This window comes from Emydura macquarii, unplaced genomic scaffold (assembly GCF_026122565.2).
Source record: "Emydura macquarii macquarii isolate MOO-44397 ecotype Brisbane River unplaced genomic scaffold, CSIRO-AGI_Emac_v2 contig_318, whole genome shotgun sequence".
Classification (NCBI taxonomy): domain Eukaryota; kingdom Metazoa; phylum Chordata; order Testudines; family Chelidae; genus Emydura; species Emydura macquarii.
The window spans coordinates 1,889,900-2,012,130 of NW_027130455.1; the positions used below are offsets into that span (position 1 = coordinate 1,889,900).

At 41.9% G+C, this 122,231-nt stretch overlaps 1 long non-coding RNA gene across 1 annotated transcript; it reads right to left on the minus strand.

Annotated features, from left to right (window-relative positions):
• Positions 1-47,034: 47,034 nt before the first annotated feature.
• LOC137165704 (uncharacterized) lies at positions 47,035-99,145 on the minus strand. Its single transcript, XR_010923464.1, has 3 exons — positions 98,491-99,145; positions 48,352-48,421; positions 47,035-47,636 (listed from the first exon to the last, which is right to left on the minus strand). It is a non-coding gene; the product is annotated as an uncharacterized lncRNA (long non-coding RNA).
• Positions 99,146-122,231: the final 23,086 nt, after the last annotated feature.

The window sequence follows — 122,231 nt, forward strand, 5'->3', positions numbered from 1 at the left end:
ACCCAGGAAATTAAATATGATCATCCCCATTTTACAGATGGAAGAAGAAACGTGATAACCTACTCTAAATCACCCGGGTAAAGCAGAGTCAGAAACAGAGTATAGTCCTAATTTGGACCCTGACTCAGGAGAGCACTTAAGTATGTGGTCAAATTTAAGCACTTGCTTAAGTCTGATTGAAGTTAATAAGACTTAGTCACAATTAAGTTCACACATAAGTGTGTTCTGAACATAGATGTGTCCAGAATCAGGACCTTGGGTTTCCTGCTTTTCTCATGTTTGACATAATTGTTTGACAGAATAGTTTAATCTCTGTGCTGCTATTCCTGACACATGTTATGCCCTCTAATGATATGTCAGACGCTGTTAGCTTCCACAGTTCCCTAGATGACATTAGGAATGCCAGTCAGGGCCACACAGAAGAGGGAAGAATTTTATATCTGTCTGCAGATAGACAGATGGTTAACTAATGCAATTTACAGTTTACCCACATACCCACAAGTGTACAGATAAAATAAAGTAGTGAACAGATTCACTCACACAATTTAAACAAAAGCAAATGTACAACATTGTCTAAATAGGCAGTAAGTTAATGCTGATCAGATGTTATCATCTGCTTTCTTGTCAACAGGAAGTATTGAGTGTGCCATTACTAAAAATACAGAGGTCATTTTCAGTGTTCTTAATAATTATATAGTAGACATAATTCAGGAAAATAATCTTTATTAATGAACCATAAATAGTGTCTTACCTTGGGGTATGTTAAAATATGCTGTACTCATTGTGTATAGGACACTTGTCAGCTGGGACTCAGAAATCAGCAAATAGGCTAATAAAAAAAGCTCATAAAATACATATTTGCAATTCATTCTTGATTACAGCAGTATTTATGAGGGACACGTTGGGACACCTATAAACTGTTGCCATGTCCTGTAACTAGGCCTTGATAGCTATGCCCTGTGCAGAGCCCAATCCTGTAAAGTGCTGAGTGCCCAAAAATTGCACGCAAGCCATAGCTCAGCGTGTGGCACAATCAGGCCCCACAATGGAGCTTGCAAACTTCCCGAAGGCAGCAGATCCACAGAATGCTGCTCAAAATCGGGGAATGATCGATACAGAATATTTTTTAAAATATGTTGTTAACACAGATTTAACAGTAAAGGTAGGGGAATAAAAATAGAAAAAATGACACATGAAGCAGTGAGTGTACCATGTGTTGAAGAGATGCTAAGTGTCTGACCCTATATCAGATATATAGGGTATATCTGGATATATCCTATATATATATATATCTTATATATATAGGATATATCTAGATATCACCTGGATATCTATAAGATGCCTCTGTGTTACCTATTTTCTGTATTACTGCATCTGAAGAAGAGAGCTGAAATCTCTCAAAAGCTTATGCCTGCATATATTAAATTTGTTAGTCTTTAAAGTGCCACAGAACTCTCGTTGTTTTTGCTGTAGACAGACTAACACGGCTACCCCTCTGGAACTATACTTCTTTAACTTGCTGATAAGAATACCGTGGGAGACTGTATCAAAAGCTTTGCTAAAGTCAAGGTGTGGAGCGTCCACCGCTTTCCCCACATCCACAGAGTCAGTCATCTCATGACAGAAGGCAATCAGATTGGTCAGATATGACTTGTCCTTGGTGAATCTATGCTGACAGTTCCCGATCACCTTCCTCTCTTCCAAGTGCCTCAAAATGGATTCCTTGAGGATGTGCTTCATGATTTTTCTGGGAACTGAGGTGAGGCTAACCAGTCTGTAATTCCCCGGTTCCTCCTTCTTCCCTTTTTTGAAGATGGGCATTATATTTTCCTTTTTCCAATCATCCGGGATCTCCCCCAATCCCCATGAGTTTTCAAAGATAATGGCCAATGTCTCTGCAGTCACATCAGTGAACTCCTCAGCACCCTGCATCCAGCCCCATGGACTTGTGCATGTCCAGCCTTTCTAAATAGTCCTGTATCTGTTCTTTCACCACTGAGGGCTCTTCACCTCCTTCCCATTCTGTGCTGCCCAGTGCAGTAGTCTGGGAGCTGACCTTGACTGTGAACACAGATGCAAAAAAGCATTGAGTACTTCAGCTCTTTCCACATCATCAGTCACTAGGTTGCCTTTCCCATTCTGTAAGGGACCCACACTTTCCCTGACCTTCCTGACAAAAGGAAGAAAGGAGAACAGCAGGATACGAACCATGGACTTCAGAAAAGCAGACTTTGACTCCCTCAGGGAGCTGATGGGCAGGATCCCCTGGGAGGCTAATATGAGTGGGAAAGGAAACCAAAAGAGCTGGCTGTATTTTAAAGAAACCTTACTGAGGGCACAGGAACAAACCATCCCGATGTGCAGTAAAAATAGCAAATATGGTAGGCATCCAGCTTGGCTTAACAAAGAAGCCTTTGGTGAACTTAAACACAAAAAAGAAGCTTACCAGAAGTGGAAGCTTGATCAGATAACTAGGAAGGATTATAAAAATGCTGCTCGAACATGCAGGAATGAAATCAGGAAGGCCAAAGAGCAATTGGAGTTGCAGCTATCAAGGGACGTGAAGGGGAACAAGAAGGGTTTTGACAGGTATGTTACCAACGGGAGGAAGATTAGGGAAAGTGTGGGCCCCTTACAGAATGGGGGAGGCAACCTAGTGACAGAGGATGTGGAGAAAGCTGAGGTACTCAATGCCTTTTTTGCTTCTGTCTTCACAGACAAGGTCTGCTCCCAAACTACTGCACTGGGCAGCACAGAATGGGAAGGAGGTGAACATCCCGCAGTGCTAAAGGAACAGGTCCAAGACTATTTAGAAATACTGGACATACACAAGTCCATGGGGCCAGATGCAATGCACCCGAGGGTGCTGAGGGAGTTGGCTGATGTGATTTCAGAGCCATTGGCTATTATCTTTGAAAGCTCGTGGAAATTGGGGGCGGTCCCTGATGACTGGAAAAAAGCAAATATAGTGCCCATCTTCAAGAAAGGGAGGAAAGAGGATCCAGGGAACTACAGAATGGTCAGCCTCACCTCAATTCCTGGAAAAATCATGGAGCAGGTCCTCAAGGAATCCATTTTAAGGCACTTGGAAGAGAGGAAGGTGATCAGGAACAGTCAACACGGATTCACCAAGGGAAAGTCATGCCTGACCAACCTGATTGCTTTCTATGAAGAGGTGACTAGCTCTATGGATGTGGGGAATGTGGTGGACATGATATACCCTGATTTTAGCAAAGCTTTTGATACGGTCTCTCACACTATTCTTATCAGCAAGTTAAAGAAGTATGGGTTGAATGAATGGACTATAAAATGGATAGAGAACTGTCTAGAGCATAGGGCTCAACGAGTAGTGATCAATGGCTCCATGTCTAGCTGGCAACCGGTCACAAGCGGAGTGCCCCAGTGGTTGGTCCTGGGGCCGGTTTTGTTCAACATCTTCATTAATGATCTGGAGGATGGGGTAGATTGCACCCTCAGCAAGTTTGCAGATGACACTAAGCTGGGGAGAGTGGTAGATACCCTGGAAGGTAGAGATAGGATACAGAAGGACCTAAACAAACTGGAGGATTAGGCCAAAAGAAATCTGATGAGGTTCAACAAGAGTCCTGCACTTAGGACGGAAGAATCCCATGCACAGCTACAGACTGGGGACTGAAATGCTAGGCAGCAGTTCTGCAGAAAAGGACCTGGGGGTAACAGTGGATAAGAAGCAGGATATGAGTCAGCAGTGTGCCCTGGTTGCAAAGAAGGCTAATAGCATATTGGGCTGCATTAGTAGGAGCATTGCCAGCAGATCACGGAAAGTGATTATTCCCCTCTATTCAGCATTGGTGAGGCCGCATTTGGAGTACTGTGTCCAGTTTTGGGCCCCCCACTACAAAAAGAATGTGGAGAAGTTGGAGAGAGTCCAGCGGAGGGCAACAAAAATGATTAGGGGGCTGGAGCACAAGACTTATGAGGAGAGGCTGAGGGAACTAGGCTTGTTTAGTCTGCAGAAGAGAAGAGTGAGGGGGGATTTGATAGTAGCCTTTAACTACCTGAAAGGGGGTTCCAGGGAGGATGGAACTAGGCTGTTTTCAGTGGTGGCAGATGACAGAACAAGGAGCAATGGTCTCAAATTGCAGTGGGGGAGATCTAGTTTGGACATTAGGAAAAGGTTTTTCACTATGAGGGTGGTGAAGCACTGGAATGGGTTACCTAGAGAGGTGGTGGAATCTCCATCTTTAGAGGTTTTTAAGCTGAGGCTTGACAAAACTCTGGCTGGAATGATATAGCTGAGGTTAGTTCTGCTTTGAGCAGGGGCTTGGACTAGATGACCTCCTGAGGTCCCTTCCAACTCTATGATTCTATGATTCTTCTTGTTGCTAACATACCTGTAGAACCCTTCTTGTTACCCTTCGCGTCCCTTGCTAGCTGCAACTCCAGTTTTGTTTTGGCTTTCCTGATTTCACTCTTGCATGCTCAAGCAGTATTTTTATACTCCTCCCTAGTCATTTGTACAAGCTTCCACTTCTGGTAAGCTTCTTTTTTGTGTTTAAGCTCACCAAAGACTTCTTTTTTAAGCCAAGCTTGACATATTTGCTGTTTTTTCTGCACATCAGGATGGTTTGTTCCTGCACCCTCAGTAAGGTTTCTTTAAAATACAGCCAGCTCTTTTGGACTGCTTTCCCACTCACATTAGCCTCCCAGGGGATCCTGCCCATCAGCTCCCTGAGGGAGTCAAAGTCTGCTTTTCTGAAGTTCAGAGTTCTTATCCTGCTGTTCTCTTTTCTTCCTTTTGTCAGTATCCTGAACTCTACCATCTCACGGTCACTAGTGCCCAGGTTACCACCCACTTCTAATCCCCCTACCAATTCTTCCATGTCTGTGAGCAGGAGGTCAAGAGGAGCATGGCCCCTAGTAGGTTCCTCCAGCACTTGCACCATGAAGTTGTCTGCAACACTCTCCAAAAACTTTCTCTATTGTCTGTGCTCTGCTGTATTGCTCTCCCAGAACATGTCAGGGTGATTGAAGTCCGTATGAGAACCAGTGTCTGTGATCTGGAAACTTTTACTAGTTGTCTGAAGTAAGCCTTGTCTACCTCGTCCTCCTGGTCTGGATGCCTATAGCACATGCCTACTACGACATCACCCTTATTGCTCTCGCCTCTAAATTTTAACCCAGAGACTCTCAACAGGCTTTTCTCCAGTTTCATACTGGAGCTCTGAGCAATTATACTTCTCCGTTACATACAGTGCAATTCCTCCACCTTTTCTCCCCTGCCTGTCCTTCCTGAACAGTTATACCCATCCATGACAGTGCTCCAGTTGTGTGAGTTACCCCACCAAGTCTTGGTTATTCCAATCACATCAGAGTTCCTTGACTGTGCTAGAAGTTCCAATGCCTCCTGCTTGTTTCCCAGGCCTCTTTCATTTGTGTACAGGCACCTAAGATCACCAGCCAATTGCTCTACTTTTTCAGTGCACATCAAGAGGCCTCCCCTGTTGCAACCTCCTCTTTATGCTTCCTCCTGGCCTCCCACTTTCCCTTTTACCTCCAGGCTTAGGTCCCTGTCCCCTGGCGAACCTAGTTTTAAGCCCTCCTCACTAGGTTAGCCAGCCTGCCTATGAAGATGCTCTTACCTCTTTTCCTGAGGTGGATCCCATCTCTTCCTAGCAATCCTGGAACAACATCGCATGATCAAAGAATCCAAAGCCCTCTCTCCGACACTATCTGTGTAACCACGCATTTACTTCCACAATTCAGTGATCCCTACCTGGGCCTTTTCCCTCAAAGGGATGATGGACGAGAACACCACTTGCACCTCAAACTCCTTTATCCTTCTTCCCAGAGCCATGTAGTCTGCAGTGATCCGCTCAAGGTCGTTCTTGGAAGTGTCATTGGTGCCCAGGTGGAGAAGCAGAAAGAAATAGCAGTCTGAGGGCTTGATAAATCTCGGCAGAGTCTCCATCACATCCAGAATTTTAGCTCCAGGGAAGCAGCACACTTCTTGAGTTTCCCAGTTAGGACGGCAGATGGATGATTCCATCCCCCTTAGGAGGGAGTCCCTGACCACCACCACCTGTCTCTTTCTCTTGGGAGTGGTGGTCGTGGAACCCCCATTACCAGGACAATGCTCCCATGCCTAGTGATTAATGGGGCCTCTTTCTGATCCATTCTCTCAGATGAACCTTCCAAACCGTTCTCCACTGTAATACCTGTGCACAGAGCCTGAAAACGATTGCTTACTCTATCTGCACTGGGGGTCTTACAGGTTCTCCTCTTTCTTCTGGAGGTCAATGCTGCCAATTTTCTTCCCTGTTCTTCAGTCTCCCCTGCACTGTCCTCTCTGATTCTTCTGCATGCATTCTTTGACCCACCTTAGAGGGTCCTGATTTTTAGTGAGCAGGTGCTCCGCACTTTCTGAAAATCAAGCCCCCCTCAAGATGCCACAAGTTGTGAAGCCGAAGAGGAGGCACACTAGTCATGTTTAAAAATCTTGGCTTAGCTAATGTCACATGGAAGGACTTACAGGTGGTAATGGAAGTACACTGTGATGCCTTTACTGCCCCCCTTGAATAAAATCTGGCTCTTTTCAACTAGTTGTTCCCCTCCAGGTTATGTACCAGTGAGGAACATGTGGTGCTAAATGACTGACTCAAGAGATAAAGCTGTAAAGTACATGTGAAAGACAGACACTAATTATTCCAATATTGAAAATATGTCTGAATATAACAATAGTTTAACATCTATATTAGGCCAGGATAGCACTTCAGCTCTCTTTTGCAAAAGCTCTGTGACACACTCATTGTTACATATTAGTATTTTTCTAATTAGTTTATGTCGGGACACTTGGGGCCCAGTTCCACTTTCAACTACCTGAGTACAACTCCCATTGATTCCAGGGCCTAATTCCCTCCTCAGATACATCGGTTCAACTACCATTGAGGAATATGGGGGAAGACCTAGGTCTTAAAGGGACATCTTCAGAGGCGCAAAGGTAGTTAGCTGCCCAAATCCCACTAAAAGTCATTGGAGTGACGCACCACCTATTAGGGCCTCTGAAAATCTCCTTCTGAGCATTTATACACTACTTTGAAAGTAATTAAAAAAAAACTGTGCAGCTATTTAAAGCCAAAACTTTTATTATTGGGTGCTTAAACTTTAGCTACCGTGGCTCTATTTAGGAACCTAAGTGGCTTGATTGTCAAGGGTCCTGAGCACCAGCAGGTCCCGTTAACTCAGTCAGGAACTGTGGGTGCTCAGCATGTCTGAAAAATCAGGCTGCTTTTCTTTAGATGCCTAATTCAACATTTTTACCCTAAGCCATTAAGCCACACAACAGTCCTGTGGTGAAAGTAAATATGAATATCCCCATTTACATGAATATCCTCTCAGAACTGCTCATTCCTCTAGACCATGCTGCTGCTCTCTGGTACCTTTTCACTCACTCAGATATACTTCACTTCTCAGTGATACTTCACTATTTCCAGCACTCTTATCCAGCAATAGTCATCATAGTTGTAGACTGAAAGCAGACCAATTTTCACAAAGTGACAGCCCTCTGTGGGTCCTAGGAACGGTGTGGGGGAAGTGCTACAGCAGCAACTGAGTGTCATCTTTTACATATAACAGGGAGATCCCTCCACAGACTGATAACAGGGATATAACTTTTTGTCTTGATATATCTTTTTTTGATTTAACTTCACAAAAGTGTTCTCTTTTGACAAAATACAGGAATAAAATAAATTACTGAGTTTTCAGATCTATGGACAACAAATCTCCAGCATAACATTTCACCACATTCATTGCCAATTTCTTGGATGTGATCTTTTTTATCGTTATTGTGATAACTTTTAAAAAACAAAACAAAAAAACCCACCTCTGTGCTGATTTAAGAAACAAACAATACTTTTGTTTTGCAGACAGCAACTAGCCCCTTCCCTTTTCCAGAATTAATGGAAAATCTCAAATTCTCCAGAATGATATAGCTCCCAGGCTTCAGTAACTAGAATAAATATATTTGTTGACTTTTATTTGGTATTTTACCACCCACCCATCCACAAAACAAATAAATCAGTCCCTGTGGGTAAGTTTCTTTTTATTTTCTTCTTAAGTGATAGGGACCCCTGTGGATCTAAAAGCCAAATCATTCCAGCAATGATTGCAGAGTTTAAAAGAAGAATCTGTTTTCTTTTTATTGTTTATATGGGATGGGAGGTAGTTAATGCTTCATACAAAGCCCATTGAAGTTTATGGAAAATACTTGCCTGGGCTTCAGTTGGTTTTTGATCATGCCTTTACAACCTAGTGTAAACTAGTCATATTTAAAATATTCTTTTTCTTGATTTACAGAGAGGAACATTACTGTGGATTATCTACAAAACCCTTGATGTGCCCACTGTTCATTTTTGAAAGATTCAAGCTTCATTCTAGGTTTCTTTCTCTTTCATCAAAGCTTTATATAAGTCCACATTAGAGCTCACAAAATTCTGAAGTTACAACTCAGCAAATAGTTGAGATTATTTCAGCTAGCCACATTGAGAATTGTAAGTAAAGATTAAAAACCACACACAGCTATGGATTTTTTTTTCCACTGCCCTATTTTCAGTCATTACCGGTCAATGGGGTCTGTATATTTTAGTGAACTTTTCTAAGCAGGATCATTTAACATATATCCAGATTGCGTATTTGGGAACTAATTGTGTGAACTTCCTACATTTTAATTGGGTAACATAGTCATTCGCAAACATGCCCTCAAGTAAAAATATTGGCAAAACCCACCCAGGCAGTGTTGCCATTTGCACACACACATTAGCATTATGTTTACTCCTATTTTTGAGTTAAATATGTTGAGACTCTGCTGTTGTCAAAACATTGTGAAAGAGTTTTAAATCTGTTTTTGGACTGCAGGATCTGTGGAGTGTTTAACCAGGAGAAATGCCATTGGCTATTGATCTATTGCTTTAGTTTCATGTCAGTAGAAGAATAAATAAAACAAATTTGCCTAATACACAGAGAGACTGTGGCTCCCATAAAATGATGTTCTCATAAACAGGGTATAATTAACCTTGCCATAATTCTTCTCCTCATTTAGGTTTCCCTGACCTGGGACATGGCACAAAATGGGATATACTGTATTTCATAGCACCTAAAAGCATGATAGGTGCTCTCTAAAAATCATGGGCCAATGGACATCATGACTATAGGAGGGATAAACTGAGCCAAATGTTTAGGTGTAGGGACTAAAGCAATTTTGCATCACCCCCAAATGATTCATAGATGCTAAAGCCAGAAAGTAGTGTTGCCAAATCTCACAATTTTATCACAAGTCTCACAGTATATGGCGTTTTTCTTAAAGCTCCAGCTGTTGGAATCAACGGATTGCATGAGAATCTCAGCTTTCATTACCAAAAAAATTTTAGCTATCACATTAGCAAACAGAAGTTTGAAAACATTTCACAACTGTAGTCTAAAGGCTCAGAAATTAGAAGGCAAATAAAAAGAACCTCTCAGATTTTGTTTTTTTAAAAAAAATCTCAATTTTAGAGCTAATCACTTGAGTACAAATTTCATTACAGGGCCAAAAATTGTGTCAGAAGGAAACTTAACATTTCTCAATAGGGATATATTTTAATTGAAGGTGTCGTAAAATAACTTATGAACACATACAGTCTGATGCAGTGTCCACCAGACAGAATGGGTATATTAAAGTGAATGATTCAGCAAGTGGTAGTCCATAAAATAAATGCATTGGAAGGAAAGAAAACACTAAGAGAGACATCAATGAATTTTAAAAGATTAAAGAGATCACAAGAGAAAAATCAAGAACAATGAAGGGAGAAATAGGCTGCCTGGGATTCAGGAAAACAATCAGCTAATATAGACCATTTAAAGAGATAAGAAAGGTAGTGATTATTGGTGATCAATATACTTCCCAATGCAGATACAATACAGTCATCAGATCAATCCTAAAAAGAACTGCATAGAGGTGGGGAGTTGTTAATTGTCTTTGTTAACATTTTTATTTTAAGGCACATTAATTTAACTCAACATTTTAAAGGTAGTATTTTAAAGGTAGTTTACCTTCCCAGCAAATATCCATAAAGCTATCTCATTATTCACCTTCAAATCCCTCCTCAAAACTCCTTTCTCATGGTACCTACAATAAACTTGACAATGCTTAGGCTGCTGGAGGCTGTGAGGACTGCCTATCAACATAATTGTCTAATTGTTTCCTTGTATTCCCTCACCTGTCTGTCTCCATCTGTTGTCTCTTGTCTTATGCTTAGGTTATAAGCAATTTGGGGGAGTCACTGTCGTTTTGTTCTGTGTTTGTACAGCACAATGGGGTCCTGGTCCATGCCTGGGGTTCCTAGGCTGTAAGATAATACAGATAATAATAATGTCAACATGCATGCAACACGCAATGATAGACGCTTCACATCACCAAAGCATGGAATCAGAGTCAGTCAGCAGCCAGGACAAAGTCAGCTGGGGTGCCTCTGTCACCTGCTACTGAGTCCAATTCCTGCTAGTTCACACAAGTAGTTTGGTGGCTTCTACTTGTAGGCACTGATGGCTTCCTCTTGTCATATCCTTTGATGTGCTTTGGTGCAATGCAGCAAGCCCAAGGGGCATGTTCCAGCTTACCTTAAACCAATTAAAAACACAGCTCTTGCCAGTGTGATGTCCCGAAACAGTGGAAACATGGCTCCCTCTGTTTCGTTTGGATCCTGTGAGAAGTGCCAACCAAGGTCATTATCTTTTTCACCCTCTTCTGAGGCCCTTCTTCCCAACGAGGCCAGTTTATTTTCAAATTTTGGCACATTTTTCTTTGACGATTCGAACAAGAGAGCAGTCTCCACAGCTCCCTCTAATGGCAGTTCCTTCTTATACACAACATTCAACAGCCTCTCTCTTAGTTCACAGTGTTTTACTCCAGAATCAAATTGATCTCTGAGAGCCTCATTCAGAAAGTTACCAAAATGACAAATAGCAGGCAGATTTTTCAGACTCGCCAGAAATTCGGAGATACTTTGTCCTTCTATTTGATTTTTTAGATTAAAGGTATATATTTCTATTTTAAAAATTGTGGTAGGCAAGTTATGCTTTTTTAGAAGCTCTATTTTGTCCTTATACTCCATCAAATGTAGGTTCATGTGTAAAACATAAGTTTTTAAGCACTGCAAATATTGGTTTTTTTTTCCCCCTCCAATTTTAGGAAAACAGCCCTTTGTTTCTCAGTAGCTTCTATAGCATTTGTCAAAACACTGATCAAGTCTCTGAATATATGTTGCAAAAATTTCCTCTTTTTCATTAAATTGGAAACTGTTCCTATTGCCATAGGCTGAAATTTTATCTTTACTCTCTCTCTCTCTCTTCTTCTTCTGTTTTCTTATTTTGTTTTGTTTTTGATATCTCGTCTTCACCACCAGTTCTCCCTGTTATGTTCATGCATACACACAGAGAAGTTAGATAAAAATATAAATACTCTTTCTGGAAGGTTGCCATGTAAAACTCTTTTATTTCTTAGAGCTGAGAACACAAGCACACAAGAACCCCAGAACAGAGAGACAAAGCAAGCTGCTTCCTAAAACAGAGAGGCACAACTCATCCCACCTTACACTAGGCTGACTATCTATTGACTGACTCTTCCCTACAGGAAGGAGGACCAGGAACCTCCTTACAAATTAAAGTGACAACTACAATTCCAACACAGTTTTCAAATACATCAGATGGCTCTAACTACTAATTGACACTTCTTGGCTCTCAGAGAGAAGCTCAGATCTCACTGAGAGGATATAGTGGGATAGGTATGGGAAATTATATCCTGACACTAGAGCTAATAGAGAAGACAATTTACAAAAGATATAAAGGGCTCTATTCAGCAATGTCTTACACCCTGTCAAATCCCGTTGACTTAAACAGGATTGCACAGGGTATATGTCAGCACAGGATCTGGCACCTAGTTTCCAAAAATACACTAAATTTACTCCCTGTAAAGAATAAAGGGGTCTGGAAGAGTGTTTATTACTAGAAGATAAGTTTTGCCTGTGGTGTTTAAAACAACAATAGCTTTAGGCTTTTCTAGCTATAAGCTCCTTTCAAATCATCCCTGGAAACACTGCAGATGTTAGCCAGTCGATGGTTTTCATATGCACTGAGCCAATGACAGTCTAGTCTCAGGAGAAATAATCATTAAAATTACATTTCCAAGAGATACAGGAACAGCAAGCTATTTGTTAATTCTATGTCATGGTTAATTTCTCATCTGTCCTAGGTGCTGTAGACTATGCACCTGAGACAGTTCATGCATCACCTGGTAATAAAGCACATTTGAGCAAAAGAAACTTCTTTCACTTTTTTTCAGAATGCAGGCACTGTGAGAGATGCAAAATATCAGATGACTGCTACAGGACCAATTGTGTCTTTGAAGTGTTTACAGTTACAATCAATGGGAACCTCTTACTCAGAGCCCAGGGCAGAACGTGGTTCATAATAAGAGCTTGATTCTGATCCCATTTTAGATCATGAATAACTCCAGTGAAGACGAAATGTTGAGAGATCAAAATCTGACCCAAAGAATCCAGTATCATGTCAAAATCATTCCTTCTCAGATCAACTGAACTGTGCCATGAATGCGGTTAAAACTGCACAGAACATGTCAGACATGAAGCCAACCTGGTGATGTGTTGGTATATGATAAGAATAATGTGCATTTCTATTGCCTCTTCCGTCCAAGGATCTCCATATGCTCCACAAAAGTTAACAAGCCTGATTTTCCTCTTGCTTGGGGCCCAATTCAACATACCATTGACATTGAATCAGGTCTTTACATTAGTTCAATAACATGCAACTCCCCTGATTTTATGAATATGTTAATAACATACTGTGTCATCATCCTGCCCTCAATTCTTCTCACTTTTGAGAGAGAGACAAAGGGAGTATACCCTGAAAAAGTTGTATAGGAGTTTAAAAGTGATAGGGAGGCAGCGTGGACTAAGAATGAGAGAAAGAGCCAAGAATTATTAGTCCTGCCTTATGCTGTTAACTTGCCGAATAGACCTGTTGAAGGCAATTGGGGGAATTTTGAAAAGCACAAATGGGAGTTAGGTATTCAGTTCCCATTGGCCTTCAATAGGAGTTGGGCACCTGGCTGTCCTTTGTGTCTTTACAAATTGCTGCTGAACTCTCCTTATGCTTCAGTTTAGCCATTTGTAAAATGGAGCCAGTACTTACCTACAACAGTCACCATTAAAATGCTGATTGCATTACTGATTGCAGGTGAATAATAGGATAGTGGCATTATTTTTCATTAACCACTTTAATGAGGACAACTATTTCTTACAGATGCATTCTGTATTCAGTATTTAAGTACTCTGAGATCCTCAAAAGAACTCATTGTGTAAGTAAGTTCAAATACATGAGCTCTCTGTTCTGACCTTTGGCTGAACAGCATTACGGTAACATTATACAGTATTTTGATTTTCTTTTATAAGCATCCAGCACAAATATATAGAGAGAAGCATGTGTTGAGTGAAGCCTAAAACAATCTCCATTCATAGGGTAAAATCCTTGACTAAAAGTATGCACCTACTTAGAGAAACTGAATATGAGCACTATGAGCTATAGCTGTGCATCTACTTCTAAGCTTAAATGCCTCACCTTCCCTATTTTGCTATGCCTAATTCTGAGGATTATTCATAGTTTCCAAGACCAGAAAGGACTATTGCGATCATCTAATCTAACCTCCTGTATAGCACAGGCCACAGCCCCTCACCAAAATAATTTCTAGAATGTATCTATTAGAAAAAAACATCCTGTCTTAATTAATTGTCAGTGATGGAGAATTCACCGCTATCCTTGATAAATTGTTCCAATAGTTAATACTCTGACTGTTAAAATGTATGCCCTCGTTCATTTGATTTGTCAAAATTCATGGTTTATAGCAGTTCTCTGTACTTAGAACTGTTTGCACGTTCAGGTTTTGAACCGTCAACGCACAATAGATTAGCCTAGACAAAGGTTTTTTTGTTTTTTTTTTAATAAAGTTTTGTGCCTCTTTGATAAGTTCCCAAGAAGCATAAGGCTGCTACTCTGCCCTTCTTAACTTTATCTTCCTTGCATAATTCTGCATAATCTTAGTACACTGGAGCAGAGTTTCAAGTGAGTTAGTGGTGGTGCATAAATCCTAAGGGTGTATATGACAGTTAAAGAATATTCAGTTGTAACCAGCCTGGCACTTAATTAAAAGTCAATTAAAAGTTTCTGTAGCATCAAAACAAAACAAAACAAAACAAAAGAATAATAATTATGTTCTGAGGTGGGAGGGAAAAGTTACAGTAATTGTTTCTGCTGATAGGTCTCTTTCAAGGTGTAGCTAAGGGAAGAATACAAAATAAGCAGCAAAAATTTACATTGAAGAGAACTGCAAGGTATACGTCATGTTAAGGTGAGGACTAAGATTGCAGCAAAATTATATAGCTAGCTAGGAAATTAAATAGCAGTACAGATATTAAGTTACTATCTCGTGGAATGATGGGGAAAGAATGTTAGACTGTGGAGCATAGAAGAGCCACCTAAGAAAAAAAATGTCAAGCCTTTGTGTGCTTTTCAGCTGTACAACGTGGGCCAAAATCCCACTTGGTGACACCAGTTGCAAGTCTGTTTACTCAAATGGAATTTCGCCTTCTTCTATCACGCCTGAATTTGTTCTCAAATCTTTTATAGCAAGAACTGTTTTTTAAAAAGTGTTATTTTCCATGTGACAAGCCCTCATTCAGCAATCTTGGTGGACTCAGGGGAGAGCCAGCCTGGCAGAAATTCCAGTGTTATTTATTCAGGCTTCATGACACCAACCATGAGCCTGGAATAAATTCACTGCATGAATGTCAGACAGAGTGACAGACTGCCTCTAGGGTGAGCTTTTAATTAGCCAGGCTAAATTTTTTTTAATTACTAGGGGATTGAGGGGTAACAGTGATTTTGCCACATCTCCTCCCTGTTATCAAGGAGGATTCTCCCCTATTTCCTGCTGCTTCAGAGTATCCCAATTGGTTTCAACAGTGATCTGGCTGAAGAAATGTAACTGACTCCATCCCTCAAACGGGGTGAAGAACCATACTTTGTTCATGGCCTCTAAGGAGGGGTTATTTCTTCCAAGAACAGGAAGTAGCCTCCTGAAGCTGAGTTTCTGTAGCCAGTAACCAAGACGACCAATTTCTGCTAGCCTTCAATGATGCTAGCTATCTGTCTCTACTGAGGTTGTTATGTTTCTATTGCATCAGCTGTTCTATTATAAAAATCTCCTCTTTCCATTTTTAGGGCCGTCACTTGATAGAGAAATTTACTTGGGGCTAGAATGTTGCCTGAATAAGGAGTTAGTGAGAAGGCCCAGGAGCACAGTCTGTAACAACTCTGAATGACAATAAGTTGGATCATTGTTAGCTCCAGCCCTTGGCTGCTAGCAAGAGAAAACTGGAAAGCTGGCTGATGGATGTTTATTGGCTTATGTGAAATGAGCATCAAGGTTACAGTCTAGTTCCCGGTGGATGTGTCCACTTTACAAAAGCCACCACCACAACTGGCATTAGATGACAACGCTGCTGGCAGGCCCAGCAGAGAGGACGAAGGGTGACTGGACCAGGGAGTCTGATGTTATCTCCCAGAAAGGTGGCCACAGAGACATGGTGGGGGATGTTTGCCCCTGTTGCTCCCCATGCTATCGCTGTTCTGTAGCTAATAAGGGGGCCTTCCCACTGGATAGCCACCAGTCTGGCCTGAAATTCTCACACACACACAAATAAAAACAAAATGTGCAAGTTCAAAGTGATTGTGGTGATGGCGGTGTTTTTTGTTTTGTTTTTGGCAGGGAGTTGTTTTTTCTGGGGAGGGAAAGGCCAGGTGTACGAAAAAGAGCTCAGTTCCTATTTAGACACATAAACAAAGTGGGCAGGTTTTCACTGAGAAAAAATGGAAGCTGTAAGAACTTTTGAAAATCTGGCCACTTCGTTTAGGGGCCTAAACTGGAATGGAGCTTTTTTGAAAATCTGTCCTGGAGTCTATATAGTGCTAGTGCATAGAGTTTAATTTAATGAGACTTTATTAGCATGATATACATGTGTAAAAAAAGAGACGGAACCTTTAGGTATCTGGCAGAGATAGGTAAGATCCACTCATGATAGGACTACCACTACGTTTGTTGCTATATCCCCTGTATCCATTCATCAGTTCCTGATCCAGTGGCAGTGGCTACTTAGTATAATGCCATCTCTGCCACCTCTCTCCTGTCCCCCAGAGTCAAGCAAAAGTTTTGTCATTACTTTATGATGACAACTCATTTACTGCAGAATTATATGGGGGTTCTGAAAAAGGTGACAAGATAGATTAAGGGCATGAGAGATTGGTTTACCCTAGCAAGGAGATGATTAAGAGGAAAAATGATAAAAGCATATAAAATTAGGAATAGTCTAGAGCAGTGTTTCTCAAATAGTGTTCCGCGGAACCCTGGGGTTTGGACTTTTCGGCGGAGGGTCTGGCATGGCTGGGCAAGGGTTCTGGGGGGAAATATAATTGAGAAACACTGATCTAGAGAAGGAAGACTGGGAACTTCTGTTTTCCCTGCCTTATAACACAAGAACAAGGGTATTCAATTAAGGGCATTCAGTTAAATTAGAAGGTGGCAAATCAATATTGATAAAAGGAAATACTTTTTTTTCATGCAACGCGTCAGTACTGTTGTATAAGATGGGTGGAGTAATATCTTTTATTTGACCAATTTCTGTTGGTGAAAGAGACAAGCTTTCGAGCTTATACAAGTTCTTTTTTTAAAAAAATAGCTTAGCAAGTAGATGTTGCTGTTGAGTTTGGCTTTCCTTTTCTTCATGTTGTGTGGTTTTCATTTCAGATGTCAAAATTTGATCTCTTCCATTGATGTTTGCAATGTTGTTGTAGCCCACGTTGTCTATCTCTCTCTAATATCCTGAGACCAAGATGGCTACAACACTGTAACTCATTGCCACAAGAAGTCATTAAGGCCAATTGTAATTTAGCAAGATTTAAAAAGGGATTTGACATTTATATGGAGATCAAGAATATTCAATCATCAATCAGAATATTCAGGAAGAGGTGTAAACTTTGTGCTTCAAGGCTTAAGCCAATCTCTAATAATTAGAGACCAGGATGAAACCTAATGTGAGGGACAGATTATCTCACTTCTGCCTTCTGCAGGGTTCTTATATCTTCCTCTGAGCCTCTGGTATTGGGTCACTGTCAGAGACAGGATACTCGACTAGATGACCTCAGGTCTGATTCATTCTGGCCAGAGTGTGCGTACTTATGTTTCCTGATAGCTATTTCCTCAAGTTTTCTTGCACTTCTTTATATTATAGAGATTGGAGTATGAAGTACCACCCCATTCGATCTCCCCTTTGGTACACTGGCTGCACAGTGTCTCCTATCAGGGTTTAAACTGTACTTTGTGCTTCCACCTCTAGTTTATACCCATTCACTCTGTTTTTAGTGAGACTGAGTCTACTTTAGTCTTACATATAGCATATCAGAAACATTCAATAGAACTAGAGACATGCTAAACCACTGCACTACAGATTTGGAAGCATAATCCTCTTTTGGACAAATCCATCTTTTCAGTGAAAAGGGGCAGAATACCAATTAGAGCATGCACCACATAAGCTATGCATAGGATTCCTGGGAAAGAGGGGAAGGGGGAAGCTCCTTGCAAGTAAAGGGGACAGAGGGATAGGAGAGCGAGTGAGTGGGGAAAGGGTCTGAGATCCAGCAGGGTTTGGGGAGCTAGCTCCAGACTGAGAAGGAGCATCCTGTGAGTTCCCACCTTTTCCTGGGTTCATTTCAGTCCCTCCAGGTCCCAATCCACACTCCCCAGCCCTATCCTGGTCCCTGTAGCAGTCACTTCAGACCCTCCTGTGCACAGGTTTACCTAGGGCTGGATCCCCCACAATATATCTATTATGGAGGCACTAGTCCCTCCTACCCCCCAGTTTTACTGCCTCTGTATGATTCACTGGGGAAACAAGAATACCAGAGTATATGTAAAATATCAACACAGGGCTTTTGGTGGGGAACATGCTGTCAACTAGAATTTGTTCACATTTAGATATACCTCACAGTGTACATAAATTGGGTTACAGCCTGTTAAAAGTATCCTGTAAATACCCCTGAATTACTTGGTTCCAGATTCTGCTTCGCTTGAACTAAATAGCAAAACTCCTACTGACTTTAGTGGGAGCAGAGTAGGGCTCTTAGAGCACTGATGAGTGATTCGAACCAACTACTTACCCAAGAAAAAGCTCCCATTAAAGTCAGGTTTTCCCCGTGTAAACGGTTTAGAATTGAGACCTTGAGTGTGCCTGTTCAGGTCCTTGGAAGGGACATTGATATAATGGGACCTGCATACTAGTAATTATGTAGCACTCCAAAGCAGTGCAGGGTGCCTATAATTAATACCATCAGAACTGACTGATGATGAAATTTTTCATAGATTCAGGTTCATTTACATGTTCATTTACTAATTTACAGTGACAAAGAACTGCCCAGTTGCTCAGTAGGCAATTTAATGACTCATAGTTATTTTGTGTAAACGAAAGCTTGTAAGTATTGCATTATCGAATATGCTACTGAAGATAAATATGAAATTGATCAAAATGCTGTGTTTAAACATTGTAAGGTGTGTGTGTTAAATACATTATGCTGTGCATGTCTACATTCCTGGATTCTCTGTCTGGGTTTTGGTTTTTGCAATTTTAAAGTGCCAATCTGCATAAAATGTGCTAGAGTTAATTTTAGTGCCACTTAGTAAATCGAACCTTTATGATGCCAAGCACTAATGTCTGTTAGTTTTGTGCTAATGTGAACTATTTGCACGTAAGGCCTAGGGAGTACTTAATTTAAACAGGCTCAGATCTATAAAGAACACACAACTAAAATGTTTTAAGTTCTCCATGATGAGACTCTGTGGACTGGAATTCAAGAAAACAGAACGGGGGGAGAAAAAAAAAGGCTTCTTTATTCATTATCTTCTCAGCCATATGAAAGGCAGAAATAGAGGATTTGGAGCTGATTGACATGTTTATACAGACTCCAGAAGCTGGGGAACAAACCAAAGAAGTGATTTTACAGTTTGGTTTTTTTTAAATAAATTTTTAAAAAAGGGAGGAAACGCTGATAAAACAAATGTAGCCTGTGGCTAGTTTCCATATTCTAAAACAAGAAATGCTACATGAAACCCTTTGTCTTGGTGAGGAATTTCAATGAATTACATTACATGAACTGTGAATTAAGGAATGCGAGCGCTCATGATAAAAAGAATTCCATGGAAGAATAGTCTCCCTTCTGTTCCTGGGCTGGAGATGGATCTGATGCTGCTCACCTTTATTCTGAACACTAAAACATGGGGAGACTCACAGAAATTAAAAGGTAACACATTAAAGTGATAGAATATAATACTTTTTATACAATGCATAATTGACCTGTGGAACTCATTGCTACCAGAAATGATTGCATTTAAGAGTGTAATAGGATTTTTAATGTTATGTAGAATGAAAAATTCCAGAATTATATTACATAGCTATAAAAATGATAAGGGACATAAAATGTTATGCTTCAGGGCATTAAAAACTAACTACCTGTTATTAGAAAAAAAAATTCCTCCTCTATGCACAGGTCATTCCATAATTGTCTATTATGGGACTTCTTGCAATTTCCTTTGATGTATCTAGTGCTGCCCCCTCTCAGCAATAGGGTGCTTCATTATGCTTACAATTTAGATGTGATCTAGTTTATAATTTTCTTATGCCTCACTGTCTGAGGCACTAACAGTAACAGAAATATGTAGGATTTATCTATTTCTTCTTTATGTATAATGTCTTTGAGGTCTTTCTATGTTTCTTACATTAGGCATCACCTTTAATATTTTAATAGAATGCCCCTGTCCCAATAGCTGTGTTGCAGATGGGTGTGGTTTGAGAGTGGGGGGGCAAGATGAATGGAAACAAAGTGTTCTTTTGGCAGTGAACTATATGTCACCAGGCCTAGAGGGCAGCTCTGGCTGCATTAAAGTTCATTGGACTGTCAAACAACATAGTCTCATCTCATTTCTTCCAAGATCCCTGATGCTACAATGTTGCATACAACATTGCACATGAAGAACTATGTTAACAGAACATTAAATTTACAAAGTCAAGCACTTGAAAGTTAGGAGACGCAGGATTTAAGGTTGCCTATGTAACTTCAATTTGACCCCATTGAGCATATGAATTATGATACAATTGTTAATTGCACAATCACACACATTTTTTCCCATAGGACACCTGCTTCATTCAGCACACAGGATGGACAGTGCTCATTTAATGAGCAGCTATTCAATGCTTTGTTTTCTCCTCATTGTTCAAAGTGTGGCTCCAGGCCTTATTTACTGCACACTACTCAAATCCTGCCCTGAAGACAGACTTATTAGTTTCCTCGCGGACTTTGTTCTGGTGCTCATCACTATCGTATTTGAGAGCTTCACAATTAATTTATCTACAGAAACCCTCTGTGAGATGAGGGGATATTATTTATTCTCATTTTCCAGATAGGGAGCTGAGGCACAGAGATATTGTGGTCAAATGCATCAATTAATTTTGGAAAAACAATGAGAGACCTGTAGCACCTTAAAGACTAACAAATTTCTGTGGGCATAAGCTTTGGTGGGCTGCAACCCACTGATGCATCTGACTAAGTGGGTTGCAGCCCACGAAAGCTTATGCCCACAGAAATTTTTTAGTCTTTAAGGTGCTACAGGACTCTCACTGTTTTTGCTCTATACAGACTAACACGGCTACCCCTCTGGAATTAATTTTGGGTGTCAAATTTGAGAAAAACTAGGACCCAGTTTTTCAGAGTACTTAGCATTATATAGCACAGCTCCCCGTTAACTTCAGTTACAGCTGTGTTTGCTCAGCACTGCTGCCTATCAGACCCTAGGGTCTCAAGTTGGGCACTCAGAAAATGAGGAACACACAGTTAGTGACCACTGTGAAACCTTTGGCTTATGTGACTTGCTCGGCATCAGACAGGAACTTTGTGGCAGAGACAGACTCCCTCTCCCCTAGCCCATGAAGTCCCAGTTTCCACCCCCACACTGCCTCTAGTTCCAGTCTCCTTGCCCAACCAATTCCAGGGTTCCCCCCTCTGCCCCCCCAGGCATAGTTTCTCTCTTCCCTCAGCCCCAGTCTCACCAGATTTCTTTTCCTAATCTACTCCTTTCCCTCTTCCTTGGTCTGTCTATTGTCCCCTATGCCTTTCAGCCAGGCGATGTTCTCTGCAATGCTGTCTGAGCACTAACAGGGGGTCACTGACAGGACAGGAGAAACAGGCTCCCAGTCCAATCCCAGTCTGGAGCAGCCAGAAGTAGCAATTTCAGGGAAAGTCCAGCTTCACCCCTGCAGCTCTGGCTGGAGCATGCTTATTCTCTCTGTGGAGGTGGTACATGTCCAGTCTGATCACACACAGGAGTTGTGAGGGGCGGACACATGCTCATTATGGACAATCTTTGGAGATTGTACCTGCTAAGCTCATACAACTCTCAACTGAGTAGATGTAAACAGAATTTTTTTTAGAGCCTGACAAGTTGGCCAAATTTTCATGAGAACAACAAAAGGCACATCAATGAGACTAAGGCTATCCCCTGCCAAATTTCAAGTCTCTGCTCCAAAGCATGCATGTGCTTAAAAAGAATGGTCTGAGAATATTTTAATATGAGCAAAACAACATTTTTCCTACCCTAGTTCTCAGAAATAGCTAAACCATTTTGGCTGAAACTTTAAAAAAAAAAAAAAGAAAAAGCCAACCTGAGGCAAACATCCAGCACAGAAAATATGTGGCCAAATAGTTGAAGTTTGGCAAAGATATAAATAAGTAAATCCAAAGTCATATAACAGGAAATGTCACGCATTGTAGGCTTAATCATAGACTGTACTACCAGCCCCATCTATGATACATGTCTAGTGATGCCTAAATTACTAACCGTATTTATGCAATGCATAAGTTTAGGGAAATATTTGTCACAATTTTATTTTTATATCAGGGGTTTGGTTTTTATTTGGTTTTTTTCCTCAGTCATCAATTCTATGGATATGCACAGAAGCAACTATTACAATATTCAGGAAATATCTGAAATAAAGTCCAATTCATTATGCATGTGGAGCCATGTTCACCTATCACAGTACAGGTACAAATGGCTACACCCTCATTGATTGGAGTGAGTTTTATCAAATTTGTTACTCACTTTCTAAGTGACAAATACTGCATTTTCCGCCGGGTCTCTAGCTTCATCTCCCCTTCAGAAAGTTAGTTGAAAATAGAGCAAAATAGGTAATAGCTGATTCAGTTAGATGGAATTCCAACTTAAGTAGGGAAAAAAACCAAGTCTGTGTGTTTATAACAATGAATGCATGCTGCAAACAGAGTAGGTCTAATTCTATCTTCAAATATGTGCACACGCATTCACTTGATTTCACCGAGAGCTACATACGCACAACCAAGGACAGAATTTGTTCCATATTAATTTCTTGTTTTGGTAGGTCTCAAGACATATTGCTCTGCAATGTAAGTATTGACTTCACCCTGTTCCATAAAGATTGATATTCACCACAACAGAAGTCGATACCTGCTTTTTATTTGCTATACAGATTCAGGTAAACTAATCATGCTCATTATAGGGGAGAACAAAAGAAAAACAGTTATGAAGTGGAGGGGAAGGAGAGACTGCTACAGGTCTTTTGGCAAGCGAGGGATAAAAAGGGTTTTCCAGAACAGTGCTCATAATACCAGAATCATTGTACTAGTCATCACACAAGCCTTATAAGACAGCTTACAGAAGAGGGCATTTGTACAGTTAATATTTGAACTCCAAGATAATTAAAGTTCATCTGCTGGAAGATTGGTTGATACAGTGGATGAGGCCACTGGCAACTGAGCCCAGCTAGAGAAGGTCTGTGCCTAGCCAGGCAATACACCGAAGTAAACTGCAGCACAGTACCATCCACTCACTAAGTCAACGAACTCAAAACAATAGTTACAAGAGTCTAGTTGGGCTTTTTATGTTTTCATGTTTATAAAGGGACATGTATATACATGCACGCACCTTGTTTTCAATACTACAGACTGCTCTGAATGGCCAATGGCAGGCCAGCAGGCAAAATGTCAGAGGAGAAAAAGCTGAACAGCAGCATCCGGTTGTCTTCCTAAGTATTATCGGCAAATGAATCAATATCCTGCTTCAAAGAAAACAACGTCTCCTGCCCCCACTTTCCACCCATGATAGCAGCATCCAGTTGGCCGTCTGACCTTTCAGTGGAGTGCCATCAACCCCTGGGAAGTCTTCCAAGTCATCTGTGCATGGCTATCCAGTGGCTAGTAAATAGGCAAGAACATCCTATGTAGTTGTTCAGCATCGATTTTATTCAAGATTCTGCATTTTCCCCTATACTTTGAATAGGAAATAACGGCAGTACCAGTCGTGTGGCAATGGTTAATATGTGCTGATGGTTTAATGTCCACCACTGTCTATGGGTCACTAATTTAAGTTTGGGGCCTAATGCAACCCTCAAATGGACAGATGCAACTGTCACAACTGCACCATGTTTATAAAGGCAGAATTAACCCTTTTATGTCTACTTTTTGCTTCATTTTTCTGGCCAATCCAGAACAGACTTCTCTGAAGCACTGTAGTCCAGTGCTGACTAGGAATCAAGATTCCTGGGTTGCATTTATGACTATGCATTGAATCGCTCCACAAATCTCAGTTCTATCACTTAATCTTCACATCAGCCCATCGGTACAATAATCAGCAGGTGGTGCAAAGGAGACAAATTCTGCCCGGTTTAAATCAGAATCATTATTGTAATTACCATTATTTGACAAAACTTTCATTTGAAACTGCAAGCTTCAAACTATATATCAAACCTAAGTACCATTTGACCAAGAAATACAGTACATAATATTACCACTGCTTCTCACATTTTATTTCCAGCTATCACAAAATACATATAGTTCCACAACACTATTTACATACTATACATAATGAATGCAATTTTTATTTGGTTGTGCTTTTCATACTTGATTAAGAGTTTAATTAGAAAGGAATATTGTCGTATGAGTAAATCTGTAAGGTACACTTGCATTAATTATGTAGGACTCAGTCTGGGTCCCACTGAAATCAATGGTAGTTTTGCTATTGACTTAAATATCTATATTGTTACCTGTATGTGCTATAAATGCAAAGCTACATCTTTGGATAAGTAAAGTACATTCACCAGCTTTTGGATCCCATGTTCTCCAGGGAGTGAACAAAATTATATGTCTACGAGCCAGAGTTGCATGGCAGTTGCTGATTTAGCTGAAAAATGCATAAAAGTCATTGATTGGTGAACATCATTTATTTCAATTCCATTCAGCTAAGCCATCAAAATACTTCCCTGAACCATCTGAGCCACATGGAGTTGCTAAAGTGAGCTGGAAATCTCAAAACAGACTCTCATGAGACTTCAGCATTTCTGCTTTTGGCCCAGACCCGGGAACTGCATAAGTAGGTGAAAATTACGATCCTATTCACAAATCTTTTATACAATATTCAAAACAACGGCTCAATCCTGGGGAGTTTACTCAGTGAGTCTTCTGTATTTACTCAGTTCTTACTGCAGCAAACAAACTGCTATCAATTGCGGAAAGAGTTTTATCTGAGTAAGGACAACAGGGTTTGACCCCCACTGTGTAGAACTCCCATTGACGGTAGGTGGGGGGAGTGTGACACACCAAGGATATGTCTACACGTCAAGCTGGGGCAGTGATTCCCAGCTTGAGGAGACAGCACTCTGATTCAGCGAGTGTGCTCAAAGTAGCATGTAGTTGCAGCAGCCCAGGGTGTGGGAGGAGCTTTCTGCCCTGAGGACATCTTGCCAGAGACCCTAGGCATTCACTTGGGGTGGCTAGCCCATCCTGCTGCTTGTGCCATGGCAGAGACACTATTTTTAGTATGTCACCTTGAGCTGGGAAGTATGTCACCTTGATTTGGGAACCACTCCCAGCTGGAAGTGGGACATATCCTAAGGATGTCATCCTGTTTCCCTCTAGTGGTTGGCCCAATGAGGATACAAGCCTGCTACCACCAGTAAATGGAGCTCAGTGGATAAAGACTTGTGATTTTTATTCCTGATCCGACCCCCATTAAAGCCAGTAGAAAGATTCCCAATGATTTCAGTGGGAGTTGGATCAGGCCCTTGCTGCTGAAAGTCCCAGGTCCTGTACCCATGATGACACATAGCTGGAGTTGTTGCCTGAATTCTGCACCCAGAGGGCTTCCAGAGTGAGTCCCACGGTGTAAGACATGTTCCATGCCCTGATCTAACAGGATTTACAAATGGAATAAAAAGTTAACTGGGTTTTTAACCCTGGAGTTTCGGGCAAAGGCCCAGGCCAATTCTCATTTTGTCTGAATTAGTTTACCTACAACTAAGAGCAGGTGTTTGGATCCTCATTAGGTTTAAATTAGAGTTCATGGTTTGTGTTCAAACACATCAACATTTCCCCACCAATTCTCAGGAGATTTCCATCCTAAATGTTAGACTTGTCATGGGGTCAGCTAACCTTATGAGATGGCTGTTTTCTTGAATGGCAGTGATCTCACAAGAGCAGATGTTCTTGTAAAATTGCCTTCACCATGCATTACAATCCCATGAGAATGGCTGTTCTTGTGCAATTTCAATAGCATCCAAACTGAAATCTGAGTACACTGCAGGCTTAGTCCTGCTTTGGATCCAGCCCAGAACCAAAATGATAGTGGGGGTTCAAAACTGGGGATTTATATATAACCCCCTGGAATTCAAATAGGTTCAGATAAGAGGTTCCCTTTTGGCATATCTTGAGATAGTAGATACACAATAGAAGTGAAGTGTATGAGAACTGTAAGAGGTCTATAAGTGAATTATAGAAGGATTCATAAGGGTTTGCCTCTCCCCCACCTCCTGCATCTGTGGCTTTCTTCCCTATGCTCTCCTAATTCGATTTTTAAAGATGGGCTATGGGGATGTACATCTTTTATTGGGAAAAGAGTTCATATTTCATAATGGCCTTCAGGTACCCTGATATTGTGAAATATCTAAACCTGCTCAGCCTGTTTCTAATATTAGTAACCGCAGTTTTAGAACAAATTGACTGTCTTATTGTGTCAAAGTGGCCATTAAATGTATCTACTACAAAAATTTGTCTCACTAACAAAGCCAGAGAACTTTAAGCGAATTAAAGCTTATTTAAGTACAGTTTATGGCAGATAGGGCTTCAGATACTTTTAGAGATCAGAAATAGGATCTGCAGATAGAATGAACAGATTGGGTAGAGATAGGAAACAATGAACACAGCCATTTAGCATTCTGATGCGAACAGAGCAGTAATGTTTCCAGGGCAAATCAATGCATTTGAAGTACTGAAAGGTTCACAGTTGGTTATAGCACTTCTGAAGTCCAAAGAACATACCTGTTCACCTTACAGTGTGTTTATTGTATGTGCCTCTCAGTGACTTCATTGGGCATTGAGGGTACTCAGTACAAGTCAGTATCTTGCAGTATCTTGCAGGATTGGGCTTATAGGAAACAGCTTTGGGGATGTATAGAAATGGGAGAACCAGTTAAGCTTAAATAACAATTGTCCATCATCATAGAGACCTTAGATCTCATTTGAAGTTCAAAATAGTCTGTGTACCCTACTTCCTTTTCCTATGCCAGCAAATAAGGACGGGAAGTAAAAAATCTGTACTGACATACTACAGGACAAGCTATTCTTATGCTATTTCCAGCCCAGCCAAATCTAGAAAGTACTGGATACCTTGAAAGACAGCTGACTTTGAAAGATTTACAATAAAAAATTTGGATATGTTTGTATAAGTGTAGCCCTGCTTCTCAGACACCACAAACTGGCAGTTGGCCCATAGGAAAAGCTCCTTGTTGAAGGATTGGCATCCCCATTTATTCATTTCCCCCCTAACTGCCATGTCCAATCCCATCAAAGTGACCTGTCTGGCCACTGGGTTTAAAGGTAAGGTTCAATAAGTGGTTCAGAGTAGTCTAGAGAACTAGACAGGGCTCAACTTTGCCCATTGAACCTTTGCTGTGTTATCTCATACTCCATCATTACAAGAGCTAAAAAGTTTGCTCTCTGAAGGGACATCTTGTTAAAAGATTTGTTTTTCTGTCCATTGGAGTGATGGGACTGGCTGAAAAAGAACTCATTTTTTTAATATGAAGTTTCTCTTTTACGATTGTAACATTGTTTGGATCCATTGCTTAGACTTCCACCCAGCAGGCCTGCTCGAGGCTGGGCGGGGCTGTTGCAGGTTCCCTAGAGCAATGTGGACCTCTGGATACTTGCCCTGTTTCTTATTCTCCTCCCTCTTAATTCTGTGTTCTCAACACTGTTCATCACGAGCTTTCTTCTGCCGCAGGCATTTCCTCTTTTCAATGTCATCAAAAAATATCTCTGGGGTCTCCTTGGATTTGACAGGCAGTTTCAGACCTGACAAAGAGCACTATCTAAGCTTAGTTTGAAAGCATGTCTCTCTCACCCTCAGAAGTTAGTCCAATAAAACGTATTACCTCACTCACTTTGTCTCTCTAATATCCTGGGACCGACATGGCTACAACACTGCATACAACATGAGTAAATAACACTGAAGATCAGCAAACTTGGGCTCTCACAGATGAAAACAGGAAGTGAAATCCAGCCTCCCTCTAAAAATGTCCTTCTCCAAGCCCTAAGATATTCTTATTTAGGAACTGTAAGAAAGAGCACCTCATTGATGTGCTCATTTGATCATCATTGATGTATGACAACAGACGTAGTTTTCCTTGCAGCTAGAACACAAGCCAGGGCTAAAAGTTCTATATCATCATCACTGAGAATTAAACCTGCAAGTGAACAGTCTTTTAATAAAGATCTAAAAGGACTCTCAGTATGAAGATTCTATGAGACTTCCCCCTTTCAGGTTTATTTACAAAGGTCTGTTGTATGTATTAATCATAGAAATGTATGTGATGGGTAAATATCAAAAGGTGCTTGGGTTTGTATATGGCCTAAAGGTATGAATTATCATCTAAAACTTCCTGTTAAACACTATTGAAACACTGGAATTAATTAATAACTTGTGTAACTCCACTTAAGTCCTTGCACCAGGGATTGTTTCATTTTATTTTTCCACACACAAAAAATGCCAAATTTGTTTTGGTCTATGTCATGTTCCCCAAAACAAGGAGCACATTCTCTGCACCCCCCACCCTCCCCAGCACTAAACTAGCTGACTATCGTGACAGATGCAGGGGGAAACTAACCAGTCAAACATTAGGAGATTCGGGAACCTGCAATTAGTGGAAAGCCTAGACAAAGAAGAATACAACATACTTTGCACTCAGCTCAGATTTTCAAAAGAACTCAGCACTCCGCAGCTCTGATTGCTTCACTGAGACCTGCTGACTTCTTTTGAATACCTGGGCCTAAACAAGGCCAGCCTTGGACTTAGAGTGACGTCCAGCAGATGTAAATTCCAGAGGACAAAGCCTGCTACTGAAAACAACTTTAATGAGCTTCTCTCTTGAAATGGGCTGCTAAAATGTTCCCGCCTCACATAAGGGTCATGCCAAAGCTCTGGAGAAGCAGGCTGTCAGGTTTTCCTCAGAAGAGTACTTGGGAACAATTGAGTACTGTTTCACTGAACTGGTATCCATGGCTGAGTCTCAGGGTAACCCAGTGCTGGTTTGGGTAGGAACATTAAAATGCTATTCTACTCCAAAAAATTGACTATGTAAAAAAAGCACCTTGTTACTGAACAGATTTGCTTGCTATGTGCATGGCCAGATTTAGGGGCAGGTGACCCAGGCGACCACCTAGGGTGTTGGGCTTGTGGGGGTGTGGGGCTCAGGGTGCTGTTTTTGTTGTTAGAGACAAAAAAAGGAAGATAAAATGTTTGAAGTAAAATGTTTCAGGTATTCCCCGTGTAGATTCATTTTCCACTAACCTCCTAGAATGTTCTGAAAAGATGTCATTTACAGTAAGATTTGTTGATGACAAGGATGGCTGTATCCAAGTAAAGGAACCTTATCTGTTTCCGGTCTGTGGAGGACTCTACTGGAGAAGGCCTACCAGCACTGTTTATGAATGTTTTGAATGAGAATATAATGAAGCTTCAGGACTGCTGTGGCCAAGTCTACGCCAAAGGCACAAACATGAAGGAAAGAAGCAGTGGCATCAGGCAAGGTCCTGGCACAGCATCCGAGAGCTTTCTTCGTGCCTTGTGGCTGCCATTCTCTCAACCTGGTTGTGTCAGATGCAGCATCATCTTCTTTAGATTCAGAATCTCTTTTCAGAGCACTGCAAAGGAGATAGATCCTGTTTTCAGCAGCAATGCTCAGATGGAAGATCCTCACAGACAGTGTTACAAATCTGGCTGTGAAGCCGCTAAGTGTCCCTCGCTGAAAGAGCCTCCTTAGGCCAATGAGGTACCAAGTGACTGAGGTTTACGATGCCCTGATGGAACTGACACAGTCGAGTAAAGCAGAGGCCAGAATCTGACATGAGGCGAAAAGCCTCGCAAACCAGATCACTGACTTCAAATTTCTGGACTCATTTGTGGTTTGACATGGTACCCTGTTCCAAGTAAGCATCATAAGCAAGGCATTAAAAACTCAGTCGATGGACATTGCAACCGCTACTATTTTGATGAGAAGCTGACTTGATTTTATTGTGACTTGCAGAGACAATGGATTTGAAGATGTCATCACTGCTTCCAAAGAAATAGCCGAAAACGTAGGAGTTGTGGCTGTCTTCAGGGAAACTGTAACACTATTTATTACTGGCCCACCCAATGTTGGTGCACAGTTCAGTTTCTTTATATTAGTACATTTCAGTTATTCTTAAAATTAAAATGTTTCTAGCAGCTTAGAGGAAATTATTTTTATTGCTTATATATGGCATGAATAAATACAGATTTACAGATCCTAGAATGCAAATTTATTATCTTATATGACAAGGATAAATCATGCATGCAAATCGTGCAACAAAGTCATGAAATGGGTTATAAATGCAATAAAAAATAAGGTATTCAAAGGTTTAACAAATGGAGGGGGCACCATTTGGTCCAGGGCTAGCGCTGGCTGTGTGTATTCAGAGTTGTCACTGCTGGCATTAGTAAAATTAGTAAAACTTACTTTTATTTATGCTTCTTGTCAGGAATCAGGACCTGTAGCACAGCTAGTCTCCAGGCAACCTAATGAGCCCAGCTGGCCTGCAGCAGACTGCTTGATTGGCTACTCCACCAGACTGGCTGGAAGGGCCAGCAGACTGGCCCTTCAGCAAGCAACAACAGCTCTCTGACTACTCAATGATCATATCCACCACTGTGGCTACTCTTGTGTTGCCTTGTTCCTGCTGCCTCTGCCTCGCACCCAGCTATGCCTCAGATCTGTCCCCCTGCCTGTTACTCTGCTTGCTCCTGGTGATTCCATCTCTGACCCTCGACTCTGGTCTCTGAATCCCGCCTCCTGCTTTGACCCTCGACTCTCATACCCACTTCCAGTTTGACCTGTGGCTCTGGCTTCTGACTACCCCTCCAGCTCTGACCCTAGCCCCTGGTTTCTGATGCTCAGTTGCTGATGCCTGCTCCATCCACTAGCCTAGACCACTCTCATCCCAATTGCCTGATACATGTGAGCCTTGTAGAGTCAGCCCAGCCAGGAGTATGAATGCTGTGGATTCTGTTCCTTTTGGTGTATAATCAAAAGAATGGCCTTGATACTGGAGCTTATTGCACCAATCAATTACATCTGTGCACCCTAGTGATGATATTTGGGTTGCACGAGTGGCACTTACAATTTGGCCTGCAGATCTTTTATTACTTGTGAGGCTACAGCAGAAGAAAAAAAGAGCCCATCCTTACCTTTACTATGGATTTGTAGGGTTATTAGTTAAGAGATTAAAGAACTGAAAAAAGACTCTTGAAATCTTGTCTCTTTGACCAACAGAAGTTGGCTCAGTAACAGATATTACCTTACCTACTTTGTCTCTCAGTTAGGAAATGCATTTGTCTTCCAAACTGAGCACATTTGATATAAAATTTGAGAGACAATAAATGTGGAACTGTAAAATGTCATTTTAGAGTCACTATTCAGAGCAATTCTGCACTTTAAGATTTCTTGATGAAAGATTATGATTCTAGGAAGTTTAATATCTTGCCCTGATGACTTATTGATGGATTCATATAGTTGTGGGCACACAGGCCTTTCAATATTTCAGCAAGTAACCAATGCATTTCTCTGTGGGACAGAATTTTCCAAACCTCAGAGGACTGAAAGTGATAGGTATACAGTGTGCCCTAGAGTGGAAGTGAAGTTGCACTGCTCCAGTGGGAGCAATAGGAAAGACGGCTCAGAGAATGCCTCCCAGACTCCCCAGAGTACATAGTCAAATAGTCCTGCAGCTATATCATGCATGAGGGTATAGTAGATTTCCCCTGCATAGAGAGCTGCACTGGAAGGCTCAGAAGAATGATCTTGGAGTGGGACTCCAGATACTGGGGTCAGCTAAACAGATTTTTAGTGTGATTTTGGGCAAGTTACTTAATCCCTCTGAGTCCTCTATTTAGAGCCATTGTTAGATGTAATTCATTCAATGAAGAGGACCTTGACTTTAGATTAATTTTCTATATCCAGACAGACATTTTGGGCCAGATTCTCAGCTGTTTTAGGATGGATTTGCAAATCTTCGCTGGCACAAAACTGCCCATAAAGCTGCCTCACCTGGACCCCCTGAGGATCTCCTCAGGGTAACAAAGGCAGAAGTAGCTCCTGTGCCGGATATGTGGGTCACAGTCAGGTATAAGAGGGCATGGCCTGGACTTTGTTGCAACTTTGGTGAACCCTGACAGCTGCAATTGCCCCTCTACAGAGCAGTCCGAAGACTGAGGAAGCTTCATCTCCACACCCACATGAGCTGTGGTAAGCAGGTCCTCAGATTCAGCCAAGAGTCTGTCCCATATCCACATATCCCAGCTCCAAGGTCTGGTTCCAAAATTTTACATGGAAAAAAGAGGGAGAAAAATCAATAAGGTCCTTTTACATAGAGCATTTATGAGGATAAATCCATTAATAATTGTGGGGCGTTCAGTGCAGTGGTGGTGACCATCGGTACCTAATTACACTGAAAGTTCAGGGCATACATACTGAACATCAAGGAAGAGATTTCACCATTTTTGCTCCATGTAACTTCAAAGCAGTGAGGAGGGCAGGATAGTTGAAGAGGAGCCACATCACTTAACTGACCAAGTAGCCAGCTCAGACAGTAGTCTGTTCATGTTTCTGGAAACATCTGGTTCATACCAGGCATGTGCAGAGGTTTACCATTACCATTAATAGTATCACTCCCATACTAACATACCATCTCATTTACACAGACTCTAGTATCTTGATACTCCAGATTTTCTTACAAAGATGTAAGCTTGAGCCTGGTATAAATACCAGCACATTTTCTCTGTTCATTTCACAGCTCTAAAGGTGCCAATTAAAAAAAACAGCAGGCGATTAAGACGACACTGTCTGTTAGCTTGGTTTGCAATGAGGATTTGTTATTAATTATTAAAGCTTCTCAAATGACTGCTGGAAATGATTCCCTAAGAAAATGCCAGAATCGTCATGAAATTAACAATAAATAAGCCATAGAAAACCGTTTTGCCAACAAAACTGGTATTATAATTTCAACAGATACAGATTTGGTGCCAACATTCTCAGATTGACCAAATTGGGATTAAAAATATGAATTAGTCTCAAATAACCATGTCATAGAACACTGAGATGAAAAAAAGAACTATTAGCTTGTCCAGTACATTTTCCTGGCCAGTCCATGATTTCTCCCTGAAGTATATTTTCCAATGCCTTGTCCAGACTAGTTTTAAATGACTGAAGTGTCTGAATAGCTGCCCACCGTTATCCCTGGGACATTATATCTCAAACTCTTAGACTGTACATATGAGACATTTTATCATATGGATAAAATGTCTCATATGTACAGTCTATGAGGTTGAGATATAATGTCCCAAGTCTTGTTTTCTTCTTTCATAATTTCATTTTATAACTCCTAGTACAAATGACTGGGTAGTTGAAGATAGCATGAGCTGTAATTTTGGCCACAGTTATACAATTACATGAATAAAATGTATTGCTTTTCAAACTTTGGAATTCAGAGTAACAAATATGTAAAGAACTGCCAATTGTGGCATATCCCCTATTGGTTAGTCCACAAAGGATAAAAAGCTTTCTCCTGTCACCAGCTAATAGAGCAACTTCTTTAGCCCAAAGGGAAGAAAGGAAATGTTCAGAATTATCTAAATGACTTAGCCCTGGTCTACACTTACCTGGAGATTCGGCGGCAGTCGACGGGAGTTACGCAAACTACACAGAATAGCTTGCGTAACTCCCGTCGACTGCCGTGCTTCCCTTCTGTGCGCCGTCTTCACTGCACTGTGCCATTTGAGAAGGTGGTTTTAATACGTTGACTTCCTGATATGTCGACTTCCTTAATACGTCCACTGACCACTCAATCAATCCAGAAAGATCGATCTGACAGCGGTGACTTTGCTGCCATCAGTATAGATATACCCTCTGGCTTCCAAGTCTCATTTTCAAAAGGGCTTAAAATTTTCAAAGATATCGATTTCAATAGGAGTTTGGCATTTAACTCATTGAGACACTTATGGAAATCCCGGACGACACTATCTGCCTCTTTAGATGCTAAATAGCTCTGAAAATCTGGCTTTATATCACTTAGGGGTTTATGTCTCATTTACTTTTACTGGGACTTAGGTTCCTAAATAGCTAATCACTTTTCAAAATGGGACTTAGAAGCCTAAATCACTCAGGCCTAAGATCCTCAAAATATTTAGGTTCCTAACTACCACGGAAATTGAAAATGATGGGTGTAAGGCACCTAAATAACTTTGAGGATCTGGGCCTTTGTGGCTTTTGATAATTCATATATAATGAATTATCCACATGGGTCAGCAGCAGGAATTGAACTGTGGGAACTTCCACAGGCAAAGCACAAACTTCAGGGTAAAATTTTCAAGAGTGCCTATGGCCCATATCCTCAGCAGTGTTTTTGCTTATCCGTAATAGAGAGATCAACTGATACTTTGCATCATGTGTTAGTAAGGAATATCTTTGCTTCTTAAGTTCTCATCCAATTATGCAATATGTCCAAACATCTGACACATTCCAATTATGCATTATGGAAAGATCTTATAGCAGACTAGCTGGGAGAAGTCTGTTCTATTGAACTAAAATGACAGTCGAATTCTATTTTAAAATCACATTTTAAGCCAACTGAACAAGAATGAACAAGAAAACCCACCACTGCTGGGGCCTGAGAAGGAAGTGAAAATAAAAATACTCAAGGTATTCTGAATTTGTTCCTGAAGTCAGTTCTGTAGTTGATGGTATGTCTCAAGACACCACAACTCTCCACACCTCCCAGAGTTGCAGACAGTACTGTACAGTCTGCACTGAATGGAAGATTTGCTCAGCCAGAAAGAGAGACAACTTTTCCCCCTCATGATTTTGTTCTCTAACTCTTCTTGAAAAGCAAAAAGTAAAAAAATGGTTATCTGCCTACATACAGGGACTGCACTCATTTGAAGCCAAATTAAGAGCTCTTAAAAATACAGACTTCTTGGAACAGTTTCTTTTTGCAGCTTAAGGCTGACTTGTTTTAAGTTTCCTACCTCCTCTCTTCGTTATTAATTGTCTAACTGTGATATTACTACCTTGGTATTTTTTTGTTTTTTTCAGATTTTGATCTTTACTTTTCCTCTGGTCTGTGCTGACTTGCCTGTATTTGGTAGTTTTGTGGTTTTACATGGGGCTTCTGAGTTATGTTTTAATCATTCAAGTAATTTATCTTGGACAACAAAGTTAAAGAATATTAGACAAGTAATTAAAATGTAGCTATTGGAAAAGATCATTTGTATCCAAAGGACCTGAACAGCTTTTTTCAGTGGTGGCCTTCAAGATCAATATCATTTTGATCTTACTAGTTTGCAAAACAAGTATATTTCCTAAACCTATATGGTACCATGACATTTATTTGGAATTTTTTTTATAAATAAAGAACGCATAGGATTCTGAATTAATGTTGCTGTATAGGGTTCAATTATTGCTTTCTTTTGTTCCCGCTTCTTGAAACTCAGGATTTAAACATGGGGTATTCTCCTTTCTAATAGGGTCAAAGCTAAGGCCAGCAGAAGGGCCACAAAAGGACTCAAAGGCAACAGAAGTAGGGCAATTCTGCTGCACAGAGGTCAAAGCTATGGAGAGGCCATGTACAGGGATCCATTACATTGCATGCCTTAAAAGCATGTACTGAGTTAGATCTGTCCATGCCCACAGGGTAGTGGCAGGCAGCTGGGGACAGGCCAGTTTCATGGATCTATTGGTCAAAGTCTCCCAAAAAATGAAAAAGTGGTCAAGCACAGATAGTATTACTGCTCTCAGGTTACATTAGCAGATAAGAAGCATTTCCACTGGTGCTCTGCAGCTATAGAGAGGAGGAAGTCCCCTGTCTCTACAGAGGACCCTTCTACACATACAGGGGTCAGGATTTGCCCTCAGCATATACTAAAGAAATACATTAATCTTCACAGTGGAAACTACTTCCTTTCTCATTTCCCTGTATTTTTGTCAAGCTAAAATCTCTCTAAATAGCCCTTCTCCTCTTGAGTTAAAAATCCAAAAGACCTCTGTTTTTACTGCCATTGCAAGATCATTACAGGGAAAATGGAAAATAAATTCAGCTCACATCTCTCAAGGGCTATAAAGACTATCACCTACGGTACCCCTATTATATGTGAAGCAACTGCAAAGTGCAAGAAATTGTATTGATTCGAAGCCAGGTATGTCACCTCTGGTTTCTCTGGGTGTCATAAACAGGACAGTTGTGCCTGAAGCACCATGTTGTCCTGCAACAAACCAGAGGTCTAGAATCAATGCTAAAGCTCTGCCACCTAGATCATTGTGTGGCACTGAGTAACTTGGCTGCTCTATACTTCACTTCCCCATCTTTAAAATAGGGATATTAGAGGTCAGTGAATAACTGATTTTTTAAATCGATTGATTGATAAAAAACTGGGAGGCAGGGATTGTTTCAGGTCTGCTTGATGATGAATTTTTTTTTTTTTGGAATTTTTAATCAACTGAAAAAGACAAGAAAAAAATTGTTTTGGGCTGAAGATTTCATTTGACCAAATGGTTGGTTTCAATTTTGGCCATTTTTAACAGTTTTTATTTTTTTTAAAAAAGCAAAGGAAATTTGGCTATAAAAGACTAGATCCTCAAAGCAAATTAGCCACCCAATACCAACATATAGGTGCTATTCACAAAACAGGGGAGGAGGAGGTGGTGTGTTCATCCTCCTCCCTGCTTCTTATATCCCACAGCCCAGTGGGTCAGGGTACTCATCTGTAATATAAGAGACCCAAGTTTGATTCCTTGTTCTGCCCAATTTTGAACAGGGATTTGATTGCAGTCTCCCCCCTGCCAGGTGGGTTCCCTAATCACCAGGCCATTTGGTTATTCTGGCATGTAATGTTCTCAGTCTCCCCTTTTGAAACTGCTCCATTTTATTTGAATAATTAAATTTTCTGTCTGGCCCAATGAAAACATAATTATTTCTTTAAAATGGAACAGCTTCAACAGGAGAGATTGAGTAACCTATCCCACAATTGCCAGTGGCCCAGTGGTTAAGGCACTCACCTAGGAGGAAGGAAGACCTGTGTTCAAATAAGGCAGAGTGGGGCCTTAAACCCAGGTCTCCTCTCTAGGTGAGTGCTCTAATCATTTGATATGGGGAAGGGGGTGCCCCACTTCTGTCATAATTCTGACGTTAACTGCATCACTGCAGGTCTCCTCCAGGACACCCCTTAGGCTTCTAGATGACACCTCTCTATGAGCAGGAAAGCACACTGCTTTCCCTCCAGACCAGAGGTTTAGGATTGTGGTCCTCTTGCAATTCACTGTGCTTATCCTAGTTGCACTGAGTTTGGTACAGCACGCGCAATTATGCTTTCTCTCAAGGGCCATGACTGTGTTTAGCAGTGACTAGCCAGCTTCCATGAAGAGCAATTTATTTATTTAGAATAAACCACACCATAAAACAACAAACACTCCACACGCATGCTAAGCTTACCAGGCATCACCCATTTTCCACATGGAGACGCTGGTAAGTTTCAAAAGTCTGTCAAACTCTTGCAGCAGGGGTTTTGTCCTCTCGATTAAACTCTCATGTCAGTTCCTAGATCAAGTGAGGATTCCTGAGTCAGTTCAGAAAGAGGCTTTCTGGAGTTTAGGGCATTTGCATAAAGGTCTCCTGAAAAAAGAGTTAACGCCCTTTTCCCAAGGAGGCAAAACTTCAAAGACTGAGTATCTACATAATCGGCATTGGGACTCTGCGTTAATCACCCCACCATGACTCCATATTCCACAGAAAATCCACCCAGTGAGCCAGGAAAACAAAGATACATTTACACCACTTATTGATACAAAAGTTTATGAATATTCCATGTACCCACAGCATATGCCTCATCTCAGTATAATAGTCTGAAGTTTTCCAGGCTTCCAAGGTCTCATATCTGTCACATCTCTCCATTGGAAGAGAAAGAGGGTAAGCCCCTCACCTTGGTGGACAACAACCCAATGTGAGTGGGAAACACAGTCACACATATTCTTTCACAAAAAAATACCAGAAATGTCCCAGTTCTCCTGGGCTATTGAGTGTAAGGGGGGCTCCACAATCTCTTTTGTTTTCTGAATGCCAGGGATGCCTAAATATTAGTTAAGTGTTTGTCTTCTTCTGAACGTAGGACCCGCCTCTCCCCACAATCAAAACTGTTACTTTTCAAAAATGTCAAAATGCTTTGTTTTGATATTTCCAATTTTTTTTTTTTTCCTGATTGAAATAGTTCATCAAACTGTTTCAGTGAAGCCAAGTCTGCCTTTGTGGGTTGAAAAATTTTGCCAATGTAATGATGCTTACCCAGTTTTATAGAGTGCTTGGATATCCTTGATGGCAAAATTCAGGTAAGTGCAAAATTATTATAAAAAAAATCTGGATGTTCTTTGTTAGATATTCATAAAGGCTTCTCTGCGGTGGGGGAAACTTGTAACTGCCCTATGGAGAGAGATATATAATGGGCCAGATCATGATCTGACACCTTTCAAAGTCAATGTTCCCACTTGACCAATTAAATTGACCTATGTAGAGGTACCAGTCTTGGTAATGGCCATGTGAGGCCATTGGTTATTATGGATTTTTATAATAAATATAAGCGCACTGTTATTCTATGAGGAAATTGAGAGGAAATTAATTCATTTCACTAAAACAGAATGGCTTCAATGAACAACCATTTTCCTAGTTTAAATTAAAGCTAGTTTTTAGTTATGTACAGGATCAAAAATGAATCCAAAAAACAATAAATGCCCAACTTTTTAATATGCATATATAAATTATTTGAAATTAGCCAATCTGGCTGTTTTAGAGAAAAAATAACACTGAGATAAAACTTACGTGCCAAGTTGCAGCACAGAGTGAGTGTTTATGGCTGAAAACAGAGGTTTATAATGGAAATTGCAACTCATCCTTAACTACGCCAGTGTGAACATGCTGTTCTAATATGTATGGTAAAAAGTTATAAAATGACAAGACTGCAAAGTTTACCACAGCAATTGTGCATTAACAGACGATAAAGCACACATCATTTATAGCAAATTCTGTCGGTTATAAATTTCAGCACTTATTGCTATTTTATATTACCTCTAATGAACATAAAGCTGTGATCTGCATTCAGATTATGCACATCATTAGCAATTCAAGGAGCTGTGCAATGTTTTCATGAACACAATGCAAGGTTCTCCAGTCTCTATTGCTTACAAATATAGTAAAACCTGCCTTAGAGACCAGCTCTGAAGAGAAAGACCACCTGTCACAAGTGACTACTCGCAGAAGCCACGGAACACCACTGCTCTCTGGTGTGCAAACCCTTGAAGAGAAACCACCTTTTACAAGAGACCATTTTTGCTAACTCCCATAAGTGGTCGCTTTTGGTAGCTTTTACTGTATATAGTATATAAAGGGATAGCATGGGGTTCTCTTCTCCCTCCTGATTCCACATAATCCATCCCTCAGTTAATGGAATGAAGAGTAACCTTCATGTTCATAACAGCACAACATAGTTAAAGCAGGAATAGCCCATTTTTCTTTAAATGCAAGTCAGCGAAATTTCACACACACAATCCCCAGAACTGCTAAAGAAAGAAATTAAATTAAATTAAATTTGTTAGTCTTTAAAGTGCTACAGAACTCTCGTTGTTTTTAAAGAAAGAAAGGATAGTCTAAAAGGCTACAGTATAAAAATATATATACCCACGGTGGGTCAGTTCTCTAAGTTTATAAATTCCTTTGTCTTCTTGTAGAGACCCTGAATTTAGGCCCTGATTTAAACAAGTGATTTATGCACAGGGATAGTTTCATTAAAATCAAAGAAACTACTCACACGCTTAAATACCTTGCTAACCTTCAATAGCACATTCTGCTGTCAGTGTGGTTGACTTGGTAAGACTCCTGCTTTGGGCCAGATCCCCCATCATGATGTTGGTTTTTCATCATTATTCCTGTGCACTACCTAGAAGTGCTGGTTTTTATATGATGCATTAGATCAACATCTGTTGTCCAGGTAGCATCTAAGGATCTCTCTCAAAATATTAGGAGCTAATCACAGTATCCTGTCCAGTGCTCCCTCTTGCTTAGTAAAAATAGGCTGTAATTTGCAAGGTTGTGTAAGAGATAGCTGAGCACTAATAGCTACAGAATTTCCCTATAGAATCATGGACCTTCCAGTATGTAACTTACTAGAAGTGTGGCTTCTGCTCCCACTTACATTAGTGAAAAGCTGGGCTCTGTAGTTCTGCACTTTACAAGTCTGTCTTAGGCAGATCACCAGTCAAAAGGCTGCCACAGAACACTAGTATATTCTAAATCTAAGTTACAGGAGTGCCTGGGATGCCTGCATATGTAAATAGTTAATGTATAAGTCGCCACTATATGGTGCTCAAGAAGTTGTAGCATAGCTCCTAGGTCTGGTGAGACCCATGAAGCTTGTTGAACAGTGCAAACAGCTTCCTTTCTACATGAAGCTCTTAACACTCACTCAACTAGTCTAGCAGAGGGTTGGGGGAAGCTACTGAAGAGACAAATAAATGCAGTCAGGTAACGGATTATAACAGCAAGGAATATGGAGCCTCTCCACCATTACAGACTGGTGTTTGTGTGGGTAAGAAATGGGGACACACTGGATAGATGAAGCCCAGAGGTTGGAAATATCTCAGAGGGAAAAGCAGATGAGAAGTTTGAGCTTTATATCATTTTTTTGACAGAATGAGAATTTACTGATACTTAATTCTGCCAAGCCTAGCATTCAGCATGTCAGGCCTTAACCAACTCAACCAAACTGACAGCTGAATGTACTATTGAAGATCAGCAAGGTATTTAAGCATAGGAATAGTTTCATTAAATTGGAAATAAGGCCTTCTCTACACGAGAAATTTGCCTCACCAACTTAAATCAGTTTTTAAACTGAGTGAGGGCTTGTCTACATAGAGAAGATGATGTGACTCTACCATGTCCTGAGTCAGTGAGCATTACTTCCCCATGATTCCAAGCTGCCCCAGGGAAGGGAGGTGACGCCCCCAAGATGATCCCCCATTGATACCCAGGCCAGTCCTTTGTTCCTGGGTTTGTTCTATACATGCCTTAAGGCGGTATAAACTGCCCCTCTGCTCCTGGAGAGTTTTGCCTGGATATATTTCAAGCCATGAGAACACATCTTTGGGAATATTACATAGCGAAGCCTCATAACCATACACCTGACATTGCAACAAATGTATTGCTATAACAATAATGTTCAGTACATCATGACCATTCCAAAAACATCTTATATGACATTTTGCATTAAACAGTGCACAATTATACTATAAGAGTGAACATGGGGGTGCAGGGTATCACACTCTCTTAGTTGTCACTTTTCCAGGCTTAATATTTTCTGTCTTTTAATCTCTATTTATATGGAAACTGTTCCATACCCCCTAATAATTTTTGTTGTCTTTTTTTTGTACCTTTTTCAATTCTAATATGTCTTTTATTGAGATGTGTGACCAGAACTGCATGCAGTATTCAATGTGGGCGTACCACAGATTTATATAATGACATTATGAGATTTTCTGTTTTATCAACTATCCTTTTCATAACGATTCCTAATATTCTATTTGCCTTTTTTACTGCCACTGCACATTGAGCAGATGTTTTCAGAGAACTATCCACAATGACTCCAAGATCTCTTTCTTGAGTAGTAACAGCTAATTAAGACCCCCTCATTTTATATGTATAGTTGGGATTAGGTTTTCCAATGTGCATTACTTTGCATTTATCAACATTTCATCTGCCATTTTGTCAACCTGCCATCCAGTTTTGTGAGATCCCTTTGTAACTCTTTGCAGTCAGCTTTGGACTTAACTATCTTGTATTATTTCCTATGGTCTGCAAATTTTGCCACCTCACTGTTGAGTCCCTTTTCCGGATCATATATGAATATGTTGAACAGCACAGGTCCGAATACTGATCTTTGTCACTCCACTATTTACCTCTTGTCACTGTAAAAACTGACCCTACCTATCCTTTGTTTCCTATGTTTTAACCAGTTAGTGATCCATGAAAGGACCTTTCTTCTTATCCAACAGCTTCTTAAATGGACTGAGAGCTGTGTGGGACCATGTCAAAGTATACTATGTCCACTGGATCACCCTTGTCACATGCTGGTTGGCAAGAATTCTAATTGATCAGTAAGCCATGATTTTCATTTACAAAAGCCATGTTGATTCTTCCCCAACAAATCATGTTTATCCATGGGTCTGAAAATGTTGTTCTTTGCTACAGTTTCAACCAGTTTAATCCTAATCAATTTAAGAAAAACCAAAATAAGCCTGGTTTATACCAAAAGCAGGAATATCTTTACAGCTTTTTGCACTTGTTTGTCTTTTTTAAAAGTATATATTAAACCGGTGTAGTTTTCCCACAGAAAAAAGAATGTGAAAAGCATGTATTAAAGGAAGAAGTGTCTGTGAAATTAATCAATGAATATTATATTTTTAATATTTTGATTTATTCAGTGCATTTTCCCAATTAAGTGCTTAATGGTTTTTCTCAGTCTTTAATTAGTTTTTCCCTCCTTAATTAGGCTCACCCTGGACTTGCTCTAATAAATACAGTGAAAATAGAAAGATCTTATATATGAAAAATAATTTTCATTTAGAAACTTATAATGGGCAGCTTGAATGGCCCATTGGAATCCTGCAAATAACTCCCACTTTTGTTGCTAAAATTAAAATGACTTTCCAGATGATTTCATGCTTCTTTTTCAGAGTGAGCATCACACCACATTGTCTGACTCTTATCTTTGTGGTCCAGTCATTACGTCCTAGATCAAATATAGAAATACGTATGAAGATATCCATTGGAGGAGGAATGCTCATTGAGGATCCACTTATGAGTTTTCCTGCAATCACTGAATTGGAAGAGTAGGGTTTGAGACTCTGAGTCCACTCCTGACCCACTGAATAAGCAGTGGTTTCTTCCTTCCGATAGGTCTGCCACTCCTCGCTCTCAAACCATTGCATTGGAGCTGCACTGCAGGGACTTCCATTCTAATTGCTGCTTCCTAAATCCCCTTAAAGTGGGGTAGGTTCCCAGGCACAGGGTCCTTAAAGCATGAGGAATTGCGTCATCTTTTCAATGGATTCCCACGCAGACAGAGTTCTCGGGCAATGACTGTCCTTGTTGTCCCCTCACACAATTCCTCCCCTACTGCAGATTGCCAATCCAGAGAGAGTCTCCCAAGGCTTTGGCTGCAGAGACAGCTGGGCAGAGGTGGCTAACTCCAGCTGTTGGAGCGAGGAACATCCATACAGGCGTGGTCCCCTCTGCACATTTAAGATTAGAGAAGGTGTGGGGTCTTGGAAGATGCCATAAATACACAAATGTATGCTGCCAAAGCCAGCAGAGGGCAGTGGTACACACACACAGGCTCATATAGGAGAAAATGCTATGGAAAAAATTGTTTCTCAAATGAAGCCATAGGGTTTATTGGTTTATTTAAAAGACCTTAGAGAAGTTGTATGTAAATAGTAAATAAGTCACACACTTATTTCTCTTATTCTCATTAAACACTTATATTCTTTAGTTATTTTACACACAACCACAGGGTTTTTTTTTGTAATATAGTAATGTGGGAGTTATGCAAACTACACACAAAGTATATTTTCAGTTGAAGCATCTCTTTTGTTCCTTATATAATGCACAGACTGTTCTTATTACTGTGCAGAGATGTTGTGATATATTAATGGGAATCTGGAAATAGTCTTGAAGTCTCATATATTTTCCAACATATTGAAATACATATTACCATATTTTACTAGCCTATGGCAATGTCACTTTCTATCAGGTGAAGAACAATCAGCAAAAGGGAAGACACTTTCTTTCTACAGGTATTGCACTAACAATAGCTAAAGTTAGGATTAGAGATTAAAATCAGATCAGACCATTTTATGGCAGTTTGATTTCCTATGGAATCACTCTAAAAAGTCAGGTATCCATTTTTAAATACAATTATGCACCAAATTCCATGCGAGATTTATCTCATATGATAGTTAAAATGTCCTTTAAGCTTACACTACGCTACTCAGTAAAACCTGCTTCATGTTTGCTCAGAGATGTTCTTCCCAACAAGAACAAGTAGACTTTAGGATGAACTTCGAATCGGAAGCCAGGAAGATTCAAAGACCTTCCTCTCCACCGACAGGAATTTATAGATTAAAGGACTATCTACACCACATCACTGACTCAATGAGGGACAATCCACTACTATGGACATATCTACTCCCCATTAAGCACATCCTATGTAAGCTCTGCAATAAGTGATGTTCCCGAATTACTGATCGCTTTTCCTGTTAAAAGTCAAACCTATTACCCTCCATCTATGATACCACACATTATGCTTTCATTCTATTCCCCCACTCCCAACCAAACTCTGTACCTGCCGATAATCTGTACATTATGCCTGGATGTCCAGGAACTCTTCTGTTTAAACTCTGTACCTGACCATTTTTTAAACATTATCTTTAATAAAAAAATTTATAGCTGATTAGAAATAAACAGGTTACCTACAACCAGGGAGGATTGATTTAAATACCTGATTTTAAGCTTGTTTTGCATTTGTACCATTTAGTTATTTTCCTAAAGAGAAATTCATTCTCATGGGTTGTTATAACCATTAAAACATATTGATTTGCTTCCAATTTGGTACTTTTTGCTAGCCAGGTGGATACACTATATTTATACACATTTAAATCATTAACACACAGTAATATTCAGATTTAGTTTTTACAGTTTGCTATAAATTAGTGAATGACATTTGTTTACTACATGATTTTTCTGTATTTGGGATTTGGGTTAGGTTGCATTTGGATGATAAACCAGAATTCACTTAAAATATACAAAACAGCATTTTACACATTTTTTAATGTTTAAATAAAGCTACCTTAAATGTACTGGATAGAGAAGAAAAAATAAGTTTATCAATATGTTTGGGATTTAAAACAGTATTTTATTAATCAAAAGGAATCATTAAACATAACTAGTGAATTGATGGATGGCAAGTTGGGCCAGATTTTCAAGGGTATTTAAATGCTAAAGATGCAGATAGGTGCCCAGAAACAAACTAATGTCCAGGGGGGTTAGGCACCTAACTTGCTTAGGGCCTAGAAGGATTTTCAAAAGTACCTATCTTCCTTTAAAATCAAGGGAGTTAAGCACCTAATCTGTTTGGGCACTTTTGAAAATTCCACTGGACGTCTGTCTGCCTCTTTAAGTGTCCAAATACCTTTGACAACCTGGCCCACTGTCCTTCAGAACTTCATATCTCATAGATCTCATCCTTTCCCATCTGTTTTTCACTAACAGATTGAAAGAGGAAAATAAGATTTTCGGCATTTAAAACAGCAAATTGATTTCTCAACACTGAATGAAATAGTCCAAATGAAAAAAAAAATTCTCTGTGCACCTGCTAGCTAAACTGAAACCAGAAGGAACTATAGAAAACGCTTTTCTGCACAACAGAAACTAAAAGTACTCACAAATGGAAAAATGCAAATGCCAGCATTTGCTCCATTGTAAAGACTGAAAATAATATGGATAGTTATGTATTATATGACTTTGTGACATTTAGAAAGCTTGACTTTACCTTTAACATTAGCCATGTTTTCTCCCTCAATTCTGCATATAATTAAAAAAGCAACAACCTTTAATTCATTATTTGAGGAGGACTCATTGATAAAATCATTTACATAAAAAAGAAACTGTAATAGGTTATGGTAAGCATAGGCCTAACAGATTCTAGTTATTTCATATATAGTTTTAAACAGGTTTATTTTTAAAAAGTGTATTTCATTTAAATAAAAACACATTTTTTTAAAACAAAAGCTGATTTATCCACCCTCCCTATAATGCTCTGAAAACTACTTGGAGGGCCGGAGGGTTGAGGGGAGGAGAAATCAGCATTTTATCAGTATTGCTCTGAGAAGGCAAACTTTTATAAGACAAGAAAAAAAATCCTTTTTTGAAAATTCATTCAAATTTGGAAAGGATATTGCTTGTGCCAAACAGCTAGAGGTAAAAGCCTGATTTCTCAATACACTTCAGTTTAATTATTCCTGATCTTATCATGAGAATAATATGATCATCTGGGGGGGGGGGGGGGGACATAGATGGATTAACCATGTACCAGCTGAGTGATTTAATATTTAAGTAATGTGAAGTGATTAACTCACCAGTTAGCAGGAAGATTTCTATTAATTCTAATAAAGCTCTCTCCTGAAGTGACATGATATCACTCACATCCACTCTTCCATGCTTCATTTTCTACCAGCTCGTGACACTTTCAAGTGCATTGTACATCTTGTTGACATTCCTTAGTTATATTAAGTGTTCTCACTTTTCACCCGATTCTCCTAAAAGTATAGCACACGGATTACACTCCCAGTTTAAGCAAGGCTTTTTACTATGTTTACCATCCTACTACATGGTTCCGCATTTACCTAGACCCACTGAACACTTCATGCATGAGTCATAAAATTTTAGATTTCACAACTAATGCAGTAACTTTTTAAGTGCTATTTTTCATTACAGGTAACGCATGATTCAGCTTCTAGTTTTTTTATCAAAATAATTTATGTACAGCAGGTGGATTTATTGTGCGAGGTGTTTGCCACTAGGCAACTAGGGAGGTAATTTAAGGCACAGAGTAAACTGTAAAGGAATAAAAACATCCATGTTTCAGGACATAAGCCAGTTGTTAACTGATGGGATCTAGGGAAAAATCTCCCCATGTACATATTATTGCATTTCAAAACCTTTGTCTGAAACATCTGGTACTGGCCATTGAGAGAGACAGGAAAATGGATTAGAGGGACTGCAATTCTGAACCACTGTAGAAGGTTCTATGTAAATTTAAGAAATGTGTATCTGGGCTGGAGAACAAAAATGTGTCCCACCTCCTTTTCCAGGAAACTGCGTTTTGCTGGGAGGAGTCACAGGAGAATGTATAGGTAGCCACATAAACAGGAGCCAAAATCTAAGGCTCTGCAACATTTAAAATCCTCAAGTAGCACTGCTACTTGGGAAATGTATTGCATTTGCTCATTCCCATTCATACCTGCAGGACCAGGAAGTATGAGACTGAGACCTGGGACTAACCCTAGAATTTCAATATGACAGAGTACAGTAGCCTTTATTATAACCTAATATTCCAGAGTTTGGGAACTTTGGGGTATCCAGGAAGAGATTGGACTTGTTAATTGAAATGAAATATTGTACAGTTCTCCCTGAAATCAAGTAGCAAAAGGATTTTCCTTTTCTTCCACTCACCATACAAACAATACTGCGACTACTGTTCAGAAAGTGATCAAACAGCCAGTCTCAGGATGGAACAATGTACTTACAAGACTGACTGATCATTAATGGGACAAGCAACATTGCTCAATAAAGTTGCTCAAGGTGTGTAAACGTCCTGTGTCTGATATTTGATAGTCTCTTAAAATAAACCATAAAGCTTAAGGACAATTACTCCTTGAAATATATGTTCCCACCGGTCTCATAGTACCAAGAGAACTGGAACAAGACAGATATTAAACCATAATTTCATGATACTTTTTCAAACACCACATGATTACATTTACATTTAGAACACATCCCTACAGGGCTCTTGATAACTACATTCAATTGCGTTATTACAGAGGCTTTTTGTGGATACATCTTTGAAGGCTAGAGCACCTCTAAACCTGCCTTTTCAGAACTATAGCTCCAACAAGTTGAACTCAGTGGGCCATTTGCATCCTTCGTATAACTCAATTGACCTTGTGGTGTTATACCAGAGAAGCATTTAACCTGTACATCTAGAAAGAACAGATCAAATAGTTAGATCCCAGCAATTTCTTCATTGGAGAAAACAAACATAATCGATCCCTTCTGTAACCTCCAAAGGTAACAGCAGAGTTATAGAGATGAGTTCCAGCTAATAAATGTTTTAGCTGCTTCTGCAGACAGGGGGACAAATTCTGCTCCATTGAGCAAGTGCAGCTCCCACTAACATGAATGGGATTCTTGTTCATTCATCCAATGGCAGAATTCAGCTCAGTATTCCCCGATGATTTCAGCATAGTGGATCATTTAGTGGTGATATGGTTCTCCTAAACAAATTCACCAATATGATGTATCTAATAGTTGTAGTAAAATGTTGGGTCCTCCATTACATAAAGCATGAAATTACTTAAGACACTGGGAGCCTGATGAACACAGGCCTTGCCAAGGGAGAAGTCAGAAGGGACTGATATCCAATAACCCTATAAACCAGACAGTCTTCCCCATCCCCAGATATTTGCAAAAATGTACAATTTTATCAACTTCTAATATCTTGTTTAACACTCCTGTGCATTTTTTCCCATGTTTGGACAAGCCTAATCACTCTGTTCATTTCAATTAGTGTTTCTAATTTCCCTCTCAGGTTTGCAGAACTTTAACATTTTGTATTTTCTAGTTTCCAGATCAAAATTTAAAAAATTCTTTTTTTAAAGTCAACTTTTGAGAATCATTTATCTTTTCAGTGGGTACCTTTTAAAGTCACACTTGAGAGCCTGGCACAGAACTTCTACTGACTTGCTTGAGCACCATCTGTCCAGGCCTGAAAGAGAAAATCACCTATCACGAGCAGGAAACAGATAGAAGAGGATGAAATTAATCATGCATCTGTCCCAAATTAGCATCCACCTGGCTCTCCCATTTCCTGCCCCAGGCCTCACTTTCCCCCCTCTGAGAAGCAGCATTGCCAACTCAATGTAATTACAAGTCTCATGATGTTTAGTGGTTTTTCTTAGAATTGCAGCACCAGGAGCCATGGGTGGGTCTTTTAAAAGGTTGGAATTTTACTGGAGATCAGAAAGTTTATATCACAAAAATGAATTAATTTTGTATTTCAACTTCAACAAACTAGTACTGAATGAATAGCCTAACTACAAAAGAGTAAGTAGTGTTTTGACACTTAAACAAATCTAACATGGAAGTCTTTTTATATGCTTTATCCTGGGAGGATAGTTAAAATATCCATTTTTACTTGGTGTGTTTACTAGTCATTGGTTATGAGTCATACTGGCTTTGCTGATGAAGATTTTGAAAATTGAACTTTACAATTTTTAGAAATGTTGGATGCCAGGTCTGAATACTGTTCAAGAGTGGACTTTTTAATGCACTCTGTTCCCTCTGCAGGTCTCCTGTTTGACTTTTTAGAATCATAGTTCCATAAACAGTGACAATGGCCTACAGAGCATTGTAGTTTCTTTCCTAAGCAGGCAAGGTGTGGGTTTCATTGTCACAACAGCGCCATTAGCAAGTCTCAGAAAGAAAGAGACCATGTACAGATTTACAGAGTTGGAACAATAAAGTTTCCTTGTCATTATGCACCTTCCAACAAGCCAATTTTAGTTCTAGAGATCAAAGAACTGTTGAACTAAAATCCGTAATAGCAGCCATTCCACTTCAGAAGCAAGAGCCAAACATTGATATAGGAGTCAGAGAAGCTGATAATGCCAGTTCTGATTTCACAATAGTACTATGTCACCTAACAAATAGGATGATGAAGTTAACAGGAGGGGGCAAAAATGAAGGATGTCAGTGAGGAACTCAAGAATGAGGAAGAGTAGTACAACATTTGGTGTTATAGATTAAGGACCAGTGGCTACATGTTGCTGCCTAGGAAGTATAGGGTGGAGCCTTGCAAACCTGATCAAAAATATTTTTGAATATAGTGTAGCAAACTGACGCTACATGGCTCATATGATCTCTTTAGTTGAGAAGCACAAAGCTTACAAAAGGGCTATAGATAGGAATGAAGGGAGAAAATTAAGAAAAGAAAACCAGAAATATATGGAATGTTAGTGGTCAAATGTTCAGATGCTATCACTGCTAAGTTCATAGGGCCTGATTCTCAGGTCCTTAGGTCTCTTAAATCACTCTTACTTGTCCTGCAGTAGAAGAGCCTAGGAGTCTCAGTCACGAATCAGGATGCCATTGTGCTAGAAGATGTAGAAGTAGCTCTGTACCAGTGTAAAGGGGCCATAATGTAATTTACACTTGAACCCATATGAAACCCACTTGATTTCTGTTGCATACACAATACTGAAACCAAATGTGGGTTTTATTTATTTATCTAAGGCTTCTTGATGCTTCCAGAGCAGTGTAAAATGGCCTTAATGGAAATGAAAATCAAGCCCACAATATATAGTCCCAACTTGTGTGAGATTCTGCAGCGTGCTGGAATGCATTTCCTAGATTTTGTTTAGGGTCTGTAATGTGGGCACTGTCCTTTGAGCACTTCCTAGTGGTTGGGTGTAGTACCACTGTCCTTTTCTCACCCCGGCACTCCCTGGAGGCTGCTGGTTCACCTTGGCTGGTCTTCAGTGGCTTGGCCCTTTGGAAAAGTCACAAAGTGCAAATGAACCATTTCTGGGGTAGTAAAGAATACAATAAATGAACAGTCTTGTTGCCCTCACTAGGGTCTTCAGCTCTGATTCTGAGCCCTTTAAATTCAGCCCTTGGTTTGGGCTCTCAAACCATCCCCTTCTGGGGGTTTATGCCACTGTGGCTGGTAGGGGAACCCACGCCGACCCACTACTCTGAGCTCCAATTCAGGAACCCTAGAAATAGCAGCTAGACACTGCTCAATTTCAGTTTGATGCTGCTTCTTCCCTTGGCCTCTTCCTACAGGGCCTCTTGTAGCTCCACCCTCACCTCAGGGTTAAGTTTCTTAGAGCCTCTCTCCCTGCAAACCCAGCTTAAGGAAATGCAGCCAGAAACAAACTCTGGCGATCCTCAAGCTCCTGTGGCTTCCTCACCTTTCTGGTCCCAGCCAGCAACTGAGCTGCAATGGCCCTGCAGCAACTTTTATCTGAGTCTTTTGAGCTCTGATTGGCTGCTTCCATGAGGCCCCTCGAGGCAGGCCTAGAGGACCCACCTTCGCTGCTCCTTTCCTGTTACTTCACTGCTTCCTGGGGCAGAGTGTAGTAGGACCATGGGTCCTCCTGTAGATAGTCGCAAAGGCCAAGTATGGCCCATCACGGGATCACACAACCAATTTCTGATAAATCAGATCGGTGATATTTGGAATAACCAGTTTCTGTAGATTACGTATGAAACACTAAACATGTTCTTAAGCCTGAGAAAGCATAGTCCAAATGGATTTCCTATTGGATTCTAAAAAATGTTTACAGGTTTTCCGCTACCAAAATTTTAGCTCCATTTTAATTAGATGAAAGACAGACGTTCTCTGCATGATTCTTCCACAGATATAACAACACTTTTGCAAGAGATATCTATACCCATTTTAGGCATGTCTAAACAAAATAATGTTGATTCCAGAATGAAATCTTAAGTGGATCTTCCACACAGGTTTTTTTTACTCCCCATAACTCCCATTTTCCTCTCAAAATAAAATCATTCATTTTGAAAAAATTCATTAAAAGTATTTGTAAAAATAGAAAAAAGGAAAAGTTGCAAACAAAATAAAAAGTTTTCTTTTTAAGTTTTTAATGAAAAATAAATTCCAACCATCTTTTGCAGGCATCCCCGACACCTGTGTATCTGACAAAAAACAAATGATCAAACGTTTAACTTAATAGGATGAAAGTTGTATCAGGGCTGCCCCAAGATAATTAAGAGCTTTGTTTCCATTGAGGATGCTGAAATAAAAGGGAGGCCAATTAACTCAGTGAAATATTTAATAGGACACTATTCTATCAACTGTCCAAAAAGTGAAGAAAAGTAACTATAGATGTCTCCATTCATCATGTACACCATAGACTATAGTGTAGCACTTTAAAGACTAACAAATTTAATTTCAGCAGGCATAAGGTTTCATGAGCTTCAGCTCACTTCCTCACTTGCAGTTGAGGAAGTGAGCTGAAGCTCATGAAACCTTATGCCTGCTGAAGTGAGGAAGTGAGCTGAAGCTCATGAAACCTTATGCCTGCTGAAATTAAATTTGTTAGTTTTTAAAGTGCTACAGAATTCTCGTTGTTTTTGCTGTATACAGACTAACACGGCTACCCCTCTGGATATAGACTATAGCGAGTCAGGTAATGGTACACCAGCATAAAGGCTGATTTGTATCGAGCCATCAGCAAAGTTGTATCCTCTAGTGCAGGGGTGGGGAACCGTTTCCCTGCCAAGGGCCATTTTGATATTGCTGCCTCCATTCGCGGGCCATGTCGCCGATTCCGCCGCCGAATTCCCCCGCCGCCGCCGAAAAGGCGCAAACGGCGGCAGGGTTTCGGCGGCGGGAACTGCCCGACCCCCCCCCCCCCCACGGAATCGCGCCGCCGCCGACTCCACCCCCCGCCACCGAAAAGCCGCCGCCGTTTCCGTCTTTTCGGCGGCGCGGTTTTACAGTGTCCGCGGGTGCCGTGGGCCAGTAACCACCTCCGAGCTCCCGCCGCCGCCGAAAATGGGCAGACGGCGGCAGGGTTTCGGCGGCGCGCACTTCCCGCCCACCCGCCCGCAGGCCGGATCAAATTCTTTCGCGGGCCGGATCCGGCCCGTGGGCCGGAGGTTCCCCACCCCTGCTCTAGTGGCATAGGGCTTTTGTGATGCCTCTTCACCCATTCCAGCTCCTGGTGTAAGAAAAAGAGTCAAGGCCAAGATAACCATGTGCCACAATGATCCCAAGCCTCTGGGACCACTGACATCCAGTACAATATGGAGCAAAATTAAGTTGCTTTGACTTATGCATATTAGTCCCCCAAACAATGTCATGTAAGGTCTCTACTGAAAGCCTGTATCACTATGGTCATCATATTCACTGTATGATGTATGTACACAAAATATGAGTTACGTATATATACTAAAAAGTTACATTATCTAGATCTGAGAGCTAAAAGTAATCCACATATTCCTGCCAGGCAGGGGGTAGAGATGCTTATCTCACTCTGGCTGTTCATATGAAAATGGATATTGTACAGTTCAGAATAAATGCCCACTTACATTCTGAGCAAAATGTTAAACAATAGATTGTGGGAGCTGCAGTAAAAACAAAAGCAGTAGGGGCTATCCTCTTTTGGAGTAAGATAATGAACTTTTGAAACTATATCTGGGAAGTGGATGAACCCCTACTTATTTGCTCATTTTGTGAGGACAAGCTGCCAGCAGGCTTGATCTCATGAGAAGGAATCGCAGCCAAACTGGTTGAAAACCCTGGGAAAAGGACTTGGGGTAAGCTATCTTATAGGAGATAGGGGAAATGCCTTGTGAGTTAAGTTTAGGCTCTGGAAAGTGTACTATGATTGTTTAATGGAAACAAAGGTTATATATAATGCTTACTTTCTATCACTTGTATCTCTGTGCTTTGATGATAAACTTATTCTTGTTTCCACTATCTCGCTCTCTCTAAAGTGCTAATTGAATCTTGCAAGCTAGGGTGTACTATTCCTTTGGAAGTAGCAAATCTGAGAGTTGTGTGTACCATGGTATGGGGCTCAATACTTCCCATGAGGCTCCCAGAGAACTCGGGGGCTGCGGTGCACCCATTGCTAAGTTGTACATAGAGAGCAAGGCCAGGTGAGCTATCCCAGGGAAGTATCACATGTTTTCTGCCATTGACAGTTTTGCACTTTGAAAGTTAATTTCAGCCTGTGCAAACTGCCAAATTCTACACAACTCTGCTCTAATGTAAATAATGATAGCTGATGTCATTGTTATTATGCAGAATTTTATATGTGCAATAAAGTCAGTTTCTTGTGACATTATGATTTGTGATTAAACTAAGATTCCACAAGAGTGTTTATGTCAATGTTCTTAAGTTAACTGCCTATCTACATGCATTCTTCTAGGAAGACTTATTTTAATTAATACCTATTCAGGAAAAAAATGTACTTCATCTTGAGGTGGTTACTAGTGACAAAGAGCCCAGGTATGGGTGAGCAGTGATGTAGATAAAAGTAGTGTAAAATCCAAATTAATGAGTATTCAATTAGCTAAACACATTTAATCCCTTACCACAAGTTTCATTAAGAATTCACGTGACATTAGCATTCAATTATATACCTTTCCTATGTGTACAATTTCAATCAGATAAATGCAAACCAAGGCTTGCAACTAGCTACTAGAAAATAAAATTCATCTGGTGAGCTGCTTATTGATCAGCCCATTTTCATTTTGTTTGGCCATGCCTGGGCATTAATGAGACCAGTACTTTCAGCTCTTGAAAGGAATCACAATGAATTGATCTGCCTCTTGATGGAAAACATTGTGGTCTGTGTGTTATTGAGGAAGAGAACCTTCATTCTTACCATAATAGAAAGTGAAGAGGGTGCGTGTGCGCGCGGGGGAAGCCTGGAACAGTGTCAGCTGTAGAGACTAGGGCCCAAATTCACGGCTTTCATGAGTAGGCACCAGACCATTGATATACATCTATTCACACTAGCTCTGCATGTGACCCAATTAATCACATAGTCCAGACTTTTATCACTTATTTCTTTTCTTTTGCATCTTTGGCATCTTTAAAGAGTGACGATAGTTAGAAAGGCAAAAATGACTTCTCATGCTTTGTATCTGCTCCCAGTGTGGCTGAGCAGTAATGGTTTAATTTACTGACAAAACCAAGTTTTGCCTACTGCAACAGCTTCAGTAATTACGCCTTTCAGACACAGAATGCAGTATTCACTACAGCACTCTGGGCTTTGTCTGATACCACAGTGAGTAATGAAGCAATACCTTTCTATTACTTTATAGATGTGAACTTTACAAAACTGGTCCCCTGCTGGGGTCTAGTAGTGGTGTTCCATTGATTGAAATAGGTCATGCTACTTTACACCAGCTGAAGATCTGGCCCTTCCTATATTTTAGGATGATTTCTTCCAGATTAAGTTTTAAAACTAGCATCACTTCATTTACTGCTGGGAGACAAATAGCCAGCCTTTCACAACAGGAGCAACCTTTTCCTTCATATCCTCAATTTAACTAATTTACTTATGCAGAAACTATTTCTAACTTTCCCATCCACTAACAATAAACAGACAAAGTAGAGGGGAAACAGTGCAGTAAAGGACAGTCACTGTTTCTGATTCATTGTACTCCACATTTCTATACCACATTCCACCTGAGGAGCTTTGCAAATGTTAATCCTTGTAACACTCATTTTAATTAAGAGCTATCATAAGTGCATTTAGCTCAGTATCTGAAGTTGCTCTAAATTTGCCTTCCTTTGAAGGTTATTTGCACTCCGGTGCAATTATTCCTTTATTTTTTTACTCCCCAGAGACTGCAAATATTTAGTGGATTTTGAGAACTTTTCCCTCTGTGCAAGACAGTCTCCCCTGCTGAGATTCCAGCTCCCACAAATGACAATATATATATTGCTCTTCACCTCAGAAACCTTTTGTTTTCCTCAAGAAGCTCTCTCAAATACAATACTTTCACACTGAAAAACCTCAAGAATAGAGATGAATTCTCTCTTCTCCCAAGCATAAGGGATTTCTGGTAGTCCTATGTCTTTTTAGATAAACAAGGCCTCAAAACTACTTTATAATTAGCAATAGCTTTTTTATTTGTATGATCATCATAAGGCAGCACAGTTAGTGACACCTACAGTTAATGCTTCCTGACACTTCCCATTATTAGACTGTTTTCATTTGTTTATAATTTTGCCTAACTTTAACCATTCAGGCTGAAATTTCCCATGCTGAATATCTGCCCAAGGCTGAATTGTTTTGTAAAGCTTTAGCTATAAACAGCCCAGCCATTTCTCATAATGAGAATAGTTACATTATTTTGCCTGTTAAGAATATTTTTTACCACCTTTCTTCTGGTGCCATCAAGTAGAGTAGGGATTTGACCTTGAATATACTGCATGCCCAGAAAGTGCCCTAACCACCAGACTATTGACTATTCTGGGGTGGGTCATTTCCATCCCCCCCCACCACACACACACACACACTAAAGGTCTGGTTTGTCCCCATTAGCACAATAAATTTAAAAAAAAAAAGTGAAACCCTGAAGTTGTGTGAAATGGAATTTTAGTTGTCTGCCCACCTTGAAAGGAGTCAGAAATTGCTGAACACCCATCCCAGGGGGCAGTGGGGAACAGGCTCCTTTTGAAGGGTTTCTAATTGTGCAACCACATACTGAGGCAGACAAAAATCACTGGGCATTTCTAAAAATGTTGACCATACTAAAAGAAAGTATCATTCTTCAATTTCAGAGAAAGCTAACAGATGAGTGAAACAATGCAAGGGAAGGAGAGTGGAGGTGGTAATAGGAACAATGTTTATTATAGACCACTTGGATCCACAATTTGTAGGTATAGAAGATTTCTGGTTAATTATATTCAGTAAGTTTCAAAGGTCACAAACAAATTTAATTTCCCATAGCAAACCTACTCCCAGTAGATTACAAGAGTAGCCGTTCATAGCATCTCAGCTCCCAGCAGCATTTCCAGTTACCATCAGCCCTCAGTCAACTTCCATCATTCATTCCCGTTTCCCAGGTACAACAATGCCAGATATCCATATGTGTAATAAGTATCTAAATACATAAAGGTGAAAGTCAAGCATCTTCAGCCACCCAAGAAATTAAAGTATTGATTATAACTGCAGTATTTTAACTTGGTAAAGAACATCTGATTGAAAGTCAGCATTTTTAAGTGAAAAAAACCCCCATAAACATCTATGTAAACTTTGCTTTTTAAGTGACAAAACTCATTTTCAAATGATGGATTTCCCCACCAAAACTTATGCATTGTGTATTTTAAAGATAACACTAATTCCATCTCATATACAATGAAAATTCACTCTGGGGTCATGGAACTCTTGAGTTTATTACCTATTTGTGGAATTAAAACAGAGTTAATCAAAATATAGCCCCAATCCTGAAATTGGGTTCATAACCGTGAAAATGAGAAACCACACAAAGCCCCATTGAAATGGGGTTATGCATAAGCATAAATAGCCACCTGTACAAATGCAACTGCAGTATTGGGGTCTTGGTTTTATTCCCTATCATTCCCATTTATGGATATGAGCACTTTTAGCATTTCTATAAAAACATCTGCTGAAATTACATGACATTGAAATGTTACATATTTAGGCACACTAATTGCCTGACAAACTATGCTAGACAGAATTGCGTAAATCCCTTCAGTGCTAGAAATAACCCCTAGCTGCACCTATCAAAAGCCTGGAATAATTCAGGCTACAGCCACATTTTTCCAGTCATTTTCTGTCCATACGGGGAGCGGGGTGGGAGGGGGAACACCCCACCCACTACTCTGAATCCTGGTCCAGGGACCCTATGGAAGGCAGGCACTTGCTGTAATCCTCCCCAACTCCTCAATCTATCTCCCTGGGCCAATTCCCTGCAGGCCCCAGCACCCTCTCCACCCTTGCCTCAGCCTGAAAATCCCTGCAGCCAACTAGGAGCTGTTCTTAGCTCCCTCGGTCCCTGTCTACAGTATTGCTCTAACCTGTGTCCTAGTGGTCTTCAGCTAGCAAAGTAGCTAGTCTATTCTCCCTCCCCCAAACTCCAGAGAGTGACTGACACTGCCCTGCAGCTCTTCTTATATGGGCCTGCTGGGCCCTGATTGGCCACTCCTCTCAGCTCTTCTTTAGTTGGTTGCCTCTTGTGCAGCCTCTCTAGAGCTCTATTAATCCCTTAGTGGCCAATGTGGGGCAGACACCCTATCACAGTGCTAAAGCCAACAAAAAAAAGCATGGATTTAAAGTGCCTACATTCCATAAAAGTAGTGCCGGCCTGCGTGAAGCTCCAGACCCATGGAAGGGGTTTGACAGCGATAAGAATTTTCCCTCACAACATGAGTGAGGGAACTCCTCCCCATGGCATAGAGTTATCCCAGGACCACAAGGCTGGAGCCAGTTTAGTTCAGTCTACTTCTGGGACCATGGGTGAAGGGAGACTGTGCCTTTTCATCTAAAGATCCTAGTACTTTCAATGTACTAGGACACTATAAGGGGTCCTTATAGCAGCCTCTCAAAGACTGGAGATAAGGAGACAGCTGGCCCCCTCTGTCTTCAGAGGGGAAGAGGAAGGCTATCAGTCCATACCGATGACAAAGGGAAGATGGGGCTTGAGGTTCAGTGTCAGGGGATCAGAGACCATGTGTGTGTGTTGGGATGGGGGAGTGGTAAATTTGGCAAGGAGCAGCTGCTCCCCAGCTCAGCTCAGAGATTAAAGTACTGAGCACTCATTGTTTGTGTAGGTAGAAGGCCAGGCTACACAGGCTGGTTCTCAGAAGAATGCAAAAATATGGGTTTAGGGCTAAGAAAGAAGAGAATTGTTCCTTCCTGTTGCTTATGTAGGGCACAGCATAAATAGAAAGGGGATACAGCCCTTTAAGAGGAAAAAACCTGGATGGGCTCTTCCCCCAAAAAAGATGTTTCAGAATTAAGATTATTTGGGGCTAAAAAAACACCTCCACTGATACTTAGCCCAACATCTTCAGTGCTACAGGAAAAAGTGTCAAATGGGTCTGAACCAAAAAGCAAAAAGAATCTTTTGAAGAAACAAAAGCAAACTTGTGTCCAGGAGCTGGTTTTCAGGAACTCAGCTGGTTCTGGGTGCAGTTGCCTAGCAACCCAATGAGCTCAACTGGGCCCAATAAACCCCCATTAATTGACTGTGCTTCCTGATTGGACAGAAAGGCCAACAGATCCCTATTTAAGCCTGGTAGCACCAACAGAACAGGGGCTGCTGAATGTGTTCTGTGCCTGTAACTGTACAAGATCTGTTTCCTGCACTGACCTTTGCTCCAACCTGTGCCTACTTCCCTTCTTCCTCAGAGCTCCTGGTCTGACCATACCAGTGGTTCTGTCCTCTGCTTCTGCTGAGACTGCTAGGCCAGGCTCCTGTTCCAACCACTACATCACACTGCCAACATCCTAGTGTGTGACTTTAATTAGCTTCAGCTCTGGATTAAAGTTTACTAAAGAGCTGGGTGGGTGCTCAGCACCTCTGAACATTGGGCCACCTGCTTATCAGCCTAAATATTGATTCAGGCACCATTCTTTGGGCACACACTGTTGAAAAATTTAGCCAGTGTTCTTCACACATTCCTTCAATCCACTCTCACACTTTTCAAAGACAGAATTTTTGGCCCACCTGCTCTCTATGGCCCTGATTCTGAGCATCTCCAGCAGTGGGACTGTTGGATGCTCAGTATTTGGCAGGATAGGCTGTCAGTGCTAGAAGAGTAGAAAATGGCCTTATACCAAAAAAATTACTAAAAATTGCTCCATCTAAAACCTTGTTTTTGATCCTTTCATGTTTAATAATTTGACATGTAATATTGACCCCCTTCCCAGAAGGCCATGCTCTGTAGAGCAGCTGCTCATTGGCTCTAGACACACTCCAGCTGAATGTGTTCCCCAACATTCAACTGCAAATACATCAATGCGAGAAGAATGGGTAGGCGCTTCAGTGATCTCTCCTCAGTCAGCATAAGGGGAAGGGAACACTGGTCTGTGAGACCTATTAGACCATGGAAATGTCTCCCAAAGGAAGTGGTAGAAGTAGCATTGTTTGAGTCATTTCAAGAATGAAGTGTTGTTGTAGGCATATCAGTCCCAGGATATTAGAGAGACAAGGTGGGTGAGGTAATAACTTTTCTTGGCGCAACTTCTGTCAGTGAGAGAGACAAGCTTTCGAGCTACAGTGAGCTCTTCCTCTTCCAAAGAACTTAGTGTAGCTCAAAAGCTTGTCTCTCTCGCCAACAGAAGTTGCGCCAAGCAAAGATCTTACCTCACTGACCTTATCTCTCTGAGTCATTTAACATTAGACAGAGCAGTATGCTCTAGTGAACAAACCTGCAGCAAAAGGTAGAATTACAAGACATAATGGTCTTGATTATATGAGAATAAAATACTGTATGTGCACACAGCTGCCGGTATGTGTTAAAAACAAAACCTGTATGTTAACATCTGCTGCTCCCAGATACGGGGCAGATCATCTGCTGGTATAAATTGTCATAGCTCCACGTAGCTGAGGAAACACTGCATGAAATATAGGGAGATTCCCAGTGAAGGCTCTCTTTTAAAAATGCCACAATGGCAATACAAATTCAGTAGCTAATCTGGACTCTAACTGTTTGTTAGTGCAGGCCAAAGGCAGGGCAGGGATATGCATTGGTACACAAGAGACTATCTTTAGATCCACAATTAAGAAAGAAAAGTAGACAAACTAAAGAGGGTTTTGATAGCTGTTTTTGTGCTGTGCATCTGAAGTCACTTAATCCAGAAATAAAACACGAGTGGAGTTTATAGCCCTGACATAAAACTGATTAGGCAGTAGAAGTTAATACCAAAAGGTCAATTTTCAGCCTAGACTTAGAGACAGTGACTGACAGAATTCTGTGAACTTCACATAGAAAGATTTCAAAGGTGAGTCAAGGATAAGGCTAAGATTGTCATAGGTATCTTTAGTAACAGTCATGGACATGGGAAATAAACAAAAATTCACAGCCGTGACCCTGACTTTTACTATAAATACCCTCTCTAAATCTCAGCTGCTCCCGGAGCACCTCTACTCTGGGGGCGCAGCTGCTCTGGGAGGTCCGGGAGCACTGCTACTCTGGGGGCCCTAGGGGCGGATAAGCTGGCCCCTGCTCTGGCAGCAGGGGCTGACTGCCCCTGCATGCCTGCTGCTCCAAGGTCCCCGGGGACTGCTGTCCAAAAGCCCCTGGGGCCGCCCCAGGGGCCACTGCTCAGGCCACCCCTGGGACTGCTGCTGCCTCAGCAGTCCCTGGGGTCCCCAGGACTGCTGCTTGGGTAGTCACCAAGGCCAGCTGGCCAGTACAGCTGGCCACAGGGCCACTCCAGTCGCAGCTGGTATGGCTGGCCACAGGGCCACTCAAGCAGTGGCTAGCCACGGGGCTGCTCCAGCAGCAGCGAATGTGGCCGGCTCCAGGGCAGCCGCGGAAGTCATGGAAGTCGCAGAAAGTCATGGAATCCGTGACTTCTGCAACCTCCGTGACAGACTCGCAGCCTTAGTCATGGGATATGTTGTCTAAACGGCATTCCATAAAATTTATGGACAAGCCAATGAACAATTACATATTTTGCCTCATCAGATCTTTAAAGAAAAGCTTCTATAAATACCAAGGACCAAATTCTCCGCACACACGTCCATGACAGCTAATTGGAATTATGCCTCTGTTATCCTTTCCCCACAGCTGTCTGGCAGCAAAGTTCTCGCCAAAGTCTTATCATCCAAATCAATGGATGGAGAACATTAGCTCAACCCTGATGTATCAATGTGTGGATAATTACTGCATGTCAAAATATCACTGAATGGGAAAACAAACAAGCACAAAATGGACTCAAGTGGTATATAGCAGTGGACTGAACTAGAAGACCTCTCGAGGTCGATAGCTGTTCTAGCCACATGATTTTAGCCCTCTCTCAAAACAGAGGGTATTTGGGGCAAGTCATATGATAGTAAAGTCTCAGCCTCTATTCCCCTTTTTATAAACTGGACCAGTTTTGGTAAAGCACTTTATAATCCTCAAATAAAAGGTCATTTGAAAGAATAGATTATTTTTAGACAAATAAATGCCAAGTCTTACTGCAAGGCAAGGATACTCTAACTGCCTTTTGAGGAAATGGACACCAGCAAAAAAGGAGCACAGGTTGCTTTAGGAGGATGAAGAATTATGCGCTTTTACCAGATTTATAGTTATCAAATATAATAACAGATTATTGCCCTACAATGTACTAACAGAGCACAGTTCTTGCTTGTGTACTTATATAGCCTCCATCACTGTAGTATCTGAGTGCCTCATAATCTTTAAAATATTTATCCTCACAACACCCTCCATGGATAGCATTTGGCACATTTAAAGTCTTTAGTCTAATCCAGGTTACTGGGTTGGGTAAAGGGGGATCTGCGTGAAATTCTATGGCCTGCATTATACAGGAGGAAAGACTCAATGATCTAACAATCCCTTCTGTCCTTAAACTCTATGAGACTATAAAACAAGCATGTAACAGATTTAATAAAGTGCCTAAACAGGCCAGAGATGAGAGAGTTATTTCAGTTAAGGATAAAGCAGCACTATTTCCATCTGCTAAATAAAAATTCATTGTTTTAAGTTGTTGGTCATTATCGCTGCTCACAAAGGTTCCTAAATGCAGTTGCCCGAAAAGAAATGGGCCCGCATGGTAATGAGCGGTTGATATGCACAGGGTAGCATACCGGGGTCACAGTCTAAGAGTGAAAGAATCACGAGACTCCACAACATGATTATAGGTAAAAAGTGAGAAACTCAGTCCAGAGCTGAGCATTCTCAGGAAGACTAGATTTGAGATAGTGGCTAGTTTTGTAACTAAGGACAGGCTCCTTTGCACTCACACCCACTTAGAGATTTGTAAATTACACATCAAACACTGAATTTGACTCACTGAGTTTAAGGGAACCAGCTGGTCAGAGGAGTGGAGCATAGCAAAAACAAACAAAAAATGCCCTCCCAATGCAGGAGGATTTAGGTAGGTACAAGTTAAAGGAGGTTGTTAATAAGGGTTCTGTTGTTTTATCTCACTTATCCTATCTTGACTATCAACTAATATGTTATGTATAAGCTATAACTATTGCATGCTGTGGAAGTACTTAGGGGGGGCAGATATTTGGGCAAACTAAAGAATAGGGATGTGAGAATGAGCTATCTTCTCTGGCCTAAAAATGTGAAAATATAATAGGAGGTGAGAGGTACTCACCAGCTAGAAGACAGAAAAACAGCAAGCAGCAGCCAGTTGCAAAATGGACACTTTAGAACTGCAGTTGTGTGTTTCTGCCAAATATAAAGGGCTAACCCCCAAAAAGATATGGTGGGAAACAGTGCCTATAGTAGGGCACGTTTACACTAGGTAAGGTTACTAAGAGCCGCAAGGAAGGTTCTCCTTGAACTGAAGCTGTTTGTGTTGTATTGACCACCATTATATCACAATGTTTTTTTCAATTGCAGCCCCCCAAATCCTTTATTTCTCAGCAACAAATAAGAGCTGACTGTCAGTTCATTAAAGACCACAATGGTATCTGTTTATTTACCACAATGAAAGATCATTCCTGCCCCTCAATCCCCTCCCACCTCAGCAACGCAATTTCTAAAAGACTGGCACAGTATCACTCACTTTGCACTAGGTGCTGCTGTGATGAAAGGCTTTCGAACTGTACCATGAAATCTTGCCGCCTCTCTCCAGATGTCATTGCTGCACTCTCCATTGCATTCACAAAGGCAATAAGCAGTAGTGACTGTACAGTTGTAATTCAGGTCATTGTCATTTTGACTTCTCCCAGAAGCATGCTCCATCACTATTATGTTCTGCACAGACAGCAGATGAAGCACTGGTTGTGTTACAAGTAGAGCTGGCCGACCTGCAAGATGTCACACATCCTGCATGATGCTCTATGGTTGAGGTACCCCATTTCATTGTGTAGTCCCCAAATCTTAAGCCATATAATCAAGTAGAAATCTCTAGTTGCATCCAAATAGACCGAAACACCTTTATTCCCTTCCACAACCTTAAAGAGGCTTGGAATAACAAGAGAAATAAATGATGCACTCTGATAGGGATGATTTAGCTGAGGTTAGTCCTGCTTTGAGCAGGGGGTTGGACTAGATGACCTCCTGAGGTCCCTTCCAACTCTAATATTCTATGATTCTATGATAGGATAACAGTGATTTATCCATGTGGGGAAAACACCACAATTACCATAAAGGGCCATTCAGGATAGTTATTTGTACTCCCCCAGCAATATTGCCATGTACTGAGCCCCCAACACTTAAATATAGAGTAATATTATACTGCCTGAACAAGAGTCAATCCAACAGTCCCTCAGTCTCTTCCTCCCATAACCTTTTCCCCTTTGCAGTGCCTTGCCGATGCTTGAGGGTGACATGAGCTCATGGTGGTAAGTCCTGGTCTCTGCTGCATTGCCTGGTGTCCATGGCTGTATTGGTACTGGTTAACTCAGCTGGATATGGGCTGTGGCCATGCCTAGCCCTGTTATCTGGGCTGCTCTCTTAGGCCAGGGTTCAGGCTGCTTTTGGGCCTGCGCCTTCCATGAGCAGTCATAGCAGTGTGATTCCTGACTTCAGTCCTGGCCACATTGCATCTAATTGACCCTGCAAGCAACCCCATGCCCACACTTGAGTAATCCCTGGAGTGGCATTCCTCTTCTCCAGTGGAGGTAGACTGGCAGCAGGGCTGGTGGAGGTAGGGATGGCCATTCACTCTACAGCCAGGGATATGTAGAGGTGGGCTCCATGTCCTCCGACTTTCCCACTTGCATTCCTGCAGCCCAAGCTGAGCGTCAGCCATTCAGCTGGACTCTGGGGGTTTGGGCTGCAGTTTATCCTGTCTGCATCCAGAGACCCCCATGACTCCTCTGTCTCCCCCTCTAGCTTATCCCAAATCCCCTGTTATATTCTGATGCACCCCAGAGCAACAATCCCAAAACACACACACGACGCAAGATACATGGGCAGGTTGTCGATCAAATCATGTAATAACCAGGAAGCAGTTAGCGCAAGAACAGTCTGAACAAAACAGAACAATCCGAATAGCAGATGTATAGCCGCAAGCCCTGAGCAGCTGCGCACACGCACACACTGTGTTCATGGAACAGGAAGCAGGCAGGCACCACACACCAGTCATCATATCCTCCTGCTGGTTCTCAGCCATGTGGACAGCCAAGAGGGAAGGAGGCAGTGTTGGTGGTGTCAGTGGTCCAGGAGCAGGGGATGTTTCGGGTTACTGGGGGAAGAAGGGAGAATGGAGGCTACTGGACATAAAAGAACAGGGGCTACCGGTGGGAGGGGAGCAGAAGCTGTTGTGAGGAACAAGAACAAATCATGGAACAAAATTGGAATTGATATTCCATATTGGAAGAGAAGGTTAAAGGACTAGAGACCCAAGTATCAATCCTGCACTGCATCTGAGAATATGAACAGTTTCTGGGTAGAAGTCACAATTTGTTACTGCAGGCACAGCATGCTGAAGAATCAGAGAGGACAATGCAGGAGGGACTGAAGAATGGGGAAGAAAATTGGCAGTGTGTGACCTCCAGAAGAAGAAAGAGAAGAACCCATATATCCCCAGTGCAGGGAGAGATTAAACAACCATTTTCAGGCTCTCTGCACAGGTACTACTGCGGAGAATGGTTTGGAAGAGAGTCATCTGAGGAAAGGAATCAGAAGGAGACCCCATCGATCGGAAGGTATGGAATGCATGGTCCTAGGGATGGGAGTTCCATGACCACCACTCCCAAGGAGGAGGAGATGGGTGCTGGTGGCCAGAGACTCTCACCTAAGGGGTACGGAGTCATTCATTTGCCATCCAGACCAGGAAACTTGAGAAGTGTGCTGCTTGCCTGGAACTAGAATTCAGGATGTGACAGAATCTGCTGAGACTCATCAAGCCCTGGGACCGCTACACCCCTTCCTACTTTTCCACGTGAGCATCAATGACACTGCCAAGAATGACTTTGAGCAGATCACTGCAGATTACATGGTTCTGCGAAGAAGGACATAGGAGTTTGAGGCACATGTGGTGTCCATCCTCCCTGTTAAAGGAAAAGGTCCGGGTAGGGACCATTGAATTGTGGAAGTAAATGCGTGGTGACGCAGGTGATGTCAGAGAGAGGGATTTGGATTCTTTGACCATGGGATGTTGTTCTAAGAAGGATTGCTAGGAAGAGGCGGGATCCACCTAACAAAGAAACATCTTCACCAAACAAAGAAGAACATCTTCACAGACAGGCTTGCTAAGCTAGTGAGGAGGCCTTTAAACTAGGTTCACTGGGGGATGAGACCAAAGCCCAGAGGTATGTGGGGAAGTGGGATACAGGGAGGAAAAGCACAAGGAAGAGGGTGCAACAGAGGAGGCCTCCGGATTCATATTGAGAAAGTAGAGAAATCACCTAGTGATCTTAGGTACCTGTTCAAGAATACAAAAAGCCTGGGAAAGAAGCAGGAGGAATTGAACGTCCAGGGACAGTAAAGAAGCTATGATGTGATTGGAATAACAAAGAATTGGTGGGGTAACTCACATGACTGGAGCATATCATGGATGGGTATAAACTGTTACTGTTCAGGAAGGACAGAGAGGGGAGAAAAGGTGGAGGAGTTGCACTGTATGTAAGAGAGCAGTATGATTGCTCAGAGCTCCAATATGAAACTGGAGAAAAGTCTGTTGAGAGCGTCAGGGTTAAAATTTAGAGGTGAGAGCAATGAGGTTGATGTCACGGTGGGCATGTGACCACCAGACCACAAGGATGAGGTAGACGAGACTTTCTTCAGACAGCTAACGAAAGTTTCCAGATCACAGGCCCTGGTTCTTATGGGGGACTTCAATTACCATGACATCTGCTCGGAGAGCAATACAGCAGTGCACAGACAATCCAGGAAGTTTTTGGAGAGTGTTGCAGACAACTTCGTGGTGCAAATACTGGAGGAACCAACTAGGGACCATTCTCCTCTTCACCTGCTGCTCACAAACAGGGAAGAATTGGTAGAAGAAGTGGAAGTGGGTGGCAACCTGGGCAGCAGTGACCATGAGATAGATGGTCAAGTTCAGGATCCTGACAAAAGGAAGAAAGGATAACAGCAGAATATGGTCCCTGGACTTCAGAAAAGCAGACTTTGACTCCCTCAGGGAACTGATTGGCAGGATCCCCAAGGAGGCTAATATGAGGAGGAAAGGAGTCCAGGAGATCTGTCTATATTTTAAAGAAACCTTATTGAGGTTCCAGGAACAAACCAGCCTGATGTGCAGAAAGAATAGCAAATATGGCAGGCACCTAGCTTAGCTTAAAAGAGAAATATTCAGTGAGCTTAAACACAAAAAGAAAGCTTACAAGAAGTAGAAGCTTGGACAGTTGACTAGGGAGGTGTATAAAAATATTGCTCAAGCATGCGGGGGTGAAATCAGGCAGGCCAAAGCACAATTGGAGTTGCAGCTAGCAAGGGATGTGAAGGCTAACAAGAAGGGTTTCTACAGGTACGTTAGCAATAAGAAGAAGGTCAGGGAAAGTGTGGGCCCCTTACTGAATGGGGGAGGCAATTTAGTGACAGACGATGTGGACAAAGCTGAAGTGCACAATGCTTTTTCCCCCCCGTCTTCACAGACAAGGTCAGCTCCCACAAGGAGCACTGTATAGTATGGGGAGGAGGTGAGCAGTCTTCTCTGGTGAAAGAACAGGTTTGGGACTTTTTAGAAAAACTGGACATGGAACTGGATGCAATGCAGCCGAGGTTGCTTAGGGAGTTGGCAGATGTGATTGCAGAACGATTGGCCATTAAGTTTGAAAACTCGTGATGATCAAGGAGGTCTCGGACTATTGGAAAAGGCAAATATAGTGCCCATCTTCAAAAAAGGGAAGAAGGAAGATCTGGGGAAATACAGACCCGTCAGTCTCACCTCAGTCCCTGGAAAAAATGGATTCCTTTTCCTTTTGAGCAGGTCCTCAAGTGTTACCTGTCAGCTCTGTGTTCTTGGGGAACCAGGGCACAGTACCTAGCCTGTCTGATTCACGAAGGACCTCCCCCCTCCCAGCCTCTGCTTGAACCAGAACTGATCAGAAGAAAGACTTACAAAAAGCAATAAAAAGGCAGTGGGAGACACACCTAAACCCCTCTAGACAAGGGTGACAGGATTTAGGAAGATGAGGCTAAGGGAGTTACATCAAAGATGGAACAAGGAAACATCTCTATTAGCATACCGAATGGAGAACAAAGCATCAAGGCAGTGACCACACTGAACTCTGGAATCAGCGAAGCAGGAAAGCATGGCATGATGGGAGATCTCTGCTCCAGATTGTAATGAACCCACGCCTGCACACACCCAGCTCAGCAGTTAGCAGACCAATTCTACTCATAGATCCTTTATTGATATCTAAAACACTGAATCTGCTTGATTGCATTGTGAACTCCCTCAAAGGAACATTGCCCATAGCCAAGAATTATCAGTTCCTATTGTCAAGCCTAAACAAAACATCTTTGGTAAACAAACCTAGTGTTTGCCCTTGAACCGTTGTTTCTTCCCTACAAAAATCCCTACCCAAGTTCAAAATTCTATACTGATGTCTGGATCCAAAAGCTGCATCAGTTCTACTGGGACTTCACTTTTTCCTGACTGATCGTGTTGGGGGCTCTGCCTGTCTCAAGCATTCCAGACCCTAAGCTGAACAGCCTGTCTCCTGGGTGTCAGCTTAAAAGTGTTTTGACCCGGCCTGCTCAAGACTTACTCTATTCCGGTGCGATGTCAGGGGCATATAAGGTTGGCATCTGGAAAGTGTTGTTTAACCCAGCCTGCTCACATGGCTCTGTTAATCTGTAAATGTGGGGGTTTATTTGAGTCTGGGGCTGGAAGAACTCGGCTATGGGAAACTTAGGTCCTGCAGGGTAGTTCCATTGGCAGGGGACTTGCAGAAGGGAGAAGTAAAGCTCCATATGAAAACACAAGTGACATAAGCAGTACATTAATAGAATTACAACCCACCGAGGAAAGTAACCCTAATAAATGAGCATACCCCAAGGTGATGGGCAAATCTGGTAACACAAGGAATCCATTTTGAAGCACTTGGAGGATAGGAAGGTGATCAGGAACAGTCAGCATGGATTCACCAAGGACAAGTCATGCCTGACCAACCTGATTGCCTTCTATGATGAGATGACTGGCTCTGTGGATATGATATACCTTGACTTTAGCAAAGCTTTTGATATGATCTCCCACAGTATTCTTGGCAGCAAATTAAAGAAGTATGGGTTGGAAGAATGGACTATAAGGTGGATAGAAAGCTGGCTATAGCATCAGGCTCAACAGGTAGTGATCAATGGCTCGATGTCTAGTTGGCAGCTGGTATGAAGTGAAGTGCCCCAGGGTTCAGTCCTGGGACCGGTTTTGTTCAAAATTATCATTAATGATCTTGATGATGGGATGAATTGAAACCTCAGGAAGTTCATGGATGACACTAAGCTCAGGGGAGTGGTAAATACACTGGAGGGTAGGGATAGGATACAGAGTGACCTAGACAAATTGGAGGATTGGGACAAAAAAAAAAAAATCTGATGAGATTCAACAAGGACAAGTGCAGAGTCCTGCACTTAGGACAAAAGAATCCCATGCACTGTTATAGAATGGGGACCGACTGGGTAGGCAGCAGTCTGCAGAAGAGGACCTGGGGGTTACAGTGAACAAGAAGCTGGATGTGAGTCAACAGTGTGCCCTTATTGCCCAGAAAACTAATGACATATCGGTCTGTATTAGTAGGAGCATTGCCAGGAGATCAAGGGACGTGATAATGCTCCTCTATTCAGCACTGGTGAGGCCATATTGTGTCTAGTTTTGGGCCTCCTATTACAGGAAGGATGTGGACAAATTGGAGAGAATTCAGCAGAGGGCAACGGAAATGTTTAGGGGACTGGAGCACATGACTTATGAGGAGAGGCTGAGCCTTTTTTAGTCTGCAGAAGAGAAAAGTGAAGGAGGATTTGAGAATGGCCTTCAACTACCTGCAGGAGGGGTCCAGGGAGGATGGAGCTAGGCTGTTCTCAGTGGCGGCAAATGACAGAACAAGGAGCAATGATCTCAAGTTGCACTGGGAGAAGTCTAGGTTGGATATTATGAAAAACTTTTTCACTAGGAAGATGGTGAAGCACAAGAAAGGGTTACCTAGGTAGGTGGTGGAATCTTCATCCTTAGAGGTTTTTAAGGCCTGGCTTGACAAAGCCCTGGCTAGGATGATTTAGTTGGGATTGGTCCTGCTTTGAGCAGGGGGTTGGACCTGATGACCTTTTGAGATCCCTTCCAACCCTAATCTTCTATGATTCTATTTTAAATGCTTCTTCGCTTCCAAACTGACAAAGGCTGAAGCATGTTAGTGACAGAGGGATTGTGAGGGAGGCAAACCATGTAATAAAATATAGTTTCTTACCAAAAATCAGCAAACAGTGTCACTGGTGGCTTTTTCTGTATAAGAAATTGTATAAGATAGTATAAGAAATTATAGATATACACACACGTCCCTAGGCCTCTACCAAATCACACTGCACCCTCTGGACCTGATTCTCCATTGCCTTGTTCCATGTGTAGACATTTACACCTTTGTAAAGAATGGTCATGTTCTACACTCATTTTACAGACCTAGTTTTTGCACTAATACAAATCACTCTGATCACAGAACTAGAAGCCGGTAATACACACTGATTCCCCTCACAGCCTCAGGCATGTCACTTGGCCTCAATTTCTCTTTCTGTGACGTGAAAAAAACCACCCTCTCCCCCAGAGAGTTTGTGAGGATTAATTAGCTAATGTTTGAAAAGTGTTTTAAAGATGGCATGTGCTAAATACCATCATTCTCTAGGTCTGATTTAAGGGATGAAAGAAAATGCTTCTTCAGAAGCCTGTTTTCTTAGTAGCTCTAATACAGATGTAGCTCTTACAACACCTAGAAAATGCTGGAACATTTACCAGGAGTAATCTGTGTCTTACACTATTTATTTATACTATCAAATTGGTAATGGTACATTATCTTTCAGAGGTTCACAGCTTTGGCAGTAAGCCAGAATGATAGCCAGCATGGCCAATTCTGGTCATCATTTGCATGGTACAAATTCAACATCATGGAGTTTTACACAGATATAAAAAATATATAGTATCTGCTGCAATATTCTGATATATGGCTATTGACAGCACAAAGAATGAATTATATGTTGGGTAAGTGATGTAGCCACTCTATCACGGCAGCATCACCCAGAGACATCAAACACATCAATCTAGTTCTTGTTTGTTCTGAGGAGCATGTAAAAGCTGATTCCGAACGACTAGGGAATGCAGGTCTAAGTTGTCTATCTGCCAAGAGATGTGACATCGATCCATAATGTGGTCTCATACCACCTGTTGCTGCCATTTCTTAGAAAGGTTATGTCTGATCAACTATCTAAGAAGCACAACTATTTCAGAAAAGGAATGTCTTGACCTTAGCTCTCATTTTTGTTGTGGCTTTGAGAAGAAATTGTGAAGTAAGCTGTCTTGATAGTTGGCCACATATAGTAATGCAGGCAGGGCCCTGCCTTCTCATCTGATCCCTGGGGAAGCAATGCCAGCCAGGACTGGAAGGTTGGAGACTGGAGTTGTCCAGGTCCCACCAGTGATGATACAAATGCCAGAGTTGATCATTGAGTCCAACTTGCCACAATGACAACTGGAGCCCCATGATGTCACACAGTATTTAGCCTGTACAGTAATCAGGGCATTAGGCATAATTGGGCGTAATTAGGGCATTGGGTAATTAGGGCATTCCATAAGTTTGCAGTACTAGCACTCCATGAGTTGCTGTCAAGCCTGCGGAGGCATGAGACTCTCGACTGGATTTTAGAACGTCTTCTCAATGTGTGGTCAAAAGGATAGTGACAGTCAAGCTTTATCCCCAGATAAGTAGGGTATGGTTCCATCATGTAATATTTAATGACTTTCATTAACGACTAGATTGCCTTGGGATGTAGCAGTAAAAAAAAAAAAAAAAAAAAAAACTGGCCAAAGACAGAAAAATGAAAAGCAGAAAACAGTGCCAGCAATGTGGCAGCCAGCATGGGTATAGGAAAATGGTGAGCATTCAGGCAAACTTGTAGAAATTGTAGTAAGCCCAACCATTATGCTAAAATGTGCAGAGAAAGCAGAAAAGTGCATGTATTAAGTACAAAACTGGATTCCTCAAGTGAAGAAGAGCTGTCCTTAAAAACAATAATAGAGGAGGCTGAAAAATCAGAAGAATGATTAATTAAATATGCACACATGGCACCTATGTGACATATGGGATAGACACTGGGGCACAAGTAAATGTAATAACAAAAACAGAAATAGAGACAAGTAAGGAGCACATAAAAGTGGACAAGTCAAAAGTATCTGTGAAAGACTATAATGGATGAACAATTCCAGTGCTAGGAGAGTGCATGCTGATACATGAAAAGGGACAAATGATAAAACAAGAGTTTATGGTGGTACACACAGGCAAGCAACCAGTCTTGGGCTTACATATGTGTGAGGTGCTTGGTTTCATTAAGAGGATGTGTACCACAGAGAGATAACATAGAACCAGATGTGACTGGCTCTATAAATTCATCAGAGGGATAAATACCAGGGAGGGAGAGGAGTTAATTGAAGTTAAAGCTAGCTGGCTTCAAGACTGAGCTTGATAAATTTATGGAAGGGATGGTATGATAGGATTGCCTATGATGGCATGTGGCTCATTGGTGACTGCCAGTAGCAAAAATCCCCAACAGCCAGAGATGGGACGGGGAGGGCTCTGACTTACTACAGAGAATTCTTTCCCAGATATCTGCCTGGTGGGTCTTGCACACATGCTCCAGGTCTAACTGATCACCATATTTGGGGTCGGGAAGGAATTCTCCCCCAGGTCAGATTGGCAGAGACCCTCGGGAGGGAGGGGTTCACCTTCCTCGGCAGCATGGGGCACGGTCACTTGCAGGTTTAACTAGTGTCAATGGTGAGTTCTCTGTCACTTGACATCTTTAAACCATGATTTGAGGACTTCAGTAACTCAGCCAGATGTTAGGAATCTATTTCAGCAGTGGGTGGGTGAGGTTCTGTGGCCTGCAATGTTCAGGAGATCAGACAAGATGATCACAGAGGTCCCTTCCGACCTTAAATTCTACAAGTCTCTATGAAAGTATTAACAGCATCATATGAAGATGAAGGAAACTGTTGCCTCCGAGTAACATACCAGATACAATTAGAAGATGCAGAATGTGCTACATGAAAAGTTCCACAAGACTTAAAAGGCTAGGAGAAGAGCTGCAAAACACGACAACCATGATATCACTCTGAGAATAGAAGAAATTGACAGATTACAATTACTCAGAAATGATCACAGAGGAAAAAGGAGGGGAATTACTGTTGTGTATGGAATCTGAGCAGCTGAACAAAAATATAAAAGGAGAATAGTGTCACTTGCTCATAAGAAGTGACGTATTGTCCGAGATGGCAGGAGCCATATTGTTCAGCAAATTAGATGCCTAGGTAAGATTTTGGCAGATCCCCTGGACACAGAGTCCAAGATCTGTACTTTCAATGTAACATTTGGCAGATACAGCTCCTAAAGACTGCCTTTCAGAATCTATTCAGCGCCAGAAGTATTTCACCAAACCAACAAGGCAGTGCTAGAGGATCAAGCAGATGCAAAACGGATGGCATAATAATTAGGAAGCAGGACTGCCACTGAACCTGAGAATGACTGAAGAGAGTTCTGGAAATTGTGATGACCGATATTCAGTTTAAGGTTAAGGCCAAATGTCAATTTTCAAATAGATATAACATACTTGGGAGAGAAAATGATCTCAAAGAGACTCTTGCCACATGAATCAAAGAACCATGCAATACTGAACATGCTGAGACCTCACGATAGAAAGGGAACTCAAAGGATGCTAGGCATGCGGTATTACATCAGCAACTTCATACCTCACTATACAGCTCACACAAATCACCCAAAACCTCTCCTCCACAAAGTCACTGAATGGGCCTGGATACCAGAGCATGAACCACCCAGTGTGAGAGGAGTCTGTTGTTGTAACTCAGAAAGCAGGTAAGAATGTTGCTAGAGGAGGGGGAGCATGTTCTCCCAGGGACTTTAGTAATGATTAAGAGTTGAGACAACAGGATTTAAGTGGTTCCTGCTGTGACAGATGTTTCGCTTTCATACAATATTGTCCTCCAAGATATTGCATCAAGCATTCATGGTTTATGTATCACTGTGGGCCACGGATTGTATGTAACTCCACAGCTCAACCGGGAACCAAAAACAGTGTGTGGGGTGTAGTGGGGAGGTGGTGATTAAGATGAATCATTTAAATTGTAAAAATTACAATAGAAATACCACCGCCTGTTCAATACCAGTTCAATCTGAGTTTTGCAGAGACCAACAGACACAGCCTGCATTTAAACTGGCTCAGTGCCTTCTTTCTGACCCAGAAAATGGGGACAGGACTTTCTGTCTAAGGAGACCCCCAGCCCTTGAGGAAGGGTTGGAAAGATTTTGGCCTAGTAGGGTCACATAAGACTGATGGGTGGCTCCTGGTATGTTTAGTGTGAGTTTAAATATGCTTATTGTTATGTTTTTTCTATAGTACTTTTACTAAGAATAAATGGGCTTGCTTAGAAAGAGCTATGCAGTAACTGGTAACTCCTGGCTAGACAATGTTCATAGCCCTTGGAGACAAAGCAAAGCACAGGTGTTAGCCATTAGGCAGACTGTCTTGCTGGGGATATCATGCAGGGAACCATGCAGCCTGGAAACCCATAGTCAGAAGGGAGTGGGACAAGGATCCTGCCCCAGGGACAGATGATAGCTGGAAACTAGAGACCTCTCCTGGAGTGGACTACAGACGGGTGGAGGATACAGTGCAAGTTACCCTGAAACTGTGACATCCATCTCCAACAGAACAGCACCCATTGCAGATTCCCCATTCACAAGAGTTCGTCATGCTGCTGGTGGTTTGATGGTCTAATGGTGGGCCTAGATCCACACAAAAACAGTCAAATGTGGTCCCTGTCATATGGTAGTTTTTCAGGTAGTCAGGGTCATGCCAGCCTTCTTCAACAGTGTCCCATGAGACCCTAGTGAATGGCAGGAATATTTAGCAGCTTCGAAATATTCAAAAATATCTAGCAGCTTCTAAATAGAACTTCATTTGGACCATGATTGCAACCCTTTTTCTTAGTTAAGAACATAAGAACGGCCATACTGGATCAGGCCAATAGTCCATCTAGCTCAGTATCCTGTCTTCTGACAGTGGCCAATGCCAGGTGCTTCAGAGGGAATGAACAGTGATCCATCTCCTATCACCCAGTCCCAGCATATGGCAGTCAGAGGCTTAGGGTCACCCAAAGCATGGGGTTACACCTTTGATCATCTTGGGTAATACCCAATGATGGATCTATTCTCCATGAACTTATCTAAGTCTTTTTGAATCCAGTTATACTTTTGGCCTTCACAAGACCCTGGCAATGAGCTCCAGAAGTTGACTGTGCATTGTGTGAAGAAGTACTTCCTTTTGTTGGTTTTAAACCTGCTGCCTATGAATTTCATTGGGTTTCTTTTTGTTGTTTTTTTGTGGAAATTCATATGATCAAAGTTTTGTTAATGGAAAACAAATTTCAAGATTGTAACTGAAGTTTAATTATTAAGTTTATTCAATTTCTCTGACAAGATGTAATTAATTTCATTTAATTATAAAGTAATTTTTAAAGGCTAGGTCACCCGGCCAAGGAATGGAAATAATACCATGGGACTGAGTTACAATCTGGCATCTGGGCCTGGTTTAAGCCAACAAATACTCAAATGAATAGTCCCAGTGAACAGTTTCTGAGCAACCCACAAGATGAAATCTCAAAGTGATTTTTTATGAATTCAGAAAAACACTGGTGAATAATTGCAAACAGTAACCAAACTAATAAGTGTCAGAATCCATTTAGCAGACAGTTCACCCAAAAAAGGTCAGAGTTCACAGATTAAAGTGTTTAATCTGAATTGTTCGAATAGCTATAGTTCCAGTAGTGAGTAAAGGTGAGTGTGACAGATTTCTTGGTCATTTCTGCAAAGTGCAGATATACACAAACCTCTTATATGTAGCTGCTTCCTTTTCATGCATTATTTCCAATGGCCCTGTCTACAACCCTAATCCCCTTTTAGGCAATTACCCATGAAAGTCACAAAGCCAGAATAAGCAGAAATTTGAACTATCAGACTGGTCTCCATTTTGGAAAAAGCCCATATTGGCAAATGAAGGCAAAGGATTCTGGGATCTGCATATGAAAAAACTTTGATAATCCATCAATCTGGCAAGAGCAGTTGGAGCAGTCAGGGATTGCTATCCAGATTTTCCCAGTGTGCACTGAAACATGATTCTGTGGCATGTTTTGTGTGGATACATATACACAGTGGAAACATGGATGAGTTGGGGGAAAAATATTGTAATGGAAGGATAACACAACTGTACTTGTAAAACAACAGATGGTCAAATTAGAAACCACTTACACTAAGGCAGTTCTAAATGTTGCATAAATCATCATTATCAACTGAGCAAAGCCAGACCTAGGACAGTAAATGACAGAAGGCAGAGTTGTAAGAAAAATTGGTTATGTCATAATGAAATTGAGTATGTGTCTTTTCACACATGAAGAGGGATCGAAAAAACAATATATCCTTAGACCATGTTAGTCACTGAGTCTGTCCATAGAATGACAATGCTTCACCAATTTAGTCATTGCTTTCTTAATTAGTTAAATTGCAAGAAACAAATGGATGAGGCATCACAGCCTTTGATAGTGAACAAAATCAGCAGCTGCCACTATTTACATATTGTAGACACAAAGTCAGATGGAGTGATTTAAACAGAGATGGAAAATGGCAATACACATGGATAATGAACTAGATCAATGTAGCAACTGAAGTTTATTAAAATGAATCATTACTGGGAAACCATATCTGGCAACAATAGAAAAATCTCAAAATTAGGAAAAAAAAGTTAAAGCAGGGTGAAAGAGGATAGTAAATGAGGATGAAGTAATACAACTAGAACCCTGGCCAAAGTCTACCATTCTTATCCAAGCTAAACTCCCATTGACTTCAATAGTTTGAGAAAGGACTGCAGAGACATGACAAACGTCTTCAGAATGAATGGGAGCAGCAACAAACCTGGCACCTTTCCCAATTTAAAAGTGATTTTTAGATGAAGGATATCTATGTTCCATAGTAAATTACAGCAACAAAAAGAATTCAAACCCTCCACTGATTAAATGTTATGTCCTTCCTTGATCTTGCACTTGAGAGGGAGACCTGGATGGACTAGACTATGACACCCCGACCCTGCAGTGCACAGGGGAAAGGTTCCCGGGAGACTGTGCCTGTCTGAGGACTGGGCTGTACACAGTTTATGTACCACTTTAACTAAACTGGTTTAGCAACAGACGTATCGGAAGCAGTACAACACCTTAGTGTTGATGCAGTTATACTGTCATAGCTTATTTCTAGTAGAGAAACAATATAAAAAAACAATATAAGCACTGTCATACCTATACAGCTGCGTCCACAGTAGGGAGTTGTTCTGCTTTAACTATATCTGTTTCTAAATCCATTCAATGGAGAAAAACTTTTGTTACTACAGAGTTAAGGTTGCTCGGTACTATGTTGTCCCCTGGCAGAATGCTGAGTTGAGCAAAATTCCAACTTCTGAAAACCAGGAAATGCACAGTAAAGATGGCCAATGCAATCAGACTGCCCTCTTTCAGCAAGGGTACAATGCATCCTGTTAACACACACACCTTTACTCTGCCAACCCCAAGGCTGTTGAAATGTATATGTGCTTCACTTCCTTTTCAAACCCATCTACTCTCAACCAGGAAGTTTGGGGTGCATTGACAGAGCTATGGGGTGCAGGCAGGTTGGGGTGCACTGGCAGAAATGGAGGGTACAGTGGGGTTGGAATTCAGAATGACTGGGGTACACTGGCAGATAAGGGTTCAGGGGGGTTGGGGTGCACTGGCAGAGCTGGGGGTATCATGCCTCCCTCACACTATCCACCAACCACTCAACTCCCCTACCATCTATCCCCATTTATCCTCCTACCCATAACCTCCTGCCCCTCACTGCAGCCCCCAAACACTTTTACACTTAGTCCTCCACTTTTTTGCCCCCTAATATCTTTCCCCTGCCAGGAAGTATTCACATATCTACTTTTGTCTCCAAATACTACTTACATTCTCCCAAAAATAAAATTGCCACCCATGACTCAAACTGCAGCAACCTCCAGCCACTCAGTTCAAAATGCCTTTTGTCTTACGTGGGAACCTGTGATTATCTCATCACTAGACATGTTAACTGAAAGGTGAATTCACAGCCATCAAGAGATTTGTGATTCATCCAGTCATTAGTAGTCTCAGTTTAACAGTACAAGGCAGCAGAAGGAAACCATTCGGGCGGGGGGAGAGCCTGTAACTCAGGAACTCCTTGGGTAGTTGATCCCCAAATATGGATAATTAATGCTTTCCTGTGTCCTCATAAGGCACATGAAATTTCAAAGCAATTTGAGTCATTGTTCAGATTTTTAGAGCAAGAATCAAGCTGTAAAGCATGTAAAAGATGGGAATGGAAACCCTGTAGCCATTTTCCTGTATTGGCACATGTGCAGTGTAAAAGTGTACATTTTCTTAAATACTGATCTTAGTTTGGATCCCCATGCACTACCTGAGATAAAACTTGACAGATTGAGATCATTTTGACCCACAGATCATTAAGAGTGGGATCTAACTCAGGGAGACATTTGAGGGGGGCGGGGGGGGAAGTCCCCTAGAATTTTTTTTTTAAATAGTTATTTTGGGAGGGCTTATGACCACACACTCAGACAATTCCAAATTGGAATCACTAGTCCTACTCTGCACCCTTCTGAGGCACATCTGATTTTAAAGAACTCCAACCAGACATGTTGATTTTAGAGTTTAATCTTTAAACAACTGTCATGCACAGGCTACTTTAATTTTGCCATTTCCTAACTGTTGATTGCTTGACTTTGCAACTTTAACTTCTGTTTAAACATTAAAAAAAAATCTAAGTGTAATTCCTTCTGGGTTTTTTTTTTTTTTTTTTTAAAAAAAGAAAGTTCAAACGTAAATTCCAGCATATCGCCACCATACTATCCCCCACAAGGGTCATCAGTAGGCTTGAGACCTATAGATAGTATGTAGGCCTCTGCCACTAGAGGTACTTGAGTAACTAGTAGTAGTAGGCCAGCCAGTAGCAGGAGGAGAAAAACGTTTTGTCAGTGGGTTTCAAAGCTAACAGCAGAGGAATGTAGAGACCTAGAAACCCTGGATTCAGTTCTAGGTTCTCTTATGCTTATAGGTCCTTCTACCACCTTACTTTTTCTCCCCATTCTGGCTTCTATTTTTTCCTTCCATCACCATCCCTCACCTCTTCATTCCTCTGCATTCAGACACTTCAGGTTGCTTACTTTATCTGCTCCTCAATGCCTGGATGCCAGTATAGGGGCACTGTGAGAAGAGAAGGGACAATCTCCCTGCTCTCAGTTCTCCAGCCTAATGCTGCAGTGGCCCCCAAGAGTCCTGGGCTAGACCATGCTTCATGCAGACAGCCTCTTCAGAGAATTTAGCTGCCAGCCTTTAGCAGCTTGTATATGAGTTACTATAACTTTCAAAGGCATATATAGCTGGCTAAATGTGGGCAAATTTTCATGGGGACTGTAAAATACAGGACTAACACCAGACCAATCCCTTTGCCAAATTTCAAATTATTGCTGCAAAGCATGAAGAGCTGTAAGGATTATTTTAACATGGACAAAGAATGTTTTTCCCTAAGCTTATTTTCATCAGCAGCTCAGCCAGTTTTGCTGAAACCTTTCCTTCTAAAGAAAAAAAGAATCAGCCTGAGGAAGACAGTCAGTATAGAAAATTTCAGTCCCAATGCTCAGAATTTGGTAAAGTTATAAGCAACTGAAAACATGGTCTTATAATGGAAAGTACTGGGTAACCATAACTACAGAGGCACTAAGCTCTACTCCATGGCAAGATACAGACTGTGGTGGTGAGCGAAGGAGCTCAGTACTCATTTTGTTAATTTACAATGCTCCGTGTTCATTTTCATTCAGGTAAAAATGCTGCATGTTTTTACAATTAACACAAGCTAGAAAAAGATTGGCCATATAAACAGTGGGTGAGCCTTGAATTCCCCATCTCATGACAGCTGATTAGACCTCAGTCCATTGTCCCTTCCATGAATTATATTTTTGAAAACACCCATGCTGAGTAAATGTAGCCACATCCAATTCCTAAGGGCACAGAAAATGGCAACTATGATTACTAGTTTAAATAAATATAGCAACACTGGTGGCAATGCAATCTATTCCCACCGTGAATGTAATTTAACATCCACATTCAGACACTTCCTGTTATCCATCAATTACCAGATCAGCAAGAAAGAGCATTCTCCAGCAGAGCCACCTGTATAATTGTACTGTAGATGGTATCTATGCTTGTTTAAACCAGCAAAGGAGTTGGATGGCTTAAAACCAGAAGCAAGGAAAACGGGTTCAGCTTGGAAATCTCATATCTTAATGTCGCACAATGAGCATAGAATGATTTTTGCTTTTTTTTTTTTTTAAGTTTCTGATTCACAATGAGAGTTTCTAAAACATAAGCCTCATACAGTCATAAAAAATTAGAAGCAGAAAAGACCAATCAGGCTTTCTAACATAATAGCATTGTAAAATTCTTGCATACAGTGCATTTAAATGAGGCATCAGGGAATGCACAAGCATGGACATGCCTCCGCCCCCAAATAATTGGCAGGGACAGAGAGCTCCTCTGCTCCCCACTGCCATGGTGGGGGGCAGAGAACATGCCGCCCACCAAAAGTGGTTAGATTTGAATTCCTGCGCATGTCCCTGTGCATTATTTTGAATAGCCAAGTGATGGGGCTTCCACCACTTGTTTTGTATGCTTGTTTCTAATACTGTCACAAAGATTTGTCCTGGTATTTAATGTCAATGTCCCCTTTCTGAACTTTACCCCATTGCCCCTTTCTAACAATTTAATTAATTTCCTGTGTTCCTCTCCTATTGGAAGAGTGAATATTCAGCTAAACCTGATCATTCAACTGGCTCTTTTCTGATTGCTCTTTGAAAGGGAGTTGCAATTTTGTGGTGTAAAATTAGTTAATGCTCAACTAGGTGAAATGCTCATCTGAATACAGTCCCCAACTAGCATCCAGCCAGCATACACATTGCTGAACAGGCAAACTTTCTTCTCTTTAAACATACAGGTGAAGAAAGTAGACATGAAGAGCAAAAAATGGATATGAAAGCTGAGAAAGCAAAAAGCAAAAAACATGGAACAAATATCAATCCCCCTTTCAATGAAATTGTCTCAGTGTGGGAGTGTGGCTCCTCTTACTCAACCCAATGGCCACAGAAATGAGACCTTTTGGCACATCCCTCTGGATAATCCTTACATATACTAACACATGCACAGAGACATCGTAACTGAAAAACAGATATAACTGATAAATCAATGAACTATTATTCTAAGGCCAGAAGGCATTGCTGTGATCATTTAGTCTGACCTGCTGTATACCACAGGCCTACACAGAAATTTTTAACCCTGCTGCTGAGCCATACAAGCTTGAGTCAGCTGACCCAGGCCATCCACAGCCATGCTGCGGGATTTTTATCCCTGTGTAGACATAGCCTTAAAATGAAATCCTGGCCCCAATGAGGTTAATGGAAGAACTAAAATTGACATCAATGGGTGCAGGATTTCACTCTTAGGCCAGTTCCTCAAAGGAATTTAGGCACCTACCTCCTATTGAAGCCAATGGGAGTTAGGTGTCTGAATACCTTTGAGGATCAGGGCCTTAGGTTCTTAAATGTATATTGAATAGAAGTTTAACTAAACCTTTTCACACTGTTCCAAATTCCTGTCTCATTTACTCTTAACTGTTAACTTTCTTGTCCCATATCTCAGTCACCAAAGTGCTACTTGTCTTTGTCGATTGTTATCAAGGCAAGTAGCAACAAATCAGTCTTACTGAGCATGTAGACAAACACCAAGTCCCAGCTCTTCAAAGAGATCAATGGGAGGTAGATGCCTCGATACCTTTCACGATCTGGTTCTAAGAGCCTGTTATTGAGAAGAGTTGAGCTATGGTGTATACCCAGTGCCTTGGGGAGCTCAATGTTCAACACCTTACATATCTGGTCTGACTTTGTTTGGTCATGTGAACTACTGAGCATCCTCTGCTCCTACTGAAAGCAGTGGGAGTTTAGGGAGCTCAACCCATCACAGGAGGCTCTAAGCACCTAGCAGGAGCGGACCTTAAGGTTTTCAATTACTATTTGTCAGAGATGAGAAGGGATGCCCCAAACCTTAAAGATGTCTCTTGTTTCCAGTTCTATTTCTCCCCAAAACACCTTCTCTTTTTTCCATATAGTGCCATTTATTAAGGAACCAGGAAGGCATTGTTGGTTCTTCCAGCATGAGGACAGTGTTTGTAGTCATTAGCATACTCTTGCATTTCAGTTTTATCAGGTTACAAGTAATTACCATGCATCACATCACCCTGCATGCCATTAGGCAAATGTGTATATGGCTCCGCACTGCTTAAACAAATATTTATCATCCTTTAAAGCTTCCCTCAGAAAGGGAGAAACCGAAGGTATGACATCCTATCATTTAATGTGTAGTGTGATTTGAACTGCAAAGGCGAATTTCTGCATATGCTCTGGTGGCTGGAGTCTGTGGAAAAACTTCACATGTTATAGAAGAATAAAACATCGAAAGTCATCTGGCATCATTTTGTGCTAATCTTAAAGCTACTCACCATCTCATTAAGGTCCAACAAAAAAAATCCAGATGCCAGTTACTTTGGCATAATAGTGCTATAGTCTCCACTGCTGTGCAGGAGAACTCTTGAATACTGCACTGTCTGCATCTTTGCCAGTGGCACTCATATGCACATTACAGGTATGACAGACACTCTTAGGAACCAGACTGACTAGGACGGTGAATCACGGCACGAGTGTCGCAACAGTTTGATAAACGTTGTACGTTCCATCAGGCATGCGCTGCAGGAATGTTTGAGACAGAACAATTCAGACGACGCGTCACCAACTTCCTTTAAGGCAGGAAAACTCCACCACTATTGTTGTTTAGAATGGAACACTTACGTGAGAAAGGATTTATCTGGTAATCTCCAGATAAGAGAGGTAGTTAGAGAAGCAGGATGATTTTACTGTCTGGATCACTGCTGCAGCTTCATTGACTTGTGGCTGCCTTTCTTGTCCTACTACGGGTCATTTCAGCAGCCCAGGCTAGCCATAACACAGTTTGCTTCAGTCACTCCTCTTGCTGCTGGCATACCCCTATGCTGAGGGCTGCTAGGGAGGAATGGCATAGGGCTATTTTACTGCCTCTTTGACGGCTGGGATAGACCCGGTGTTAGGAGGCATCCCAAGTGTCCATTCCATGTGTTTTGGCCCCTGTACACCAACTCAGTCCTTGTACAGGGGCTGCACATAAGTAAAATCAGGACCTCTTTTATTCTCTCACAACAGTTCCCCACTAGTTGGAGTTACAGGAGAAGAATAGGGCTCCCTCTCAGACATGATACAGCCTGTGACCCCTGCAGTACCACCACCTAACAAGAAAGCGGGTTGTGTGGGGGGAGACTGGCTGAGTCATAAGATATTTAAGTCTAATTTTATCTAAAACTCCCTGACCCCAGTACAAGAAATGAGATAACCAGGGAACAGAGGCTGCAAGAAGAGAATGTAACAACCTGCATAGGCTGGTGATCAAGATTATATCAAATGAATGAAGCACAGGACACAAATGACAAACAAGTCCAGATAGAAAATTAAGCTGCCATGAAGGAGTTTTTGTCTAAAAGGAGAGGGGAAAAATCATTTAAAGAAAGAAATTAGTAAAATGTAGATTCATTCATTTTCTTGCCTGTTTTTCCTTAATTGTCTTCTTTGTGCTATAAAATTTACAACCCAGGTTGAATCTGACATATTAGTATGTAGGTAATGGCCCACATAAATCAGGTAAATTAGTTATTTTTACCATTTTTCTTCCTGAAAGCTTCTAAGATCAATTTGTTGTGTCTCCTCAACTGGAAAAGAAATTCCTGTGCTGTTGTCGTGCTGTTTAAACTATATGAGCTATTGTGCTCACCCTGCTGCCAAGTGCCACTCTGCTTTTCTAATACTTTTGGATTCATTCCCTATAAGATAAACAGATCTTGCTTTAGCTCTGCACATGGATACAATAAGAAAAGTGGAATGTGTGTAAGACAATAACATTGCAATTGCAGTCACTTGTCACAGAAAAACTGGCCAAGATTTTCTAAAGTGACTAGTGAGTTTGGTTTCCTCCATTTTTGTGAATTGCTCAACTTCTGCCATCTGAAAATCAGGCCCCTTTAAGGTGTCTTAAATTGAGTTTCTGAAGACTGGGGGGATTGAGACGCTTCTGAAAATCATGTTAAATTGTTCTGAGATTTTTCTGGGAGAATTTGTTTTCCAAACAAGAGCTCCCAGATGTATTTCTCATGGGAGAAAAACAAAAGCTTACTGCTTATATTTGCCTTTTTATCATCCAGTGATAACAAGTTTGTGTTATTAATATTTGTATTGCAGTAGTGTCTAGAGACTCTAATTAGGGATCAGGATACCAATGCATCCAGCATTATACAAACATCAATAGTCCCTGCCCCAGAAAACTTGCAATCTAGGTACAGGTGATAGACAGCAAGTGGATGCAGCAGACAGGGAGAGCATAAACAGAGACAATAATGATCAGCATGATAAGGAGAGATAAGCAGTGGTCAGTGCATTGTGTTACATTTCTCCTTTCCTGCGCATCTGAACAATTGACCTGGGAATGCCAAAAGGTTACTCTAATGTGATAGCAGAGGGCTTTTGATAAAGCAGCTTTATGTATAAGAACAATTTCTGAGCAATTCCAACCTGAACGTGACTGACATGCATTACCCACATTGAGGTATCCAAGTCTAGTGCCATTTCATATTTTTAGTATTAGTGACAAAAGCGATAAGCATATTAAACAATTCTTTGCAATACCACCATCTCTCTGATATGGAGATGAACCTCTTCATGCAGAAAGGGTTATAAAAAGGCTTTGCAGAATTCAGTTTTAATATGAATTTGACAGATAATATCAATTTTTATTTTAAAGCATTTTTTTCAATGTTTATCCATTTAAATTTCATGGCTGTGGAAAATTATGGAAGGGGTCAGGCAATGGTTAGTGAATGACAATAGACAGATTCAAAAAGTTAAAGCTTTATAACAAATATGAATTGTCAACATCACATGTCAAAATATACAAAGTAAATATCCTTACATCTAACCAATACGTTTTCAACAGCATTTCTTACTTTGCCTATCTGTACATTTAAATTGTTAAGGATGGAAATATATCGTCATTGGCTTGTGTGTGCTTGGTAAAATAAACATTTACACACATTTCCCAGTAAAAATCTAATCCTTCCAAGCCTAGTAATAAAGCGGAGGAGCCCAGTATTAACTGGAATGTTTAGCCATTGTCCATGGGCAGTAGGAGATTGTTTGTCATGGCAACCACCATGTTTTCCATATCAGAGCCAGGTATCAAGCCAATTCTGGAAGGGATCTAAGATTTAGCAGTGATTAGGTGTTGGAGTTGTCTCACCACCACCCTGTCAATTGTATTGCCCAAGAAGAATTAATTATAAGCTGTGCAGTGGTCAGTGAGATCACTGGTGTCAAGTTCCTGTGTGAACATGTCATTTGTTAAGATGGCTCCTAGGATGCCCTCCTTTAGATAGGTGTACTTGAATCCACAATGCCTATGTCCTTCCACCATCCTCAATGGGCATGGATCAGTTTTGGATGTGATGACACAGATCTCTCAATTTCAGAACATCTGTTTGCATGACTGAGTCAAATTCCATCAGGGAGGGTGGTAAAACTACTTCTCTCTCTTCTTCAGAGCTAGAGAGACTGTCTCAAACTCAACAGAACTTCTCTGTGAAATAAGAGAACTGCTCCTCACATCAGGAAGCAAAAGACAGTTCAGGTTGATTAGAAGTATCATTTTCTGGAACAATTCTGCTGGTAGAAACATGGCAGGAACTATGGCAGAGGTGAAAGACCTCTTGGCCTCCTTCATAATCACAACAAAAGATTCAACAGCTTCTGCCACAGTCCATCAGGTTCAGAATCAGCTTTCTATGACTAGTGTTCCAGTTTCCCACCTGCTGCTGTTTCATCTGTTAGAGATTACAGCACAATCATGGCAATCTGTTTCCTGGAGAGTAAAACAGGTAGGACCCAGTGTAACTGTGGCAGTGAACAGGAGAAGGTTGTAAAGTTCTACCAGTCCAGACTATGAATCTATCTCAAGAATTTATACAGCCCCCATAACCTAAATACCTTACAATCTTTCATGTATTTGACCACACAGCTCCTTGTGAGTTAGACAAGTGCTGTAATTTCTGTTTTTATGGATAAGAAACTGAGGAAGAGAGACCCCAAGTGACTTGTCCAAGTCCATACAGGAAGTTTGGGATGGGAGGGGGAAATGGAGCTCTGGTCTTCTGAGTTTCAGGCTAGTGTTCTAACCACTGGACCATCCCATCTCTCCAAACCAAAATTCATCTATTCAAGTTTCACCAAACCTCCCCTGCTTTTGCTGCTCTCTGGTCCCTGCAGGCTATAAATGCCAGGGAATAGATAGGGTGTTTGAGACATCATTACAAAAACAGCTCGAATACTCACCAACCTCTCCCCTTCATGCTCTGAACATACAAAACATTCCCACATCAATTTTGCCAGGCCTATTTTCATAGGGCATGTAATTATTTTACATAAATGAAAAATGCCTAGAAAGTGCTTTAGGCTGACTAATGTTAAAGGACATTAATAGTGAAAGACTAGAAGATATTCTAGAGTTGTAGAGAATTCAGATTGGAGGTTATACAAAAGATAATTCTTTAAAGGCAACTGCTGTTATGAATCTGAACTGAAGCACATGCTCCCAACAAAATCTTGAAGTCACATAGGAGTAACATCACTCAAAATTATTTCTCATGGCCAACAAGAAACTATTCAGAATGTGGAGGCGCTGTTGGAAAAATGATCTGTCTGCAGGTTAGTCTTCCACCACGGCAAAATGCACTGAAACACTGATTAACAGCCATGATGGAAAATTAGCTTTTCAGATTGAGTGCTGTAGCCCTCAATACTCCACAGAGACAGAAAAATACTCAACCTCTGCGGTCCACCAAGATCTATGAAGCATTTCCTTGGCAGCATTAGGACAATCATACTTATTCCCCAAAGGTGAGAAGTGGAAGGCAATGTTTACACACTGTTACATCACATGCTGCCCAATGCAGATACAACTGCCATATGTTTCCTGTTTTGATATCCAGACTTTATTGTGTTAACATTCCTAGAAATTTGGCTGGTACTTCTGGTGCTGTGTGTGATGCTTAAAAACAATAAACAGTTTGAAAACTCCAAAAAACTTGGTAGTGAGAGTTTAAGGGAAATAAAGTTTTATTTCAGAGTGAAATCAGGACTGCTTCAAAATCTTCTCAAACTTCAGGACAGTGAATAGCCTTTTCTGATTCTGAGTCATGGAAATGTGTAACTTCGTTTCAGAGTTAGCAGAATACCACCACCATTGCCAAATAAATAATTGAATTAAATGGAGCCTCAGTGTCAGTTAGTATTTCTGCTCATCCTGAGATGATTACAATTTTACTTTCATGTCTGAACATGGTAGAGGTCTTTTATGACTCTGGTGGGACAGAGTGTGGGCCTAATAATTAGTAGGGTCCCTCAAGCAAGTAAGCTTCAGTATATTCAAATTATTTCTGTAATTATGCCTTAGTAGTTTCTTTCTTCTAGATGATTCAGATCTGGCACCTGTGAAGCAAAATTCTTAGACTGAATCTGCAATCCACTATTGTGCTTATTAGAATGCTGAGAATACCTCACACACACACACACACACACACACACGAAACCTGATGAATACAGAAAGTGAGAAAATGTGGCTTCCCTTGTAGAGGGATTTGAAGGACGGTGACCTTTTAAAGGAAAGCTGAGTGAATGCTTGCAGCTATGGCACAAATCTATTTCAAACTTTTCATCACACGTCATAAGAACATAAAAATAGTTATACTAGGTCAGACCAATGGTCCATCTAGTCCAGTATCCTGTCTTCTGACAGTGGCCAATTCCAGGTGCTTCAGAGGGAATGAATAGATCAGGTAATCAAGTGATCCTTCCCGTCAGCCATTCCCAGCCTCTGGCAAACACCAATCACTGCCTATCCTGGCTAATAGCCATCAATGGACCTATCCGTCATGAACTTACCTAGTTCTTTTTTGAACCCCATTATAGTCTTGGCCTTCACAACATCCTCTGGCAAGGAGTTCCACAGGTTGACAGTGTTATGTGAAGAAATACTTCATTTTGTTCATTTTAAACCTGCTGCCTGTTAATTTCATTTGGTGATCCCTAGCTCTTGTGTTATGAAAAGGCATAAATAACACTTCCTCTTTTACTTTTCCAAAAACCAGTAATGATTTTATAGACTTCTGTCATGTCTCCCCTTAGTCATCTCTTTTCCAAGCTGAAAAGTCCCAGTCTTATTAATCTCTCCTCATACAGAAGCTTTTCTATACCCCTCATCATTTAGTTGCCCTTTTCTGTACCTTTTCCAATTCTAATATATCTTTTTTGAGATGGGGGTGACCAGATCTGCATGCAGCATTCAAAATGTGGGCATACCAGGGATTTATAAAGAGGCAATACGATATTTTCTCTCCTATTATCTATCCCTTTTCTAATGATTCCCAACATTCTGTTAGCCTTTTTGACTGCCACTGCATATTGAGTGGACGTTTTCAGAGAACTATCCACAATGACTCCAAGATCTCTTTCTTGAGTGGTGTAGCCCGGAGGTGTGGCCTCCCTCTGAGATTGACACGGAGGGGAGCCAAACATCCCCTGGGGGTTGGAACCCAGAAAGACAACACCTGACAAGAAGCAGGTAGGTGGGTTAGGCCTTTAAAACCCAGGCCTGCTCACTCAGTTAGGGGCCAGCGGCTGAGGGAGAAGGAAGCCTCTCCCTTGGTGCTCGAGCCTTGGATCGTGCCCAACGTCCACCCAGAGGAGACACTTCCAGATCTACCCATGGCGTGGAGCCCTGCAGATCTGGAGGAGCTACCTGAACCGTATGACCCAGAGGAAGGCCTGCCCGAGCTGCCTGGGACCCTGAGGACCTGCCTGAGCTGCCTACTGCCTGGGGGCTTGAGGACTTAGAGGAACTGCCCTCCGCAGAGGACCCCATTTCAGCCGGAGCTCCGCTGACCCAGTGACAGGACACCCTGTCATTGACAGGGCCCTGGGCTGGGACGCAGTGGAGACGGGTGGGCCCGCATCCCTCTTCCCTCACCCCGACCTGGGGTGAATGCCGGCTGAGCACCAGAACCTGTCCGTTACTACCTGCCCTGCCCTACCGAAGGGCCGGGCCAGAGACTGCTGACTCACCTTGTCTAGGGTGCAAGACTGTTTCTTGCCTGCCCTCCCAACGGGCTAGGCGAGAGACTGCTTCTTCACCCTGCCTGGGGCTCGAGACTGTTTGCTGGCCTGCCCTCCATGGAGGCTAGGCTATAGACTGCTTCCTCACCCTGCTGAGGGCTGTTTCCCACTGCTGGCCCATCCCTGACCGAGGGCCGGACCATAGACTGCTGGCACGCCCCATGAGGCAAGAGACTGTTCCCCCAGAGGAGCGGCCTGAACCAAGGCTCGCCCTAGTGAGGGCTGGAGGCGGCCCCTTAATTCAGACTCCCCGAAGGGCGTAGGACCCGGGAGGTGTGGCCTCCCTCTGAGATTGATGCAGAGGAAGACTCATTGGTGCCGCTCCCTCCAGGGGGATCTTCTACAAGTGGTAACAGCTAATTTAGACCCCCATCATTTTATATCTATAGTTGGGATTATGTTTTCTAATGTGCATTACTTTGCATTTATTGACATTGAATGTCATCTGCCATTTTGTTGCCCAGTCACCCAGTTTTCTGACATCCCTTTGTAATTCTTCACAGTCTGCTTTGAACTTAATATCTTGAATAGTTTTGGATCATCTGCAAATTTTGCCAACTCATTGTTTACCCCTTTTTCCAGATTATTTATGAATATGTTGAACAGAATTAGTCCCAGTACTGACAGACACCACTATTTACCTCTCTCCATTCTGAAATCTTACCATTTATTCCTACCCTTAGTTTCCTATCTTTTAACCAGTTACTGATTCAGGAGAGGATCCATCTTATCCTATGACCGCTTACTTTGCTTAAGGTCCTTTGGTGAGGGACCTTTTCAAAAGCTTTCTGAAAATCTAAGCACACTATATCCACCAGGTCACCTTTATCCCCATGCTTGTTGACACCATCAAAGAATTCTAGTAGATTGGTGAGGCATGATTTCCCTTTACAAAAAACATGTTTACTTTCCCTCATAAATTGTATTCATCTATGTGTCTGAAAATTCTGTCCTTTATTATAGTTTCAACCAATTTTCCTTGTACTGAAGTTAAGTTTACCAGCCTGTAATTTTCAGGATTGCCTCTGGAGCATTTTTTAAAATTGGTGTCACATTATCCTCCAGTCATCTGGTACAAAAGCTGATTTAAATGATAGGGTACATACCACAATTAGGAGTTCTGCAATTTCACATTTAAGTTCTTTCAGAACTCTTGGGTGCATACCATCTAATCATCTGATGACTGATTACTGTTTATCAATTTGTTCCAAAACCTATTCTAATGACACCTTAATCTGGGACAATTCCTCAGATCTGTCACCTAAAGTGAATGGCTCAGGTTAGAGAATCTCCCTCACATCCTCAGCCATGAAGATGGATACAAAAAATTAATTTAGTTTCTCTACAATAGCCTTATCTTCCTTCAGTGCTCCTTTAGCATCTTGATCATTCAGTGGCCCCACTGGCTGTTTATCAGGCTTCCTGCTTCTGATGTACTCATGGTAGGAATCTATTACATTGCCACATGAACCATTATTGTTTCAGCCTTCTACAACTCAAGAGGTGCCCAAATTGTGGGCCCAAGTCACTGAGCAGCACTTGAGGGTGCTCAGCACCTTTCAGGTTCAATTGAAGTCGCAAGAAGTCAAGGGAGGTCAGCATCTCCCAGAGAGCACAGAATCAGGCTCAAAATTAGGATGAACCTACAGACTCTGATGAAATTCTTCCTGGGTTTGGGCTGGTGATCCATCATAAGTAGGTGTGACTGGTAGGTCACTGATCCACATTAAGGATAAAAGTTACTATCACCAACTATATAAGTGACAGATACATGTCAAAATGAAAACAAATGTGAGGATGAGACTGTAAAATCCAATTTCCTTATTGAGAGGTCTATTCCCATTGTTCTGCCAGAAATTATGCCCTATTACTTATCTTTTAATACACAGACAAGAGTACATAAGTTAGCTGGAAAACATAGTAAAACCCACCAGTCAGCAAGATCTACACACACTTAAAGACAGAGTATATTCATTGAGGCACCCATCTGATGCTCCTCAAGCCCCCCAGCACAGTTCCTCCCTGTTGTGTTTATGGGACTGTCAGCAGGGAGCTTACACCTACTCAGTTTAACCAAATGAGCTAACCTAACACTTGTGTTTCTCACTATCACAGCCCTTACAAGACTTGCAGCAGCTGAGAATGATCAGGGCATAGAAGTGCCTCAGCCATGCCTCCATGCCACTCCTATTCCCAACTCCTCTCCCATTTGGCTTCCCAGGGGCTGCTACATGGTCTGTCCAGATGGGCTAACTTTGTTCTTGGTGTTCAGACCCTGACCCGGGGCCAATGCTGTCTGGTGGTGGAGCAGTGGGCCTTAGGACCACAGGCATACCAAGAGCAAAAGAGCAGCAGGGGAAATATGAATCTGGTTCTTTGTCCCCACCTTCGGGAGACTCAGGTGCCTGATGGCAATTAGCATGGATAAACCAACAGGTATTTCTTGAGTAGAATGCTGTTGGTCCTAAAAACCTCAGAACAATACTGCATATAAGAGCTGGATGAGAAGTGGAATTTTCCTCATGTGGGAAAGTTCAGTATTTCAGATTTAGTTTCTGTTCTGATTTAGACTGCAAAGTCAAAATATCCAAAAAATTCCACCTAATGAAAAATTCAGACCAGTTTCCATTCAGAAATGTCAAAACTAAAAATGTCAATGTGTTTTATTCAAATTAAATGATTCAATGTGTTGAAAAACATTTTTCCATTTTAAGCTGACACAGAGGCAAAAAAGGTTATTTTGAATCAGTGGTTCATTTTGAAGTGATGACTAGAAATGTTTTGTTTGATTCTTCTAAACAGAAAGCGTTTTGAAGTCAGACTTCCTATGGAAAAGTTTGACAAAGCCACATATTCTGATGGCAAATACTACATATCCTTGAACAAAATATCCTGGCAATACACACACCCCCCTACCTCTCTCTTTAAAGAGTATTCAGGTAACATCTCTGGGTCCATGAGAAAAGGTTTTAACTAGTCTGTTCCCTTCAGAGTCCATAGCAGCAGGTTTACTATTGATATTTGCACTGCTTTTTAGTACAATGGGCATACCTAAAGAGTCAATTCAGTGGCAAAATACTACATTCATGCAAAATTAAGCTTATGTGGTAGAAATCTGAGTTTTGCTCAACTCAGCATTCTGCAAGAGGACAACATACCAGCAAGCAACCTTAATGCTGCATTGATGTCATTTTTTGCCCTCAATTTCCTAGTTTTCTGAACAGGAAAAGACGTTGCTGGAAGGAGTGAGTAGTCATTTAGGCAGTTATACGTGTCATGTCCCAACCCAGCCAGTCCCTGGCTTCCTCCAATCAGCCAGGTCTCACCCACTGTAACTACTTCCCCCACCGCAAGCAGGGAATGCATCTCCCTGAAGTCTTTACTTCCTGGTATACAAATGTTTCTATTGCCAATACTTTCCCTGCTTCCTATAACCCTATTCAAATGCACTGCCTGAAGCAAAGGACAACTATGTTACAATGGAATTGTGTTCCTGGTTGTGTTTCACACTGGTTGGGGGAGGGAGAGAGTTTGTGGCAGGGCCAGCAAGAGGAATCTCAGAGAGGGTTTCTGTTCCACTTAAGGTTTTATGTTTAAGATCCTCAGATAGAGATAGGTCCAATTGATGTACCCCATTGCCAAGAAACAGTCAGGTGTCAGAGCCTGTAGTGTTTCTATGCTGTATTGTACATATTTTCTGGTCAGCCATGAGCCCTCCAGTTTCCAGATTAATGTTCTTCCAATGCTTAATAGCTTCCATGTTGTAGATGTTGTGATTATTCAGATGCTCAGCCAAATCAGAGCAAACTATCACAGCTCTTGGACACAAGTCTCTGATGTGGTCCAAAGCTGCTCTCATATGTTGTGTGAGGTGTACACCAGAAATAATGCCCAGGTCATTTCCACCCCAGTGAATCACCCCAAAGGCCGGTAGATCACAACCTCTGAAGTTAGATGCTGCAGACTGGACAAAACATAATGCCAAATCAGGCCACCTCTTCCCCCAAATCAGCCTGTAATCAGCAATCGCCATGTCATGGTGTTCTCCTTGCTCTCCTGCAAACTTCTGCAACCCTGTGGTTCAGGAATTGCCTAGAATCCACACTGGCAGCCATGGCAGCAGACATTTCTTCACACACAGTTCTAAACCTGTGCACTGTACGTCTTTGGAAACATCAAATAAATCTGCCCCTATTTAATATTAAGAAGTAGCTGCTTTCCCCCCTGCTACATGCCCCCTCCTCTAGAGGGTAGTAAAATACAGGATTTTCTAAGACAACTAGTGCAAGGCAGGCTATCACCTGTCTTCATTTCCCATCTCCTCCAGAGCTACAACCTCTCTCCCACCCTCTGCCCCCGTCCCATACACACACACACACACACACTAAGTGCTATGTCTCCTCCTCACCCAATATAACAAAAATTTTGGTCAAACCAGTTGCTGACTACTCTGCTGTGTTCACAGCAAACCTCCACATGAAAAGGCTCCCCTAGAGATTCATCTGCAATACACGAGGCTCTGAAAGATGTAAAGTGACCTGTTGATCTCAGTATGATGTTCTCAGCTGAGTAAGAACAACGCATGGAATTGAATGCAACCTCAAACAATAGCTGAGTCGTGTGAACCACTCCATTCCCCTCAGTGGGTATTCCCAGCCCCTTCCTGAGTGCTTCAGAGCCTCTCTGGGTAAGTCTACACAGCAGCCAGACACCCATGGCTGGCCCATGCCAGCCGACTCAGGCTCTCAGGGCTTGGGCTGCAGGGCTGTTTCATTGCTGTGTAGACTTCTGGGCTTGGACTGTAGTCCGAGCTCTAAGACATTGCGAGGTGCGAGTGTCCTAGAGCCCGGCTCCAGCCTTGCAGTCCAAGCCATTCAAGCCAGAGTTGCATGAAGTATATTCAACAATAGCAACAGTTTCACAGAATGATCTTCGGTAACTTTACAAACAGGATAATCAATGACCAGATGTTAGTTTCGGACAAATAGATGGTGGTTTCAAACAAACTTAATAATAGTGAACAGATTACCTTACATACTCAAAATGCAAAGCTTCACAGAGACTGGTGTGGTGGTTTGTCATGTACCAAAAGAATAAGGGTATTTCACATAGAATCAATATAATAGAATCAAGCTTTGGGCCTACATGGTGTGTTTGTATGGGGGTTTCGCAAGGTCTCTCCCATCCTGGTGTGGGAGGGAGGTCCCTGGCAGGAGTGAGTTGGAGAGCAAGGCCACCCGCACTCACCCCACAGTGGTGGCTATTGTCCCAAAGGGCTGGGCCCAACACCCTACCCTGCTCCAGCCTGTTGGCTCTTGCCTCTCACAGATTTACTGTGGCTGGCTCCTCTGAATGGGGACGGGCAGGGCTAGCCACCCCAAGAAGGCCAGGAGGGCCCCAACAGAGGTTGCCTGGGTGAGCCATAGGGGACTGGAGGAATTGAAGAAGGGAGAAGGGGGTTGGTACAGCCAGGAGTTGGTAGCATTTGTGCAGATCTGTAGGGTAGATGGACTTGGGTGTCAGGGACATGAGAAGGACCCTTGGAGGAATAAAAGGTGGTGGAGATGCAGAGGGCTTGGGGAGAAGAGGGAGACTGGGGGAAGGGAAGTGATTTGCGGATGGTGTGGATTGGGGGATGGAAGAGTCAGGGAGGTTTTAAGAGGTGGGTTTACTGGGGAATGGGGAGCAGTGACAAAGGAGGTTTGGGTTGGAGATGTGCGGCTTTGAGGAGTGGAGGGAATTGTAGAACCATAAAATCATAGGATTGGAAGGGACCTCAAGAGGTCTTCTAGTCCAGTTCCTTGCGCTTATGTTAGGACCAAGCATTATCTAGACCATCCCCGGCAGGTGTTTGTCCAACCTGCTCTTAAAAAGCTCCAATAACGGAGATTCCACAACCTTCCTAGACAATTTATTCCAATGCTTAACTACCCTGACAGTTTGGAATTTTTTCCTAATATCCAACCTAAATCTCCCTTGCTACAATTTAAGCCCATTGCCTCTTGTCCTATCCTCAGGGGTTAACGAGAACAATTTTCCCTCCCTCGTCCTTGTAACAACCTTTTATGTACTTGAAAACTGTTATGTCCCCTCTCAATCTTCTCTTCACCAGAAGAAACAAACCCATTTTTTTCCAGTCTTCCCTACTAGTCATGTTTCTAGACCTTTAGTCATTTTTGATGGACTCTGGACTTTCTCCAGTTTGTCTGCATCTTTCCTGAAATGTGGCGCCCAGAACTGAACACAATACTCCAGTTGAGACCTAATCAGCATGGAGTAGAGCAGAAGAATTATTTCTCATTCTTGTTTACAACACTCCTGCTAATACAGTCCAGAACAGTGGTTTTCACCCTTTTAGGCTGCATACCCCTTTCCAAATAATATAGTTTACCACATACCCCCATCTGAGATAGGATCATAATATACCTATGATTAGATTGCCAAGCCGTATTAAATAAAACGTGTTGTCCACCGTTACGGGATTTTTCACGTGTATCTGCGATGAGAGTTTGAAAACCACTGGTCCAGAATCATGTTTGCTTTTTTTTTTTTTTTTTTTTTTTTTGCGCAACAGTGTGGCACTGTTGATTCATATTTAGCTTGTGATCCACTATGACCCCCCAGATCCCTTTCTGCAGTACTCCTTCTTAGGCAATCATTTCCCATTTTGTATGCGTGCAACTGATTGTTCCTTTCTCAGTGGAGTACTTTGTATTTGTCCTTATTGAATTTCCTCCTATTTACTTCAAACCATTTCTTCAGTTTGTCCAGCTCATTTTGAATTTTAATCCTATCCTCCAAAGCACTCCCATCTTGATATCATCTGCAAATTTTATAATCTATGCCATTATCTAAATAGCAGATGAAGATATTGAATAGAACTGGACCCAGAACTGATCCCTGCAGGACCCCACTTGATACGCCCTTCCAGCTTGACTGTGAACTACTGATAAAAACTCTCTGGGAACGATGAGAGTTCTGTGGCACTTTAAAGATTAACAAATTTAATTTTTGTAGGCATAAGCTTTCGTGAGACTCAGCTCACTTCATCAGATGCAGAGGTAAAATGATACAGTAAATAGGAAACATAGATAGACAAGTGCATAGAGAACAATGGGGGAGGTGGATGAAAGCCGGGTACTTGAGGTCTAATGACAGTCATTGAGTAGGAGGTGAGAATGGGTGAGCAAAGCAATTACCTTTTGTAATGAGATAGCCATTCCAAATCTCTGTTTAAACCCAGTTTGAATGTGTCAAGTTTGCAGATCATGTCTAACTCAGCAGTTTCTCTTTGAAGTCTGTTTTTGGAGGTTTTTGGAGAAGTACGGCGACTTTCAGGTCAGTGACAGTGTGCCCTGGGAGATTAAAGTGTTCTCCCACTGGTTTATGGATTATTTTTTATGTCTGATTTGTGTCCATTTATCCTTTTGCGTAGTGATAGTCCAGTTTGGCCAATGTACATGGCAGAGGGGCATTGCTGGCACATGATGGTATATATAACATTAGTGGATGTACAGGTGAATGAGCCCCTTATGGTGTGATTGATGTGGTTAGGACCAGTGATGTTGTCACTAGAGTGGATGTGTGGGCAGAGCTGACAATGGGGTTTGTTGCAGGGATAGGTTCTCTGGGAACCGTTTTCCAACCAGTTATGCTCCCACCTTATAGTGGCTCCATCTAGCTTATATTGCCCCAGTTTGTTTATGAGAAGGACATGTGAGACAGTACCAAAAGCCTTACTAAAGTCAAGATATACCACAGGTTTTGGCAGGGTGAGTTTTTATGGGTGTGTTTATCTGGGGAGGGTGTGACAGGGAGTGGGATTATTTGGGGAGATGGGGTGGATGGATAACTATGGAAGGAGGGGTTTTGTGGATTTGAGTTTACTGGGAGAGGGAGAGAGTTGGGGTGTGTTTATTTCAGGGTGGGGTAGCGGGGGTTGGATGGGTTTAAGCAGGGGCTGTGGGAGGGGGTTGAGGTGAGGTGGGTAAACTGTGGGAGAGACAAGTTGGGGGCTATGGAAGAGAGGCTGTGGGAGGGGTGGGGTGGGGACTGTGAGTGCAGGGAGCAGTGTGGGGGTGCCAGTGGCTGCAGCTGGTTGTGTCTGACTCTCTCCTCCACATTCTCCTCCCCCTCTCCTCCCTCGGTCTTGCTCGCTCCCTCCCTCACTGGCACCACTGCTTTCAGGCTCTGGGGAAGGATAGGGCTCAGTGTGTGCTGTCAATATATGCCAGGGCCCCATGTCATCATGGAAGGAGGGAATGGGGCAAAGACAGAAGAGGAGGGAGAGGATCAGGGAAGGAGGGACAGATTTGCCTCACCACCCTCTGCCAAGCTCAGGGGATTCCCCCTGCTCATTCTGCTGCAGTGCTGGGCAGCCAGATGGCTCAGCACCACGCTGTCCTTGGTGCTGCGGATGGCAGGTTTTGCCTGCCAAGCTGCGTTGTGCATGAGAGTGGTGAAGTGGCTCAGATCTGGTGAGGGAGGAGGGAGGATGAGCATCCTGTAGTCCTGGCCACCCTCTGCCTATGGCCCTCGGACCCCTCCCACGTGCAGAATCTCCCAGGGCAACCAAGCAATGGACATAAACTAGGCAGCAGAGACACTCGGAGGAGAACCAGTGGAGAGTGCAGACTGGTGGGAACTCATTGCTGCAGCTTAATAATACTCTTGCATTCCAGCTTGATTACACCACTCTGAATGAGGATGGGGCTTGTAATTAATTTATCCTTAATTATGTTAATTGCAGGGTGAGCTCACCATCAGTCTTAACCAGGTTTATTATACATCCAAGTCATAAATACTGCTCAGCTTAATAATGTAAGGCAGCCAAAGAAAACTGGATATTTGTGGGGTCCTGTAAACACAAAGGACTCCAAATTTGGATCATCAATGCTACCCCATTCACCCACAAGATACACCAAATTTCAAAGCAATCCAAGTAACCATTTGGATTTTAGAGCATTTACAAGCATCAACCTTTAAAGCATATAGAATGGCAGGAATGCCATTGTTCAGTATTGGTGCATGCAAAAAAATATATACATTTCTTAAACACTATTCTCAATTTGCATTCCCCAGAGATTTAGTGGGTGCCATGCATTACCTTCAGTAACACTTGACAGATCAAGATAATTTTCACCTGCCTCTCATCAATAGCTTGATCTCTAGCTCGTTGCAAAAACAAAAAATAAAACAACTCACTAGAAACTTCTTGGAAAATTGCCATTTCCTAGGGCTTATATCTCCACAACCCCTAATTCAAATGAGCCCAAATTTGGATCCTTAATCCTACTCTGCACTCTCTTGAGCCATACCAAATTTTACAGGGATCAGATTAAGCATATTATTTTGAGAGGATTTACAAAGGTCAACCTTCAAACAAAAGTCATGATGCTGCTTTAACTACAGCAGCAGTGCTGCACCACTATAATTCTGGTGAAAGAGGTGTTATTGGTGCCCCATTTTAAGTAGAAGGATGTAGAGGAATGACTCACCAGCTGACACACCTCCTCATGGCTGGGTATGGCATAGCAGGCTCTCTTCCTTTGGCACCCCTGACTACAGCTGCTCTGGTCCTGTGGTTGTCAGCTTCTTCACATGACTCAGCCTTCCAGCCAGGTCATATTCAGTCCCACTTCTTCTTAGAACAGAGTTCCACAAAACAACGTCCAATGACTTTACACCAGATCTTCAGCCAGGTTCTGAGGGCTTACATGCTACCTGCCTCAGTGGCCAGTAGGGGACCCGCTGTTCTGGGTTACAGTCCAGGTACACTTTAGCAAACAATCACTCCTTCAGACTCCTTACTGCCTCACTGGCCTATTTCCTACCTCAGCCAGTCTCTACGGCCCTTTTCTTCAGCACCTTCCTGAACTCACTCCTTTGCAAGCTCTTCCCCTTTCCCAGACGCCACAGAGTTGTTCCCAGCTTCTGTACTAAGCAAAGAGTTCTCTCCCTGGAAGACTGGCTCCTGTTTGTCTCTCCTACAGTTCTCTGTGTCTGTCTGTCTCTTTCCTCTGGAAACCCAATCCCCAGGCTGCCCTGTGTAACTTTGCCCTTTTCTCAATGCTCATCACAGACATTCACTCCATCTTCTAGCTTCCCACTGTCTCTCCTGACCTACTGGCACAGCTCCTGTCTCAGGAAATTATCCCCAGGCCTACTCTCCCTCTAGTCTTCTTGCATCTCTTATACTGTCCTGAAGTCCTCTCTTTATTAGTCACCTTTCTCCTCTTAGCTGAGATTCATCTTTAATTCAGCCACTTAGCTCCTCCCCAGCTGGGTCTACTCCTACATTTGACATGGTCCATCCTTCAGCTGCAACTAGGTGCACTAATTACTCTCTGGCTTCGATTAACTCTTTCTCTGCCAGTGTGAAGTATACACCACATCATAAGGGAATATAAAAAGGAATTGCTAATGCATCTAAAGCCTCAATGAACATTTTAAATTTTCCTACTGTAGTGAATTGCATGTGCTCAGGATATGTAGTGCTGTTTCATTTTATTTGACTGTGTTGTTTTTGCAAGGCTAAAACCATAAGCAAAATAAAATCCAAGTAAATGTAGGGTTTGATTATGAAACAAAGGAGAAAAATTTGTCTCTCTTTCTAACTGAAGAATTATTATAACCAGGCTAATTATTTTCCTAAATTTGTGTATTATTATTTAGGGAAAAAACCCTACAGGTCTGGCCCTAACTAGCCACACGCTCTGTACTAAACTCATCTTCAGCCACCTCTGAGATCTTTCTTTTATAGCCAGCAGCTCACAGCAAACACCTTGTAATCATATTTGTCCTTCTTGATATTTCCGAAGAACATTTTGCTAATTAAAATTCACTCCATGCCCCTTTTATCACTAGTGCTCTCCAGTTTTCATGTTACTCCATTGCCATTATTATGATGTGGATACTTTTCAGGTGCCAGTCATTCTCTCCTCTTACAGCACAGCTAAAGTATCTTGACTGTGGCATGGCATGCAGAACACAGAGCGATTTGATATGGGGAATCACTTTTATATTATCCTGTAATGTGAAAACAAAATGAAAGGCTGAAATTAATAGGCTATGGAAAATTGCATCAGCTCCATGAGAGAGATGCTAGCATTAGAGCATACTATATTTAACTTTCCCATTTTAAGGAGGAACAAGAACAAGTTGACTACATACCACAGGGCTAGTAGTTGTTTTCAGTCTCATATTTATCACAAGGCTCAATAGGTTTAGGTACCATAGTTTGTAATACACCAAAGATTTAAATTGGATGTTCAGATAAGCCAATCTGGAAATACTAGGGGAAAATGGCATTGAGCTCTAACAGAGTTTTACAGCAAGAAGGTGACAATATTTCCAACGTGTTCTCTACTGCAAGATCGATGTATACAGTACAACCTCAGAGTTCAGAGCACCTTGGGAATGGAGGTTGTTCGTAACTCTGAAATGTCCATAATTCTAAACAAAACATTATGGTTGCTCTTTCAAATGTTTACAACTGCTGTTTAATACAGCTTTGAAACTTTACTATGTGGTAGAAAAATGCTGCTTTTAACCATCTTAATTGAAATGAAACAAACACAGAAACAGTTTCCTTACCTTGTCAATTTTTAAAAATATTTGCCTTTATTTTTAGTAGTTTATGTTTAACACAGTATAATATTGTATTTGCTTTTTTGTTTTTGTTTTTGCTGCTGCCTGATTGCGCACTTTTGGTTTCAAATGAGGTGTGTGGTTGACTGGTCAGTTTGTAACTCTGGTGTTCATATCTCTTGAGTTTCTACTATAGTAATTTTAAGACCTGAGATGCATATCTCAAGATATAAAAGCAACACAGTGTGACTTATTGCACGTGGAAGGAACTGGGTGAAGAGTCACATAGATCTGTCAAGAGCTAATAAAGATAGAATTTGAATTGCAAGAAGAAGACAGAATGGCAAACGTATTGAGGGAGGTAATATTTTTTATAATGATGATACCATAGGTATGCAGCAGTAGTTTCACCTCTGAACACAGAGGGCCAAACTAGGGAAAAGCAAACGCTATGACATAATGCTAGTTTACCACCAAGCCATCTCAGACCATCCAAAATAATTTGACGCTATGTGACAAATGCAGAAGGACTTCATTAAAGACCTAAAATTCATAGTGGGAGGACGAAGGTTATCATGAATAAACAAACCAAAATGTTTTAAAGGCAAACTCTTAGCACAAATGGACCAAAAATAGTTCTTAACAGATGATTTCAGTAACCAATAACATGCTGGGGAAATGATTCGTGCAATGTGTTTCCTTGTGCCAGGTAGTAACTGAGTCCCTACTAGTCTGGAGTAAACATTAAACCACAGCTCTAGTTTAGGACTGGAGAACAAAGAATATGGGTCCTTGAAGACAAGATGGACCCCAGGAAGTTAATAGTTTAAGTTCACTGAAAGCTATTTAGATGAAGACAAAGACCTCAGAAACTACACAGGGTAAGAGTAATTAGTAAACAGCTGGAATTGTAGAAGGAGCTAACATCAAAACAAAATCTATTAATTCCTTTTCTAGTCTACTTTGGCTTTTATAGCACATCCATCCCTGTGGGATGTTGAGCCCTTTCCAGTGTCAGACACATACAAAATGACCTACTAAATGACTTACACCCACATAATCAGGTTTCCTTACCTTTCTCCCCCAACTGTGATGAGCAAGTTTTATCTTTTTTCTAAATCTGATATTCTGCTATTCAGTTATGAATGCCTGTGTGGTGGAAGAGGTGAGTTTTGCATTTGGACCTGACAGTTCGTGGTCATTTCTAGTTCCTGCAGAAGTGAATTCCAGTCTCAGATGTGCTTTTAAGAAAAAAAATCAGTCTCCTACACAAGAATATCACCTTGAACAAATGACTGAAGAAATAAACAAATGACATCTGCCCTAGAAGATGGCTGGAAGTGAGTGGGCCCACACCATGCTCTGAAGATTCCACAAGAGTTGTATCCTGTGTTTTCTCCACTGGGAGACAAAAAAAAGACTAATGATGAAATAGCGCCAGGGGGAACATACTGGTCAGCCTCCTAACTCCTTCGTTAGCTCAGTTGTAATGCAACAGCACTGAAACCTATGTGCATGCTATAGCAATTCCTTGGCTTTCTTGAGAGGTGTGTGCCAACACATTCCATAGGTAATTGCACATGACTGGGCAACTAATTATTATTTCTAACGGCCACCACCACGCCCGGCAAAAAGAACTATACTTTGTGAATGCTAATTACTTCTTCATTGTGTTTTTCTTTTCTTCTCCAGAGGTGTCTTTGAACAAATACACTGTCCTCCTGATTACTACTGGCCATTCAGCATTAACAGTGGTAGCTCTTTCCTACACCTCATCCCAGATTTTTAGGGGTATTCTGCTTCCAAATGAATTGAAGAATCAACATTATATATAGAGAGAGACATTTTTTATAGACTACAAGAGGAAGAAGTGTTAAGAAAATTGCAGATCAGGGAGGTGAAAAATACCAGCTTTTGCTCTGTTGACAGAATATTTGTGCTTAGGGAAGAAAAATGAGCAGCATTCAGCATAGTTTTGCTGCACTGGTGGTTCAATGAAACCAGGAAAGCCATGGAACAGAAAGATAATGTTGGTGTAATCTGTGACTAGCAGAGACTGAATTCCATTGAGAGTGAAGGCAGGAAAATGCTAATATAATTACTTTCCTTTGAAACAATACAGTCTAAGTGAAAACCCATATCTTTATTTTTGGTAGCATTTTCTGTACAACAATTAATAATAAAGGAAGGCAACACGTTTAGATATTAGAAACATGAAATTTTCTTTTGTCATACGTGAGAAAGCCCTGTATGATACAGCAATCTGTTTTCTATATATTTTTAAGCTGAGGTCTGTATAAAATAAGACTTGACTGTCATTGTTACTTTACAAATCTAAACATGCACTTGCATAAGGATGATGTAATAAAGATACCCTAGTAGTCTACCGCTTCCTAAGGAAGTCAGACATCCTCTGGGAAGAATACGTCTTGTGAAAAGCAGCAGCCTTAAGCTAATTATTTTAACACATTGTAAATCAGCCATCACCAGTTTCATAAATGTTAAGGTCAAAAGACCATTATGATTCTGTAGTCTCACCTGCTGCATAGTATCAGCCACCGTTTGTAACCCAACACAAAATTTAGTAAGTGTCAGTGTCTAAAGCTAGGCACCTAAATAAACATGGCCTGATTATCAGTGTGTTGAGCACCCACAACTCTGTAGAGCTTGTTGGAAAATTTTCAACTTTTCTTTTATTTTTTTTGGTCAGAATTTGCCAATCCATCCAAATATTTTGCAAAAGTGATTTGATTTCAACAGATTTCTGATGGAGCCCTGGCAGGATTCTCTCAGAATCCAGCCTGGTTTCCTGCCAGCTCCCCTGAGTAGTCAATTCTAGGGCCGCCCACCATGCAGACTTCAGCAGTCAGGGACCCTAGGCTCTGCTTGTTAAATTTGCAAACAATCACCTTTGTGCTTTCTCCCACACTGCCCCTCATACAATTGCCCAACAATTGACAATGTTGATATAATCCAAGGCGCTGAGAGGAACAGTCAATTAGCTCTATTTAGAATTCTAACAGTGCATTGTGGGTTAAATAGTAATTTATTTCTAACTAACATGCACAGAGCTGGATTGTGCATAACATGTAAGGTCCAGGAAATGATAGATCATATCCTTTGGGATTGTAAAGACTGTACCTGTGAAAGAAGGTGTTGATACAGAAAAATCAGAGACCTTAGAGTAACAAAATTTTCCTTGCAACATCTTTCAAGAATACAAGTAAAATGGGGCCCAATGGAAAAAGCTCTTCTGCAACTCTTTGAGAATATTGGGAAAGGGGTCAGTCTGCAAGTCATGAAAAATATACAAGGTACAGTGCCTGGTGGTCACAGACTCAGAAAGTGAATCTGCTATGCCACAAAACCGAAGAAGAAGAAGAAGAAGAAGAAGAAGAAGAAGAAAGGGGCTGCGGGGAAGGGAGCTGCAGTCACTCTCTAGGAACAGAGAAGTGGTGAGGAGGAAACTCAGGGAGGAGAATAAGCCCTGGACTCCTAGCCCTGAAAGAAGAGTAAAACCAGAGAAGTTATGGGGAAGAGAGAGAGAGAGAATCTGGGTACGAAGAAGCCCGGGGATAAATCAGCAAGGAGTGAGACGATGTATACCTTGGCTGCAGGTTGTAGGGTCCCTAGGCTGGAACACAGTGCAGAGGAAGGCCTGCATCCTTCTCCCATCCCAGCCACTGAGAAAGTGACACAGGAGACAAGAAACAGATGACCATCTGAGGCGACATATGGATAGTTTGTCTGGTGGGACTTTGTTATCCCAAAAGTTGGGGACTACAAAGTGACCTGACTGGAGGGCTAAGTCACAGAGGGAGCACCCCGAGTCAAGGTGAGAGAAAGGAGCCACAGTCTGATAACCAAGGGCAGAGGGCAGCAGATGGTGTGAGAGCTAATTCCCAGACCTAGCCACAAGGAGGCGCACTTGCAGTGAGTGGACTCCTTTACAGGGACCAACCAAGATCAGGACCCCATTGTGCTTAGCACTGTAGAGATAGAACAGTAGGCAGTTCCTGACCTAGGACCCTGAGCCCAGCTATCTGTCACATTTTAAATATATCCACTAGGTAGTTGGTATTTTGTCAGAAACATCTGGAACTACGGAAAGGGGAAGAATTCTGGATACAACTGATAATTTACTGTTTCTATTAGCTTTTTACAATTTTCATTTCTGAGCAAACAAGGTAAATGCACCAAGAAAAGAAAACTGAATAATAAAAATCATTTCTATTTCAAGACTTCAGTTCATCAGGAAAAAACAACACATGGACTTATTTTATCTTGGTGTGTTCTTCATAGACATAGTAAGTATAAGTCACCTGTAATAATGCTGAGTTTCCAAGAGCATGCTAATTAATAAGCTTCGCTGGCACAGCATAGGTTTCTGATACTAATAAAATTATATTCAAGCTGTTGATGAAGGTGGGGCTTTTACTTTACAATTTCAAGCACCCACAGTAAAATTATTTCTTTTCCCCCTAGTGAATTAAGAACAGTCCTATAACGCACATCAAAGCTTCATTTGCATACATTTCCTCATTATTTTACACCTGCTACCGCCTTTTTGTTTCCTGTATGAAATAAAGATTGAGTCCTTGAAAAAGCTTTTATTAGGCCTGGGAAAGGAAATAGCCTCAGGCCCATTTTACTTTGAAATCAAAGGCTAACTCCACAGTGTGTCCTCTATTGGATAAAGGAAGCTGAAGATCTTAATTTAATTTTCAAAGTGTTAATAATGGGACTGAAACTTTCAGGAGGAACTTTTATTTTGTTTATAGGAACACTAAATGAAGCCATGACAAGCCAGATTTTGTCTTCCCTTAGCTCATTGTGAAATTCTGTTGTAAAGACCTCTAAATCCCAATCATGTCTTGGCTAAACTACTTTACTAGCATAAGGGGGCATGGATCAGCGTTCACATTGCGCTCCCCATTAGTATCTGGCCCAGCCCAGGGAAGCTAATGGACCAAATTCGATGATGAATCCTGGTCACGTGCCATCTGAGGCATATTGCAAGTATTCTAAAACTAGCATAAAGTCTTTACCCATTAGCAGTTAGACACTTAAATACCTTTGAGGATTTGGCCCCAGCAGTTTTGGCACACCATGAATAGGATACCTAACAAAAATAGGTAAATAAATAAAACATGGACCAAATACAAATATATTCCAAAACTACCAGGAAGGAAACCAGAACACAAATGTCCACAACCTCTCTAATATACGCTCACTAATATAATGCCACAGAAAACTGAAAGGGAACAAACAGGTCTTGAGCCTTGGCCTGATGTATCTGAAAAGACAGCACAAGAGGGGTGCTGGCTAGGGGCTGCTTTAACTTGTGGCTGTCTACAGGCTGGTCAGCAGACCAGCATCCTACACAGCACTCACAACCCTCTCCCACCCTCAGTGCACTTCTTACACCAGGGTTTGTAAGAGTGGGAAATGGCACAGGTCCCTCCACTGCTTCTGTGCCCAAGGTGAATTCTGTCCTTACAAACCCTATTCACTATCTCAGAGATGTATAGATGTCAAAACAGGGGTGCTGGATTAGTTCCCCACATCTTTAGTAGAGGCACTAATACAAGTAACTCAGTTCTTTTTCCAGTTTTAGAATGCTTTCATGAATTGGAAATTGGTCACGTCATCCAAATCTGAATTTCCTTACATGTGAGTGCTCCTCCAGATGATTTAGTCTACTTTAACCACTGTTTGAAGACTTCCTGTTTCTCTCTTGATCCTCAGACAACTCTCAGGTGAGGTATGTTTGAGTGATCCCCAGAACCTATATCTTTCTAAAATATGTATCACCTGACTACAAAACAATAAACATGGATTCCACCAACACGTTAACTTAACCGGATAACAGCTCCTCATCCCACATCCCCTCAGTTGCAGCTATAACCCAGGGCTAAATGTCTCTGCAGAAAATTGTTTCTGCACGAATTTAATTTCCCTGTTCACTAGTTTTATGCCTATTAATTAAAAGCAAATTTTTAGTCACATTCTTAGTCACAACTTAATTGGTTGAGAGAAAATACCTTCGTATACACAAGCCTTTCTGAGTAAAAATCCCTTTTAGTTTCAACTTGGACCTCCTACAAGAGCCCAGTTAAAACCAGTGTTATCTATCTTACTATCTAGCTGCGTATTTTTCATGTGCCCATTGCTGTAGTATTTAGGCATCAGTCAAAAGGCTAAGATCCACAACATATTTTATCCACTTCGCCTTTCCCTTGCCTTATGGAAGGAGATATTGGCTTTAGAATTGTTTTTACGGTTGTCATTCAGCACCCCTAGTGTTTTTGTGGGGGGCATTTTATAAATAAAATTATTATTATTAATAATAATAAACTGGTTTCCCAGGACAGGAATACATGGTTACGCCCTTCTGATGCTTTGCTATATGGGGAAGACTGTGTAAAGAGATATGTCTCTTGCTCTAAACATGGTAACACTTTGTCTCAACTTGATTTCTGGGGAGCTGAGAGTTCTGGAGCAAAGGGACACCCATCAGTACAGCTTATACTCCAGCCCTTCAGACTGGGACTGTCAGCTGTGTGTCATAGCCAATCATATTATCCATGCCAGATTGTAGAAGAGGAGGTGAGCTCTGAAACAACTTAGACCAAACCCCAATTTAAAGATTGGGGCCAGCACCTTGGCATAGATCTAGAATTGATTGACAAGCCAGTGCAGGGCACAGAGGACCAGTCCTATGTGCTCATTTCTTGCCATTGAGAAGGTAAACTGCTGTATGATGAAGCACTGGCAGTTTCCATGTGTCCTTCACCTTCAATCCTAGATCTATTATGTTGCAGTAGTCCAGCCTGGAGACAAAAGCACAGATCACGGCACAGAGATCTTTGTCCAGGAAGAAATGGTGCAGACTCCTTGCCAGTGGAAGATGGAAGAAGGTATTTCAGATGGCTATTGCTCTTTGGGGGGCAGTCAAGACTGAGTCCAACAGGATCCAGAGACTGTGCACTGCCTCAGGCACTGGAAGGGAAATTCCACCGACAGAGAGTGAGACCATTGAACCACAGACAGGCTCGTAAGAAATATTTTACTAACCCTGATAAAAAGGATGACTTAAGCCTAAATTAACTCCATATGTCACATATCTAGATGACACAATAGTGGCTAGTGGACAGAGAAGGGGCTGCAGATATTATATATATCTCACACTGCATTTGCACTCCATATTGAACAGTGACTACATTTACCAATGTGATATAGCCCATTGAGCATAATCTCAATTGTTACTGTACTTCACAACCTGCAACAGTGTCATGTCACATAGTTTGTATCATCAAGCTATGTCAAGAAAGATGCAGATACATGCCAGCCAGGTTATTCAGATGCATCTCTAATATATTCAGAGGTAGACAAGGACATCGTATAAAAATGAACACAGCCCCAAAGAGAAGCATATCCCTTTCATATTATTTACATGGCAACACTGTTCATCTTTAACTAACTTCTAGGAAGGATGGTCTTGTGGTTAGATAATAAGATTGGTGGTTAAGACACCTGGCTCAGTGTGAACTCCCAATTCCCCTTTCACTGAAACATAACATTTAACCTCTTTGATTATTTATTATGTATTTATTACTTGGTTATAGTAAAGCATTTTGATGGATGGATGGAAGGTTTCAAAATTTTTATTAATTACTATCCAACTGTACAGCAAAGTAAATATTCATCCAGGTTTTATATGAAAGAAAAAGAGAAGTTATAAGCATTACATAACCTCTGTTGTTTATATATTAAGAATTGGAGTGAAAATTTTATTCCATGTGTTGTAATATGCTAGTATTGCTCTAGTCTTTGTGACAATTATAGCTGTATAATGTAAACAGACATCTGTATATATGCCCTTTGCTGGCCTAAGATGTGGTGACATTCCCCTCTGCAATCTGGACTGGTATATCGCTGTGTCACCCCAATCCCCCCACTCCTGGGGCCGTCTTGCCCTTGCCCCACTGTGTGAACCCCCACTCCTGAGTCAGCCTATGCACAGCACCCTGCAAGCGAGCAGTCCCTAACCTAGTGAATATGTGATTCTGGCCGGCCACTCATGGAATTATGCAATGGTGTGACCCCCAGCCACCATCCCCAGTCGTAGATGCAACCCTAGGAACTGCCATTTTACAGAGTTCAATGCTGTTCACTGGACTCTGCAAGATCATTGGTTAGTCAATTTATCAAAGAAACTGATATGCACTAGCTCTGTTACTCTAAATGAAGTCTCTATACACACCCAAATCACATACACTGCTTTAGATAAAACAAACAATTAAGTTTATTAAGTACAGAAGATTTTAAGTGATTATCTTATCACTCCCATAACCCAATGCTCGTTGGGTCACTATCATTGATGAACGGTCAGCCAATTGTCTCCACCCCTGACGATTGTGTGTCAGTGCCTGAGTCTCCGTACAGTCCATTCCTGTCCACTCTTTAATATCGTCAATCCATCTGTTCTCTTCTTCTGCCTGCATCTTCTTCTCTTCCCCTGTAGTGTCCTTTGGAGGATGATCTTGGGTAGGCCAGATGATCTTGTTACATGGTCGTACCACTTTAGCTTGCACTTCTTCATGGTCACCAGAAGATCTTCATATGACTCAGCACATTGGGTGATGATGTTCCAAACTTCTTCATTAGTGACATGTTCGAGGTAGGAGATACCCAAGATTTTACAGAAGTATCTCATCTCCACTGTCTGTATTTTCCATTTTCCATAAGGGTCCATGTCTCACACGCATAAAAAATGTGGAGATGATCAGTGTGTGCAGCAGTTTCAATTTGGACTTCAGGGAGATGTTCTTGTTCCTCCAAATTGGCTTTAACTTTGCTAGTGCTGCTATTGTTTGTGAAGTTCTTGCCAAAATTTCTGCCTTTGATCCCTTATTGGTGATGATTGCCCCTAGATACTTGAACAGTTTCATTGTCTCCAGCTCTTGTCCACCGACAGTAATGTGTGAATTGATCCCGTCATGTTTGTTTGTCCTCAGCTTGGTTTTCTCTGCATTAATTTCCGTGCCAAACTTTGCAGAGGTTTCATCCAATCGTTTCACAAGATTAGCAAGTTCCTCTTCGCAACCTAACAGGCCATCAATGTCATCTGCGAATTGAAGATTTGAGATTGTTCGCCCCCCCAATACTGACTATGCATATGTGACCTTCTAAGGCATCAATCATTATGTGCTCCAAGTAGATGTTAAACAGTGTGGGTGAAAGAAAGCAGCCTTGCCGGACTCCAACAGTGGTGTAAAACCACTCTCCTATTGTGCCATTGACAAGAACTGCGCCATTGGCCTTGGCATACAGTTGTTTAATGATAAAAATGAGCTTACAACCAATGTTGTACTTCCTCATGGTTGCTCAGAGAGGTTTGTGTCATACTCTGTCAAATGCTTTCTTGAAGTCAACAAAGACGTGGTAGATGTCCTGCCGGTGTTGTAAGTACTTCTCCCATAGAACATGAAGGTTGAAAATCTGTTCTATGGAACTTCTTCCAGAACAAAAGCCAGCCTGTTGTTCAGCGATGATATTTTCTACTTGTGGCCTCAATCTGTTCAATATAACTTTCAGCATCACTTTACTGGGATGGCTAATTAAACTTAGAGTCCAATAATTTTGACACAGTTGCAGGTTGCCTTTCTTTGGCAGAGTAATGATTAATGACTTTGTCCACATGGCGGGCTACTCACCGGTCTACCAGATCTTGTTGCAAATCTTGGTGAGTATGTCTATTACTCTTTCTCCTCTGAATTTCATCAGTTCGGCTGAGATGTTGTCAATACCTGTAACCTTTCTGTTCTTAAGTGATTTCACAGCTACCTCCACTTCTTCTCGCAGTATTGGAAAATCATCATCCTCTGTTGGATCTGGGCCATCTAGGACACTAGGATTTCCATTTGTCTGGTGGTTGTACAGATCAAAGCACTAGTTTGTCCACCTATTGATGATGTCCCTTTCTTCTGTAAGACTGTTCCCTTCTTTGTCTTGAAATGAATTGGCTTTGGTCTATCTTTCCTTCATGAGGTCTTTTGCAACCTGGAAGGCTCTTTTGCTATTTTTATTGTTGATGCACTCTTCAATTTTAGAGAATTGGGTTTCGATCTATATCTCCTTGGCCACCTTCGTTCCTTTCCTGATTATTCCTTATTCCTTAAATGATTATAAACCAGAATAACAGAAATCAGATTTGAACAGGAAGAAATAAAAGCAAATTGCATTATAAACTATACTTAACATTTCAGTAGCCTTACAGTCTTTAGATGGTTCTTACCACAGGCTGGTTGGTCGGCCCCCCAACCAAGCTCCTCCCCTGTGGGCAGTCTGTCTTGATGTCTTGTAGATGGATTGCAAGAGAAAGACTAAGAGACCACAATGTCTCCCCTTTTAACATGTTCCTGTACCCATCTCTGGGGCCTCACCTCCCCCCTTATTCAGCATCAGGTAACAAAAGCATCCATGCATAGTTTTCTCCATGTCCTGAGTCGATGAGCATCCCCTTATCAGATACTCAGGCCAGTCCATTGTTCCTGTATGCATGTCTCAGTGAGGCGTGAACTCTCACTCTACTTTTTGTTTGCCTGGATCTATTCAAGCCATGTGAGACACACATTTGGGAATATTACATAACAGAGCTTCATAACCACGCATGTGACATTGCAAGAAGCACACTCTCATAACAATAATGTTCAGCATGTCATTGGCATTCCAAAAACACCTTACATGACATACTTTGAATTAAACAATACACAGTTGCACTATAAGGGTGAATATGAATGATATACAATCACACCATAAGGGTGTACATGGGGTGCTGAGTGTCACATACATGTATTTACATCCACAAGCACTGAATTAACAGAATTTGCTCCTGAGATAGATGTCCATTAGCAAAATGGCATGCTTCATTTGACCATAAGCATGGATGACATTTAATAGAAGCGAATGTACATATGGACATGTTAGTCTTCTACACCACAAAATATAATCCTCTTTGCTGGGTTATTTTATATTGGCCATTGTGTGGTGACTGTTGGGAAGTATTTCAACATGGCTCTATAAAATTATGTCCAAGGCACCAGTGTTCTATCTGGAGTTGGACAAATACTGCAGAAAACATTCACAAACATCTATTTAAAATGTATTCAATTACTGCCATTCCTGGGTATGAGGCTGCATAGGGATAATGTTCTGAGGATATTTTTGCTTTTCCCCCAATACTCCACTGCCAGACATTGACAGAGTGACTGATGGTCAATGGAAATGGGAGTGGAGTTCAGTGTGGCAAGAGGAGGCTGACCTAATTCAATACCCTTTCCTCTCCCCCCGCCCCCCCCCCCCCCCACACACACACACCCTATAAATATTCCAGGAAGCAGCAAACAATTCCCTAGGTTATTTTCTGACAGGAGTCAGACATGGAGCACCAACCAGCTAAGCCACCACCCAGGTTCAAGTATCTGTGTCTTGTCGAGATGGTAAACTTGTTCATTTCTGATCTTCAAATAGGGCCATTGTTCAGCTTGTTGGAGGGCCACAGTCTCCCCATTCACTACCACCAGTTGCTCATAAGCCCAACTTAGTATCTGATCATTTTTCTGATCACTGATTAAATCCATGTCGTGATCCAGGATGTCACTTTGACAGTAGGGTGGCCTCTGGGTCTCAGGTTGCCCAAGAATGTGAAGGAGACTGTGATGGGGTCCACTCACCACAGCAGTGCCTTCTGCTGGCTATCACAGGGATTAGCTCCACCAGTTGGTGTGCCGTCTGTAGGTGGTGCCTCTCCCATCATTGTCTCCGCCTGCCGATCCATCTCAATCCAAGTAGTGCAGTATCCTCTTCATGACTGCCCTCCGGCTAAGTCATCATCTGTATTTCTCCCTTTTGGGGTTCACTCCATTATTCTGGACATTTCCCCAGTGACTAATGGGGGTGAACCCTGGCCGACCCACTACTCCGGGTCCTGACCCAGGAACCCTGCAGATAGCAGCCTCCTGCTGTGTCTCCTTAACTTTCTCTAATGCTGCTTCGATTCCCTGGGCCACTTCCCCACAGCCCCAGCACCTTCTTCGCTCTCACCTCAGGGCAATCAACCATCAAGTCCGAGCAGCCAGCCAGGGCAACCAGCCAGCAAGTCCCTCTTGCTCCCGGTCCCTGCCAGCAACTGCTCTTTCCAAAGTGCTATCATTGCTGCAGCCTGCTAGGAACACAATCCTCATTCCCTGGGCTGCTCACAGCAACTCACTGCTCCTGCCCTGAGCTCCTTTTGTACTAGCCTGCTGGGCCCTGATTGGCTGCTTCATGCAGCCTCCCTCCAATTGGCTGCTTCCTGTGCAGCCTCTGTAGACTGCTAGGAGGACTCACCTCCCCTGCTCCTTTCTGGGATGGGGTGTGGCAAGCCTCCGAGGCCTCCATTAACCCCTTCTATTTGGGTGTGGGATGAACACTCCATCACAGGGATACTAAGCAGCCAAAGGTCCTCTTCCCAGGATTTTCTTCTTTCCAAAGCCTTCTAGTTTTTTGGGTTCCAGGTAGGCCCTCTCCATGTCTCCAGGCTCCTTCTGACAACTGAACACTCCACCCTCTCAACAAACCTGCTAGTCTTCCAATCCTAGGCTAGGGTGACTGGATAAAATAGCTTCAGTGTCAGGACTACCAGGAGAGGCCTGGTGTACCTCCATACTGTCAGTTCAACCTGCCGGCTGGGGAAGGGTGTCAGATCCCTGTGGACACATTGTAAAAAAATGGTTTCTCCAGGGACCCCCTCTGATCTGATCAACTAGACTGGAGTCTGTAGACCAGAATCTGGCTACACCCAGAGTCTACTAACGCCACCACTTCCACCCCATTCACCTGCATGGAGACAATCAGCTTAGCCAGGCCTCACTTGTGGGCCTGTATTTCTGCAGTCCACATCTATCTGTATGCCCAATCTATGCAGTTCCCACTCATGTCTGCGGGTGATTGTACCACCTGCACCTTCTGCATCAGTCTCTGCCTGATAAGGACACCTTGCATCTGCTGGTGCTGTTACCCAGGGTTTTCAGAACCCAAAGTAGTGGTAACATAACTGTTTCTCTCCAGGCGGTGTTAGGAATAAATCAATGGGGACACAGTTTCTCCAGCTGATAAATGATTGATACCTTACACTACTTTTTTATTAGGTCTTCAGTACACACACACTTTGTATCAGTAGGTTCGGAGCATTCTAAACATTTATAGTTATTCAAAAAGTCTGAAATGGTTTCCAAGAATCATCAGCCAGACTTCCGGGGGAGGGGGGGCCTCCTTCCGTCTAAGTGCTGGGAAATTTAGGTGTCAGATCCTTGCCTAAAGAAAGCTTCCTCAGACTGCTCACAAGCACACTTACGAACTAAACTTTTTATATTTTTTTTTTTAAACAAAGTACATAACTCATAATAGCTTCTAATAGGCTAAAAATTTCCCTACCAACAGCCAATAACAATTCCTTATTCTCCTTATTAGCAAAGCAGTTCTAGTCATAACAACAATAAAACTTACATGTTAGAGGCACCTAAAACCCAGGTCAGCTGTCCAAACATTCCTTCTACTTTAATGGAACCCTGACTACCTGTCCCACCTGCCATTCTGATAGCAGAGCTCCAAATATGCAGCTGCGCGGCCTTGCTTCTCAGGGCCTCAGATTATCCCGAGGTATGTGATGTTTGTGTTTCATCTGGCAGTGGTTAAACATGCAAAATGGCTGACTGCAATACTGTCAAATTCTGGGGTACACACAGGGATGTCAAATTCAGGGGCTACAGTGTGGCTGTGCTGTCTTCTGCAACTGCTGTTGTCCCTTTTGGAAATGGGTTCTTATATATCTATATATATCTATATATATATATAGATATATAGATATCAATCACACCATTCATCAGAGCTGGAAAGGTGCCTGCATAGTCCACTACTTGTATCAAAGTGACTCACCAGCTGATGTGTTGCCTTGTGGCCAGGAGTAGCATCGCAGGGTTCCATTCTCTATAGCCTGTAACCCAGGTTCTCTGGTGGTCCCCTTCTTCCTTGTGACTCGGCCCTCAGGTTGGGTGACCTGTGGCCTCACCCCTTTTGGGGTAAATCATGGTTATCACCAAAAAGACCCAGGACATCACACCAGGTCAGTGTCCTGGTCCGGGTCAAATATTCATTCTGGTCCTTTGTGTCTGGGGTTTTCCTGTTAGTTTTCTGGGTGTCCCTCCCTCTACAATGAGGTCAAGCTCAGCGACTCTTGTGGCAACTGGTTAAGATCTTTCCGGTCAGACCTCTTGCCTCTTCCCTGAGATACTTCCTACAACGTGTCCACATTCTCCTCAGGGGGCTTACGTGCTCAAGAAGGGTCTGCCCCAGGGCCCAGCCCCAAATCTAAGACCTAAAGGTAACAAAGGAAAAGAAAAAAATTAACAGAAATAGTGTCTCCAGCTTCTCTGTCTATTTGGATCCTCCAGCCATCTGTCCTACTGCTCTGCCCAACCTAAAGTAGATTGGCTCTCTGCCGTTTCTCTCTTGTAGCTGAGGAGAAGAGGGCTATCCACTGATGCAGGCTGGGGGGCCGTCTGAACTGAGCGTTTCCCTTTTAAAGGCTCTTCCTCCAAGACTGGCATGCCTCACAGGTGCAGCAGGGCAGGGCTGCTTGGGACCAAAGCTGCTCCTTACCCCCTTCTTGCCTGGTGCAGGGTTATACACCCCATCACAGAGGGAATAAAGATACAAGTGCTATGAAACTTAATGAAAACTTGTTTAAATGAGTCTCTTGAACAAAGTTTTCAATTACATAATTGCTTTCCTACTCCCTAAGATGAGGCAATTCCACCCCTAGCAGCAGCAGCAAGAATGCAAGGATAGACACTGATCTCAGCTGCACGTCTGTACTTGCTGTGCAGTGATGAACACATTCATCCTGATCTTCTGATTGTCTCTGAGAGTAGAGTCATTCCCAGAAATCAAATCAATATAGAGACTTTTTCCTAGATGACTTGTCCATTACAACCAGAGCAAAGGCCATTTAAATTAATGCAATATTTTCTTTTTGGGTGGCCATATTACATAGCCAATGACAGGCTTTATCCCCATCCCTTTAGGGAAGTGCAGTTATCAAGAGATGTCCCTGGGCAAGTCGTCTGGCCTGTGTTTTCACGCACACCCCGTATCTGTTATTTCTTTGTTCCTTCTTAGGGATGCCTGTGTTTTAGCCTTGCTAGCAATAGTTTGGACATGTTGATATAATGAACTTGTAAACAGCTACTTTGGTTACGTTGGTTCACAGCCTCTGGTTCAGGCCTCAGATCTTGCACTAGGCCCAGTGCTCCAGGCTCTCTCTTCCTCATATACTGGACATCCCAGTAGCAGAGGCAGGCTGTTACCACCGCTATGCATTTGGTGAAAAGCTTTAATGAGGACGTAACGCTGAAGGGTAGAACTGTGAAATGGAAATTCTACTATGAATCTTGGTGGCCAAGATGGATTGCCACATGGAACTATGTGTCCCTCTGGTCAAAGGCAACATACCAATCTCCTGGATCTAGCAAAGGGATTATAGTTGCAAGATAAATCATATGGAACCATAGTTCTTTTTGGACTTGTTCAAGTTCGGAAGGTCCAGAATGGTCCTCAGACCTCCTCTTGCCTTGGACATTAAATAGCATGATTAGGATCCTCTGCGCCAGTATTGAGGGTGCACTTCTATGACTTGTATTCCTCCCAAAGAACACAGACTCTGCACTTCTTGCCTTTGTACAGAGCTGTGAGTTGGGGCCTGAAAAGGGACAGGGAAAGCGGGTGAGGAAGGGTGGGGGAAAGACAGGAAATGCAGAGTACATATCAATTTCACTGTGCTTAGCACCAATTTGTCTGAGTGTATGGATGGCCACACACTTAGGAAATATGACAACCTGTTTCCAAAGGGGGATAGATTATCTGTAGATCTGTATGGCTGGTCTACCATCCTCAACAGGATAGTCAAACATGCTACTGTGAGGTATGTGGCTGCCTGGAAGAAGCATAGTGGAAGGATGGTATGGCCTCCTTCTTTGCCATTTGTATTTTCCCCTATACTCATCTGCCCGAGGACCAAACTTTGCGGGGATGGGACTGATGTATACAGACCCAAGGACTTCAACACCACCCTCTAATATTTTAACGTATGCAGTGCTTCATCCAGCTTCAAGAAAAATAAGGCACAACGCTCAAAGGGGGAGATCTTTCTATGGTCTATTGTACCTCCACAAGAATCCTTGATGACTGGAACCATGATGAACAGTGCATAGTTACTGCGATTGCAATGACTCTGGCAGCTGTGTCTGCCACATCCAAGAAAGCCAGCAGTGCAGACCTTGAGGTCAGCCAACCTGCCACTAGGAGAGACTGGAATTCGCTGTTGGAGTCCTTCAGCAGCATGTTGAGGAATTTGGACTAAGCCTTCCAATTAGAATAATCATAATGGGTCAGCAGGGCCTGATGATTCACTATGTAGAGTTGTGACCCCTCCGTTAAATACATTGTCCTACCAAAGAGGTATAATTTTTTTTGTACCTTTGTCTTTGGGAGTCACTTTTACCCTAACTTGGTGGTGTCTTTCATTTATTGCCACCACTACCAGGGAGCCTCATGTGAGTATTACAATTAGTGGACAATATATCAAAGAAAGAAAATGGAAAAAAAGAAAAGGAGTGCAAGGAACAACAACAGGTAGCTACCAACTAACAAAAAGAATGACCGGTTATGGCACATTCACAGAAGAAACAAGTGTTAGTGTGTTCTGACAACTGAGCAGAAACAATAAGAAGGAACTGGGGGATGGGTGGAGGTGGCTACACACTTTATAACCTCGAGTCAAAGCATGATGGATACCAGAGTGTAGGTGTGGCCATCCTTACAGATACCACAAAGGAAAACTCTCTAGCAAATGTGCACAAGGTACACACACTCCTACTGCTATAGACATATGCAATCACACGAAGAAGAATTTGTGGACCAATTATTACAGAAGAAAGGTTCAGAAAAGGTAATGATCTGTACATTGATACGGAGAATAATTTAATCACCGGAAGGGAAAATGGTTATGGTCAGTGGAAATGTTACTGCAGAAGGATGAGGAACCAGAAGAGGAGCAAGTGCCAGCTGTTCTTCCTGAAAGGCACCTTGGCCCACAAGAACAAACATATAACAATAATAAAAAAATAACAGAGAAGCAATGTGGAATGTGTATCCGTGTAACAAGGAGGAAACAGACTTTTTTTTCCATAGCGTGCACCTATAAACATGAGGAGTGTCTGTGCTTGGGGAGGAGAGGGGCTGCGTTGTGCTGAGAGACAAGTCAAGAAGGGAGGGTCTTATAGCATGGGTTTGCTTTCAGAGATTTGATATATGAATTTGCTCTCCTTTAATTGGAAGTAAAAGCCATGCAGACCATAACTATGTGCTTTGCTCTTTGTTCATGGAAAATGTAACACTACATTTGGGATCTTGGAAGTCTTTCAAAACTGTTCTCTTAGCTGGAGGCAGATGCCACAAGCTATAGAACCTAATAAAACAGTTCTAACCCAAGGTTTACAACACTAAATTGTACACTCGAGGCTGCATTAGCAAAACCAGATGGACAAAATGTAACATTGCATAAGGTAATTGGGTACCCTGTTGGTGAACACTTTCCATAATCAGGGGGTTTAGAATGACATATGTTTATCTTTTCCCTCTTGTTTGGATACTGTTTTATTATATGCACTAATAAGGCACTTGGTGGTTTAAATCCTAATTTGGATGTTCACCTGCTGAGCACAACCTGTCATGGTGACAAAACATAAATGTTTTACCTTGACCCTTATCAGTGGCTAGGCAGAGCACTGGCTCTCTGGAAACTATCATTATCAGAGTTATTAACATAAGGAAAAGTCTCTGTCTCAGCTAAGAATGGCTGCTGCACCATTTCTAAGTGGCTTACAGAGGAAGAAAGGGGATGGCTGATAGAATGGCAATGGGATGCAAGAGTCTGGAAATGAACTTTCCTATGTGAATGGCTGACTTTGTCAAAACCCCTCACATCTCAGTTTGAGAAGGCTGAAAAATTCTATTAAGTTTTTCCAGTTTTAAGCACCTCCACATTTCCATGTCAGGGGCGTAAATGCTCCAGTACAGACAGAGAGTGTCCGTGATGTGTTTAAGAACAGGCAATGAAACCTCATGAGAGCTGGTTTGGATGAGATTTCAACCCCAAGAGTTTCAGATAAAGGCATCCAAACTTGTGGGAGATTATCAGAAATGAACCCAAAGCTCCTGAGATTCATCCATCACTGATCCAGATAAATCTAATACTCAAGCAAACCTCTGACTGAAATTCAAAGCAGACAAGAATGCTCTGCGCCTTGCTGGGTCAGACCCCAAATGCTCAGACTTCTAAAGTTTCAAAACTGACCTATGACTTCGGGTGCCTCAAATTTTTGGGTGTCCAGCTTGAGAGTCATAGACTCATAAACTTTAAGGTCAGATGGGACCATTATGATCATCTAGTCTGACCTCCTGCACAACCCAGGCCATAAAACCTCACCCACCCACTCCTGTAACAGACCCCAAACCTATGACTGAGTTACTGAAGTCCTCAAACCATGGGTTAAAGACTTCAAGGTACAGAGAATCCACCAGCAACTGACCCGTGCCCCATGCTGCAGAGGAAGGCCAATTTGCCAATCTGCCCTGGGGGAAAATTCCTTCCTGACCCAAATATGGCGAACAGCTTTGCCCTGAGCATGTGGGCAAGACTCACCAGCCAGACAGCCAGAAAGAATTCTCTGTAGTAACTCAGAACCCACCACATCTAACATTCCATCAAAGGCCATTGGGCATATTTACCACTAGTAGTCAAAGATCAGTTAATTGCCAAATTAGGCTGTCAATCATACAGTCCCCTTCATAAACTTATCAAACTCAGTCTTGAAGCCAGCTAGGCTTTTTGCCTCCACTGCTCCCCTTGGAAGGCTATTCCAGAACTTCACTCCTCTGATGCTTAGAAATCTGCATCTAATTTCAAGTCTAAACTTCCTGATGGCCAGTTTATATCCATTAGTTCTTGTGTCCACACTGGTGCTGAATTTAAATAATTCCTCTCCCTCCCTGGTATTTATCCCTTTGATGTATTTATAGAGAGCAGTCATATCTCCCCTTAGTCTTCTTTTGGTTAGGCTAAACAAGCCAAACTCTTTGAGTCTCCTCTCATAAGGCAGGTTTTCCATTCCTCGGATCATCCCAGTAGCCCTTCTCTGCACCTGTTCCAGTTTGAATTCATCTTTCTTAAACATGGGAGACCAGAACTTCACACAGTATTCCAGATGAGGTCTGACCAGCGCCTTGTATAATGGTGCCAAGGCCTTGTCTACGCTAGGAAAATAAGTCGACATAAAATATGTTGACTTCCATCCACCACTATAATTACAGCAGTGGCCGATGTACACCCTGCTTTCCTTAGGTCAGTAGAGTGTGTCCTCACTAGAAGCCCTTCCACCGAACTAAGGAGCAATGTGGGGAATTGAGAGGAGCCCGCAGGCTGCCAGGTTCCCTGTGGGCTCCCCCCCACACACTCCCTGGTCCTGCCCTGTCCCACCCGGTCCCAACTCCCAGCTGGGAAGCCAGGCAGCAGCCGCCAACATCTTGGGAAACCGGGCGGCAGCCACCCGCATCCCGCCCAGTCCCAGCTCCCAGCTGGGAGGCTGATGGCAACCGCTGGCATCCTGGGAAGCTGGGTGGCAACCTCCGGCATCCCATGAGCTCTGGGCAGCTTCCTGCACCCCAGCTCACAGCCGGGCTTGCAGCGAGGTAGCAGCCGCCCATGCCCTGACTCACTGCTTGGAGTGGGGGGACAGCGTCCCACACCCTGGCTCGGAGTCCCTGCATCCCAAGTGGCAGCCTCCCATGCCCAGCAAGTCAGACAGCAGCCTCCTGCATTACAACTCGCAGCCGGGAGCCCAGCAGCAGCAGCAGCCGGCCTTGTCCCGAGCCCAACGGCTTGCCTGGTCCTAGCTTGCAGTCAGGAGCCGGGCTCAGCACCTGCTTACTGCTGTAGCAGAGCAGTGAAATTGACAAGTATGACATCCCCTCCACTGGTCTAAGAGGGCACAGTGTCTACTCTGACACTGTCACTCTAGCTCTGCCGACAAAAACCCTACGCCTCTCATCAAGGTGGTTTTATTTTGTCGGAAAAACAGGGCAGTTTTGTCGGGAGGGAGGTGACTGCAGTGTGTACACCTGCACTGTTTTGTCAACAAAAGCTGACTTTTGTCGACAAAACTCTCTAGTGTAGACCAGGCCTAACACCTCCCTATCTCTAATGGAAGTATCTCACCTGAGGCATCCTAGGACTGCATTAGCTTTATTTCACAGCCACATCACATTGGCGGCTCATAGTCATCCTGTGATCAACCAGTACACTCAGCTCCTTCTCCTCCTCTGTCACTTCCAACTGATGCATCCCCAGCTTATAGCAAAAATTCTTATTAGTCCCTAAATGTATGACCTTGCACTTTCCGCTATTAAATTTCATCCTATTTCTATTACTCCAGTTTAGAAGGTCATTGAGATTTTCTTATATACTATATCGGTCCTTCTCTGTATTAGCAATGCCTCTCAACTTTGTGTCATCCACAAAAGTTATTAGCACATTCCCACTTTTTGTGCCAAGGTCTGTAATGAAAAGGTTAAATAAGATTGGTCCCAAGACCAATCCCTGAGGAACTCCACTAGTAATCTCTCTCCAGCCTGACAGTTCACCTTTCAGCATGACCTGTTGTAGACTCCCCTTTAACCAGATCCTTATCCACCTTTCAATTTTCATATTAATCCCCATCTTTTCCAATTTAACTAATAACTTCCCATGTGGAACCGTAGCAAATGCCTTACTGAAATCTAGGTAAATTAGATCCACTGCATTCCCTTTGTCTAAGAAATCTGTTGTCTTCTCAAAGAAGGAGATCAGGTTGGTCTGGCACGATCTACCTTTTGTAAAACCATGTTTTATTTTGTCCCAATTACCATTAACCTCAATGTCTTTAACTACTTTCTCTCTCAAAATGTTTCCCAAGACCTGGCATGCTACTGGGGTCAACTAACAGGCCTGTAATTACTGAGATCACTTTTTTTTCCCTTTCTGAAAAATAGGAACTATGTTAGCAATTTTCCAGTCATAAGGTACAACCCGTGAGTTTACAGATTCATTAAAAATCCTTGCTAATGGGCTTGCAATTTCATGTCCCAATTTCTTTAATATTTTTGGATGGACATTATCCAGGCCCCCTGATTTAGTCCCATTAAGATGTCTGAGTTTGGCTTCTTCCTAGGATGTGGTAATTTCTACCTCTATGTCCTCATTCTGATTAGCCACCCTGCCATTATCCCTAAGATCTTCAGTAGCCTCACTAAAAACTGAGGCAAAGTATTTGTTTAGATATTGGGCCATGCCTAGATTATCCTTAACCTCCCACCCTATCCTCAGTGCTTAGCGATTCTACTTCTTCTTTCTTTGTTTTCTTCCTATTTATGTGGCTATAGAACCTTTTACTATTGGTTGTAATTCCCTTTGCAAGGTCCAACTCTACTTGGCTTTTGGCCTTTCTCATTT